General features: G+C 39.9%; 1 protein-coding gene across 1 annotated transcript; it reads right to left on the bottom strand.

The window, feature by feature from the left end:
• Positions 1-492: 492 nt before the first annotated feature.
• On the bottom strand, positions 493-104,704 carry lmtk2 (lemur tyrosine kinase 2). The gene is given in 18 exon segments (XM_052021233.1): positions 493-6,459; positions 12,624-12,675; positions 12,677-12,885; positions 15,475-15,613; positions 19,779-21,632; positions 22,035-22,615; positions 22,618-22,722; positions 22,725-23,077; positions 25,124-25,273; positions 28,844-28,962; positions 30,541-30,628; positions 41,795-41,931; positions 63,117-63,204; positions 64,625-64,743; positions 66,571-66,644; positions 74,064-74,217; positions 75,960-76,081; positions 104,231-104,704. Coding segments are annotated over 18 exon segments (4,527 nt in total). The 5' UTR covers positions 104,385-104,704; the 3' UTR covers positions 493-6,430.
• Between the last annotated feature and the right edge of the window lie 17,192 nt (positions 104,705-121,896).

Raw genomic sequence — 121,896 nt, 5'->3', positions numbered from 1 at the left:
ATATTACGGAAAATTAAAACTCAGGCTACTTGTTATTCATGTTCCTTTCCAAAAGAAGTGGCTAAATGAGCCAATATAATGTAACCACTACCCTCAACATTTGGCCACTTAACTTGCCAGTAAATTATAAACGAGACTATTTTGCAAGTCAACTTATGCAAGTTACATTAACAGTCACTTTGTATATCTTACCAATGCAAGCTTTGATAGTCTCAAAACCAGTTTCAGAAAACGAGTATGTTCTGAATTTCAACATTGCCATTATCAATGACAGATAAGATTGTGTATAGATCAATTTACCCTAGCTCGACTAAAACCTGGCTGCTGTATCCTTTGCATTACAAATTAAACCACTGGGTTTTGTCATGTTGCACTGTTCATTTACATCTGTAACGATGATCTGATCTCCAAGGTGGAAGATCAAGTTCAAAACTCAACTACAATACGGGAAAAGTCAGAAAGAGTTAACTATGTAAATTAATTCATCTGACTTTATTCTGAATATTAAATATCCATAGTGCATTTAAATTACAAACAATTTATCGAATTACACTATGCATGGAAATCAAAGTAAAAATATTACATATCAAAATGTACATTTCATGAAGTGACCTGATTTTCTTCTTTATTACTGTGATATGTAATCAGTAATTTCATATATTTTTTATTAAATTACAAAAGAAAACCTTGTGCCTATGACTTTGTTACATCATCTCCCATTTACAGACAAAATTAAACACTTATATACATCCAGTACCATCAAACATTAAGTTACACTTCAAATGTGCCAGATAAAGCAATGCATTGCACAAAATTATCCGATATCTCCATCAACGATTTAAGTCGATTCAAAATAATGTAGAACAGGCTACTGTGAACAAAAATACTATACACAACTTTAGGTTTCAAGTGGGATTACAGGTGGGGAAGAGGAACTCTTCAAATATTTACAAGTCATCTTCAAGAATGAACCCTAAGAAAAAATATTTTTAAAGGAACATGCAGTTTTTGATCATTGAGGCACATTCCCATGGTTCACATTTACAGGATCAGTTGGACCATTTAATCGAAAAATGAAAGTCTCAGACATCTGCAGTGATATGGCAACACCTTCTGCATACTCAGGCCTATATTTGCACTTTGCTTTAATATGATAGCGACAACTTACACGGGTTATCTTCAGCACTGCACTCTGAAAACACTCGGTACTGCTGGAGCTGGGAACCAAATGTACGTTTGTTTTATAAACAAAATTACCCAACAGCTGTATTCTGAACAGCCCAGAACCAGGTAACTGGAACCTGGCAGCAAAGTTAAATTTCATGGTGTGCTGGGTAGAATATAGCTACTGCATACATAGGAAAAAATTGCTTATTGTCAGCACTTTCACCTGCCAGTGTTTGGCTATCTGGTTTGCTCAATATCACAGTACCATAGAGTGGAAATGCAATGTTAATGAGTATTGCATTGTTCTTTCTTGCAAATTGCTTTTTGCCATTTACATAAACATTTGCCAAGTAACCGACCACTTGGCCAATTACCTAGCACTAGAAACATATGGTAATAGCTACAGATTGCCAACCAAGAGAAAAGAGGCTACATTATTTTACTTAACATACATAAATAAAGTATATCACCCACCTTTAACCCCATCTCCCTAAAGCAACAGTCTAGATTGCCATGAAGTTGTTGGGATGCCCCCCACCTGACAGAGTGAATTGAATTTAATTGAAAACATTTGATTTTGCATTACCTGTTCAAGTGGTCATCACCTTTCCCAAAATCCACCCTTGACTGTAAAGAGCTTGGGTTTACAAATAAAAATATCATCAAGTTATTGCAAAATATATATGTTGTGTACTTGCCACAAGAAATGCAAAAGTCTTTGCCTATTAATAATAGCAGTTAAGGAAAGTTGAGCTGTTATTGTCAGTAACAGCTCACAACTGTCCTGAACCATTAATTAGCAAAAAATAAGGAATCGCGTTCAAGGTTAAAATATTGCACAACTACCAATACTCGTAAAGTTAATAGGTTCAAAGTTAGAATTTGGCTAGCATCTCAGAAGTGTAGTGGAATATTCCTTCATAACAGAAGAGGTACAAGTAGTGTAATCTGAACTGGGGAGAGGCTGCTCGCACTCTTAGTATCGAGATGCTATTTTCTATCTTTCCACTAGTTCTGATCGACTTCTCAGGATGCACCCACAGTCTTAGCACAAAACATTTGAGCTCGTCCAAGCAGCCATTCAACAAACTTCTGGCATTTTAACAAGGTCACCACAAGGCTAGATCCTGTTGTTCTGGAACCACATGCGAGTACAGAATCAACAGCCTATATTTTGTTGTTTGTCTCTAATGTTTTAAATATGTAAGCAGCAACATTTGAGTGATCAGTAATAATTCATTGATTGCAAATGTAATTTCCTTTGATAAATGCATGGGAACGGGATGATCTGCAGTGGGCAAGTACATTTTGGACTGTGAACTGCTGTTCTTCAGAATGTGTTAATATGACAGTTTAATTATTACATATGGTTTGTGCATTATGGAGACACTCCAGTCACTATCAGGATCTCACCACAGGCACTTTTTAATTCTGGTGTGAATATTTAGACAGAGGAGCCATCCAAGTGCATGCAAGGGAGCTGGAGCCTTAGACCGAGGAACAGTGCATGCATTCCCCTGACTGGAAGCCTCACTATAGCAACTGTTCCAAGACTGGCAGCTGTCGGGCCACTTTCCTTTGCCCGACTTTCAAGATTTCTTTTAAAGGTTTGTTTGACCGTTAATAAAATATTCCATATGCAATATTGTCCAGATTCTTTAAAACACAGAACTAAAACAGCTGAGGGCTCATTTCTGGTTATTATTCTATATGGCTCTGAAATTTCAACTAACCATTAACCCTCTCTACCTGGCATCACCCTAACTAGAGAGAAAATTCAACCCATTACATTAATCAAAAATACAACAGTGGGTTCAGCAGAATTGGTACAAATTTTACCAGTAACTGAAAGACTAATCTTCAATTCCTGCATGCTTTTATGTTATATTTTCCTTTTTTTTAGTTTTACAAAGCCAATTACTGCTTTTGTCTGGCTTTCTTCACTACTGGCTTTTGTTCAAAGACACAAATCAATTAATTCTTGAATACATGGGTGGTCAAATGTGATGCAATAACTTGTGGGTGATAAACTTGCATTTAATTTGATTTCAGATTTGTTGAGCTACAGAGAATTGAGGGTTGAGGCAAAATGGTTCCCTGGTTTTGTCAATTTTTCTCAGTTTAGAGGGAGCAGATTTCCAGCCAATACCTATAACAATCTGGCAAAACAAGTGCACTTATGTTCCATTATCACTGATGTATATAATACAGGGATCTAACCTTTTCAGAGAGGGGATCTTGCAGAGGTCTGAATCTATGCAGAAATCTGGGCAAATCCGATCTGTGCAACCTGCCTCCCAGAAGACCACTTCCCACATGGTGATTATCAGCACCATCAGTTACGATGCCTTTGCAAGTGAGGAGGAATTATTTTGACATTATTTTGTGGAAAATTCCTTGAAGGTATGTCCTCAATTAGCAGAACCCCTATAAAAGTCTGATTTTTGCTGCCTTCTAATGAATTGCTGTACAGTTCTATAGCTGTTATAATTATCAACAAATAAAATCTTTTTCCAATTCCCTCGCCATAAATCGCAATGAGAGACCAATACTTCCAGCAGACAGGCCAAGCTTTTGTCAGGATTCACATTGTTAGTGGAAGGTAATCACAGACACAGATTCAAATCTTCCAAGTACTTTATCTTCCTGATTCTAAGTAACCAGTTTAATAAAGTTGAGTTTATAACTTGATGAGATAGCTCTTTGATCCAAGGCAACCAGAGATACAAATAAACTGGAGACACAAGAGACTGCAGATACTGGGATCTGGAGCAAAAAATAAACATGTTGCTGGAGAAATTCGGCAGGTCAGGCAGCATCCACTGAGGCAAAGAGACAGTCGATGTTTCGGGTTGAGACCCTTCATCCGACCTGAGGCAGGGTCTCAACCCGAAACATCCGACTATCCCTGTGCCTCCACAGAAGCTGCCTGATCTGCTGAGGTCCACCAGCAGCAGACCCGGTCATACCAGCCGCAGAGCCAGAATCCCTCAGTACAGAGGTTAAAACACCTCCCAAGAGGCAATGACCGAGTACATCATCAGAAAAACAGTTTTAACATCACAAACAGTTTTATCACCAACTTCATTCCCTGTCGGCAAACGCTGCCTTGGTGCAGTTCTGTCATGTTCAGGGCATACACAGCATTCAGTGTCAAAGGAATCAGTTGAGGAAATACAGTTACTAATAAGTCAAAAAGCCACAAGGCCAGGAAGGAGATTTCAGGGCCAGCTCCTCAGGGCAGCTTCCTAGGACTAGGCTCAATTGGAAAACCCAAAATCCCTGCAGAAGACTTTAGCCATTTTGGACACCTTCAGAGGGCAAGATGAGAAGCAGCTTTCAGTACCTGGATAAAGGGCACCAAAGTTCCAGAAGGTGGGAGACCTCCAGTTCAAAAGATGATCACTTTCCTTTGTGTGGTACTCCCCCATGCTAAGATTCCAAGATCAGGAGTGACGGACAATGGGGGAAAAAAAAACTCTCTACGAATCAGTACTGCTAAGGTGTCATGCTGAGACTAACAGGGTTGTGGATCTGGTTGTGGCAGCTCCAGGGTTCATTGGTTTCACTAGCAGTTGATCCACAGCCACCACAAGCAATCTTGGGCCTCGACTATCAAGTTAAGGCTCACAATTGCTAATTAGTATCTCCCAGCACAACATGGATACTGGGTCATAGGATCAGGGTCAGCTGAGGTGGCTCCAACCACAAGAGTCACTTTCAGTGATTATTAGGCCAATGTGAATAAGGTACCAGCAGACCTTGCTAGCACCAGGGCATTAATGAGTACATCTCCATGTTCAGTATATAAAACAAATGTTGGAATGAAATGTACATTATAACTTAAGATCTCAGATTGTTTGAATTGTAACTGGGATTATTTTATCTTATTCATTCCTTTGAATAGGCACCCAATGCTGCACTTGAGGAGTCAAATCTTTTCTGCAATGTTTGCTGTTAGAAAGTCACTGAGATACCCAACCAACTTTATGCTGGATTTGTGAAACAATTTTGATATCTGTACGTGTTTAGAACAACACTAAGTTACTAGAAGTTACTTATATATCACTGTTCAGTCTCAATAGCTTTTAATTTTTAAACCCCAAGACCAAGATATTAGTGCACGTGGATAAGGTCCTGGAGACATAGTGCTGTACCATCTGAGAGCCACAGGCAAGGCGAGAAGTGACCACTTCTAGGCTGCAATATGGGTACAAATAGCTTTTCAAAAAAGTGTCTGAAAACATAACTCACACTGGCCTCAACATCTTAAAACAAGCTTGTGGAATATATGCCACACAACTGTCAGTGAAGTTATATCTTTAGAACTGTACGTTGCTTTAAATTTTCTTTGACAGGTCTACAAAACAATTGGTAAATGCTTGTCACAGCTGGGGGCTGCTTGTAGTGTTCAATGTATGAAAACAATTCAGCTGCAACACTGGGTTTATGCAGTGGTTGACTTAAACGCTTTGCAAACTATTATTGCTTTGCATATATCCTGTGGCCCAGTCTTAAAAGAGGTATTGTTATCGAGAGGTTTTTTTTTGGAATAGATTCACACAGTTGAATCATTAAAACAAAGTTTTGGGCATCCCAATTATATCCCTACTGGACACTAAGACTGCCAGACTGGACAGGAATTTATTTTTGCAGGTTACAGATAGCTCAACTATAAAACCAGAGGACCATAAAATCACCATACACATTTCACATGATGCAGATTCTGAAATAAGACATTCTTTCAAACCTCATTGCACCTTGGAGGTATAACATGAAACCTATCACCAACTCTCCCCCTTCTCTGGAAAAAAAAAGCAAGCATTTACTGGTTAAATATAACACTTTATACAGAAAACTGCAGATAAAACTTCTTTTCAATTCTTCAATACAGTACTTTAAAGGGAGCAGAAAATTTAGGGAACAATTAACAATCCTATGTCTGCCAAAGTGAAATTATCCATAGAGCAGCAAGGAATTCAATAGGAGATTGCCAAGAGTTGTGTCCATAGGCTTGCTCAAGGTATTTACCCAGACTTCCATTAATCTGACAATGCGTACTGTCCAGCCAGGACAAACTTTCAGTACAACATGGACATAATTTAAACATTTTATGCTCTTTTATGCACCGACTCATTTCAATTTTGTGGAAAACTATTGGTTGATTCATCCATCTTATTTTAAACCTGAACTGGCTTGTTTTGTCAGATAGTCTGATTACAAATAAAGGAAATATCAAAGCACTTTCTTTCCCAGTTGTCTTTCAATCCTTTTCTCCATCTTCACTGCTTCCTAGAAACAAAGAGCAAAAGCAACCATTAGAATTTACAAAAGCATTAAGCTTCACTGATAGACCAGTGAAGTGTTAATTATTCTCATTACTTTGTTGGCTTGATATCAAACGTTACACGCAGAGTCAGATGGCTTTAGGAAGGTGAAGCAAACTTTTCTTTTAAAAACACTGTCCACTTCTCTATATCACAATGATGAGCATCCTTCAGAAGTACTTCAATGATGACAGAGAGCTTTAGTATGTGCCGCAATAAAACATTTTTCATTTCCCTTTTTATGTTAATTGTCATCACAGGAGAATGTGTATTTTGAATAATTGCTTGATGGACTAAACCACTACTTCAGATTATTTTATCTTTTTTTCTTTACATATCTTGCATTACAGAACTAGATGTTCCAAAGAGGCTTCTCAACAAAGTTTCCTGAGCTTGTTTATCTCTGACGTTAGTCATAAACCACAACCCGTCTGTGAAAATATGCAAAAGCTGCATCATTCTGGAACTCACTGCCCGAAGGAGGTGGTGAAGACATACAACAAGCACTTGAATGGCCAAGGCATAGAAGGCTCCAGACCGAATGTGGGTAAATAGGAATAGTATAGATGGGTGCAATGGTTGGCTTGGATGTATTGGGCTGAAAGGCCTGTTTCTGTGCTGTATGATTCCATGAGGAATATGTTAGGGAAGGGAAAGTTTGTGGTAAAGAACAGTCTTTCAACATTGGTAAGAAACAAGGGGTGAAATGGACAAAGATGCAGGTTAGTTAGTGTGGTAGGCTGGCTGTTGCCAAAGGAATCAAATGTTTTTCTCCTAAAAGAAAGGTTGCAGTGTGGAGTCTAATAAATTTGAGAATTTGCATACCACAAGATTTGGCCAGAGTAGTAGCTGGGAAGATCAACAAGAATCAGATCTACAAACAAGTGGCAGAGCGGAAAAGCAGTCCTGAACTCGGTAATATCCAGGCTGTGTAAATTCTGAATGATCAAGGATTTGAGGATGAAGAAATATCCCTGGACTTGATGTTATTGGCAGAATTGGGAATCAGGAAAATGCATAAAACTTGACACCCCTTCTGCTTTTTTGTTTAAAAACAGGTAAATAGGCATAGTTTACTTTTGATACTAAAAATTAAGGAGACTGAGCCCGTGTTCAGTGGCTGTTTTCCTACTACACAGCTGGAACACTCACACCCGTGCATGTGTTCTATTCACACTGGTTCCAATGTCACATGTTGATAAGCAGGACTAGGTATTAACTGCACAGCTACAAATTTAGCCCACTGAATATCCAATGTACACATCTGTGTTAGCCTCAATAGAAAGTCACCTCTAAGTGAGAATCAGAGAACATACGAGGCTCTTCAGCCCTTTGTGCCTTTGAGAGAGCTGCCTGGCTCTTTCCCTAATGTTTCTTCAAATATTTAATCAATACACTTGTGAAAGTTATCATTAAATCTGCTGCTAATGCCCTTTCAATCAAAAAGCTTGTTACAGAAAGGATCCCGTACCCTCAATTCTTTTTGGCAGTTAACCTTAGTTACCAACCTATGCCCAGTGCAATTTATTTCTCAGAATTAACCTCTTCCTCAAAACCAATTAAGAGGAAGCAGAGCTTCTCCAATCTCTGCAATCCTGCTATGATAAGTTCTTAATGTGAATTTTCAAAATCCCTGTGATTTATTACTATAGAAAATAATATATTTGCATTTATTAGCACCTTGCACATCCATGTCCATAGGTTTTCAGTCGCTAGGCAGGCACAGTAGGAGGGCAGGTAGTGTAGCGGTTAGCGTAACGCTATTACAGTGCCAGCGACCCGGGTTCAATTCCTGCTGCTGTCTGTAAGGAGTTTGTACGTTCTCCCCGTGTCTGCGTGGGTTTCCTCCAAGTGCTCCGGTTTCCTCCCACATTCCAAAGACGTACAAGTTAGGAAGTTGTGGGCATACTATGTTGGCGCTGGAGGGTGGCGACACTCGCGGGCTGCCCCCGGAACACGCTATGCAAAAGATGCATTTCACTGTGTTTCGATGTACATGTGACTAATAAAGATATCTTATCTACTTATCTGAAGTATCTGGTTTGATATGCAGTCATTTCTGTGTTGTAGGAAACATTTTAGCCAACTGCAGACTGCAATCTCCAATAAGCATCCATGCAATAAACACCAAATCATCCATTTGAGTGATAAATATTGGATAGGACACCATGGAAAACTCTTATTAGAAATGCCATGGGATCTCTTTCTAGCAGCTGAGCAGCAGATGAGTCCCTAATTTAATGACTCCTCAGACAGCTCAGAACTCCCTCAATAAAGCACTGAAGTGTCAGTCTGCACTCTATCATTCAAGTCACTGGAACACAAGATGACCCAGTAAGCTTTTGTCTCAGGAAGTGAAAGTGTCACTAAATCAGCTAAAGGTAAAATCAAAGTAACAGGTAAAATGTTTCCAGGGGACACAAGAGACTGCAGATGCTGGAAATCTGGAGCAACACACAAAGGAACTGTTGGAACTCAGCAGGTCAGGCAACATGTATGGAGGGAAATGTACAGTTGACATGTCTGCCCATTCAGACTGATCAAGGATCTTGACCTGAAATGTCGACTGTTCATTTCCCTCCATGGGCGCTGCCTGACCCGCTGAGTTCCTGCAGCTCCCTTGTGGATAAAATGTTTAGTTGCAAGCTCTTTGAAGCAAAACCAGAAGATATAGAAAATTTGTACAATTAACCTCAAACAAATAACAGAAAGGGGAACAGATGTTTATACCTCTGAGATCAAACACAAATAAAATGCACCCTGATCACCAGCCAACCCAACATCTACAAGATCCTGCTGAGGGACCATCTAAAGGATGCAGACCCACTGCACAAATCACTCACTGTCAGAACAAATCAGCAATGTGAGGGGATTGGCTTGAGAAGAAATGGAGAAAGTCAGGATGGGTGGGATCAGCAGATTGGTGCAATAAACAGGAAAAGTTAGCAGTACACTTAAACCGACAGGGACTGATCTAGGATCAGGAGCTTAACAATGGACCTACGCTATTCATGAGCAAAAGAATTACTTCAAAATGCCAGTTAATAAACAAAAAGTAGATCAAACAAACATATAATAGGATCTCCACATGATGGGAATCAAAGCTACAAACATCCCTTCTGTCAGTCATAAGCTTCTAGGATAAGATTAAATAAGATATTTATTTATTAGTCACACGTACATTGAAACACACAGTGAAATGCATCTTCTGTGTACAGTGTTCTGGGGGCAGCCCGCAAGTGTCGCCACACTTCCGGCGCCAGCATAGCATACCCACAGCTCCCAACCTGTACGTCTTTGGAATATGGGAGGAAACCCATGCAGACATGGGGAGAACATACAAATTCCTTAGACAGTAGCAGGAATTGAACCTGGGTTGCTGGTGCTGTAATAGCGTTATGCTAACCACTACACCACTGAACACCTGGAGTAGCTGGTGTATGGATTTGATAGGTTATGCAGCAAAATGGTGGTGGGGTGAGGGGCAGCGGGTAGATGGACTGGAGGAAGCCAAATACACAATAATGGCAACACCTCTAGACTAAATATAACAACTCATTAAGTGCCACTATTCACCGTAGCCAGAGCATTTAACCTGCTTATGTAGACACACAGTCTTTAAAATAGTCACAACCAGTAGAGATCAAGGCCAACAGAATGCATTTATCTTGAGTTTTGCACCTGCTTCATTTCCTACAGGTCACTATTTACTCAAAGAGCTTCCTGCTCTGAAGACCTAGAAACTTCAGAATGTTGAATGTAAGATTAACTTCATAAATGAACATCTTACAACTGCAGACAAGCTGCCCCCACCCCCTCACCAAAAGCAAATAGCTCCTTGGGGAAAAAAAGGAATCAACTAGTTTTGCTTCCACAAAGCATGTGGTTCAATGTTAAAACAGTTTTAATCCACTTCAGTCAAGATTAAAAAGTCAATATTGAAATTTATGAAATACTAGTTGTACCCCATAAACTAGGATTAGGAGAAGCAGTTGTGATTTCTCCAACCACGATTACAATGTTGCATAGATAAGATGGAGCCACCTACTCAGGATGTAACATTTATTTGTTCTATGTAGACAAGGAGCTTAAGTGATAAATCAATAGTGAGCTGTTGAGAAAAATTTCTGTGATTGGCTTGCAAGTCCAGATCCCAGCCTTGTAATGACGTCAGGGTAACTACAGCAAAAATGCTCGCTTTCTTTCTTTTGTTTCAAAAAGTATTTTTGATACCTTGGAGGATTGGGTAATATGAAGTATTATGTTTCTTAAATCTATGAGTTTTAAACATGCCCTCTTCACGTTACTACCATCGGGGAGGAGGTACGGAAGCCTGAAGACCCATACTCAACGTTTCAGGAACAGCTTCTTCCCCTCCGCCATCAGATTTATGAACGGTCCAAGAAACCATGAACACTACACCTCATTATTCCTCTTTTACTCTATTTATTTATTTTTGTAATTTTTATGTCTTTATGTCTTGTACTGTACTGCTGCCGCAAAACAACAAATTTCACGACATCAGTCAGTGATAATAAACCTGACTCTGATTCTGGGTAAACATACATAGAATAGGGGTTTATCATAATAGATGCAAAATAAATGCATTAAAAAAAACCCACTGAAAGTTGACAAACATGTCCACTCCACAAAATGCAAATCAAGGTATGTGTATTCCCTGGAATTCAGTTAAATAATGCAGTCTCAAATCTAATATTTCACCAGGAAAATGTAGCATTATTTATATTTCCTGTATTCACTAATTGTTTTCTTGTAAAATACCTTACTTTTTTTTAAAAAAGATAAATGAGAACCATGACCATCTCTTTTGTAATTAATGACAGCATAATACAGTGCACATGGAATACATCCTAAAGAGCAAATCACTTAAAGGTTAGGTAGTAATGAGGGGTGCAAGCTGACTACCACTTTCTCTTATGTTAGTGAAGACAAACGCAGGTGCAATGCACAGACACCTGCTAATTGAACGTCAATTTAACAACTTAACTACAAATTCACAATGACGCATTAAGCTGGGGAGTTGAAACCAGCTGTTATGCTCAGTCTAGCAACAGATGTGCTTCCTGTGCACCTCCTGATCCATAATAACTGTTTGCCAATGCCACTTAAAACTGACTCATTCACTTCATACGATCTTTCTGGAAATAAATTTTTTGGTCAATCAGCCCTTGATTGATAGATGTTTCAATACATTAGGACTGAGTTTTTAAACAATAACGAAAACAGGTCAGGTTATGTACCCATAAAAGGCTGCATAGAAAACTATTTTAAAATACTGTTAAATTGACAACACAATTTCAATGTGCCTACACTTGTCAGATATAAAGATAGTGAAAAATGAAAAAATAGATTCATAAGAAAAGCTCTGAACAGATGCAATTTGAGTTAAATGGGGTTAGTTTAGCAGACCAGGTGAAACTGCTTTTGGGTGGCATCATTTCTGCAGGAGAGCTTATTTTGTGACAATGTTTTTAGGACGTGGATGGTTGTGATTAAAACGGGTGGCTTCCCTTTTACTACAATACCTCTTCTATTATTCAAATACCCTCTTTTGTCAGTACTGTGCGGAGTTGTGGATGCCTAGCCTCGGAGTCTGTTAATACAATGTGACCAGCCCACATAAATGATGCGGAGACCAATGTTGAAGCTTCTTAGAGAAAACTAACAGTAAAAATGACTTCTGGGTGAGGGTGGATGGGAGGATGGTGAAAGTGTGTGAATAACATTTAAAAATACTACCCTCAACTCCAAAGAAAGTTTAGGCAAAATTCCATTCTGGAAATATCTACATTTCATTATTCAGAGCTGGGTAACTGCTCCCTGCTAACTTCCACAATGCTTGTTCTATAGCAACTAGTATGTGCTACTAGGTTCCTTTCCAATCACACCCAAGTACATGACTTCAAGCCTTCCTAACTAATCATTTCCCAAGGACTGTAATCCACAAAAGGGCAGGTAATACTTAATCGGGAAAGAGCAGATTTAAGTACTCAATAACCTTTTCTTATCTACAGTCAGGCTAACTGAAACAGAAACTTGTTTTTACCTTAACTTTGACTTCCAAAACAAAAAAAGTAGCATGAAAGAGTAAATGTGAGAAAGACATACCTCCTTGTTCGATGTCAGAATCTGTGAGGTGAGTCAGAGAGAAACTGGCAATGGCTGGATGGAGAGATAGAAAATCGAGAATACGTTGATGATGTATCTGTCCAATTTTGCTCCAAGGTCCGGGAGGACGGTGGAGGTGAAAAATATCTGGAAGCAGGGGAAGGAGACTGTTTTAAGGAGGCAAGTCGATTTGCTGTTTGAGAGATAAATGAGGACTCTGAAGAGGATACGGAGAAATCATCTTCCCATTCAAAACCACCACCTGAGAAAAAGGAAAGCATTATGTTGCATTTATTACAACCCTGATATTTTGAAAAATATGCCAATATTTTGTTGTCAGTTTTAAAACAAAATTATGGGAAACATGAAACAGATATAATTCTCTGCAAATGAAATTCTGAGTACAACAGATTATCACACTTTCCCTTAATCTCAGTGATCATATTGAAGCCTTCTGGGGACTGTGCTTTCTGCATTAAGAAATCATTTAATTAATTGTAAATAACTTAACACCAAGTAGGTGTGAAAGGCATTACTAACACTCAAGCCTTTAAGTATCATTTGTAGGGTCCAATGCTAAAAGAATTTCAGTTGTCCCAATTTGTAACATGCACTCTCTCATGCAACAAATGTCCTTCACTTTGCAGAGCATCACATTCTAAATGGTCAAAATATCAAAGACTCAGTCTCATAATCCACTGAGAAACTGTACTTGGAGATACTCTGCAAATAGTGGGCAGCAAACTACAGCTCCCAAAAGCCACAGTATTGCAGAGAACAATACTGTCAGAAACATGAAGATGGGCTATTTTCATGTTATTACGGTTTTATGCCAACAGAGCCATGCCACTAGCAACCCACAGCATGGCATTTCTATGCACTGGAACTGAAAGTAATTTAATTAAAGTAATTAAAAAAAAACACAAACTTATGCCATGGAGAATGGGAACTGTATAGGTGGTGATGATGGAGCACAAGCCAGAGGTTGTACAAAGTTATTCAGAGCGTAATTCTAACATTTCAAAACCCACTAGTTTAATTGTGAGCAGGTAAAGTTTCATAATTAAAACTATTCCAAATAGTATCATGTCAAACTCAGCTAGTCTACAAATCAAATCAGCTGCAGGAAAGTCAATATGCGTTTTGGCTATAGTTCTTAAAGTTGCAGTGAACATTAACATTCAAAGGGACAATGAAATTACTGCATAATCCAAAAAATAAAAATTGATGGATTAACGTAGTAAATGATGTAAGCAATAGGTTTTAGAAGCAATACATGTACTTTGTCAGAAATTAATGTCAGAATGCAAGCATTCCGTCAGTATCATGTATGGGAATAAAACGGTTTACGACCACTTGATTTCATTGTTTCCAAGGGGACAGCAAAATGAGATTACTGATGTTGGAAGGGAACAAGATGAGATCAGTGATAGCTGGAAGAGATGGATAGCATATTAGTTCAAGTCCAGTGAGGGCAAGGGAAGAGAGCAAAGATTTTAGATCAGCCAATTTTGAGTTGGCAAAGTAGTTCCAACAGAAAGCTAAGGCATCTTGTTATGATACCATTTACAAGATCCAGGATCTTCTGTAATATTTAGCCTTTATAGTCTGTGCTTATGTAGACCTTCAATGTAGACAGTGGTTCTGACCAATTAATATCACACCCATTGACAAAGCATATCCAGGAATATTGTAGGGCAAAATGATTACTAGTAATGTACTAGTACACAAGAGAAATGTGACCCAACTTTAAAAAGTCACATCAGAATACTGCTGACTAGCAAGAAATAGCAATTTAAGCATTAGAAATCGTGTTCCATTCTTTGAAGGTGGCATTGAACCTGTGTTTGACGTAACACTGTCACATTGTGTTTCACACAAGGAGCAGGGAGTTCTTCCAGTGTCCTGGACTAATTTCACCAAATCCAGAATTGGTCAGGCTTCTCATTAGCATTCGTAGCAACGTTCCTCTGCAAATTGCCCATCATTTCTACCCAAATTGTAGTGATCGATTTCAGAAACACATTTTAAAACAAAGCTCTGACACATTTTGAATACATACTAAGTCGGCATGAAAGCAAAAAAAAACTCTTGTTGAACAGTTTTTACTGATCCAGATTGCTGGATTAAACAAACCAAAGTTCACTTTCTACATGAAATGATCAAGCAAATGGTTGATTATGGGTGACTTAAAAATGAATAGAACAACATTGGTTTGGAAAGGTCCACATCAATAACAAAGGTAACTTTATTATACGAGTTGGAAAACTAAGCTATGGAAATCTAATCAGGCAAACCAACCTTATCAGTTGGCAAAATACCCTTGAAACTTGCTAAAAAGATTAGTATTCACAATCTATAAATTAGATAATTACAGTCCTCAGAAAATATACCAGATGAGGCTTAAATATTGAATAAAATAAAGCCATTATGCTTGGTCTGAGACATTATCATATCTTAACACAGTTGTGCAGAACCACTGCAATTTATGGCAAAGGTGGTTATCTTCTGGCCTATCATGTTCCTACTGGTCAAAAAAATTAAGATTGGTCCCACTTTCTAGCTCATGACCTGCAACCTTCTAGTTATGGCACATTATGGGACATCCAAGTATTTTTATTAAATATGCCGAGCACTCCTGCCTCCAGCACATTTTTAGGCAATGAATTCTCAGCCGCACCTCACTTTCAGCAACTCAGCTCTGATTTCTAAACTTTACTTCAAATCTAAGCTCAGTAGTGATTGAATTCTTAGCAAATGGAAATAAGCCCTTTCCTATCCTTTACCTAGACCTTTCATAATTTTATATTTAGTGAGTTTTTAGCTTATTCCATGGGAGTGGAATGCCTACCTTCTTCATCAGTGGAACTCTCAGAGTTTGAGATCCTGTTTGAGTAATGGGATCCAGTTAGTGTGACAGGGCTGCCACTGCCAGACACCAAACTGTTTTCTGCCGCTGAATGTTCTCCCAGTTCTTTGGTAGGGGTCTCCTAAAAGCCAAGGGATAAACAATTGCAGTTATTGAAAGGCAGGTAAAGCTATCTGGGCAATACACCAAATCAGTCTTATTATATAATGGCACATATTACTGTTACTCACTTGTTTAAAATAAAATCAACATAATTTGCCATTCGTTACAGATATCATTTAATGCTTCTGGGGTTCATCCAAGCTCCTGCATATTACAATCTTCATTATTTTAAAGAGTCAACAACCTACATAGTACAGCACATCACAGGTCCTGTCCTCATGAAGGCGATCCAGAATTCTTTCTTAAAAACAGTAACTGTTCTTTTCCTTTACCTAAGTGTACTCCAAAAATTCTAAAAGTAAATTATTTTAAAAGTATTGTTGTTCCAATGTGAAAATTTAAGGCACCCCCCCCCCCCGCCCCCCAAGGCAATACAAAACTATCACATGCATCCTTGTCTCCAATACTGAATAGTACTATATTATTTACACAATGAGAGAATACATTATAATTAATTCTATATGCTAGGGATCTGTAGTTCGCCAGAAGTTGGGGACTTAACTGGGAAGAACTGTAGTCACCAATTTAAAAAGCTAGCATTTATTAAGTATTTTAAAATGAGGGATTGAGAGGCAAAACGGGTTATACAGAATTAAAAATTGTTATGCCATAGAGCAGTTGTTCAACCAATTGAACCTACCTAATCGTCTTTTGAAAGCTCTGATTGATATTTCCACCAATTCTACAGGCAGTAATTTCTAGACCATAATTAGTATCAGTGTAAAAGAGATTCCCTCATCTCTCTCTTGTACCTTTTATATCTGCGTCCCAATCTTTGGGCCTTCTACTAATGAGAACAGATTCCCTGTTTTTACTCTCTAAACCAGCCATTTCTATGTGATCTCTATTAAACCTCCTCTCAATCTTCTTTATTCCAAGGAGAATCATCCCACTTCTCCTGAAATTCCTCATACCCTGGAATCAATTTGATAAATCTTTTCTGCAGTCTCTAGGAACTTCAGATCATTCCTCATGCTGGGTGACCAGAACTGAACACTTAGTTCTAGTTGTGGTTTAACATAACTACCCATGTCTGTACTCTGTACCTGTATTTGCGAACCACAGGATCTCAGTTTATTAACTATTCTCTGAACATGACCTGCCATATTCAAGGATTTTGTGCACATACACCCTCATGCATACCCTGGCAGTGGAGGAGGCCAAGGGTAGACATGTCAATATGGGAATTGGGAGGTGGGGAAAAGAATTAAAATGGCTGTCAACTGGGAGCTCCAGAAGACCACAGCAGATGGAGCGCAGGTACTTGGCAAAGCAGTTGCCTGCTCTCACCGACAGAGGAGGCCACATTGCGAGCACCGGATGCAATAAACAAGCCAAGAGAAGATGCATGTGAATGTCTGTCTCACCTGGATGGTGGCAGGACAGGTGTTACAGGGGAAGGTGCTGGGGTCTCCTTGGCCTTCCCTACTTATAGAGAAACAGCACCTCATATTCCACCTGGATACAACCTGGCAGCATGAACACTAAATTCTCCAATTTCAGGTAAACTGCACACTCTCTGTTCCTTTTCTCTCTCCTCCTGATCTACCCAGTTCCTCCTAGACCCACCCCAGTTCCCCATCACCATTTCTTTCCCCACCTCCACCCACTCCCATCTGCCCATCACCCACACACTCCTCCCACTAGGTCCCCCCCCCCACTGTTCCCATCTGCCCTCCCCACCTCCCTTATTTGATTCCATGCTCCACCTTCCTCAGCTATCAGATTCCATCATCTGCAGCCCTATGTCAGCCCCCCCACCAATCACCCTCCAGTGTCTGTTGCTATTTCCACTGTCCCCTCCTCCACCTATCACCTGCCAGCTCTTGCTCCACCCCTTCCCTTCAACTGGCCATCTCCCCTCCATCTTTCGGTCCAGATGAAGAGCCTGATGACCTGAAACACTGACTGTCCATTTCCCACCGAGTTCCTCCACCATCTTGTTTATTGAATGAGCAAGAAGCCAGAATTTGAGTATAATATTTTCAGAAGGTTATAAGGCTGGTTACACAGAGAGTGAGAGAAACCCAAGCCAGGTCGTCAGAAAGAATTTATTTGTTGATTGACTGGAAAATTGAAGTGATTAAAATACATATATAAACTATATTTAAATATTGCAATCAACAAGAGGGAACAGAAGCCTTCAATAGTGGACAATCTAATTCTGAAAGCATCTTACTTTGGGAAGGAGTAAAATCACATCAGTTACATAAAGTGCACAAAAACTAATTTTCAAACACAAGTGGCTCTTTACAGTGTGGCTCAGTTTCAGGTAATTTTTAAAAACTTAATATGTAATTGAAGAATTTATCATAGAATTGTACAGCATGGAAACAGGACATTCAGCCCAACTCATCCATAGTGACCAATGAGGACCCTTCCATATTAACCCCATTGCCCAGCACTTGGTCCATAACCCTCTATGCCTAAGCAATTCAAGTGCTCATCTAGAGATTTCTTGCATGCTGCCAGCAACCCAGCTTCAACCACTCTCTAGGTGAAGAAGGTCCCCCTCATTTCCCCTCTAAATCTCTTCCTCCTTACCCTAAATCTATGTCCTTTAGTTTTGTCTACCTCTGATATGGGGTTAAGTTTCTTGCAGTCTACCCTAGCTATACCCCTCAATTTTAAATACTTCATGTGCCCTTTTAACCTCTTCCACTCCAGGGAGAACAGACCCAGCTTCTCTAGTCTCTCCTCATAACTGAACTGCTCCATCCCAGGCAACAGAGGTCCCTCTGTTCCTCAGTACTTCCTAATTCACTACTATTCATGCTATAATGTCCTAGCCTCATTAGTGCCCCCAACATGCATCACCTTAGATTTATCTGCATTAATTTTCATCTGCAATTTCTCAATCCATTTCATCAAAACATCAAGATCTCTCTGCAACCCAAGAGTACCTTCCACACTATCAACAACTCTGCCAAGCTTCATGTCACCTGCAAACTTACTGATCATGCTTCCCACATCCACACCCAAGTCATTGATGTAAATTACAAACAAGAAGGGTTCTAGCACCGATCCTTGTGGGACACTAGACATAGGCATCCAATTGCTAAAACAATCCTCTGCCATCACCCTCTGTCTCCTATTGCCAAAGCAATTTTGGATCCAGTTTGCCAACTTGCCCTGGATTCCATGGGCCCTAACCTTTTGAACCAGTCTCCCATGTGGGACCTTGTAGAAGGATTTAACAAAGTCCATGTAAATCACATCTACTGCCCTATCCTCATCGATACACTGTTACCTCTAAGAATTCAAATTGGTCAAACAGGACTTACCCTTGATATAGCTGTGTTGGCATTCTCTGATTCGTCCCTGTCTTTCCAAGTGATCATTAATCCTCTCCCTCAGAATTTTGTCAGTACCTTCCCTACCACTGATGTTAGGGTCACAGATCTACAGTTACCAGGCTTTGTCTTGCTGCCTTTCTTGCAAAGGGGGACCACATTTGCTGCCCTCTAGTCACCTGGTACCTCATTTTGGTTCAGTGAAGATTTAAGAATCTCAGCCAGAGCTCCACCAATCTCTTTCCTTGCCTTCTGCAGCAGCCTGGCATAAATCCCATCCAGTCCTGGGGATTTATCCACTTTTAAGTCTGCTAAAGCATGAAGTACTTCCTCTTTATTTAGGGAGGTACTTGATTTTAAATTTTGCTGTTTCTGTCAGTTTTAGTTTGGGAAGCCTTAAGCCAGTTATTCATCTGGATCAATATTTAAGGAAATTAAATCCTGAATACAGAGTGCAAGAATAACTATTAAGTCACTTGCTTGCCTCTGAGTATTATTTGCAAGGAAACTGCAAAATGAGTAAGTCATTCTGCAATACTGATGAATGAGGAATAGAAACAAAGATTAAGTTAATAAATGAAAATAAAAAAAAGTGCCACTGCTACAAGTCTGAAATAAAAAAAACTGTAAACACTCAGCAAGTCAGACAGCATTTTGTGAAAAGAGAAAAAAGTTAATGTTTCAGGTCAAAGACCCTGCACAGAACTACTTGTAGATCAAAGACCCTTCATCAGTCTTAAAATTTTAACTGTGATTTCTATTCCACGGATGCTGCCTGACCTGCTGAATGTTTCCAACATTTTCTCTATTATTAATTTACTACTTGCTTACCTGATCAAACAAGAAGACTGTGACATCGTCAAAAAACGATACTATCTTCTTCACTCGTTTCCTTCTCGGGTCTGGTTTTAGGGAATCAGTGGACTTGGAGTTAAAGTCCTTCAATAAACTTTTCAGAGCTTTTCCGTCATCATTCTCAGTCACAACTATTGGCACCGGATGTGCTGCATCATCCTCACTCTCTGAACTGGGACTATTAAGAGAATAACCTTTGTACTCATCCTCCGAATCATCACTGTTTTCATCTTCTTCATCAGCCTCCATTCCATCTTGTTCCTCAGAGAGGTTAAAGAGCTCGGATGCATCTAGTCTGCCAAGGTACCGTCCTTCAACATCAGGCTCCTTCAACCTAATTCCTTCATTACCCTTCGACAATGGCTTCTTAATGTCCTTCTCAACAATTATTTCAAAGTCTTCTTTCATACTTTCAGAAAACTGAGCGCTGCTATCTGGGGTGCTGTACAAAACCTCAGACACAGCTACTGATCCATCAACGCCAACTGCACTTAAAGCATCCAAACTCTCATCAGATTTTTCATCATTGTTTACCTTATTAAAGTTGCCTTGACTTCCGGTTTGAATGCTATTTGGAAATTCTTCCTGGCCTGAACAATACAATGGTGACAACTTACTCTTGTTATCTGCGATTTCCTCTGGTAGGTTATTTGGTTGTGCATCTGGGAAATCAAAAGTTGCTATAACTTCGTCACTGTGTACAGTAACAATTTCAAAATCAGCCACATTCTTAAGATCATTCTCTTCATTTGTACTCGCAGTGATATCACAATCTGCTCTTTTATCCGGTTCAGAATCATTATCTGAGAAATAAGCGGAGTCTCTGTGGGAATTTTGGCTTCCATTAGTTAACATATTTGAGGCTTCCTTGGTAGCATCTACATCAATGATCTCCACTGCTGGAAGAGCCTCCTCCTTAGACACAATAATAAGTGGATTTGAGGGGCAAGTATGAGGTAACTCATCACCGGAAGGATCCAGGGCAGTTGAGATGGGAGGTGCATTTGCACCTGGCAATTGCGAAGACCATTCAGGCGATTCTAGATTTTCAGTTTCATATCCACTGTCAGGTTGTTTCTGAGGTGGCTTTAACTTCTGAGGAACTGTATTTTGTGTTTCTAAAGTCCCTAACACACCATGCATCTCTAGCGAGTCCAAAGAATCTGGTGTACCTGTAGATTGCTCTGAACTGGGATGCAAAAACAATGCTGCCTCTTCTTCTACAGAGCCAACTTGACTTGATAAGTCTGAGCAAGGCACAGAGACCATTGATTTTGTATTTCTAAAGCTATGGGAGGAGGGTTCATCTACATCAATAGTCTCCAGTGTTTTCAAAGTGTCTACCGAAGTGTGGCCAGACTGGATGGGAGCTAATAATTCAATACTTTTGGACGCACTGGGAGCTTCAGGCAAGGGAACGGTGTCCTGTGTTTTAGAAATCTCTGAACAAGCATAATATTTGTCTGAAGCCAATGATTCAACACTTCCAGAATCACTTGGGGTTTCAGAGGGGGGAGCAGTTGCTAATGCTTTTAAGGTGAGCTCAGACAAGTGCCCAGCTGATATTCTGGTGTCATGTCCACAGTGGCCTAAGATGTCTTTATCTGTATTGACTGCATTGTGTACTGGGGCTATAGATTCAGCATCTGAAGCTTCAGTTTGCTTTGCCAATTCTGTGACTTCAGCTGCATTTTCTTCTACTGTTCCACCTTCAGTAAGGTGGTGCTTTTTGGCATTATTGCACATGCTAGCAGCGGCACTTTCACTGCATTGAGCAGTCTCTTGGCAATGTGCATGAGGCAAAGTAAAATTGCATTTGAAGTGCAGCCATCAGTAGTGTCACATCCTAACCCTGAGCTATCATACATTATACATCCTTCATCGGACGCCGGTTTAACTTGCTGTTCTTTAGACTTAACTTTCTCATCTAAAAAAATGCACGATGCCCATTTGCTATCTTTTGGAATCTGAACCGACCTACTCTGTGGATAACCTTGGTCGGTAAGATTGCATGCAATTCCATGCAGTTGAGAACTGGTTAGTTGTTTACTTTGATCAGTTAACCCTGGGTCTGTTGCACTGTCAGCAGTGGTGTATGATGTAACACAAGCAACACTAACATTTGATAAAGTAGCAGAGTTATTCACCAAACCTCCTGTATCATTGCCAGCATCACCTTTGGGTGAAGAGTCGTGTAAAAGTTTATTTTCTTTAAGAAAAAAATTAGAGGGCAATCCCCTCAGATTGGAACAATCCCAAACTGCCATCATCATTGATGCTTTCTGTGAAAATGAAGTCTGTTTTTCCTTCCAAAATGGGACTAGAAGTGTTTAAATCAAGTGGCATAGGTTGATGGATTAACGACTCCATGGGAGTTTCTTTATTTGAAACTAGACCAAATGCATTTTTCCGTTTACTCTCACTGAGCTCAGGTAGATCTAGCATTATGATTTCATGAGTGTTCAAGATTCCTTTGTTAAAATCCTCTAACTTACGATCATAAAAGATATCATTGTGGCTAGGGCTTTCAGCATAACTAGAAGTGCAGGAACTAATCATTGCCTCGGTTACTTCGGACTTCTGCAAGTCTTGATTGCAGTGTGGGAAGAAATCAACATCTGTACTCAAATCATCTCCAGAGTCTCCGAGGATAACAAAGGACTGGGAATCCTTGGGCTGGGAAGTTGCCTCATTGGGATAGCTTGAATTTTCATCAATATCCAAGTTAGTTTCACTTTGTTCCTCCAACTGTATATAGTATTCGCTTCCGATAGAAGGATAATGGGTATCGAATACAGGAACGATCCTGATACAAGTGGACTTCCGCTATCCTCTTTCCTAGTGAATTTATCATCTGAATGGGTGCGGACAATTGAAAAACCACTTTTCTCAAAAGCAACTGTGGGGTAGAAAATGCTCTGTAATTCACCTTTGCTCCATCATTTCCTTGAACATGGTCTTCAAAATGGTCAAGTTTAGCAGTCTCCCACACATACTCAAAATTCAGTCCTTTACTCGTTTCAGTAACTGTGAGGATATCATCCATTTCCTGGTTCAGTCGTTCAGCAACAAAATGCTCCAGGATTGGAAACGATGAATTATTTGCCATCGCTTGCCGATTGCTGTTGCTGGACTTTAGTGCATTCCATCTTATTTCAAAGTCGTCTTCGCATTCCTTCTGACTCTGCATGCGGAGGTAAGTTAGCAGTCTGTGAATCTCCTCAGCTGTTGGCCTCTTTTCTGGAGCTAACCAACAAAACTGCAAAACTTCATACCTGTAAGATAGAACTTTATTATCGGAGAAGTGAACTTGCATTACGTGCATGCTGCAAAACCTGCTTTAAAGTGTTAGTTAGGAAATCTACTGTTTTATTCCATCTGGTACTAGTTTCTATCAAAAGTAATGGAAACACCCCAATTCATATTTATTCCATTTTGATTTTGCCCTCTCTCGTCTCTCATTTGCAAAGGTGCCTTCATCTCTCTCATAGCTCACTCGTCATGCCATCATTCATGAAGATAGACCATGAGATGGAAATGAAGGGGGGGGGGGTGGTGGGAGTAGAAAACACAAACAACTACAGCTAAATTCAAATCTAACACATCCCTTGTCCAAATCTAACACACACTTTGGAGAAGACTGGTTATCTTTTCTCCTCTACACTTTGGACAACGAAGCATAGCTGAAAGTTGACTAATTATCATTGCCAGATTGTGACACAGAGACCCAGGAACAGGTTTAGAGGAGAAACACCAGACTGACACTTAGTTTAAAGAATTTTCGTCAGCATGACAGGCCACGAGAACTGGGGATTTTTACATCAGAAAAGCAAAATCTTCAAAGAGCTTGAGCGTTTTAAAATAATTAAAGGATTAGAGTTTATACCCGTAAATAGGCTACTTGGGTTACATGGGTTAAAGAGTACCTGGAGACATGGATGTAACTTACTTGAGCTAAGAACTAAATTAGATATTAAGAGCTACTTTTGCCAATGAGGCTTTGATTAACAGTACAGGCTGTGGAGACTGTCTGTACAAAGCGTGAAATCTGCCTGCAAATATTGAAAAAGCGACAGAGCAAATTCCTGTGATTAATATTGTTAAGAATAGGAAGTTGGTATGGTGGAAAGTGGTAATAGGGAATGGAGGATACTTCTCCAAGTCATAGTAGTTTACCAGAAATTATTTGATTGCCTTTGGAAATCAGAGATGAATTTCCTTCAATGTTTTATGCTTCTGAGGAGATGACATGGGAGGATGGAGGATCACAAAATGGATGGCACACATTACAGCTGAATGCAATAGCCTTGATGAACCAGTTAACCTTTATCTGCCATACATTTCCACAAAACAATGCAGTACAGGTGTACCACAGTCTGTCCATGTGGCTCTTTGCCAGAGTTATCCAATTAATCCAGATCTCTATTTTCTAGCTGTAGGCCTGCAATCCAAAGGCTACAAGAGATCTATGGCAATGGAATCAATGAGGTGCCAGAAAGGGCACTCCCTCTACTCGCATACATTGCTGAATCAAATATCACTAATGTCTCCTAAAGGAGATTAGGGAAAGGCATCGTTCCTTCCTGATTTTGTAACATAGTACCTTGAACCCAACCACAGCTCAAGCACAAGTTGTTCCTTGAAGCTTCTAACCCACGGTACTTGGACACGATGAATAGCAACATGCAATGTCACTGCAAGCTCCCTCCCGTAGTTGTGGGAGTTGTTGCAATATACATCATGCTGTATAATTACAAATTTGTAAAGGTTTACTATACCTCAACAGCATTATCGCCAAGTTAGTGAATTTACATAGAAAAATGCCACCCCTTTAATTCTTGGAAACCAAATACTGAATTTACATTTCTCCTCTTACCTTCAAACAGAAGTCATCCATTGTTTAGGATCATTCTTATACAGGCCATATTTTAATCTGTACAGGACAACTGTCTAACTTCTAGTTTATATGTTGTACTAGCACTTCACCTTGAGGGGCTACCTTCAAACAGACAATTAACTCCCTCCTCCCCCCCCCCCCCCCACCCTACCTTATCTTACTGGCAGACACAATAATGCAATTGTGGTTTCAATCTGATAACACTGACGCAGATTCATTCTAGAGAACAGATTTACTTAATATATTTTTGACTCTGCAGGTTTATAAAATAAACAGATGCAGACATTTTAATGTCAGATAAGCATATCATGCATCTTTGTTTCTTAGCAACAGTGCCTTGTCTACATAAGCCCTATGACTAACACAGGTACAACAGTGGGAATTACATTTCAAAATATATAAAGCTATAAAACCAAGCAATTACCATCTGTCAGAGTGAGTCAACTCCAGCTGAGGTTTAGGGAGTTTAATTTGTTGTTCCTTTATAACAAAGATTAGCACCTCTTTGTCAGAAAGGTGCATGTAGGGCTGGCTGGCACTCTCAAATAACTCCCACAACACAACACCCAAAGACCTATAAAAAAGGAAGATAAAAAGGGATGGTTGATCAAGAGAGAGAAATGCATTACCTTCACCACTCAAGATATTCCTCATACACAAAATACAATTATGTCTACAGGATACAGGCTTGCAGCAGTTCACAGAATCACAGGTTAATGCATGGAAGGAAACCATTTGGAGTTTTTTTTACTGGCTTTATGCAAGAACAATTTAGTTGCTCTCATTCCCTTGCTCTTTTCCCACAGCCATGCAAGTTCTTTCCTTTCAGTTACTCATTCAGCTTTTTTTTTAAAAAAAAAGCATCTGCCTCCAATATTACTCCTGGCTGTGCATTTCAGACCCTAACCACTTGCTGCATGAAGTTCCTTCATTTCAATTTAGCTGGTGACCTTCATTCTGTGTCCACTATTGCTTGATCCTAGCCAACGGCAATACTTTCTATTTTGTCTATACACTTCATGGTTTTAAATATATCTAACAGATCCTTTGCAATCTCCTCTGTTCCAAGAATAACCCCAGCCAATGTTCCTCAAGCTGGAATCATTTTAGTACACCTCATCTGCACCTTCTCAAAACCCTTCACATTTTTCCTGAAGACTGGTACCCAGACTGGACACAACAATCCTGATCCAAAGTTTATATGCTTCCTTACTCTTTGATTCTACTTAAATCCAGGATTCTATGTTTTTTTTAATCTAGCCTCCTACTTTCAAACTATGCACATATCTTCCCCCACCACGCCGGCCCCCAACCCCACTGACCTTTCTGTTTTTGTAGCACTTTTAGTATTGTGCTTCTATTTTATATTGCCTTTTCTCATTCTTTTGGACCAGATGTAATGCCTCACATTTCTCAACATTAAGTTTCCTCAGATACTTATCTCCCATTTCTCTAGCGTGCCGTAACGTCTATTAACTATCTTCCTCACAAGTTCACTACACTCAGGCAGATTGGGGGAATTGCTCTGTCAAGCACCTTTGCTCTGTTCGCTGTAACAGCTGGGATCGCCTGGTGGCCAGCCATTTTAATTCCACTTCCCATTCCCACATCGACACGTCTGTCCATGGGCCTCCTCTGCTGCCAAGTTGAGGTTTGACGCAGATTAGAGGAACAACACCTCATATTCCACCTTGATAGTCTCCAACCTGGTGGCATGAACATTGATTTCTCTTCCATAACCACTCCCCCATCGCCCCTTTTTCCCCTTATCCCACCAGCTCCATCACCCTCTCTCTTTCCCCTTTCCACCTGCCCATCACCAACACGTTCCTCCCACCGGTTCCCCTCCTCACCTCCTTCCCTTTATTCCACGGTCCACTGTCCTCTCCTGTCAGATTCCATCTTCTTCAGCCCACCTATCACCTCCCAACCTCTTATATCATTCCCACTCTCCCCCTTCTCCCACCTGCCTACTATCACCCCCTCACCTGGATCCACCTATCACCCACCAGCTCGTGCTCCACCCCTTCCCCCCCCCCACCTTTTTATACTGGTCATCTCCCCTTTCTTCCTTTCCAGTCCTGATGAAGGTCTCGACCTGAAACGTCGACTGTCCATTTCCCTCCATAGATGCTGCCTGATCTGCCGAGTCCCTCCAGCATTTTGTGTGTTGATCACTACACTTAAGTTTTGTATCTGTGCAAATCTGAAAATTGTTCTCCTTACATTCATGTCCAAATCATTAAAATATTTTCAGAGAATCAGTGGTCCTAGTATTGATCTCCGTGGAATTCCAAAGTATATTTCCCTCCAGTTCAAAATACTGCTACTGTCATACAGCAGAAAAACGTTACTGTTATACAGCACAGAGACAGACTCTTAGGCCCACTGAGTATCTGCAAATCATTAAACACCCATTTACACGAATCTTATTCCATTCCTCCTACACTGCCATTTACACGAATCTTATTCCATTCCTCCTACATTGCCATCAGCTCTTCCCAAAGTCTACCACTCATCTATGTACCAGGGGCAATCTGCAGTAGCCAATTAACCTACAAACCTGCACGTCTTTAGGATGTGCCAGCATATTTCTCACAATACAGGAAGCTGCCATTTGCCCATCAAGTCCATACCAGCTCTCAGAGAAATCCCATCCTGCTGCTTATTTCCCTGCACCTATTCTCACTCATGCCCATCAACTATACTCACACTCACACCATTCTCCTACACCAGGAGCAATTTACAGTACCAATTAACCTACAACAGGCACATTGGAAGATAACTAGAGCACCCGGGAAATTCATGCAGTCACAGGGGAAACGTGCAACTCCACATAGATAGCACTGGAAATCAGGAACAAATGAAGGCTGCTATTGCAGCGAGCCAGTTGTTACTTAGCCAATTTTCTATTTAAACCCATGATGCCAGATTCTATTATTGCATGGCATTAATCTTGCCAATAACGTGGCACCTTATCAAATGCCTTCTGGAAGGTTATTTATACCACATCAATTAATATTTCCCTCAGAAATCAAATAAAATTTTAGCACAAGAATTAAACATTATTTTCTTGAAATAAAAAAATCCATACAGCCTTTCTCTAATCAATGCACACACCAAGTGATTGACAGTTCTACACAAGATGATTGTTTCCAGGACTTCCTCTATTGGAGGTTAAACTGCTTACGTACTTACTGGGTTTATCCTAACATGCTTTTTGGAACAACTTGTTTATGTCCCTCATAAAAATAAATGGGATCTCTTTCCAAATTAACATTGATAACAAACAAGATGTCATATTATAAAAATGAAAAATTGGAAAGGCACTATTACATAGAGAAAGGTACAAGAGTTACCACTTCGCTTTGATGCCCTTCCATTAGAACTTAATCTCTTTCTTTTTCCCCATTTAGGAGGCAACAAAAGGTCCAAGGAGCTTCTGGGAGCACTAGTCAAACAAAAATACACACTGCACCTTATACGATAACATTAAGACAGAGGAGAAAGGGTGGGTTAGGGAGGTATGATTTTAAGGTGGAAAGGAGGTTGAGAGACAGAAAGATTAAGATGGGAATTCCAGAGATAGCTACAACAGCTGAAAGCATTGTGGGAAAGTGGCGGAACAAATAAATTCGAAGTTAAGAGGGCGGATTGGGATCAGTTTGTACATCTTGGAGGATTCTAGGGTTTAAGGAGGCATAAAGATATAGGAGGGCAATTTTAAAATAAGGATGAAAATTTAAAAAACCAAGGTATTGCTTAGCCAAGGAATCAGTATAGGTGACCAAGTACAGAGGATGGGTGAATGGGATTGGAAGCAAATGAGGACATCTGCAGATGATTTTAGATAACCTCAATCAGAGGCTAGAATGAGAAACTCTCCATGGACGCTGCCTGATCTGCTGTGCATTTCTAGCAATTTGTTATTATTTCAGATTTCCAACCTCCTCAGTCTTTGCTTTTGTCGCTATGTGCCAAGACCACTAGAATGAGTGAAATGTAAAATTGTTGCTGAGTCCGTACTACCCTTCAATGTTTGTTCAGTACAATCAACTTCTAGCTGGGTGGTACCTTTGTGGGTTAAGGATAGGGAAACAATGAAAAAGTTATTTCAAAGCAAAAGGCATCATTGCAAGCTTACCAAATATTGCTGTGTCTCGTCTGTTCTGCTACTACCATACTCCCATAAACATCACCTACAAGCTCAGGTGAAATCCAGCGCAAAGGAATATATTGACCATCATTGCTTACAATATAGTCCTCCTAGGTTAGGGAAAAAAAAGACTTGAATTTAACAAATGATGATACTTGCAGTTTTCTGACCTTTTGCAAAATAGCACCAGTTTAATGTGCATAAGACACATATACGACACTTGCAAATGAATTTATTGCAAAGTTCCAAACAACGTGTTAAGATCATTTTATTGTTAAACCCAATATTTAAATTTCACTGAAATGCAAGCCTGCCTTTGTAAGTCACTTAAGGACTGCTTACTCTGTAGGATTCACTTAGGCTGGCTCACTCTCCTGAAGAATGGTAGTGAACTAGATAGCAGTTTCTTTTGCAGTGAGGGACACAAATGACCAAATTTATTCCCATTTATGTTACATCTCATCACTTCCAGATGCCTTCCCATGACCACGTGACAACATTCTTGTAAAGAGGGCTGGATTCCATAAGAGTGGAATTCGAAAAGAGACGAGTAATAATCAGACATTGAAATGAAACTAAAGATAAAACAAAGGCTTATTTCTGTCACACCTTTCACAATCTCAGGATGACCTAAAAGTATCTGCAGCAAGATAACGTATCACATTTCACAGTGTAAGCACACGTTACCTCATGCAAGGACTATAACAATGTTGAATACAAGGAGAAACCATTTTTTTTTAAATATATAAAAAAAATGAAACCTAAGGCAATTGCCCACTGCACAAATCATCCCGTAACCAGCAGATTTAATAAAATTATGAATGATAAAATTATGTAGCAAAAACGAGCCCAAATATAGATGCAAACAGTAGGCAGTTCTTTTTAAGTAAGAACATAGTTAATGTCACTGTGCACTATGGGAAAATTGAGGCAGTAGGGGCGACAGAACCAGCTTTATTACATTCATGTATTCCTTTTCACCCACAGCTTAAGACATTAGTGGATAACATTGTAGATACAATCTAAAGATGCAACTGCATACAGTTGATATAATCTAAAGATGCAACTGCATGCTGCACAAAGCACTATAAAAATGTAAAAGAATAAATATATTATTTTCCACCTTGATAAATTTTTAGTACTGTTATGTTCAATGCTGGTTATATTCCAAACCACCCGATCTTCACAATATATTATTAGCTGATCACAGCAAAGGGGTAGGTAAAAGTCGTATCAAGTGATTGAAAGAAGTCTGGTACCCCAGAGACATACTTAACTACAACGAATAATTATTGTAAAAGTACAGGGCTTGAAACAAGTTCAATATCAACAATAATTTACAACATTTTAAGTTTAGGACCAAACATAACTAATTTCCACTGAACGCATGTTTAGAAATGCAGAGTTTATAAAGCCACGTCATTTAACACCGTTGCTGTCACCAAAGTAAAATTTCCCTGTGACAGTCTCTTAAATACCTCAAGTTAATAAATCACTGGGATATACTTTATAATCTAACTCAATATTTCTTGGTGCACCAATTTTTACATTTTTAGCTATACACAATTCAGTTACTCACAATGCAAAAATTTTGCCTTAAAGCACAACGAGTCTAACCACTACCAATAAATGCACTTCAGAAGAGTATTGGCACGAGGCTAAAAAGCTCCCAAGGAGCTAAGTGCTTACCTGTACCGGCTGAATCCTATGCCATAATCACCGATTTTTACTGTCAAATCTGTTGTGAGAAAACAGTTCCGTAGTGCTAAATCACTGGTGAGATGGAGATGCATCAAAGCAGGAGCAGTGCGCGAATGGGAGAAAGGGAACAGAAAAGAAAATAACATTAGGTACTTGAGCACACTCAATCAATGACTTATCAGTGTAACAATTATCTCCAGTGGAACTGGATACAGTCTGGCTCAAAGAATTCAGGACTATCTTTACTCATCACAAATCTGGCTTCACTAGCGATTTGGCTTAAAGCAGGACAGGAACAAATGCTAAATATTCTGGACATAAAGCAGGTTTGGGGGGGTGGTGACACAGGGCATGAAAGCAGGGTGCAGTGCTAGTGAGAAAGGATGTCCTGGAACATATCAAGACACAAGCCCTGTTTAGAAGAAACAATAGAGGTATAATTGCACTAATGGGACTACATTATAGGTTGCCAATTATTGGGAAGCATACTGAGCAGAAAATTTGCTGGGAAGTGTACAAAAGCCATCGAGTAATCATAATGGGGGATCTCAAGATATCTCAATACAAACTGGGATACTAATAATATCAGAAGCTAGGAGGTAGAGGATTTCTATTCACAAGAACTTTGTCAGTATGCTTCAGGCTCAAGGAGGAAGATTACATTGCTGGACTCTGAACTAGGCCAGGCCAAGATTCAACCCTGACCTCCAGTGCTGTCTGTGTGACATCTGCTCGAGCTCTGTGGCCATGTGGGTTTCCCCAGATGCTCCACGTCCTTAAGATATGCTTGCTAGTAGGTTAATTAGCTACTGTAAACTACCCGTGTAGGCCACTGGTAGAAGAATCAGAGGAAGTTGGTGGGCAAGTGAGAATAGGTTACAGGGAGATGTGGGGGGTGGGGGGGAGGCTGGTGGGAAATGAGGCTGATGGAATCTTCAGAGAGCTGGCTTGGACTTAATAGCTCTTCCTATGTCGTGAAGAATACAAATGGAGAAAATATCAGTGAAGAAGCATCTAGGAAACATTAGTCATAATACAAGGTCTGGAATATTTACAAAAAAAAGGGAAACAGTCAACATTATGGTAAAAAAACAATATACTGGAGAATAGCCTGTTTCAATGGGATAAGAGAACAGGCCCAAGTAATCTGGAATCAGAGTTTGGCGGGCAAAACTGATTGAACAATGGAAGGCCTTAAAAGTGGAAACATTTCAGCAAGATCTACCTACATTCTCATGAAAGAGAAGGGTTTGAAAATTAAAGCCAGAGCTTCAGGGGTGACCAAAGAGAACAATATAGAACAGGAAGAAAAGAGTACATGACAGATGTCATGTTATTAACACAAGTGAACACTGAGCTGATTACAGAAAGGAAGTGAGAGGCAAACAGAAGGCACTAGAAAAGACTGAGCAAACTGAAAAAGGAATCCTAACCTATTTAAAGGCATGTGAACGGGAAAAGAGTTGTAAGAGGAGATGTCAGGCCAATCAGAGAACAAAAAGGAAAGTTACTCATGAGTGCAGAGGGCTTCAATGAGACTTTATATCAGTTTTCACCGAGCAAGAAGATATTGTTGGATTTTCAGCAAAGGCCATGTAGTAACAAAGCAAAGAACTGAGATTCTAGATGGCTAAAAATGGATAGAGAAGTTAGCAGAGAGACTTGGTGAACTTGAAATGAATAAATTACCCAGTTCAGATGGGATGCTGAAGGAAATGAGAGAGAAAATTGCTTGGAAAATTATGGCCAGGGCCTATGCTTTTATAGATTCAGGGGCAATGCCAGAGGACTAGAAAACTGCACATGTTCAAAACACCCATGTTCAAAAGAGGATGCTGGATAAATTACAAACCAGTTTAATCTTGGCACAAAAAGAAAATTCCAAATATATATACACATCTCAGGGATGGTACCAACAATCACTTAGACAAGTTTGGATCATGCAGTAAAGCCAGCATGGATTTATTAAGAGCCAATCTTATCTAACTATCTTGCTAGAATTTGTTGATGAAGTAACCGAGGGTTGATGAGGGAAATGTTGTATCTATGGCCTTTCACAATGCGCTTGATAAGGTGCCAGATATCAGTTTGGCCATGGAATAGATAGAAAATTGGCCAAGTAACAGGTAATAGACAGTAGTAGTGAAAGGTTACTTTTCAAACTGGAGGGAAGTGTATAATGCAGTTCTCCAGGAATTGATATTTGGACCATTGCTCCACTAAATGTAAGGATTTGGAGTTGCCTGCACAAGGCACAATTTCCTGCAGAGAGCACACAGCTTAGAGGGTTGGTGCGCTGTGAAAAGGATGACAATTGACTTCAACGGGAGGGACGTAGGCTGGTGGAGGGTACAGAAAAGTGGCAGATGAAATTTAATGCAGAGCAATGTGAAGTGCTATATTTTGATAGGAAGAATAAGACGACAAGTCCCAAAGTGGTACAGAACAAAGAAAACTAAACAAATAAACTAAACTTCAATTAAAAGTGACAGGGCAGGTTTACAGTGTGATTTTTTAAAAAAAAATCCTGTGTTTTACGTCCAGAGGCACAAGAATAAGGAAGTCATGATGAAGCTTTATATTATGTCCCGCTTTGAGCACCACATTTCAGAAAAAATGTGAACATCTCAAAGACGGTACAGAAGAGATTTACATAAAATATTCTGAAGTGAGGAACTTTAGCTACATGGCAGACCAGAGAAGCTGCAGTTGTACTCTTTGGGAACACAGATTGCTGCAAAAGGTATCTGATGGAAGGATTTAAAATCATGAAGTGTACAGGCAGAGTTGATATAGATAAACGAATCCCATTGGCAAAGGGATCAAGAATTTGGGTCCAGGTCTTTGGAAAGTCTTGCTGTGTTTAATTTAAAATTATAAAGTATTTTTACTCTGAGCAGCACACCATTATTTCTCTACTCTTCCTCCACTCACAACAGATCACTTCTCCTTAAAGGAATTTGCATCCAGCTTCAAAAGAAAAAAAAAAATCACTGCATCCCCAAGGATGCTCACTTCTGCAGACAGATCAAGAGAAGTTAAATCTTTCGGACATTAACTGGCAACTCAATAATCTAGCTAAGTGGGTTTTCATAAAATTACCGAACATTTCACAAACAATTCACATAGGAAAAATCCATTGGTTCTTCATTTGGTAACATCCACACATACTTTAACAATTATCTTTGCATGAAAACCATTTATTAAGGGGAGAAGTGAAATCTTTTGGAAAGGGAATTTTGCAGTAATGGTGGTATTTGGGTTAATTCTACGGAAGTTGAGACTAATACTGAAGCACTGCTAGAGGAAAGATGATCATGTGAATTGTGCACTATTCCAGATATTTATTGCCTTTGCTTAAGAACATGGCTAAAGAATCATGTATAGTAAAGGAGTTCATTACATCAGAATAAATCATCCCATAGTTTGTAGGCAAAATTACAATGCTGCTCCAAGCAATGCTACTGCCAAACAGATATTACCTTCTGTAATGCAAGAAACATAGCAGCCTATTTGTACTTCCCAAGCACATTGAGAAAAAAGTGATAACCATCACTTCACATCTCTAAAACTGATTTGATAAATATTGCTCAGATATGAGAGATAATTCCCTTGTTCTCTTCAAAATAGCACCATGTAATCATTTGCATCCACCCAAGCTTTGCTTAAACATCTCAGCTGAAGGACAACACCTCGAGCAGTGCAGCATTCCTCACTACTGTAACAGACTGGTCATACACCTTTGAACGCACAGCCTTATGATTCAGAGGTGAAAGTGCTACCCACCAAGTCACTGGGTTATCCAATCATTTAAAAGACACAAGAGAATAGTCATGAGTTTTGTGGACAGCCATGAGCAGGAGCTCCCCAGAATTTACAAGCATTTATTAATCAGCAGTGAAAAATGGACTTGCAAAATAGAATACAATTCAAAATAGAATACAATTCAAAATAAGGTCTATTTTCTCATCTACTTCAGATTTTTAAGACCTTGCAGCTAAAAAAAAAATCAGACAACACAATGAATATTTAGATTAAGTTACTTCTGAATATCTTATTACTTGTAACACAGTTTCATAAGAAGATACAAAAAATGTTAATTTAACATTCTGCACTCATGACAGCTTTCATTCACTCAGTAAATTTGAGCAATTCACAGGCATTTAACTCTGAAGTTCCTGTTTTACAAGCAAAATAATTTGCATTCAGCATTCCACAAACTGCAGTAGGGCGAATGAATAAGTACATCTGTCTTGGGGGTGGGTAATTTCATAGAATTGGGTTACAGAACGGTAGTAAGACATTCAGCCTGTTGAGTCTATACTGTATATACATTCAAAACTTTGAGACTTTGGGTTTATGTCAGTTTTAGTTATTGTTTTGATTTTGCTATGCCCAAGTGTCAGCTTTTAGTAAAACATCAACATTTATCATTTATCTTTATCCCTCAGAACACATCAAAAAGCATAAACAAACTGCAGATACTGGATACTTGGATAACACTGTATTCAATGGTCCCATTTACTTTCTTGAGCTCTGATCCAATTGGATGTTTACTAACCAGTCCTCCTCTGCCCAGCATCCTATCCCTATCGTTCCTGCACTTAGATGCTTCTGACGTGCTACTCAAGGCCTCTTCCTGCCAAGTAATGACAGCCTCCCTTCCTGCTATTGTGGAATTTGTGCTTGGACCTGCTCTGAGGAAGAACTTCAATAAAAATAGAAAATCCCAGAAACAATAATGAACATATCAAAATAAGATACATGCAGAAATAATAAACATTCTCCTGGTCCTGGCATCAGCTGTGTTTGAAGTTCTTCGCAAATGAGTTTGCCAAAGCTAGGATTCAGGACATATTAAGGTGCTGATATTACTGAAGTACAATACACCCTTTAAGTGCTATACCAAGAATTTGTTACAGAACCTGTTGCTAAACAAACTTTTAGCTTTATTTTTATGTTTGGATAGACTAAATGGAAAGAGACACAATCAAGGGAAGGGCAGAAGACCAGGAAATGGAAATAAATGGGAAAACACAAAACCAGGTTAGACCAGAGGGTAGGGATGGGGCAAGTGGTGAAGAACCCACTGCTGGATAGAGATCCAAGGAAAGAAGGACAGGCAAAGTAAGTCAGGGGCAGGACAGAGGAAAGCAGATAGAAATCCTGGAAGCCAATAAAGTGAGACCAAGAACACAACATTCTTACAGGGCTTGACAGGATCGGTGCAGAGTTAATGTTTCTCCTGGATTATCGAACAAGTGTTACAGGTCAGCTATTCAGGAGTCAGAAAAGCAATGTCTTCAGAGAGTGGGGAATCTTTGGTAACATCTACTCAAGAGGGCTGGGGAGGCTCAGTCACCGAGTATATTCAAAACAGAGAATTATAAATTTTTGGACATTAGGGAAATGAAGGGATATTGGGTTAGTTGCAGGAGAGGTACTGAGGTACGAGATCAGCCACAATCATGATGAATGGAAGATCAAACGCAAAGGGCCTACTCCAGCTTCTATTTCTTAGGTTCTGATGAGAAAGGCCCTCTGATTCACTGAGCCGCCATGACCAACTTAATAAAGAATCAGCTTTAACTCTTGACAGATGTTTGATGTAAACTGAAGTACAAATCAGCTTATATTGCCATCTTGTGGCACAGGCGTATGCTAAATAATTCAGGAGAAATGTATTTGCATGTGAATAGGTGAATGCGATTTTAAGTTTCGCACACTCTTCAAATGACTGGCAGCCAGAATTCCATCAGGAGGTTTGGAGGGAGATAGGTTGGGGTCTGTCCCGGTTCATCCCCAACAACTTGACAATGCACAGCAAGGGGAGTGGAACCAAGTTCTGAAGATGACATATGGAAACAGCAAAGGGACATAGATTACGTGAGCAGGCAAAGATCTGGCAAATGGAGAATAGTGTGAACATGTTCATTTTGAGATGAGGAGGGATTTGGGTGTCCTAATGCACAATTCACAAAAGGATAGCAAGCAGATACAGTAAATAATTTGGGAACCCAACAGATGATTTATTGCAAAGGGAATTCGATACTAAAGCTGGAAGGTGATGCTTCAGTTATATCATCTAGAGTAATGGGTATAGTATTGATCTCCTTACTTAAGAAAAGATGCAACTATATGAAAGTCAGTTCAGAGAAGCTCAATCAGATAAGGACCTGGAACGGGCATGTTGCCTTTTGAAGAAAGGGTAGTCAGAGTGGGTTGTATCTGCTGGAGTTTAAAGGATCGAGAGGAGACTTGAATAAAACACAAGATCCTGAGGAGTCTTGAGAGGATGGACGTGGAGAAGTCGTTTCCTCATACAGGAGAAGTTAGAAGAGCAGCCTTTGTCTAAAAAGCAGTTGCCCTTTAAGGGAGAAGGTGAAATTTCTCTCTCTCAGAGGGTCGTCAGTGTTTGGAATTCTCTCCCTCAAAGGGCAATGGAAGTAGAGTCCTTTAATATTTTTGAGGTAGAAGTAGATGGATTCTTAATAAGCAAAGGTTACTGGAGCAGACAGGAGTTGAGGAGGCATTTAAATCAGCCATGATCTTATTAAATGTGGCTTGGGGGTGGGTGGGGAGGGGCGAATGGCCTACTCCTGCTCCATGTTTGTATAACTAAATGGACAGCTCAGGAGGTCCAGACCCAATGGCTGAAAGGCCCACCAAGTCAATGTTCTGAATAATATTCCTCCCCTCTCAACTACCAGCAAAAACAGATGAACTGATTGCTTTTCTGATTGGCTGTTTTGTAAAAACTATGCTTGCCTAAATAAGAGTCACTGTATTTCAAAGTCATACACATGAAGGAGCATGTGAACTTTCAGGTAAGTGTCCTATAAATATAACATTTTCCCCCTAGTCTCCCATCTTTGATCCCTTTGATATTATGATCACTATCTCCTAAGGAACCCTTAGGAGGCAGTGATCATAATATGATAGAATTCACCCTGCAGTTTGAGAGGGAGAAGCTAAAATCGGATGTATCGCTATTACAGTAGAGTAAAAAGTAATGACAGAGGCACGAGAGAGGAGCTGGCCAAAGTTGATTGGAAGGGGACACTAGCAGGGACAATGGCAGAGCAACAATGGCAGGAGTTTCTGGAAGCAGTTCGGAAGACGCAGGATCATTTCATCCCAAAGGAGAAGCAGCATTCTAAAGGGAGGATGAGGCAACTGTGGCAGACAAGGGAAGTCAAAGACAGCATGAAAGCAAAAGACAGGGCATGCAATATTGCAAAAATCAGTGGGAAGCTTGAGGATTGGGAAGCTTTTAAAAATCACCAGAAAGCAACTATAGAAGCAATAAGGGGAGAAATGGTGAAATATAAAGGTAAGCTAGCCAATAATATAAGAGAGGATACCATAAGTTTTCTTCCGTTACAAAGAGTGAAAAAGAGGTAAGAGTGGACATCAGACCACTGGAAAATGATGCTGGAGAGGTAGTAATGGGGAACAAAGAAATGGCAGACGAACTGAGTAAGTATTTTACGTCAGTCTTCACTGTGGAAGACATCAGCAACATGCCAGAAATTCGAGAGAGAGTCAGGACAGAAGTGAGTGTAGCTGCTATTACTAAGAAGGTGGTGCTGGGAAAGCTGAAAGGTCTGAAGGTGGATAATCACCTGGACTGGATGGACTACACCCCAGGGTTCTGAAAGAGGTAGCTGAAGAGATTGTGGAGGCATTAATAGTGATCTTTCAAAAATCACTAGAGTCAGGAATGGTTCCAGAGGACTGAAAAACTCTTAAGAAGGGAGGGAGGCAAAAGACAGGAAATTATAGGCTAGTTAGCTTGACTTCAGTGGTTGGTAAGATTTTAAGGATGAGGTTTTAGGGTACTTAGAAGCGTATGATAAAATAGGTTTCCTTAAGGGGACATCTCACCTGACAAACCTGTTGGAATTCTTTGAGGAAGTAACATGCAGGATAGATAAAGGAGAGTCAGTGTATGTTGTTTACTTGGATTTTCAGAAGGCCTTTGACAAGGTGCTGCACATGAGGCTACTAAACAAGATAGGAGCCCATGGTATTACAGTAAAAGTACTAGCATGGATAGAAGACAGGCTGACTGGCAGAAGGCGAAGAGTGGGAATAAAGGAGGCCTTTTCTAGTTGGCTGCCAGTGACTAGTGGTGTTCCCCAGGGGTCGGTGTTGGGTCTGCTACTTTTCACGTTATATGTTAATGATCTGGATGACGGAACTGAGGGCTTTGTGGCCAAGTCTGTGGATGATACAAAGATAGGTGGAGGGGCAGGTTGTGTTGAGGAAGCAGGGAGTCTGCAGAAGGACTTGAACAGGTTGGGAGAATGGGCTAAGAAGTGGTAGAGGTAATACAGTGTAGGAAAGTGATTCACTTTGGTAGAAGGAATAAAGGTGTAGACTATTTTCTAAACGGGGAGCAAATTCAGAAATCAGAGGTGCAAAGGAACTTGGGAGTCCTAGTGCAGGATTCCCTAAAGGTTAACTTGCAGGTTGAGTCAGTAGTAAGGAAAGCAAATGCAATGTTAGCATTCATTTCGATAGGACTAGAATATAATAGCAAGGACGTAATGCTGAGGCTTTATAAAGGCGTTGGTCAGACCATACGTGGAGTATTGTGAGTAGTTTTGGACCCCATATATAAGGATGGATGTGCTGGCGTTGGAGAGGGTCCAGAGAAGGTTTAAAAGAATGATCCCAGGTATGAAAGGGTTAAAGTATGAGGAGTGTTTGATGGCTCTGGGCCTGTACTCACTGGAGTTTAGAAGGATGAGGCGGGATCTCATTGAAACCTACCGAATATTGAAAGGCCTGGATAGAGTGGACATGGAGGGGATGTTTCCAGTGGTGAGAGAGTCTATGACCAGAGGGTACAGCCTCAGAATAGAAGGATGTCCCTTTAGATGAGGAGAAATTTCTTTAGCCAGAGAGTGGTGAATTCTGCTCCTCTGTCTTATGGTCTTTGCTAATGCAATATGGCCAATCAAACATTCTAACATGAATTTGGCTACAGTTTGGTGTTGCGTGCAATTTTAGTCCTCAAGAAGCCCCAACTGGTTTAATATGCAAATTGTGCTTTTTTAAAAAAAGTAAAAAAAAATTATCAATTCTTGCTTTCATCAAGAGCAGTGCTGGATATTTAGGCCTTTATGTATCTATTTATTTACACACCAGCAAAAAAAAAATCAATTGCTCTGGTTGATTCTTTCCAGCCACCAAGAGTATCTGACGCATTTGGCACCTTATAAGTATCATCATCCTCCATTTAAGATTCCAGCCAGAACTTGTAAAATTCAGGTATATTGATTGGTCATGACTTATTTTCCCCTTGTCATGATCCACATCCGTCATCTTCAAGGCCTCTCAAGGATTAGCAGTACAGACCTAATTTGTAGCTAACTACATGAGAATAGTGTGCTGTTTTGGTGTACCCATTAGGAATGGAATTCAAGCTCAACCTATTTAACATCACAGGCAGTAAAACTGAGACTTCAATCCCAGACTTCAATCCTAACTGAAACTGTTACCTACAGATAAGAGGGGAATGAGTTCAACTCACACTAATCTCCACACACTGCAATCATTTGCTCAACCCGGTTGACATTTAGATCTAAATGCAGCCTTTAAATGCATTGCACTAGTATTCTGCAAACATGCATTGATGTGAAGTAGATATCATGCATATGTACAGCCCCGTAAGGATGTTTAAAAGCTGCTCGTATCATACAGCATTACCTATAATGTAATAACTAGCAATCTACACAAAATTGAAATAGACTTTTAGATCTTAGAGATTAAACAGCCTAACCACGTGTGCCATAGGTTAATGAATAGGTGTCATTCTTTTCAAGAAGAATTTTAATAAAACATCTAAAAATCAACCAGCGACTGGGGGGTGGGTAGAAGGGAACCTTGCAGTAAGTCACCAATCTAAGCAATCTCACAGTAATTATTCAGGTGCACAAGGAAGCGGCTGCTTTCAATTCACCACCAGCAACAAAATCATGATGCTGGAGCTTTTCCACACACTCAGACAGCAGCAGGATATTGTTACCAGAAATGAACATTCACTGTGGCAATCCAGTAATATCCAACATCCAGGAGTACGAGTGACTTTCCACCGCAGGTTTCGGGAGCAGATGGTAATGAAAACTGTTAAGTGGTGGATGTGGAGTGAGTGGGGTGGGAGTGGATGTAATCGGCTGTTCATTCAGTGGGAAGGGAATTGAAACATCACATCACAACGCAGTACAACTTAGCACACCTGCAAGTTGAGCTGTTTATAGAAACTAAAATCTAAAATCACCCAATTGATGTCTGATGCAAGTATTGTTTTTCCTTTTGATTACATCTTATTTTTCCCTCCAGGTAAATTTGTTTTCGGAAATGGATCATTCACCAAAAGCTCCCTTAAAGACTATTGATCAAATGCCTTCAAAAATGTGAAACAAATTTTGCAAAAAAATATTTACAACAGCTTAGAAAAAGTTGCAACAGAACCATCACTGACTGTACAAATACATAAAACAGAATCAGCTAGTAGCAGGAGTTCTGTTCAACTTTGAGAGATCAATGCAAATCTTAGAACTTTGCTTTAGGGACTAATAAATCGAGTGTAAACTGACCCGTTGCATCAAACTGTATGCTCATCATATTCTGGCCGTAGAGGCAAGAGAGGCAGAACATTTCCAGGACTTCAGTAATTTAATAGGCTGTGTCTTATTCCAATCATATTGAATACACAAGGTTAGCTGAAGAGCAAATATTTTAGGTCCAGGTTGTAGTTTTGACAGAGAAGGATTTACTGACGGTTTAAACAAAAAGTAGTTTCATACTTCTTGCCCTTGTTTAGTACCAATGACAGAGCAACACCTACAGTGACACAATTACTCAAGTTCAATATTTAACCATCACTATTCAATACACAAACTTCCTTAGTGCATTCAAGTGAATAGATACTTTTTCAATAAAGAAATAGGCTTCCAAATTAGAAAATATGTTTCAGAGAACTATTATTTCCAAGCTACAGAGAATGCAATGCAACAGTTTGAATGCACATGTGCACAGCAACAGTTTTAAACCATCTCGACTGAAATCACAGAAGTGCATGACATTGAAGTCTGCCATTAGGCCCATCATGTCTCTGCCAACCCAAAAGAGTTCTTTGTTCCATTTTCACAAACTGTGTCTTCCAAAATAGTAATAATTTTGAAGGGATGCTACATTTTATCAAGCTTTACACATGTAAAAAAATACCTGTGCACAAAACCGTGCTTGTGCAGATGAGCAAGTCCAGCAGCAATCTCACAGGCCATCCTTTGCAGCTGCAGCAGTTCTGAACCACGGGGACTTTGCTCGTGTTGCTGACTATGCAGGTAGCCCTTTATGTCACCCTGTAAATGCAAAGAAAGTGCATTGTCAGTCATGCCTGTGCTGCCCACTGTTAACAAGGTTCTTTAACCTACACCCAAAATACATAGCAAATTCCAAGGGACAAGCAGCACAGTCATCCTGCAAATTTCTTTTCCTTAAATAAATTTTGCATTGAAGAGTTATACTACATGTCAGGCAAGCCAAACAAGATTAAGGGGAAGGTAGTTTTGCTCAAGTGTGACTATGGAAAGGTCCCCATCAGGGAATGGAACAATTATCCCGTCCACTGTGGGGGGGGGGGGGGGGTTTCTCATTTGAAACTTTGTGAGATTTAGACAAACATTAGCAGCTCCTCATTCCAGAAATGCAGAATGTTTCAGTGTATTTCACAAAAAGAAAAATTAGCTGCATTTACTTCTCATGCTATTAAGTCTTGCACCTGGTAAATACTTCTTCCTGTCTGTTACCTTTATAATAGTATATTTCCCAGTCTACATGCATACATTGGAGATCAATGCCAGTGGTCACAAAACACCAAACGTGCATCATATATCAAAAACAGACCTAAAGTTTAATGCATTAATTTCTTTAGGATCAGCAAAATAATAATGTGGCCAATGGTGTAACATATCTCAAGCTACAGGAGACACAAGAGGACTGCAGATGCTGTAATCTGGAGCAAAAAACCTGCTGGAGGAATTCTGTGGTGGAGCAGCATCTGTGGTGGTGGTGGGTACGAATTGTCTATGTTTCCAGTCAAAACCCTGCGTCAGGACCAAGAGTGGAAAGGGAAGATAGCCAGTACTAAGCCTCTTTATAAATACAGCAAAATATCTTTATCCTTAACTGTGCTGCTATTTCTAGCCTCTTGCACATCTCACTAATAAAGATACTGTAGCGGCTGCTACCGCGATGTGAAAGCAAGACACTAGTCGGTGGGCTGCAGAACAAAAACTGATTTATTTCCCCGCCTTGCGCGGGCCTTTTAAGAGGAATGGTTCTCACCCACCGAAAACTGAAATGATGTATGCACTATGTCATCAAACTTTTCCCACACGCGGGTTCTCCCCGTTGCTCGAGGAAGACGAAGGCCCAACACCATCTTGGGCCTTGCCGCTCCGACGACACGTGACCCGACCGCCGAGCCGGTTCACTTGCTCGGACGGTGAGTCGCTACACAACCAGCCCCCCCCCCCACCCCCAACAGAACCGGCGATACGGTCCCCAAGGTTCGCAGGCTGTGCTAGCCATTGCTTAGGAGGTCAGCCTCTGCGTCGCAGTGTTGGGGACCTCGACCAGTTGTTGTAGATCTAAATGGGCTGGTTTGAGGCGGTCCGTCGTGAAGACCTCTTCCTTGCCCTCAATGTCCAAAATAAAGGTGGACCCATTATTCCTGAAACTTGCAGGTGGGCAGCATCGACGGGCCTCCACACCCCACCTCTGATAGTAGAAACACAGCTCGTCACCAGTGTCGTCGTCTGTGTTTCTGGGGTGTGGTCGCTCGATTGCTGGGACTGGTTTAGGTAGGCGTTGGGCTCGCGGCCTGGCGATTTGGCTGACGGACGACCCATTCTTACGTTTGCCTTCCACTGGACATCTGCCCGGGCAGCTACCTCACGTGGGTTGCTGAATCGGCGTCGGCCAACAGCAGGTGAATGTCATCGGGTAGTTGTTCGAGGAAGGCCTGTTCGAACATTAGGCAAGGCTTGTGTCCTTCAGCCAAGGCCAGCATCTCGTTCATTAGGGCCGATGGGGATCTGTCCCCCAGGCCGTCGAGATGAAGCAGGTGGGCGGCGCGCTCGCGACGGGAGAGGGCCGAAGGTCCGAATAAGAAGGTCTTTGAAAGCCGGATACTTATCCTCCGGAGGAGGAGACTGGATGAAGTCTCCAACCTGGGCGGCTGTCTCCTGGTCCAGAGAGCTGACCACGTGGTAGTACTTTGTGGAGTCGGAGGTGATCTGCCGAAGTTGGAATTGTGCTTCAGCCTGGTCGAACCAGATGCTGGGCCGAAGCTTCCAAAAGGTGGGCAGCTTGAGTGCCACTGCGTAGGCTGCTGTGTTGTCATCCATTGTGTGGGTCCAAAATCCATTTCGACTGTCGGCGTCACTAATGTAGCGGCTGCTACCGCGATGTGAAGCAAGACACTAGTCGGTGGGCTGCAGAACAAAAACTGATTTATTTTCCTGCCTTGCATGGGCCTTCTAAGAGGAACAGTTCCCGCCTCACCGAAAACGGAAATGACGTATGCGCTATGTCATCAAACTTTTCCCGCACGCGGGTTCTCCCCATCGCTCGGGGAAGACGAAGGCCCAACGCCATCTTGGGCCCCGCCGCTCCTATGACAACGCGACCTGACCCACCAAGCCGGTTCGCTTGCTTGGACAGTGAGTCGCTACAATATCTGAAATTGGTCTAACAGTGGTGGACATGCCTCTGACTGCCTAGACTGCAAATTCTGAAATTCTACTCATGCTCTACCACTACTTCTGTTCTGTTTTAGGATGCTGCTTAAAGCCTCTTTCCTTGGCCAATACCATGAACTTACATAGCATCTTTAATGGCCTCGAGCAGTTCACAGGACTTCTCCAACAAAATTTGGCAAGCCACAAGTAAATAAAAGGACAAATGACTAAGAGTTAGGTCAAAGGTAAGAAAGGAAACATTGATACAATTTTACTGCACTTGGAGTACAGTGTGTAGTTTCAGTGTCTATACTTAAGCAAAGATATACTTACATTGGAGCACAGAGAAGTTTCACTGGGTTGATCCATGAACAAAAGGTGAGCCTATACTCACTGAGGTTTCGAAAAATGAGAGGTGACCAAAGATTCAGAGGGGGATTGACAGGGTAGAAGCTTCTCCTGATAGGGTTATCCAGAACCAGAGGGAAGAGTTTCAGAATAAGGGGGTCATCCATTTAAGACAGATCAGGAGGAATTTCTTCTTTGGAATTCCACCCCAGAGGTGGAGGTGGAGTTATTGAAAATATTCAAGTGGGGAAACTGATAGATATTTTGAACCACAATAGGAGTCTATGGGGAGAGAGCAGGAAAATGTGTTTTGGCTAAGATTGGATCAGCTATTATCTTGCTGAACAGCAGAGCAGATTCTAGTGTCCAAGTGGCCTACTAGTGCTCCAGTTTCTTTCTTATTTTCTTTTAATGAACACCATAAAGAGCACACGAGAGAGAGAGTGCGCCTCAGGGAAGGACTTTATAGGGTCTCTTCAACAACTGGAGCCACAGTGCCCCAATGTTGGTGCAATTAAAAATGGGAGATGCAGAGGAGGCCAAAATTGGAAGAGATTTCAGAGGTTTATAGGTGCAATAAAAGTAAGTCACTGGAATTGGCAATGTCACAATGAGATTTAAAACAAGATGAGGAAATTTTAAAAATGGGCATTCCTTAACCTGAAGTAACATTCAAGTCCTCCCCAGGTTACAGCAGGGTTCAGTCCCTAAGAACTGTTCATAAGCCACAGTTCACAAGTCGAAAATGCGGCTGCGCAGCAATATATTTAATTAAAAACATAGCTAACCAAGGGCAACACGTAGTTAAACCAGAACATTTAATTCAGATTTCTCTACAAATGCAATGATATTGCTATGAACCAAGTTTCCACACAGCAGAAGATGCCTGCAGCCCCACAGCAGTCAGGAAATCTACCCTACCGGTCTCATAAATGCTTGTTTGTATGTACAGGCTATACATAAGTTAGGCCTTCGTAACTTGGGGAGGATCTACAGTTAGCAAGTAGAGGGATGATGAACGAACAGCTCTTCATGGAAAATCAGATAAATGCAACAGGTTTTAGATGGACTTAAGTTGATGGAAGGTGAAATTGTGGCTCAGTGTCTTATTACGTTTGACAATGCATCTTAAGCCATTAAAGGAACTTTAAATGAGATAAAGAAGATTCCTTTTTCCAAAAAGGATTTAAATTTCTTGTTATACAAGTATTTCATATTATACAAGTATTTCATATTATACAAGTATTTCATATTATACAAGCAGATGATGAAACTAAAACAAGCAGTGGATTTTCAGTAGCCATATGCCTTGCGAAAAATCAGATTTTAAAAAAAAATTATAAAATTTGTAAATTATTTAAATTCAATCAGGTTATATTCCTGAACTTCACTGTAAATTTTTTACTAACATGGTTCATATTAGATGGCTTCTACTCAACGGCTGAGTTAGTTTGATGATTCCATCAGTATGGACTGTGCTCAACCTGTGCTGACAAATGGTAATTAAAATCACATTTGCACAGTGAATGTGTCAGCATTGAAAAGCACACTTTCGATTAAGACTTTTCGATTTTTGGCTGCAATTTTCTTCAGTCAGCTACAGGTAGGAGTCATCAAAAGCATTTATACAAAAAACTTGCACTTAAAGAATATCCTACTTGATATTTACCTTCATACATCTGATGCACTTTTTGTTGCAAGATGCTTTGGGACTTCAAGCTCATAAAATGTGCTCCATAAATCCAAGTTTGTTTTTTTTACATGCACAGAAATTTATAAAAGCAATTTTCACATCACTATCAATTCTCAGCTGAACATGACACTTTCCAAAGCAAAATATATAATGGGCACAACCAGTAAATCATTGAAGGGTGTTAATATCATCTTTTAATTAGACAGAAGTACTAATGGCATCAAGGAGCAAAAAAGACATGGCAGAAACTGTTCAGGTTAATTATTTAAAACACTTGCCTATACTGTAATTACATTCAAAATTGTTAAATATTGAATTTATCGGCACTATAGGTTGCAGTTTAAAGTTTTAGAGTTTATAATATAGGCAAAGTTAACAACCTTAAGTCTGGCTCTGTATGGCCAACACCTAATGTGCTCCAACTCAAAAATCCATCATCCTGGTCAAATGCATATGCTCCATTCAGAAGGATTTTTATCCCCTTGAAACAATGCTCCCAATAGCATCCAAAGACTCCATCAAAAATTAAAAATGACCTCTGATTAAGTGCCTCTGTAATAAACAATCAAATTTAATAAACTGAAAAATAAAACAGGAATCAATGAGGGGCTGAACTTTTTTGGTGCTTAAGGCGATGGAAGTGCCTCGTGCAAAGAGAATCTGTGCCTGGTATCCAGATGCTATCTGTTAAACTAATGTATTATCTTATTTAATAAATGTTATAAATTACAAGATGCTGCTACCAAAACTCATCCAATTTTTGGTTAATACAGTGACATTAACATTTTTATGTTAGCGAAGACCTTCACTAAAAATAAATTGCAACATCTGCGCTTTGCCCAGAGTAGATCAGAATCACAATAGTTTCAATTCCATAATGATTTGTGTAAGATTGTAGAGCAAAAGAAAAGCTTTAAAGATTTAAAAGCTGGAATTATATTGAAATGGTTTGCATTATGATTTTATGAAAAGAGAAAGAATGACAGACAAAAGAAGAGCTGGTTACTAATGCTTTAGTTACCCATGACCAAGGATAACTGAAGAGAAAACGACAATGCACTGGATTCCTGAAGAATGGAGTGTTTTGATTGATGACGTGACCGTGGTTGAGCTCTTGTAGAGAGGAGCACAATAGAAGCTGTGCAGCTCTGCAAAAATGGAGCTTCACCATACACATTACCAAGCCAATAGTCTCATCACTCTGGATACCAAGGCACGGTGCAGCAAGGAACAAAAGGAGATAGAATAGTTGAATAATGAAGAGGCTGGTGTTGTGATAGCAAGAAAGTCATTGTATTAGAAAATGCAACATAGTTCCTTGCTGACACGACTTCAACAGCACTTGTATATATAAACCACACACCAATTCTCAGTGCACGAGGCACTCCTAAGCGACTCAAGATCCAGAAAAGTTCAGACCGCCCTCAATTCTTGTGCACCTTGTTTTATTTGTCAGTTTTATAGTTAAATATGGTTTATTACAAAGATGTTTAATCACAGATCATTTTTAATATTTGACAGACACTTACAAAACCACAAGGAGTGCTAACCTTCCCCGCCCCCCCCCCCACATTATTTTGATATTTGCGCCTTGGGTGTGCGGAACACTTTTGTGACAGTTTTTGCACAATGCTACAGATGGACGGACTTACTCAGAAATAAATGAACGCAGAGATAAAAATAAATGCATATAGCTTCACATAAGGCATTAAAGACTTGCAACTGATATTACAAAAACCTATGATCGAAATTCATCCTGAGGTGTGAGCAAGTGTCATACAAAACTGACGAAAGAACCAAGTGTCTGTAAAATACATGGTACAACATTCCAAATGCTCATTAGCTGATATGCAATACTCTTGCTGAAGTAGTAATCAAATTGCTTGCCATGATAGGTCAGCATTAGAGGAGGGGCAGCAGATGTAAATAGAATTTACAAAGCATAAGGATTTTTGTTTGAAATATCGCTGGTTCAGTACACAAAACACCAAAATGGTGGTGTAGCAGCAGAGATGTGCTCATTTTTACAGTACAATGCATGTTTGTCCTAACATGCACATAATGACAAGATAGGAGATGTTAACAAATTTCTAGAAATTGTATAATCAATAATGTATTTGATCTCTCAAAAATTAACTAAGTGCACAGTCCATCATCTGGTTAAAACAGTTATTCTTGCCCAGGATGTGCAGCTTGTCCTGACATGTGTTTTTGTTCCAAATGCTGATTAATGATCTGTTATCAAAAGATATCTGGATCTAGCAATAAATATGCCAAGGGTTTCCCCAAATTCTTGGTTTAATTGCAAGCCCAGGTTAATGGTTATAGAGCATTCAAGGAAACCAGTATTTTTTTTTTGAAAACAGAATCTAATGATTTTCTATTATTTTGGATCAGTGAAAGTTGGTATTGGTTTATTATTGTCAATTGTACCGAGGTACAGTGAAAAGCTTGTGTTACAAACCGATCGTACAGGTCATTTCATTACACAGTGCAGTTACATTGAGTTAGTACAAAGTCCATTGATGTAGTACAGGTAAAAACAGTAACAGTACAGAGCAAAGTGTCACAGCTACAGAGAAAGTGCAGTGCAATAAGGTGCAAGGTCACAACAAGGTAGATCATGAGGTCATAGTCCATCTCATTGTATAAGGGAACCGTTCAATAGTCTTATCACAGTGGGATAGAAGCTGTCCTTAAGTCTGGTGAATTAAAGGACTGTAGGAGTGTTATTAAAAAAAAACAAAATTGATTTATTCTTGCCTGGTATATTTTACTTTTCAGAGAAGTTGAATTTAGTTTTTATTTCAAGAATCAGAGTGGTACTTTCTGCAGATTGAAGACATGGTTGGTAAATTCTCTTAATTCAAGTGTAGACTCCAATAGTAGAAGCCACTTACAATGCAGCAATTTTATCTTCTGCAAGTGAAGTTACATTTCACAGAAAGCACGAGCTGATGAGAAGCAGGCCTTTACATGAATACACTAGAAGCTGGAATTGCAAGTTAGATAATTTTAAATATAGATAAAAATATCTCACTGGAAGTAGCAAAAATGAAGAATAAGATCTTGACATTACAGAATCTCTCAGCATTTCCAATTTTTCCCTTTAAATATTTCATACTATTATTGAAGGAAGCTAGAATTTGGTTATATGTGTTATAGTTCTGTATCAATATAATTTTACTGGCATGTTGGGGTGGAAATGGGATTGGTGGAAGAGCAATACAATCAAACATAATACTCATCGTGACCAATACAAATTCAAATGAACGTGAACTAGCACCATAACAACTATTCCTTTTCAAATGAAGGCACAAGAAGCTGCAGATGCTGGAATCAGAAGCAAATAAATGAGCTGCTGGAGGAACTCAGCAGGTCAGAGAGCATCTGCCCAGATGAAGGGTTTGACCCAAAACTTCGACTGTCATTTTCTACCACAGATGCTGCCTGACCCTCTAAGCTCCTCCAGTACCTCATTTTTTTTTAATATTCCTTTTCAAAGGCTCACTGACAAGGGTAAAAACAACGACAATCATTCCACTAATAAGTATTGATAATTCTACATTTTAGTTCAAAAAAACAATCACATAACCTGAAGCTCAATTCACTACTCAAATTTGAACTGTTATGAAGCTCAATTAAAATACCACATTTGTTTGGTAGTTTTTCCCATTATGATGGAGCCAGTATAATTTCATCCATGGACATTTTTACTGTTTATCTAGTCTCTATGGAACAAATAGTCATTCTTTCAATGTTAGGTTATGTGTAGCAACAGCAAGGTCAGCATTTACTGCCATCCTTAACTGCATTCAAGGTGCTGATGGGCCATTACCATGAATCTCTGCAGAGCTTCTGGTAAATATATACCAACAGTGTCATTGGCTAAGGAATTCCAGGATCTAGACTCCATGCCAATGAAGGAACAGGGTCATATTTCCAAATGAGGGTGGTTTGTAACTTGGGGAACCTGCAGATCCTGCTGCCCTTGATCTTCTTGGTGGTTGAGGCTGCATGTCTGGGAAGTGCTGTTGAAGTCATGTCAGCAAGGAACTACACTGCATTTTGTAGATGGCACACACTGCAATCATTGTAAAGATGATGATGACGGGAATAAATGTTTAGAGAAAAACAAACTGCTGGGGGATTTCAACTGGGTGAGCAGCTACTGTGGAGGCAAAGGGGTACTTTGTTTTTTGCTCCAGACTAGAGAACCTGCAGCATCTTTTCTCTCCAAATGTTTAGGGTGATATCAATCAAGTGCATTGCTTTATCCTGGAAAGAGTCAACCTTCCTGAATATTAAGAGCTATACTCCTACAGGCAAGTGAATGTGTTTGGGGGAGGGGGGCAGGTTGGTGGTCAGGAAGCAAGTCACTCTCAAGGCAGTTTACCCAGCATTAGACCTGCTTTTATAGCTAATTGAAATGAGCTTCTGGTCAGTTATGACCCCCAAGATGTTGACGGTAGTGTCAGTGAATGTTATGGGTATGTGGATAGACTCCCTCTTCAGCTGATCTTTTGGGGAATACACATTATTTGCTACACATCACCCAATACCCAACTGTTGTCCAGGTCTTGCTGCACGAAGGGATAGGCGTTCATTTACTGAGGGGACGCAAATAGAATTTAATCATCAGGAAGCATCTCCACTTCTGAAGTCACCGATGAACCAGCTGAAGATGATTGGGTCTAGAACTATGCCCCAGCAACATCTGCAGAGATGTTCTGATGCTGCAATGATTGACTTCTTATACCTGCAACCATTTTGAAGCACGACTCCAACCATAGAAGCATTTCCTCCTTGATGCCCATTTTCTTCAGTTTTATCATGGTTCCTTGATTCCATACCCAGTCAAATGTTGCCTTGAGGTCAAGGGCAAACACTCTCACCTCAGCTCCACAACTCAGCTTTGGTGCACATTTGAAGGTCTGAGCCACCTGACCCTGTCAGAATCCAAACTGGGCATCAGCAACCAGGTCATCAGAAAGCAAGGAAACTACAGTCATACAGCATTCAACCAAAAACAGTTTATATTTTTGATGACTGACAGTACAATCCATAGTTTAATCTTTCATTTCATAAAACTAATCTAGAAAAGCTTTCTTTGTTATCCATGGAAATAGCTATGGTTAGACTCAACACCAATGCCCTAAGTTTCTCTACCTCAAGCATAAATAGAGACAGTGTACATGAACTCTAAATTTCCACTAATGGCATTAAGAATTTGAGTCCACTTGAAAATCAAATTAGATAATCAGGTCATTAAGTGCCAAAAGGCAGCACAACTGTGGATGACAAATCAAGAGGACAATGTTAACAGCTAGGGAAATTCCAACATGGAGAGAGAAATGAATTATTCAAAATGCAACGCATTCTCCACCTTACCTAGTTAATACTATTAACTTCAGAAGCCAAGAAATATTTCTACTTTAGCACTGAATTCTGGGGTGCAAAATTAAACCAGATCTGCTAGAAATTCAATTTAAAATCTAGTTCCATTCCAGTGAGTGCAATGTCCGTAGTTCACACCCTTCAAAGCAATCCCTCATAAAATGACTAAATTCATGGTAAAGACTTGCATTTGAATTGTAAACACTATTGTATGGGTACAAATTGACTGTAATTAATTTTACAGGCATCAGGGTCTGACAAACAACAATTAAGAGACATAGGAGCTGACAACCTGTTTCAATTATGTTGGTTGAGGAATAAATATCAGCCAGGACTGCAGGGGAACTCTTTAAGTTAAATAAGGTGCATAGAATTTTTATCCCTCATCTGATTTGGTAATTGGGCCTTGGTTTAATACCTCAATAAAATGTCTGTTCTAACAATGTAAAAGCTTTCCTCTTTCCCTTGTGCTACTGGTTCTCCCACATTGGAGCACTTGCACATTTAAGAGAAACATACTCAGCTGAATTTATTACAAAATAAATTTGTGTGACATCTATCTGAACTATCCAGGATCAAAGAGCTTTTGCCAATTGTTACAATTGATTAAAATTGAATAAAAGGTAAATGTTTTGGAAGTATATAAGCAACCGGTAACACTCTACAGTTTGCCCTAGATGGCAGCCTTCAGCTACTTATTTTTCCACTAATAAGAGAACCTGTCACTCAGCTGAACAGCAACTGGTGCACTGCAGTACACACCAAATAGGAAGGCTTACACGTTTGAACAAAATGCACTGAGTCAGGAGGTTCCTTTTACAGAAGTGCACGTTTACAGCTCAGAATCGCTTAACCACCTTCGTGCCAAAAATACCACAAAGTCTACAGTGATCCATGCTTATATTTTGCTATTTCTCTTTAAAATTGAATTCAAATTTTTAATTTGTTTTTTAATCAAAACTATTGTCATATTTCATTTGCCTGGTTCTGAAGAGCTGTTGCTCTTGCCCTCCCAAAATTAGACACTACCAAAAACAAAAAGCCAGCTATAAATCTTGTCAACACCCTAGAGCACTTATTTCACTTTTGATTATGCAACCAAAAGCAATTCAGCATCACTGGAGTGAGCCTGCTTGCAGCACTTCAACTCCTTAAGTTGTGCTGATGTATATATTTGTGTCACCTTAAATAAGTGTAATGTTTAATACCGTTTAGAAATGATAAATATATCGTACATCTTAGATGGTGTGATAAGGTTATTCAGTTAGTTCTCTTTCCTCATATTTTCACGTTTACCTTTAGTAACTGCTTGTGGAAAATTACTACTGAATCTGCTTCTGCAACTTTTTCAGGCAGCCCATTACAGATCTTAACTTGCTACATCAAATATTTTAATTCCTTTTGGCTTTTTGTAAACTAAACTTATGCTAACAGGAATATTGTTCACATTTGGTTTATCAAGTTCAGTTTTTCCAGTTAAGCTGAATCCCACCTAACACAAAATTATATGGGTCAGTTTACCCATGAGCATCTAACTTGGTCTCAAAAGGTGTCTATCCATCATCCTACAAGATGTATATTGAATTAAGGATCTGAGCAGAATTCATCAGTAGCATCTTTAACACATAATACCAAAGGCCTCTGTGGTGGCGGAGTCTTAAATAAGAAATGCAACATTATGACAAATAACTTTAGAAGCGTTTGCCGACCTAAATGACCTCTAGTTGAGAATGCTTTGATTTTAAGGTGATTTTGTTTTCAAATATCGCGCCCCACCCTCCCACCCTTTCCCAACATGGTAATCTCCTCCAGCCCTACAAGATCTCCACATTATTCCATTTACAGGCTTTGCACGTCTGACATTTTAATTGATCCCTAATTTTCAACCATACCCCACAAGTCAAAATCTGTTCCACCCAACCTCAAATGCAAGTACTTACATCGAGGGCATAGAGTTCCATCACATGGGTAAAGCTGATAATGGGTACCAGCAGGACTCTTCAAGGACAGATACAGCAGTTGGACCGCTCATACTACTGTATCAGGGAAGCAGCAGCAGACTTGAATTTGGGGTATGTGTTATATACTAGATATTCAGCTGACCCACATTGCAACCACCCACTTTGGAAAGACTAAATTTACAATGTTGATGAAATCAGAGTGTGCTGATTTATGCAAATAAAAAATTCCAACAAGTAGCGAGATATCAAGGCTCTAATGTCAACAGTAAATGAGTTTTGACTTAGTGCAGTCATTCTAAGTTTCAGAGCTAGGTAAAGACAGTAAATGTGTATCATGTTAAAAAAAATGCTGAAATCAAGAAAAACAAAATGAACTGCTAAAATAGCCAGAGAATGGAAGGACTGATCCAGAACATTCCAACATGCCTCCAAATGCTTTAAACCTCAGGTATGGTAGCCCATAAACTGCTTTTAATCTAGGTATTAACATTCAACTTGAAAAATTTAGAACAAACTTATCACAATATAACTCATATTTAAGAAATGAAGCCAAATACATTTTCTTGTCTGACACACTTTGACTTCATTCACTTCCAAAATTAATAGCTCATTATTCCAAATATTTCAAATGGATGCTTAATAGAGATTATACTGATATCATATGAAGAATGTTTGATTGTAATATTGCCATGTATTGTGAGGAATGAATGAGTACAAGTTCCTTTACTCCAAAAAATCTGGCATCTGAATGAATATTTCAAGAATCTTCAGTCCTGCTTGTCCCCATCGATAATGAAAAACTCTTGGGAGAGTCTTGGAAACTGGGAAAATTTCCACTGTTAATGAAAGATTTAGAGATTTTTCAATATTAATAAAAGATTTCAATCATTTGAAAAAGGCCATTTCCTCTGCTTCAGTTGATGTGGAGAAGTCATCAATTTATAATTTACAGAAAGGGAGATAAGCTGAAGTGAGAAATTTATGTACACAGTGAGCTATTGGCATGGGTTGTTTTCCCAGAAGAAGTGGCCAAGGCAGAGACCACAGGATGTCTTGACAAAACTGGATGTATGTTTGGCACAGAGTAACACATAGGGAAATGGTTTGTTTGAGACCTAATCTGTGTTTAGTCTCCCCAATGCACTACTTAATTATAAAAAAAGGGAAAGTGGCCTATCTGTATGCTTCAGTTCTACAACTCAATTCTGACTTCAATCCATTAACCATTTGAGTGCATAAATTTGGTCTATTCCATGCCAGGATTTAACTCTAGAAACATCAGAAGGCCAATTTAAATGAAGACCCTTCAGTCCAATTCATGACATCTTTCAGCGTACCAACCATTCTAAATGCAACATTCAGCTACTTCTTACAAGACTTCAATGCCCTGGCTGTAATCACCATTCCTGCCAACCTGTGCCAGCTGACTACCAGCTGTATAATGACTAGATTCTTAGCAGCTATCCCAGATTTTCACTTTAAAGCCAGATACCTGAAGAAAATGCAGGAAAAGAGAGTACAGGTTATGTAACATTTAGTTTCTCTGGTTTATTATGTGCCCCATACACAGGCCTACCAACAATTCTACAATGTGTCTAATTAGGAAGAACTACTATTCCAAGAGCACACTGATGCTCTGTGAAACTATTAATATATTACATTAATGCACATTCCCCCAAAAGGTACACGAGTCTTCACTCTGACAAAAGCAAATCAGTAAGTTGTTTTCTTTTTATCATTTCTATTTGTACCATAGAATCTTCATTACAACATCAAGATCTTCTCAAAGATGGGCGCATGCAACTGAAAACTCATCGTAACCCCGTAGAGTCAAAGAGTAACAGCATGGAAACAGGACCTTCGGCTCAAGTCAACTATCCCAGCCCTAGAACATTGTTGCAGAAGTTCCTTATGTCAGTCACCTAGTGCCAACCATCTTTAATTGCTTCATTCATGACCAACGGCAGTGTCTTTAAATTATCTTAATTTTACATTCAAGAATCCAGAATTCTATTGAGGTTAGACAAATCTCAAGTGAACCTTGAATTAAAAAAAAATGTCTGCACAGCCAAATCTTGAATGAAGAGGATACACACTCAAGTTTTATTTTATAGGTAGTCTATGCTTTATTAATTGCCTCTAGACCTAGCCACCAGGTGCATTACACTTTAATAAAAGACAAATCAGCTTCATTTTAAAGTTGAATTACAGTCAGCTACATTCATCTTCTGAAAATTTATATCCGGTGTACAGAATTTTAAAGATATATCAGACATCATGGAAGATGAGCAAAAAACAAGCTGCTGGAGGAACTTGGCAGGTCAGGCAGCATCTAGACTCCAGATGAAGGGTCTCTTCCTGAATCACTGACTGTCCATTTCCCTCCACAGATGCTGCCTGACCTGTAGAGTTCCTCCAGCAGTTCATTTTTTGCTCCAGATTCCAGCATCTGCAGTCATCATAGAAGGTGACTTGGTAAAGCAATACATTAAGGATGCCATGAAACAGAATAAATTAATGGCTACATATCCTTCTGGAGTAGTTGCTCAGGATCAAGAATGACTTGCTCCCTCTCCAGTCCAGATGAGCAGAAAATGTCAGTATGTGAATTATTTTAATATGGGGTGAACTGGCAAATTAGATTTAAGGATTGATTAGTCGAGATACAGTGACTGATGTTTAATGGGGTCATTCAGAATATACAGAACAGATACATTCCAACAAGAAAGAAGAATTCCCAGGCAAGAACTCGCCTAAATTAAAGATAGTATGAAACAAAGGAAATAATTGCGCATTGAAGAGTAGCAGGTCAGCACATTGGACAAAATACAAGAACAGCAAAAAAATAACTGAAGGATAATAGTGAAACTCTGATAATTCTGCACCCCCAGAACTTTGGTTGTCCCAGACTTGCAGAATTTCCAGACTATTGGATGTTGCTCCTATTAACACTCCAACACATCCTTATTTCACTTTTTAATTTTACGTTACACAGTAGTAAATAAACGTTCTAATGAACATAGGAAATAAAGCCTGGCAAATTGAGGAAATAAAAAATATGAAAACGAATGGTGTAAAACAAACGGTGTAAAACAAACAACTCTGCAATTCACTTTGTTCTGCAGCATAGAAAATGGCAGACTGCACTAGAATAGACTTACTTGTTTAGCAACACCAATGAGCAAGCCAAATGCCAAACCAGCGAGATTCATGAACAATTGGATACCGAGCTTTGAGTTTTATTGTAATAAGTAAAAAGTAGAGTACAAGATAAATCTAGCCTAATAAGTTTTAAAACTGGTAAGTTTTAAAACAAAAAAAATTAATGGTATGTTGGTCCTATGGAAAATGAGATGGGAAATTTATAAAGAAAAACAATGGAATAGTGAATGAACTGAACCAGTATTTTGCATCAGTCTTCACTTTCAAGGATACAAGTAACATCCAAGAAACAGTTGTAAATTGGGAAGTGGAAGAAAGGAAGGTACTCATGAAATTACGATCACCAGGGAAGTGAGACTGAGCACATCATTGGAGCAGCAGACTGATAAACTTCCAGGCCTCAATGAACTTCATTGAAGTGGCTAGTGAAATAGTTTGTGTTGGACTTAATTTTCCAGAACTCCCTAGATTTTGGGAAGGTTCCATTAGATTGGAAGAGAGCATATGCAACTCCTATGTTCAAAAAGGGATAGACATAGCAGGAAACTATACAGGCCAATTGGCTTAACATCCGCCATTGGGAAAACATTAGAAGCTTTAAAGATGACATAACAAGGTTGGACAGGCTGGGCTTGTATTTGATAAAATTTAGAAGAGGGAACAATTGAAATATTCAAGATTCTGATGGATGGATATGGAGAGAAAAATCAAGAAACTGCAGGTGCCAGAAATCTGAAATGAAAGCAAAAGGTCTTCAACCTAAAAACTTGAAGTCTGTTTCTCTTTCTACTTAACTGCCTGACCTGCTGAATGTTTCCAACATTTTCTGGATGTGGAGAGGATGTTTTCTCTTACTGGAAAATCTAAAAAATGGTGCCAATGTTTGAAAATAAGGGATTGCCCATTTAAGACAAAATTTTCTGTCACAGATGATCAAGAGTCTTTGGAACTCTCTTCATTAAAGAGTAGTAGTTGTCTTTAAATGCATTTGAGGCACATGGGAGTTTGATAAGCAAAACAGTGAAAAATTATTGTGTGTAGACCGTTTAGGTTACAACCTAATCAGCCATGATCTTACTAAACGGCACAGCACCCTCAAAGAATTTCCCACTAATTCTCACCCCCAATCCACTGAATGCTCGCTCTTTCCCCACAGTGAGGCCACCCATGACCAGTGAGGCTTGCTGATTGCCAAATCACTTTCCCCACACTAGAAATAGAAGCAGAAATAGGATCCTCAGCCCCTCAAGTATGCTCTGCCATTCAATAACATTGTAGCTGATCTTTTACCTCAGTTTCACTTTCCTACACTGATACCATAACCCTTGATTCCCAGTCCCAGCAGCCTTGCTGTCCACAGCATGCAAGCTAGCACAGACCCCTGGATTTCTCCCAGAAAACCTCAAGACAATTTTCAGCCACCTGCCCAGTGCTGTCTGGTTTCAGCAAAGTGCAATCTCCTGGTGCTCTATGGAAGGTAGATTCATCCTGTGGAAGAGAACGTCTCACACTGCCATCATTATCACTCAGCATAAAAAAAAGACACTAAGCTCATCTCCCATGCTTCCTATGTCCCACAGCAGCTTCACACTTAATGTCTGGTGCCACAAGAACCAGGGTAGGGATCCCAACCTTCGACTAGTATAGGCACAACCTGATTGACCTTTCCTTTTGGAATGGTTCCTTTGCCCCACAGGTCAGCCTTTGGATTGTTTCTGTTGCAGGTTAATCCCTCCTTAGGTTTGGATATATGCAGTGTCCCAGTGTTGCCACTCCTACTGCAGCAGTGGCAGGATTTCCTGGCTTCTATACTCCATCCCCTTCGCAGCAGAGGCCAGCATTTCACTCATCTTCCTGATTACTTGCAGTAACTGTCAGCTCGCTTTGTGTTCCTGTATGAGTACACCCATACTTTCTGTACTGCAGCATGCTGCAGCTTCCCACCTTTAAACAACTGCTTCATTTCCCTCCTGTTCTTTCTGCCGGGGTGGTTGGCCTTCCCCATATTTTACTCCATCTATCAATTTTTTTTGCCCACTTTGCATAATCTGCCTAGATCTCTCTGCAGCCTCGGTGTCCTCTTTACAACTTGCTTTCTCATCTGTCTACATGTTAACCATATTACACATTAGAATGCATTTTTTTCTAATTCACATTGGGTTTTGAACCGAGAATATTTTCACCGTTCCAACCCTTGGCATGGTCCAGGTGAGATGCACATCTGTGATGTACGTATCGGTTATTTATCACACACAGAATGTATATACATGCCTCTCTTCATTTAAATATTCCACTTGCCTAAGCTTAGGCAGAGTTTAGTAATACCTCAAGTGATGAAGCTTAACTAGTTAAAATCACAAACTTTAATATAATATGCTAAGGACTTTCTGCCATTTGTTCAGTCTGCTTCACTCCACCAATTCAGATAAATGGATCAACTAGAGCAAAGGGAAAAGAATCAGTCTGGCTGCCCTTCCAGGCTCCATTAACAAGTCAAACTGACAGGGTTCCACCATCAGTATTCTTGGAAGTAACTTAGGCTTGCCTAGTTCATCACCAAATTAACCTATATGCTTGGCCCCAACCTGGTGTAATGGACCCATACAACCCTCAAAAGATTTTGCTTCTTCATTCCTTCAGTCTCCCTATTTTGCCCAAATCATCAATGCTTGTTCAATGCCAAGCAGAAAAATTAATTAACAAATTTACCCACAGCAATCAAGCATTCAACCCCAAATTCAATATCCATATTATGTGGCACATTTTCCCCATCGTTATGGCTGGTGTATACATGAAACATAACATAAACAATGAATACAAGAACTGAGTGTCTGAATCACCTCTGTATTGGAAGTTATTTATGATAAGCAAATCTCCATATGGGACAGTTTAATGGTAATATAGCTTGGAAATTATAATTAAATTTTGGTGAAGAGGAGAAAGTGAAATGAAAGACAGCTATCAAAGATGCTTTTGAGCAGGATGTTGTGACAGGTACTGTCGGGCAGCTTCAAATATTTGATATTAACTGGTCCAAGTTAGCTTTCACAAGCATCTGCTTGTGTACTCAAAAAAAACAAAAGATTAAGTGTCAATTTCCATTTTTATCTTTCCTTGATTTTTCGCTTCATTAATGCTCCAAAATGCCAATGATAAACTACGTCTTAAGTACATCTTATCATCTCCAAATGAACTCAATAGGGCAATAATTAATGCAACACTGGTGGTTTTCAAAGCAAGATCCACAGGTGACAATTCTTTTACACCCAAAACATGCACTTTCTCCCCCCTAGCTTTCAACAAATTTTAAGCATAGTCTTGGTAAACCAAGCAAAACAAGGCATGATGTCATCATCCTTACACGAGATTATCTGTGTGTACTTAATACATTTAGGATCTATTTCAATACATTTCACCAGAAAATTGGACTTTTTTTGCATCCAGGGAACCAGGCTAAAATGCTATTCAAACCTGCAGAGGAATCTATTGTTATAAGAAACATTACATCCCATGAAGTCAGTATTTTATTTTCTGATTTGTAATCTGCAGACATTATTAAAGTAAAATCCTCACAACAGAGGAAGCAATTTGGAGTCTGATTTAAGCCCACAACAATATTGATTAAAGATTAAGGAATTGTTTTAAAATTTGCAGTACCCATTACATTACTGAAGAACACATTTTGATTTAATGCTTTTGCAATGCTCTGGATTAGATTAGATTGTCATATATGCCAGAGTGCAATGAAATTCTTTGTTCACATGAACTCATAGGGTAAACAGTATACATGGTAGTAAACAGTACATGTATCCCTATACAATATTTTTCCTATAATGACTTGTACACCTGCAAATCAACCACAAAGTCCATTCATTTTTCAAACGTAGTTTAATAATCAACGATTAGTTAAATGACAGTAGTTAGCTGCACCTGAAAGTTCACATAACAGAACCTCGAATCCATTTTGGTCCAATCCCAGTTTCAGTCCCTGACCCTACCCCAACTGTAATGATCAGAGAGCAAGGTATATTTTTATTTTTCATATTTTTCTTATGACAACAGAAAGAGGCCATTCAACTCAGTGGCACTCAGAGCATTCACACAAGCTCCACCTTTCTTGGTAACTTATTCTCTCACATTCCCATCAACTCTCCTGGAATTCCCCTGCTCCTCACTTACGCAAGGGACAATTTACAGTAACCTACCAGTATGCCTTTGGGACCTGGGAGGAAATGGGAGCATCCGACGGGAGAAATCCACAAAGTCACACCATAGGACTTGTACTATGAATGGTAGGGCCCTGGGGAGTGTTATGGAACAGGGGGACCTAGGAGTGCAAGTGCAGTTCGCTGAAAGTGGCATCTCACTTAGATAGGGTGCTGAAGGAGGCGTTTGGCACTCTGGCCTTCATCATTCAGGGCAGTGAGTATAGGAGTTGGGACATTATGTTGCAGATGTACAAGATATTGGTCAGACCACACTTGGAATATTGTGTACAGTTTTGGTCGCCCATTATAGGAAAAACTGGAAAGAGTGCAGAGAAGATTTGCGAGGATGCTGCCTGGAGTCGGGGGCCTGAGTTATGGGGAGGGGTTGGGCAGGCTGGGACCTTGTTCCTTGGAGCATAGGAGATCGAGGGCTGACCTCACAGAGGTGCTTAAGATCATGAGGGGTATAGATGGGGTGGACACACATGGTCTTTTTCCCAGGGAAGGGGAACTAAAAACTGGAGGGCATAGGTTTAAGGTGAGAGATGGAAGTTTTTCAATGGACCTGATGGGCAACTTCTTCACAGAGGGTGGTGAGTGTATGGAGTGAGCTGCCGGGGGAGGTGGTTGAGGCAGGTTCAATAACAACATTTGAAAGACACATGGACAGGAACGTGGATAGGAAAGGTTTGGAGGGATATGGGCCAAACACAGACAAATGGGACTAGCTTGGTGAACACCATGGTCGGCATGGACAAGTTGGGCCGAAGGGCCTGTTTAAATGCTGTATTACTCCATGACTATGACTCTAAAACATGCAAACTCCATACAGCCAGCACCCAAGGTCAGGATCAAGCCCAAATTGCTGGAAGTGTATAGCAGGAACATTACCAAATAAGTTGCTCAAATACCATTAATAAAACAACATGAAAAGACATTTTTTTTTATCCACAGGGAATGTTAGAAATAACTCATTTGAAAGTTAATCAGAAAACAATTTTAATTTTTCACCATGATATAGATTTCCGCACAGGCAAAAAAAAAGTCACAATGTCCAAGTTCAATTAAAATAACAATCATTCAGTATCATCAATATGACAATTGGAAGATAAAAGTTCATATGTGCAAGGCAGCTGACTGCAAATGGAAAATGCAGAAGCTAACCAAAATGCATTTCTGCACCATAAACCTTTGAAATATGGCTTTAGAAATAAAATGAATCACACTAACACCCACAATTTCCTTCTCATTTTTCAGACTCTGGCATAATTTGTAACTTAACATGATTTCAATCTATTGAATAAAGAACCTTTAAAATAGTGGGTGGGCGTGTGCCTAGAACTTCGTATTAAGATCGGGGGTACATTCTGAAACTACTCAAACCCTTTCTGATGGGTTGTAATCTCATCCAACCTCTAATGGAATAACAATTTTCATGTATGTTATACTCAAAATTTCCATAACATGAACATGGAAGGCAACAATTAAAAGTAGTTGTTAAATATTCAGAAAAAGATTATTAGTGCATAATCTGACAGCTTTAAAATATTCAGTAAGTTAACGGGGAAACAAGCATAAAAAGGAAAATCCTTGGTAGGGAAGAATATTGCCAACAATGCAATTAATGCAAATAATGCACATTGCCAATAAACTCTTCAGATCATTTAGGAAAAAAATGGTTAATGCATTTCTCCTCTATGGGAATATTTACATTGTTTCAGCTCAAAAAGCAGCTGGTTTAAATGCAAGACCTTAGATGTCCTAATTACGGCATTCAGCAGCCCCTCCTCTGTCCAGCTGCATTAATAACAGATAAAATCAACATTCAGGAATGGGAAGGATGCAGGTGCAGCCCTAAAATACATGCAATGGGCTCAAAATCATGCAGCAGCCTGTTTTGACTGGTATTATCCTCTCTGCTGCACAATAGTCTATTTCTGCCATAGTAACTGAAGAAAAGCAGTATTTCACTGGGTTATCAAGCACAGAGAAACCTTGTTGTGGATTACAGCATTGAAACTGGTATTTACTTACCAGCTGACAAAATTCAAATACCAACAGATAAGGGACAGCTTCCACGCATTGTCCCAAGCAGTGGAGCACATTTGGATGTTGCAAAACTCTGAAATTAGAAATAAAGAGCAAAACTATTAGGCATAGGGATTTCATATTCTTACATTATAAGCACCATCATAGGAGATTATTTTAACTAGCCATCAAAATTATTTTACCATTTCAGCCGCCAGCAGTACCTTTCATACAACTGGTGTATCACAAAAGATTGTGACTACACTAAGTTCCACTAAACACTGGCACGCACACATACAAATCCAAATGCAAGCGTAGAATTAACAGTTTTCAATGCCCTTTGATAACAAAAAACATTTCTGCAAGTCATTCACTTCAGCTAAGAGCAACGCAAGAAAAAGGTGGCTCAGCGGCGTAGCGAGCAGAACGTGGGTTCAATCCTGACCTTGGGTGCTGTCTGTGTGGAGTTTGCATGTTCTCCCAGAAACTGCATGGTGGGTTAATTTGCCATTGCAAATTGCCCCTGGTTTGTAGGGGAGTGATAGAATCAGGGGGAGTTGATGAGAATATGGGGAGAATTAGAATGGATTATGTAGGATTTGTATAAATGAGTGGTTGAGGGTCAGCGCGGACTCCGTCGGCAGATAGGCCCGTTTCTGTGCTCTCCCTCTCCATGCCTCTATAATCTTAAAAAAATCCAGTTCTGCTTTTCCTATCCTCAGATATCTGCTTAGTCCGCACAACTTCCTGGATTTTTCTAATAGAAAAGCCTTACCGCATATTAGCAACTAGGCATGAAATGACCTGACAAAAAAAACCTGGAGAGAAGTGTTGGAAAAAAGTTTATTGTTGGTGCAACTAGTTACCATTTTGCTGGTGTGAGCGAGAGATGTGATTTGTACATACAGTATACAAATACAAGCTCTAAGCAAAAATCTGCCAAAAGCATCTGTTAAAACAATTTATTAGTTGATGACACTTAAGTGACACGTTTATAGCTCTCAATATGCCCATCACTGAAAAGAGCCAAGAGCTTAATTCCAATTTCCATTAGTGAAAACGCAATGAAATACTGTATGGTTAACTTATTATCAATAGACAATAATGAAGATGGTTTCTATATCACCCATTTTTGAAAGTTATTAAAGAACCCGAACAAAAACTTAAGAAATAGGAGTGGACCATTCAGCCCCTAATGTCTACTCAGCCACTCGGTGCTGCAGCTGCTCTTTTACCCCAGCACCACTTTCCTGCGCACACCTCATATCCCTTAATTCTCTTAATATCCAAGCAATGCAAAAATAAAATTTTAATTCTATCAATTTCAAATTTGTATCTGTAATTGCAAAAGCAGACCCAACAACTGTTCAATTTACAGTCCGTGAAATCCAAAAGGTTGACTGCAGATAAAATCCATTACTGAGGTTTGTGGAAAACAAAAATCATGTAGATCCCAGCCCAAATGTTTACAATTTTCCTTATACTGTACTGTAAGAGTGAAAAATATTACTAACCTGTAAGCCTCCCCATTTTTAAGGAATTGATGATGCTCCGTTGAGCTTGCACTGGCTTTCAGTTCTTTAATAATCACTCTGACTAAACTGGAATCCTGGTAGAATTCCCCAAGAAGAACCTTTCCAAAATATGCAGAAGAGGACTTTTAAGTACTTCAATTCTCTGAAACAGGAAGTCTCTAATTTCCCACAAACATTCTTGATTACATGCAATGTGGAAAAGGACAAGGACATTGCAGCAGGTGACAAAGGATGTTTGTACATTTGTCTGGCAAATCCACATCACTCAACTTGGGTAGCTAAGCATTCATCCTCAGGAAAGGACAACAGGAAATAGACACAAATCTGGAATGCTCGATAGGGACTGTGTCACCGTCATGCAAATTCTTAAGGAAAATGTTAGTGATCATCCAATTTGAAAGTAGAAACAAATTTATGTCTACTGCAAATCCATGGGATTTTAAAAATTAAGAGATTGAACATACCTGTATTAAATTCAATAGGGTACATTAACAGTAATAGATATGGGATTATATCGTCAAAAATGCCAAAAAGCAAGACAAAGGTTGTAGGCTTTTTCAAGCCAATGATTTATACCATAGATTCAAACCCTTTTCCCTGATGACCCATTTCAGAGAAGTTTGTTTTATCAGTCCCGTTCATTCTCCACTCCAACACACTTATGTTACCAAACACTGTTCCACAGGAGAGCCCAACTCCCAGTTTAAAAACCTGGGTTTAACACTTAAACCAATACAGTACATCTTTTGAAGATACTCCCATATTGTTGCTGGGTAGAGAATTGCAGTTTAATCCTAGCTACAATGAGAAATGGTATTTCTAAGTCAGGATAACGTGTGAGGGGACTGGCTGGTCAGGATGTACCCAGAAGTCTGCTAGCTTTACCCTTCTGGGAAGCAAAGGTCGGGAACGTGTTATTGAAGTGGCGAGGTTGAGTAATTGTAGTACATTTTACAGATGGCATATAATGTCAGTGTTGAAATGAGTGAATGCTTTGGTGGTGGATGGATGGTAGTTACTTTATCCTGGATGGTGTGAGCTACTTCAGTGTTGTTCGGTTCCATTCTTCTCGGCCAGTTGAAGAATATTCTAGCTTTGGGCAGATACACTGTGGGGAGTTAGGAAGCAAATCACCCTTTACAAGTTACCCAGCATGTGACCTGTTGTTGTAGCCACTGCATATGCAGCTGGTTGAGTTTTTGGTTAAGTAACTCCCAAGAATGCTAACAGGCAAGGGGCTCAGACATTCAATGATATTAGGATTACCATGGTGGGTGATTGCACCCTCAAGATAAAAATTTTGCTCATTCATAGCTGAATTACTTCTATAAATCCTAATTTTTTTTTTGAAAAAGATACAAAATGGTATTTAGGATGCATTTACATGTGCACTGCCAACTTAACTATGGTGGAACTCAAAACAGATTTCAGTAAAAAAAACAATGAACAGCAACTAATGTGTTATTCAATAAGCAGTGCAACACAATGTCAACTTCGTCTGCAATCAGAACTGGTCAGTGAGGCATGAAGACTACATTATGTTCAATCATTCAACTTAAGGTAGAAAACAATAAACAATTTAGTCCTTTATTTTTTGTCAAATGCCAAGAGAGAATAAATTGCTATCTGCATTCTACAATACAGTGCATTTCAGATCTAGGAGCTCCAACTGCCAATTTGGCTCAGTTTCATCTCTGCTGCAAAATTATAAACAACAGACATTAACTTTTCTTGATGCTTACAGGGGAGAGAGTAAAGGCCACATTTAAGATTCCCAGCAATTGGAGATCTTGTAAATAAAGCCACATTTAAGCTAAGTTTAAATATCTAGTATCTTTGCTACTACTGTTCAATTTTTTTTTAAACAGACAAATGTTTCAACACTGTAATGTTGTACCCTTTAGTTTGGAAAAACTAGTTCTTACCTTACCAAACCAGCCATTTCCAATTTCCTGAATGTAGCTAAGATGATGGCGTACAAAAGGTGCTGAGGATACTCCTTCAAAACACAACAACAAATCAAATGACAGAAGCATATTCTGTATAAATATTTCCATGAGATAGCTTCCTGTTTTAATTTTCACCAAATTTCCAAACCAGTATTTAAATTGAGATTGGCCACTTCAGCCCTGAAACTAGGAGGTGCATCAATATATTCATTACCTCTAGACTTGACAAAGTGCAATCCTGACCAGCCTCAAATGATTTGCCCTCCTTATACAAGCTTGTCCAATCCTCCACTACTCATATTCTCTTTTTCAATCTTTTTATTAGTTTTCAAATTAATACAGATTAATATATAACATCAATGTTTGTACATGTAATACAAAGAGATCAGGAGAACAATCATGGCAGTAATCATAAAGAACAATAAAATATAAAAAAATCTGTAGATCCAACGATCTCTCAGTAAATGAATACACTATAAAAGAAAGGAAAGATATCAATGTCTAGAATTCCCTTCATAAAGGAGTAAAGGAATTGCAAAGTCTAACGAGTTTGTCAGAATAATATCCAATTTCCTATAATGTACCTCTGTGTCATGTTTTGATTCATAATGCTGCAAAGCAGCATGTGGTCTTTTGCCATGTTCAGAAACACAATATAGATGTTCACCCTTGATAAACCTAATATGTTTTATAAACATCAGAATACTGGAAATCATTAATTGGATTGAAGGGTGGAGGACAGGGATTAGTGGGAAGAGAATGGAGAACCAACATTGATTTCCAGAGCTTTGACAATCAAATCAATTTACATCAAGTACCAATGTACATAGACATCAGCTATCTGTACAACAAAATGCTTTGCCAACACAAAAACCCATAAACTCAAGCAAATAGTTGGACCATATGAAGCCATAAGAAAACTTGAACATTATTACATAAGTCTATGTTATCTACAAAGATGCATCTTGGTGGAGGAGCAAATCAATCCTATGCACCCAAAAGCCTAAAAGCGCATATTTTGAAATGCTTTGAACGAATAACTTTATTACAATACAAAAAGGTTTCATACATTTTCCATCTCTCAACTCCAGTGTACACGTCCTATTTATTCCAAAGGAAGCCACAAAGTCACAATAGCAAACTATGGGATGTTTACATTGAAATAGTGCCAAATGTTAATATGTCAACCCTTGCTACAAAAAAGGTTTAAGATCACAGAAAGGAAGTCTACTGTCAGGAACACAGATCTTTAAAAAAAGGAAGAACTTCTCCTTGATTCAAATGTAACTACAGATTTACAACAAAAGCACCTTGCATTTTATTGAGCACTTTTGTAGTAGTTAAAAAAAAACCTCAGCACTTCATAGAAGCAGCTTCAATTAAAAATTGACACAAAATCACATAAGGGGATATTAGAAATACGAAAGCAAAAATACTGGAAATCTTAACTATAAACAAAAAATATGCAAATACAAAGAGTCCCAGACTGAGCCAAAGACCCAGAGTCGCAGTCAGCTACAGTCCTCTTGCCATTCAGCTGTCTAGCTGCAATGAAAAATCATGGTGGAGCCACACAGCTGAAAGGGAAGTGTGGAGGGCAGGGAGGTGACCCTGGCCATAGTCACAGAGTGAAAGTGTCCCACAGCACAGAAAACAGGCCCTTTGGACCACCACATCATCCACTTTGTACAAAAGCAGTGCATTTTTTAAAATGGCAAGTGAATGGGGTGTTGGTGTTCACAGGAACCTGGGTGGCATTGTACATAAATTACTGAACATTTAACAGGGAGATACAGCAATAATTAGGAAAGCAAATAGTATATTGGCCTTTACTGCAAGAGGTTCTAAGCTCCATCCATCAGGTCTCAGTTGCAGAACCTTTTTGGACATCCTCCCTCCATTCAACAGTAATGGATTCCTTGATTAATACTGCTATGCCACCTCCTCTTTTACATCCCCCCTTCCCTCATCTTTCAACCACATCAGCTAGTCACAATCTATAACAATATGCCTGAGGCAGCCAAATGTAATATTTCTAATTGCTAATGACGTGAAACTAAGTGGGAAATGTCAGCAGAGATGAGGATGCAAAGAAGCTTCAGATAAGCTGAATGGAACGGGCAACATGGCAGATAAAAGTAAAATGTGGAGAATCGTGACATTATCCACCTCGATGCACAAACAGAAATTGCTCAATTTTTCTTTAACAGAGATCTGGGGATGTTAATATTCGAAGGGACCCAGGTGTCCTTATACACAAGTCACTGAAAGCTAACATGTAGGTGGACTAGGAAACGAGGAAAACAAATAGCACTTTGGTCTTTATTGCTAAAGGATTTGAGTACAAGGGCAAGGATGTCTTACTACAGTTATATAGGTGACCCCATACCTGGAGTGGTTTGTATACCCTAGATCTCTTTACCCTAAAAACTATACTTGCTATAGAAGAAGTGCAGTGAAGATTCAGGAGACTGGTTCCTAGGATGCCAGGCATATAATATGAAGGGAGATCAAGCGCGCTTAGAAAAATGAGAGGCATCCTCGTCGACACATATTAAATTCTTAGAGGACCGAACAGGATAGAACCAGGATGTTTCCCCTAGCTCAGGAGTTTGATAGATTTAGGATTATTAGGCAGGAAAATGGTGATTGAGGTAGATCAGCTTGTTGAATAGTGAAGCATGTTTAAGGGGCTGCCTCCACCAACCCCTCAGGTAGTGCCTTCCAGATTTCATCCAGGTGGGGAAAAAAAAATCCTTCCTCAAATCTCTTGCCCTTTATCTTAAACCTGTGCCTTTAGGTCATAGACAGAGGGGAAAAGTTTCTCACCACCTACCTCATAATTTTGAATACTCAATCAGCTCACTCTCCCTCTCTGCACTCAGTCTTCTCCACTAAGGAGAATAAACCCAGACTATCCAATCTTACCTCATAACTCCAGCCAGACAACATCTTGGCAAATTGCCTTTACAACCTTTCTAGCAGAATCAATCCTTCCAGTAATGTGGCAACTAGAATTGCATGCTATATTCCAGCTGTGGTCCAACTAATGTTTTATATAATTATACCAAAACCATGCTCTTGTGTTCTATGTCTGTTCTCTAGTAATATTATCCACTTAGTGGCTCAAAAAACTCTTGGAAACACATTGAAAATTCCACTCCCCCAAGCCACTCTAAGCTGATCCCAGTTAATATTGGGGAAGTTGAAATCCCCTACTGCTATTCCCCTATTAACTTTACACTTGTGATATGCCTACATATCTGCTTCTCTATTGCCTACTTACTTGTTTAGAGGCCTGTAGTACACTCACAGCAAAGCAATCACCCCCTTTTTGTTTTTAAGGTCTATCCATACGGCCTCATTTGAAGAACTTTCTAGGATTGGCAGCGAGGGCCGTGACCTGGAGTGAGAAGCAGGACTCTTGGTGTGAGAAGTGGGAGCACGGTAAGAAGTAAGTGTTGGGACCCAGTTCTTTTCTAGGTATTTCCGGACAACACAAGAGGCATAGCTGCGTGATAATTGAATAGGACTAGAGGAGAGGCCATTCTGGATCTGGTAATAGGCAATGAACCTGGTCAGGTGTCAGATCTCTCGGTGGGTGAGCATTTCAGAGACAGTGACCACTACTCCCTGACCTTTACCCTTGCCTTGGAGAGGGATAGGAGCAGACAGTATGGGAAAGTATTTAATTGGGGAGGGGGAATTATGAAGCTATTAGGCAGGAACTTGGGAGTGTAAATTGGGATCAGATGTACTCAGGGAAATGCATAATGGAAATGTGGAGGTTGTTTAGAGATCACTTGCATGGGATTCTGGATAGGTTTGTCCCATTGAAAGGATGGTAGGGTGAAAAACAAGAGATGTGGAATATCTAGTGAAGAGGAAGAAAGAAGCTTACTTAAGGTTTGCGAAGCAAGGATCAGACAGGGCTCTAGAGTTACAAGGTAGCCAGGAAGGAGCTTAAGAATGGACTTAGGAGAGATATAAGGGGGTATGAGAAGGCCGTGGCAAGTAGGACTAAGGAAAACTCCAAGGTGTTCTACTCATATGTTAAGAACAGGATAACCCTGGGAATTACAGACCAGCAAGTCTTACTTCAGTGGTGGGAAAATTATTGGAAAAGATTCTTAGGGACAGGATTTGAGCATTTGGAGAAGCATAGTCTGATTAGGGATAGTCAGCATGGCTTTGTGATGGGCAGGTCATACCTCACAAGCCTGACTGCATTCTTTAAAGATGTGACAAAACACATTGATGAGCATATAGCAGTGGATGTGGTGTATATGGACTTTAGTAAGGTGTTTGATAAGGTTCCCCATGATAGGCTTACTCAGAAGGTCAGGAGGCATGGGATCCAGGGAAACTTTGCTGTGTTGATTCAGAATTGGCTTGCCCATAGAAGGCAGAGGGTGGTTGTAGATGGGAGCGTATTCTGCCTGGAGGTCAGTGACCAGTGGTGTTCCACAGGGATCTTTTCTGGGACCCCTGCTCTGATTTTCATAAATGACTTGGAAGAGGAAGTGGAAGAGGAAGTTTGCAGATGACACGAAGGTTGGTAGTGGTGTGGATAGTGTAGAAGGTTGCCGAGGGTTACTATGGGACATTGATAGGATGCAAAACTGGGTTGAGAAGTGGCAGATGGAGTTCAACATGAAAAAGTGTGAAGTGATTCACTTTAGAAGGTCAAATTTGAAGGCAGAATACAGGGTTAATGGCAGGATTCTTAGCAGTGGGGAAGAACAGAGGGATCTTGGAGTCCAAGTCCATAGATCCCTCAAAGTTGCTGTGCCAAGTTGATAGGGTTGTTAAGAAGTCGAAGGATTGAGTTCAAGAGCCACAAGATAATATCCCGGTTAGATCACACTTAGAATATTGTGGTCAGTTCTGGTCGCCTCACTATAGGAAGGATGTGGAAGCTTTAGAAAGGGTACAGAGGAGATTTAACAGGATTGTACCTGGATTGCAGAGCATGTCTTGTGAGGAAAGGTTGAGCAAGCTAGGGCTTTTCTCTTTGGAGCAGAGGATGATGAGAGGTGTACAAGATGATAAGAGGCATAGATCAAGTGGACAGCCAGTGACCTTTCTCCCAGGGCGGAAAGAGCTAACACACAGGGGGATAGGATATCAGAGGTAATTTTTTTTTAAACACAATGATGGTTGCGTGGAACGCACTGCCAGCGGTGCAGGTAGAGGCAGATATATTAGGGATATTTAAGAGACTCTTAGATAGGCACATGGATGATAGAAAAATGGAGGGGTACGTGGAAGGGAATGGTTAGATTGATCTTAGAGTAGGTTAAAAGGTCGGCACAACATCGTGGGCCAAAGGGCCTGTATGGTGCTGTGATGTTCAATATTCTCCCTCCATGTTTAATGTTGCAATGGCACCTCTCATTTTGCATCTTCCCCATCACACCTGAAGATTCTGTTCCCTGGAATGCTGAGTTACTAGTCCTATCTATCTCTGCCTTAGTCCTTTAAGTCTATTACATTTCCAAATTCTGCACCATCTACAATACCATGTCATTTATATACATTAAGAAAAGCAGTGGTCCTAACTTCAACCAACGGGGAGTGCCACTGTACACTTTCCTCTGGTCTGAAAATCAACGGATTATTACAAAATTCCGTGTTTCCTGTCACTTGCCCACTTTTCAAACCATGCTGCTATTGTCCCTTTTATTCCACAGGGTTCTCCCTCATTGACAAGTCTATTGAACAGCACTTTATCAACAGCCTTTTTAAAATTCACATTCATCATATCAACTCTTGTTACCTCAAAAAAAAAGACAAGTTAGTTAAATGATGCCTTTACCACTTCTGGGTTGTGTTCCCTAATCAATGCAATGCCTAAGTGACTGTAATTCTGTCTCTGATGATTGGTTCTAAAAGTTTCCCCACTGAGTTTGTAGTTTTTCCAGTTTAACAACTCTATTTTGAAATATAACATTTGTAATTCTCCAGCTCTCAGGCACCACCCACGTGTACAGATGTTTGGATGGCCAATGCCTCCCTAAATTCCACATACACTTCCCTCAGCGACCTAGGAATGCATCCCACTTGGACTAGATGATCTATCCCCTAAATACTACTAGCCTCTCTAATATCAACTTTTAGCCCATCCAACTATATTTTCGTCTGCCAAGACTCCAGCAGCATCTTACTTGGTAAAGACCGATGTAAAGAAAAGTACTCAACCGTGCATTCTACCTTCTTGAATAGGTCTCTTGTATGGTACCTGATCAGCCCCTTCTTTTACTACCAGCTGACTGTTTATATGCCTCTGTGTTGTAAACACAAGTATGGCTCAATGAATGATTGCTCTGGCTCAACGTAATTTAAATTCAGATATCAAAACTACATAACTTACAAGTATTTGTTTTATCAAAGCTGCCAAACCTGAATTCTGTCATGAGGACTGAGGTCTAGCATGCCTTCTATTGCAGAGTGCCTTTTTTTTTCAAAAAGGTGTTCCTTAAAATCTACCTCCGATTAGGCTTTTAGTTCATCTGCTCCAATACCTCCTTCGTGGTACAGTCAAACCTCGGTTTTATTTGTCCTGTTAAATGCACTTTGTAATATTTTAAATACATTAAGATGTCAGATCAATACAAGTTATTGTTTATTTACTAACACTAAGCAGGGCACTATTCTCCCTACATCCTGAAACTTCAGTCAATGTGAAAGAGTTAAATACAGTTTTGGGAATTAAAGGAATTGAGGCTTTCAAGCAGTTTGAAGAAGGCATTCAGGCAATGAATCAAACTGCATAAAATGAAAAGTTAGGAATAAATAAGTTCCAGCCAACCTCAAATACCACCTTTGCTCTCAGACCGACCCCTTGCTGGCATAAACTTGCAATTGCCAGGGTCACATTCACTGCAACATTTATTATGGATTAGACCAGAAATTTTAACCAGCCTTTTGAAGACCATCCTGAAATTTTCCCGAGGACTTTTTTTTGGGAAAACATTCAGCAACTTCATTTACCAATTCTTTAACACAATAAATTGGTAGCCTTGCTATTAACCATCCAGCCTTGAGATGGCATTGACAGATTAGGGAGCTATACAGAGTATTACAGCCAAACTTGTTCCTGCTATCGCCTGATTTTCACATGCATGTGCCTTCAGCGTGTTTTTTTTAAATCAAATTCAGGAATATAATTCCTGGTAAAGTTTGTCCTTTCAAAAGGGGCCAATTAAAACACTTATATGAAATTAGCTAACTTAGTGCACACTTTTCCTGGTGGATGACTTGCTAGATAAATTCAACAAGTCGCAGGTAACCTACAGATTATGGTGATGTCATTTAGGATTGATTGTTTCAAACTAACATATGGAATAAGAAGCCAAGTAACTATGTTCTATTAGATCACTTATTGGCCAAGTAATCTATGTTATTATTTAATCAATCTAAATATTAAAGGTAGTAAAAGGCTGTTTGACATGCAGAATAGCAAATACCTTGAGTTTTAGATAACTGAAGTTGTGTTGGAGTAGAAAGCATAATATTTGGAACAGACAGCGTGTAAACTTCAGCAGGCGTTGGAGGTGATGGAGTGTCTTCTGCTGGTGGTATGAAATCATTTTCTTCATCAAGATTATCATCTTCAAATTCCTGAAAGAGAAACAATAGTGGAACACTCAACTTCATTTAAAAAGGGCATTATTTTCATGAGTGTGCACTATACAAAAACCTGCTTGCACCAATTCTGAAACAAAACCGCACTTTATAAACAATCCCGCACAGCAACACATCTATGCCCTGCAATGCCAGCAAAACAAAAGAGCTGGTCATTGACTACAGGAAGGGAGGGCAGTGCACACGCTCCTGTTTATATCAATTGTGCTGAGGTCAAGAGGGTTGAGAGCTTCAAGTTCCTAGGAGTGAACATCACCAATAGCCTGTCCTGGTCCAACCACATAGATGCCACAACCAAGAAAGCTCACCAGTGCCTCTACTTCCTCAGGAGGCTAAATAAATTTGGCATATCCCCTTTGACCCTCACCAATTTTTATTAATGCACCATAGAAAGCATCCTACCCAGATGCATCACAGCTTGGTATGACAACTGCTCTGCCCGAGACCACAAGAAACTGCAGAGTTGTGGATACAGCTCAGCATATCGTGGAAACCAGCCTCTCCTCCAAGGACTCTGACTACACTTCTCGCTGCCTCAGTAAAGCAGCCAACATAATCGAAGATCCCGCCCACCCAGACATTCTCTCTTCTTCCCCCCACCCCCAACCCTCCATTGGGCAGAAGATACAAAAGCCTGAAAGCACATACCACCAGGCTCAAAGACAGCTTCTATACTGCTGTTACAAGATTATTGAATGGTCCCCTAGAAAGATAAGGTGGACTCTTGACCTCACACCTTATTGTCTGCCTGCATTGCACTCTCTGTAACTGTAACACTTTATTCTGCATTCTGTAATTGCTTTCCCTTGCACTACCTCAATGCACCGTTGTAATGAAATGATCTGTCTGGATGGCATGTAAAACAGTTTTTTTTACTGTACCTTAATACATGTGACAATAACAAACATTTGAATTATATTTAATCATGGCAAAAATATATCACATGATTAATGTACAAATGTGATATTTTCAACTTCATTTGTTCCATTTTTCATCACATTCAACTCTGCACAGTGACCCTTTGAAAATACTAAATAAACAATGATTATGAGCTTCCACAACTGAAGCCCAAACAGTAAACCAAGAAGAGGTTTCACCCCAGGCAACCTGAATCCCAGTTTCAAACAAAAGGGAATATTAAATGTACTAATGACGTTCAAATAATAGATACAGATTCCACACCCTCCCTCTACTACCAACAGATTTTTTTTAAACATCAGTCAGCATGGAATGCAGTAATAAGCATTTGACAATCTCAGAAAACTGTTTTCTTCTTGTGGCTGGTATTCACAGTTGAGAAAAAAATCTGAACCAAGCAAAGTTTTTTTTAAATTTTACAGCGTGGTAACAGGCCCTTCCGACCCAACGAGTCCGCGCCGCCCAATTTAACCCACCCGTACGTCCTTGCAATGTGGGAGGAAACCGGAGCACCCGGAGAAAACCCACGCAGACACGGGAGAACGTACAAGCTCCTTACAGACAGCAGTGGGAATCGAACCCTGATCGCTGGCGCTGTAATAGCGTCGCGCTAACCACTACACTACTGTTGAATAATCTCCTGAATCATCCATCTGCGGTGTGGGACTACATAATAAACATTCTGTATTGATTGATATATCGCCAATACATCGTAAAGACAATTTAAATGTAACAGTTCATAAAATTATGTGGCAGCTGATTAAAAATCAGAGAAACCAAGGTGCATCCTACGTGCTCACCTTGAAATTTATTTCCGGGTCTTTACAGCAAGACGCACAATTCACGATCAGAACAACGAGGACAACTAAACTGCACCCAGAAAATATTAGCAGTGACGAAGAGACTTCAATGGCTGTTTCCCCTGAAAAATGGAATTATAATCATTTTTGAACATCAGTTTTAAGAACACATTCCAAGAAACTACTCATTGTGCTGTATAAATTCAATTACTTAATGCCAATATCTAGAATACTAGTTAAATTAAAGTGTTTTGATTTCCCACTGAAAAAAAATCAGACTCCAGCCCTAAAGTAAAACAAACATCTGTAGAAAAATCGTCCCATTAGGAGAACCATAAAACAGAGTTTAAGAACAAATGAAGGAAATGTATGCCCCAGAATATGCTAACAGCAATATTCCTCCCCATTAAGTAATCAACTTGCATGTATAAAACTCCATATTCTCAGATCATCCCAAGCATTTTACAGCCAATTCTTTTTGAAGGTCAATTATCAAGGGTAGACTCTCCTAAAAACACGCATCTAAAATCGTGTTTGTTATGAGATTTTCTGCTGCTTTCTTGATTCTATGTTTCCCAGGAATATCTGAAATTTGACTATTGGCCAAAATCCAACATTTGGTAGACACTTTTCCTCCCAAACCAATTTCAAGATTAGAACCAGCTTTTCACATGGAATGTATTCAGCTATTAGAGTCAGGGAACATGATATTCTTCATCTATTATTGTAGGCAATTCCATAGCGCGTCCAATAACATCCCAAATCTTGGCAAGTTCTAGGGACTGATTTGCAAGGCTTAATGAATGTGATGTTTGATCCAGAAACGTTAGGCCTATTAAGCCTTAAAGCTTCTTTGTATGATTAAAAGCTTGTAACACATTATTCAAAAATGCTGTAGGCATATAAAGTGTTAGCAGACACCAAGCCCAGACATGTCGTGCAATAAAGGAAAAACACCCAGCTTCCAGTTTTAAAATAACAATTAGTGAATAATTAGAGAAGGTTTTGTATAAACTTTTAACATCTCACAGAGAATAAATATATATTAATACCTATACATAGTAGTCAACAAATCTCTCCACACTTCCACAAGTGGGGGTGGGAGGGCAACATCGAACTCCAATTCAAACGTCGCTAAGGGAATTAGTAATTCCAATGAAAAGCATCTTTATTCCGCCTCACCCACCCCAAACTTCCCATATCTTTTATGGTTTCTCTCAATTTTACACGATACAAAGACCAACGAAAAATGAGCAAAAGTAGGCCTTTGGCCCTTCAAGCCTGCTCTGTCATTCATCATGTTCATGGCTGATCTTGTACTTTAATGCCTCTCTCTTACCCACATCCCTTTATTCCCTTAATATCCTATCAATCTCCATTCTGAATGAAATCAGTGTCTCAGCCTCCACAGCCCTCCAGTGTCTAGAATTCCAAAGATTCACAATCTCCTGAACTCAAGAGAACGTAGACCCATTTTACTCACTCTGTCCTAATACAGCAAAACCCACCATCCATAGAACCAGCCCAGCGAACCTTTACTTCACTCCTAATGGGAGGCATATTAAATTTTAGGGAAGGTGGGCTAAAACAGTAAACAATAAGACAGGTACACTTTCACCAATATTTGCATGTTCATATTAGTGATGTACATTGTGAATAGCTAGGGCTCCAAACACTAATCTATGCAGTACCTCGTTAGTCATAGCCCGCCAATCTGGGGAATATTGGTTTATTCCCACTTCCATCTTCTGTCTGGTAATGTGCAATTCTGATCCAAAAGTAAATTGTTCTTAATTTTAATTGTTCTGACCTATACAATACATGTTATGCATCAAATGTATAAAACCAAAGCACCCAAAAATGGAAAAAGAGCTGCACGAGTTCAAATTACAATCAAATTTGATTTATTCTACCACAAAACTATTCATAGCATGCATATTTCTCCCACTTTACATTACCCTCTACACCCTGACATGAATGTTGAAAGACTGAGCCTGAAACCAAACATTTTTAACATTTATAATTTTTAGAACATTCAAAGTTAATGCCTTCTTCTGGAATGTGAACAAGGGAGAAAGCAAATGAAAAGGATAAAAATGCAGATGCTGGAAATCAAAGAAAAACAAGATGCTGGAAATGCTTAGCAGGTCGGGCAGCATCTGTGGAAGAAGAAAAGGGTCTGGGCCCCTTCGTCAGAAATAGAAAAGAGAGGAAAACAGGTTAGCTTTCTATAGCAGAGAAGATGGGGGAAGGAATGGGTAAAACAAAGGAAATCTCTCTAATACTGCAAGACCAAGTGGTTTATTGGGGGCAGTTCAAGTAACAGAAGCACATTATGCTTCTTTGTCTGTGCTATGTGTAGTTAATACCGAGTCCCTGGGACATGTACTGTACTAATAGAAGAAGAAAAACTGAGGCAAAATGACAACAGGCAGAAATGGGTAGTCATGAACAGATAAAGGGTTACCTAAAGTTGGAGAACTCAGTATCAAGTCTGAGAGGCAGCAACATGGCCAGACGGAAGATGGGGTGCTGTTCCTCAAGCTTGCATTGGGCCTCATCATAACAGTGCACAAAGCCACAGACAGAAAGGTCGTAGTACAAGGGGGATGGTGAATTAAAGCAAGGGAAGGAAAGCATATATGCAGAGTACAAAGCATGTGCACTAAGGGGAGAGGGAATAAATGAGGTTAGGGATCTATTTTGTCCTGTGAAAATTATGGAGCAAAATAGGCAAGGCAGACAAAATTCTCTAGAGTTCTGCACTATATTTAATAATGGTTTTATCCAACTTAAAAGAGCAAACAATATCACACTGTGCACAGATGCAAGGTTCAGATTGAAATGTTGGTAATATGGACAAGGGGTCCTGCATTTCATACCACTGATATTCAGGGTACTGGTAAAATCTCATTCTTGGAGAAATTTCCCTTGGGCTAAAGATTAAAACACAAGACTGTGACAATTTAACCACAATTTTAATAAAAACTACTCTCAAGTATTTATCTGCACCAAAACAACTCAAACTCTCTGAAAAGAATCCTCATCCATAACATGGTTTAACTCAAATTTATACCCATGACAAAGAAATGCCAACAATCTTTCGACTGTCAATGCTAATCAAGAAATAAATTCACATTCTCAGGAATATGCACAAGATGAATGGCAAGTCCTTTGACTGGGAGCTCAGCTTGAAAATGTACTACAACTGCCTACAAAGGGAAGGAAGCATTTGATTTCATGCTTCAGCTTTGCTCACTACCAAGAAAAAAAAATCAGAATCTTCTGCAGTTCAGAGGATTCTAACATTTTCTCCCTCTTCCTACCCAACCAACCACCCATCCACCCCCCAAAGTATCTATTGCGAAGTTTCACCCTCACAATTATCTGATAATGAGCTTAGAGCATGTGTTTCAAAGGCAGCTATAAGCCAATTAACACATGATGATCCTTCTCTAGATCTTTTAGATTTAAATAGATTTAAATCAAGTCGATAAACCCACTTAAATAGCAATGGTTCTTCAACTAGAGTTTATAGAGCCCAATGTTCTACATTGAAGATAATAGTGAATATTTAAGCTATATTTTCATCTGTAATGCAATTTTAAGATATCTTTATTAGTCACACGTACATCGAAACACACAGTGAAATGCATCTTTTGCAGAGAGTGATCTGGGGGCAGCCCGCAAGTCTCACCACACTTCCGGTGCCAACATAGCATGCCCACAACTTCCTAACCCATATGTCTTTGGAATGTGGAAGGAAGCCGGAGTACCCGGAGGAAACCCACGCAGACACAGGGAGAACATACTGGTCGCTGGTGCTGTAATAGTGTTACGCTAACCGCTACACTACCGTGCCTGCCCTAATTTTGCCCACTTTTCATTAAAAAAATATAATTATAGTACGAGCACCTGCTGAAAATATCTGAAATGTGCTGTAATTTATAAAATCCAGATGGTGTAATGAATATAGTACATGGAAAAGTTTCCTTCATTTTGTTATGGAGCAGAAACCAGAATGATCAACATATTATTGATCAACTATAACCTGTATAAAGAACAAATGAATCCAAATCAAATTAAGCTCATCTGTGTTTCTCTCAATGTAGTACCATCCACGGTTCTCTTCAGACTGACCAAAGTTTACAAGTAGGTTTTAACATCAACATTTCAAACAAGAGCAGCTATAACACAAAAAAATCTAATTCATAAAAGTTAGACATATTTAAAATGAGAATAATATTCAAATACGTATTTTTTTCTGCTGGTTCCATTCACAGCTTGGTTACAAACATGCAGACAATTCAGAAATTTCAAACTAAGTAGTACCAAAATTTATATACACTCCCAATAAAACAAAACAGGTGATTTAATGCATCCCTCCACTGTAATAATCTCAGTGGTTTATTGGGAGGCAGTCAAAAAGCATCATCTCCCACCTGCAAGTCTTTGACTCACATGGAGATTGGCCATTTGAGTAAGCTCTCAAGGTTACTAATTCTTTTCATTTAATCAAATAAAAAAAGACAATTGCAAGAATGTTGTCGAGTGCACTGAAGCATTTGTTCCACGGAAATTGTTGTCAACTGCTAACATAATATATTCATGTTCTCTCAAATTTTAATAATTTCATACAACACAGCTGATTTGCCTACTGATTCTATGCTAGCTCTGAGCAATCCCACTGCTCCAGTTATTTCCCTGTAACTTATTCTTTGTATGCCCATCCACTTGCCCCAATTCTCCTACCACCCACCTACACTGTGGGTACTTTACAGTAGCCAATTAGCCTACCAACCAGCTCATCTTTGGGATGTAGCACCTGGGAAACCCACAGAGTCAGAGGGAGAATATGCAAATGCCACACAGATAGCACTGAGGTTCTAATAGCTGTCAGGCAGCAGCAGTCATGTGTTGCATTTTTCCAAATAAAAAATTAGGGAGGCCCCAGTCAGTAGCAACAGACATAACTGGGCTTGAAGCCAACTATTCTTAAAGTGAAGCCTCCTAGTTTGTGAGCAACGTATCGAAAAGAATTTCACTGGTACCCTGCAGAGCATATTTCATTAAAGCACTCTTGATCCTCCAGTTCGAACATTCACCCCCTGTACTTTTAAAAAAATACATCCAGTCAGGCTGCGGCGCCAGGAACCTGTCGTCAACTCCTGCCCTTCCCACTGCCTCATGCTGTTATGCTGGGAACCTGGCGTGAACCCTTGCCCTCCACAAAGAATCACCCACGTAGCAGCAAGGAGGGCAAGGTTTTATCACAGTTACCCAGCACAGTAGCACTGTCAGCAAGGCATCTTTCTGATACCCTTTAGTGCTGCTTTTCTTAGTGCTCTTGTTCCTAAGAACACATCTCATAACAACAATCCTCCACCCCAGCAACATCTTTACAAATCTTTATAAATCCATCTAGACCCTTCCCACTGCATCCTTCCAGCACTGTAGACAGAATTCTAGCTACCGCCTGACAAGTGTTCCAGTGTGGGCCAAGAACTGAAGCTAGCTTAACCCAGTTAGCCATTTGTGGCCAGTATGAATAAAATGACCAAGTAGCCAAGTGTGCTGTAAATTTCTGGGCAGGTCACATTTGCCCTTGTACTTGGTTGGATTCAGCTGCAGTCATGATAGCAGCATTACAAGTGGGAGTTAGATGAGCGATCATCCTGAAGTTTTGGTGACCTAATAACTCAGGTTTTTCAAAGCCATGCAAGGCGAGCTAAAGACAGAAATGATTGTTATGCCACTCCCCTTGGTCAATCTGTCCAGGCACACAATCCATCAAGGGTCCTTTGTCAAAAATAGCCAGTGAAGTCATGTAGTAGGTGGAAGCTGGAACTCAATGGTTACCAACCTGACCTAAAAGGCCAAGTGATGTTACACATAGGAGGTGTCACAGGCAAACTAGACCTTGTTCACATGACTCATCCTAAACCACGATCACCAGAAACAAGTACCTAGACTCACCTTTCTCTTCATTAACATAGGAGTGCCCAATGCATCACAGATGAGACTTCATTTGTGTTTTGACACATTAAATCCAGTTAGCACATTCTGAGAATGTTTTTAAAAATAATCAAATCTTCATAAAGTTCAGAAAAGGCTAACACATTCACAAAAAACCTGGATTGTTTAATCGTGGGTCAGATTTATAACAGGCGAGGTAATTGCATATTTATGATTTACAATCCCCATAAGATCTAGAGCAGTCTCACCTAGAATCAATTAGTCCACAGTAGTCAACACTTAAGTAGGCATTAATAAGCATAATGTAGATACTTGCTCCCTGTACTTAGACTAAATCTAGTCTATAATCCTTAACCACACATTAAAACAATCAAGTTTAGCCCAACCAAGACTTCCTTTTTCAATTTAAAATACTTCAAAAGATTTAGTTGCATAGACAATATCACATAGAAATATCTAAAGCAAATTCTTGTTGTGCAGTTAAATAATACTTTCCTTATAAAATAGGAGTAAAATTTCCAAACTGACACAAGACTAATTTTACTCGACTGAAGTAAATGAGTAAAAGTGGACTGGAAACAGCTATTTCAGGGTAACCAAGTCTCAGAGCAATGCAAAGCATTAAACGAGGTTCAAGATGTTCAGAGTCTGACATTGTTTTGTTTCGACAGCCAAAGAGGGCGTGAAAAAATATAGGTGAAAAAAAATCATGAAAGGCTGAATAGTAATAGGGTGGATAGTAACAAAAACAGAAAATGCTGGAAATACTCAGCAGGACAGACCATATTTGTGGGAAGAGAAAGAGTTAACAGAACTAGGAGGAAAGAAAAAAAGCTCATTAAACTGCAGAGGGCAGAAGAGGCTGGATATCACTAATAGGGTAAAACTGGGGATAATCTATAAACAAGGTTATCTGGTCAATCAGTGAATGGGAGCAATTTAAGAACATTGAATGTAGGAGTCACATAATGCAGAGCAGGAAGACTTGCCTAGGAGGTTGGGATGGGCATGTCCTCTATTGGTATTGGTTTATTATTGTCACTTGTACCGAGGTACAGTGAAAAACATGTCTTGCATACCGATCGTACAGGTCAATTCATTACGCAGTGCAGTTACATTGAGTTAGTACAGAGTGCGTTGAGGTAGTACAGGTAAAAACAATAACAGTACTGAGTAAAGTGTCACAGCTACAGAGAAAGTGCAGTGCAGGTAGACAATAAGGTGCAAGGTCACAACAAGGTAGATCGTGAGGTCAACAGTTCATCTCATTGTATAAGGGAACCATTCAACAGTCTTATCACAGTGGGATAGAAGCTGTCCTTGAGCCTGGTGGTATGTGCCCTCAGGCTCCTGTATCTTCTGCCTGATGGGAGAGGAAAGAAGAGAGAATGACCCAGGTGGGTGGGAGTCTTTGATTATGCTGGCTGCTTCACCAAGGCAGCAAGAGGTAAAGACAGAGTCCAAGGAGGGGAAGCTGGTTTCCGTGACGCGCTGGGCTGTGTCCACAACTCTCTGCAGTTTGTTTGGTCCTGGGCAGAGCAGTTGCCATACCAAGCTGTGATGCATCCAGATAGGATGTTTTCTATGGTGCATCGATAAAATTTGGTGAGTGTCACAGGGGACATACCAAATTTCTTTAGCCTCCTGAGGAAGTAGAGGCGCTGGTGAGCTTTCTTGGCCGTGGCATCTATGTGATTGGACCAGGAAAGGCTATTGGTGATGTTCACTCCTAGGAACTTGAAGCTCTCAACCCTCTTGACCTCAGCACCGTTGACGTTGACAGGTGCATGCACACCGCCCCCTTTCCTGAAGTCAATGACCAGCTCTTTGGTTTTGTTGACAAAATATGAATTGATGATTTTTTTTTCCCTCTCTACTTTCATAGAGAGGAAAAAACCACCAAGCTGAGCCAATATCGCAGGTGGATGAATGATACAGACAGAGAAATCAAGTTACCCAAAGTTGTAGAATTCAAGAGAGTCTGGAAGTTACTCTCCTTCCACTTGCCCCCTTCCTACTTTTTCCCCCCCTTTCTTTCCAGCAGCCAGCATCAATACTTGATTCATAAAGACCTTCGTCACACATGAACATAGTCATCAATGATAATTCAAAAACAGATCAGGTAGGATGATTAAGTCATTGTCAAGCCTGGTACAGTTCTGAGCAGACTCCAATGTCAATTCTAAAAGTGGTCACTGTATAGCTAAGAATCAAACTGTCAATTTTATATCATTTTTTGACTTTAATCCAAGGACACAGAGTTCACTAATTCAAAATCAAAAACTGCACATGTTGGAAATCTGAAATAAAAACAAAGCTCAGGAAATACTCAGCACACCAGGCTGCATTCTGAGGAGACAAAGACAGAGTTATCATTTTTGGTCAATGACCCTTTATCAGAACTGGAAAAGAGAGAAAACAAGAATATTTGAAGTTGCAAAGAAGGGTCAGCGGGGGAAGAAAACTAGAGGATGTCTGTGATAGTATGAAGGCCAAGGGTCCAGGTGACATAATAATTTCAGAATAGTCAAGTAATAGATGGACAGGGGAGAGAGAGAGCGCGAGAGAATACAAAATAAAACAACATGCCAGAACTGCAAGATGCAGAACGCAGCAGCTGCTGGAAACCTCAAACAAAAGAGAATGTTACAATTACTCAGCAGAACAGGCAGCACCTTTTGAAGAGGGTTAAGGCGGATGATCTTACATCAGAACTAGCCAAATTTGAAACAAACATCTGTTATCTGAAATTGCTAAATTGATGATAGAATCCAAACTGGAAAGTACACAATTTGAGAATGAGCTGCTGTTCTTTGGGCTTCACTGGAACCGTGTAGGAGGCCAAAGTCAGAAAGGGAGTGAGAATTAAGTGACAGGCAACTGGAAGCCCAGGTTACCCTTGTGGACTGAACAGAAGTTTTCTGCAAGGTGATCACCCAATTTATGCTTGATTCGTTGATGTAGATGAGACCACGTCTGAGCACCAAGTGCAATACACTGAAGTGGAAGCGAAGGATTGAGGGTTCTTGGATGACAGGAAGGGAAGAAATAAGAAGGGCAGATGTTGCTTTTCTTATGTGGGAAGGTGCCATGAGGACAGTGGTTGGTGGAGATGGTACAGTGAACTAGGGAACCACAAATGGAACAGTCCCTTTGGCACACTGAAACAGAAGAGGAAAATGTGGTAGAAGTGAGGAGAATATCATTGAAGATGGCAGAAACAACAGAGGATGAGCTACTGAATGCAGAGGTTGGTGGGGTGGAATTCAAGGACAAAGAGGAACCCCCATCCTTGCTCTGGCTGGGAGAAGGGTTGAGAACAGAAGTATGGGAAATAGATGAGAGCCATACCAACTATGGTAGGGAGAAAGCCACAGTTAGGGAAAAAAGAAAACAGAGACACTGATGTTGAAAGCAAAGTCATCTCCCTTAACACAATTTTTCCCCTCTCCACTGGTGCTGCTTGATCCTCTGGGCATTTCCAGCATTCTCTTTTGTATCAGACTTTCAGTAACTGATGTGTTCTGCCTTGCTCAGTTCCACATATAATATATATGTGTGTGTGTATGTATTTTCTCTCTCTAGTTAATAGATGAATAAGGGTAATTAGACAGCTTCGAGTGCCTTGCCTCACTTGGTTAACCTTGGTTTCCACACCATCACAGAAGTGCCTCTTTGTTCTTCTCACCACTCTTCATCTCTGCAATTTAAAGCACACTTGTTTTTCTCCTCCCCCACATTTCCAGTTCCAATTAAGGGTAGAGTATTCCCAAGGTTCACCAACCTCTGAGTAAATAAATTTCTCCTCAAGTTAGTCCTAGACAGCATACCTGCTTATTCTTAAACCCTGACCCTTGGTCCGAGACTCCTCAGTCAGGTAAACATCCTTCTTGTATCTAGCCTTGCATGTCCTTTAAGAATTTTGCAAGTTTCGATGTGATTTTTCATTCTACCAAATTTTATATAGTCTGGGTCTATTCAATCTTTCTTCTTTATGTTGAAAACCCTGTGGAATGCAGATCCATAAGAACATGGCAACCGGTATTTCATAGCGAACAAGAGGATGCGTGGCAACAAGGCTGATAAAAATAAATTTCCCTGATTACTTTTTTAAAAATCGTAGCAAATACCAAGTGGAGAATTAATTTAACCATGAAGATTTTCAGAGGGAACCTCCACCCTTAAAGACTGGCGGCATGGGTCATGTCAGAAGTAAGATTGTAAAAAATCTAGAACAGGAACCAAAGCAGTCTCTCAAAACAGGCCACTTTCAGTTTTAATATACAGTATGCTAGAAGAAAAGATCCACTCACAGAAAGCGATTCTACTTTTAACCACAGGGGTACCTGGGCTTCACAGGCCTCAGAAAACTTGGCAGATTCAGGAAGGGGAGAAGAGATCAATTCCAAAATCCATTATGCTGGTGTTTTTGGGCCAAGAGCAGAAGAGTATCCTCCAGACCAATTAAGTCACCCAATGAACCACAACATTCCCACTCCCTTAAACTCACCCAATGACCACCTAATAGCACATCAACCCATGCTGCCAATCACACCTTCACCCATTTGCAACAATCAAGGGACACCCCACCACCCCAACCCTGCATAATTCCTCACACCTTACTGCCTGTCCTGATTCTTGCTTCTTGCCCAAAAGACTTGTAGCCTATTAGGCTGCTTGTTATTGGGAAGTGAACTTAAAAGAAGCCCTGCGTTAAATTCTGTAGGACTTTTGGCACATATATTCCTTCCAGTTCCCCAGCATCTCAGTTCTCAACCCACCTTCTTTGAGGCACTTGGCAAAAACACTTCTACAATCAACAGTGAAGCCAGAATTTTAGGCAAAATTTACAATTCAATCACACTGGTCAACCTTTTATACACTACAAAGGCACAAAGGTAATTTTGTTGCTATCATTTATTGAACAGTGCAATTTTACATTTGCTTATGGACAACGTACTTTGACTAGGAACATATGGGGGAGGTTCCGTTCCTGGAAATCCTGTCACGATTTTCCATATGCACAGTAGCGTAGTGGTTAGCACGACACTATTACAGTGCCAGCGATCGGGGTTCGATTCCCGTCGCTGTCTGTAAGGAGTCTGTACGTTCTCCTGCGTCTGTGTGGGTTTCCTCCGGGTGCTCCGGTTTCCTCCCACATTCTAAAAGACATACAGGTATGTCAATTTGGGTTTAAAATGGGCAGCACGGACTCGTTGGGCCGGAAGGGCCAGTTACCACACTGTAAATAAAATTTTTTAAAAAATTTAATGACCCCCTTTTGCCAGTGGAAATGCACTCCTATGAATGTTTTCTCTCGTATTAAGCTCTTTGCTTTTTAAAAAAATATCAGTGATGACAGAGCGACCCACTGCTATTATTTAACAGCTGAGGCCAACACTATACTTGGGGAACAGACAGGCTTGTGGATTGGGAAAGGGTTTAGGAAGGGGGATATCAGGAAAAGGGATGGGATTTGAGGACTGTGGTTCATGGTAACAAGGTGGTGTAGAAGGAGTTCAGGGGAGTAATGGGTTAATGGAAGGTGAACTGGTGGAAGTGAAGGCCGAGAGATTACTTTAAGGAGCCGGTGTAAGAGCTGCCCATGGTTACTGTGGCTCCTCACAATGAAATATGCCAGAGGAAATGCCTCGCAGATGAAGAGTGCAGCAGTACTGCACTCTGAGACATCTGTTCACATGCCTTTGAACTGGAGAGGCCATGGAAAAAGGAGGGACTCAGCTGTGACTGCCAACGAAACCGACACAGTGACGTCATATCCAAATCTTATTGCCCCACAGTATTGAGGGTCTTAAAAATAAAAATTGACAAAATTTGTCAGAGTACTACAGCACAGAAACAGTCCCTTCGGCCCATCTATTCCATGCCAACTTGATCTTCTGCCTAGTCCCATCTACCTGCACACATACCATATCCCTCCAAACACTTCCCATCCATGTACCTACCCAAACTTCTTCTGCAAATGTAGAATGAGCTACCAGTGGAAGTGGCTGACAGCTCATTCCACAATTGCACCACCCTCTGAATAAAGAAGTTTCCCCTTAGGTTTAGGGTGAAAGGTAAAATATGTAAGGGGAATCTATGTCCTCTAGTTCTAGTCTCACCCAACCTGAGGGGAAAAAACCTACATGCATTCACCCTATCTATACCCCTCATCATTTTGTATACCTCTATAAGATCTCCCTTCATTCTCCTGCGCTCCAGGGAATAAAGTTCTAACCTATTCAACCTTTCCCTATAACTCAGGTCCTCAAGTCCCGGCAACACCCTTGAAAATTTTCTCTGCACTCTTTCAAGCTTATTGATATGCAACAATACTAACTTCAACATAACATCCCAACTCCTGTACTCAATGTCGATTTACGAAGGCCAAAGTGGCAAAAGCTCTCTTTACAACCATATCCACCTGTGACGCCACTTTCAAGGAACTTATGGACCTGTATTCCCAGGTCCCTCAAGGACTTCTCAATTTTTTAAAAAATATATACTCAGTGCCATGACCAATGAAGGCAAGTATGCCATACGCCTTCTTTACCATCCTATCTATTTGTATTGCAACTTTCAGGGAATTATGGACTTCACTCATTTGCAGTCTTTCCAGTTAGATAATAATCCACCTTTTTTAATTTCTCTTACGAAACTACATGACTTCACACTTCCCCACATGAACCTCCATTTGCCAGGTTTTCACCCACTCAATCTATATCCCATTGCAGAATGAAATCAGAATTAAACATACCAATTATTGTGTGATTGAATAGCTGACAAAAACACTTATTTGCAGAAACAGACAACTTAATTTTCATGACAGTATTAGCCCTTCACTCACACATAAATTTAAGTTATAACAATCCATATCTGCAGAAAATACCTATTTATGTCATTTTATATATAAGGAATTAGTTTTCAACATTTTGACCACTATGTAGCAAGAACAACCCTAAACCACCAACTATGTGGCACCAATTCAGGAATATCTTACTCAAAGCTTTAGACCTAACCAGTTTTATTAAAGAACTTTCCTATGATATCTGAATTAGCTCATCTCCCGTTGGTCATCACAATAGGCCAACGCTCAAATCCAATCCCATGCTTCAGACCTGTAGCAGTTGCACTCTGCACGTCAGAACTGGTAGAAAGCACAGGTACTAATTTATACAGAGACCCAGAATGATAATCTGTGTGTTTGTTCATCCTTGGATCTTTACTGCTAATCAACCATTAGTGCTTAACAAATCACTAAAAATTAGAATCAACTAAAATGATCAACCAGCATTGATCAGTGAATTGAGTATTGATGATACAAAATGGTTATTCCAATTAAATTTTCAATTCCTTTGTTGAAAGCCGTGCACCTCTGGTTATGTACAAATGGGCAGGAAAATACCAACCTTAACAAGCCTGCCCATACACATTCCATGTACACCAATAATCTACTTGACAAATCATGATATCACCTGACATGGGGGAAATAATTCCAAGGCCACTTCAGCTTGAATGATTTACCATTTTTCTGATCATGCATTAAAGTACTTTGTTAAAGAAATTAAACCCCCACATTGAATTTCTCTTCAAGTGTTCTAAATAGACAACACACCTAATTCTCCAGGGATTCCAATGCTGCCAACTAAAATTCTGACTCCAGGTCAGATCTGGAGAATTCTACTACACCAACAAATACTTTCACAAATGTATCAAAATTCCCTTGGCAATTCACTTATTCCTTTCAACATTAATGCGGCTTATAGTTCTATGTGTTCTATGGTTCTATGTCATATGGTTCTTATGTTCTATGGTTCTTATTGTTTTGAGCTTCCATGTTGCACTGTCATTTCAATAAATCGTGATATTAATATCATCTGAATTTTTGATTACTCTTCACCACACAATTTCATCTTCTTTAGCTTAATAAAATTTCAAATATTATATCAACTTTGGCCTTTACAAATGTGCACATTTCTTTAACCCTTCAGCAACTATGTTGGGATTTCACAAACACCTTGTACCTAATTTTAATCTTACTACCCATTATCAAGAGGCTGAAAAGCAGCAGAAACCATCCAGCCCAGCCAACCAAAAATAGCAAGGACTGCAATCTGAGTTTGTATTCAAAACATCCAAAAATACAAACAAGGCACACGTTGCTGTGAAGGGAGGGTGTCACAGGCCATTAGAATACATAGTTAATTCAGTCAACCCATATTTACAACTCTGCTTGAAGACAATTTTGTAGCTTCATGCAAATTATTTTATTCAAAGGACACAAGACAGACGCAAGAGATCTGAATGAGAAGATAAGGATTTAAAAATTTGTAGCCACAATAGGTCAGCCTGCACTGCAATGACCCAGAATGTTAGAACACAAGCAGAAAGTGAAAGGAGGTTAGATCACAGGAGAGATTGTTATCTCCAAATGTTTTTTCACATGGCAAAGGATACTTCAGTAGTTGAGGTCAGTCAGAGTTGGTGTTAGTCAATACTATGCTAAAATTACCTATTTCTGCTGCCAATATGTTAGAAGAAAATGGAAAGTATATCCTTCCAAAAACTGTTCAAATATAGTAACAAAAAATCATTCTCCTTGCCTTCTCTAAAAGTTTGAATCCCTTACTGCACAGTTAAATGGAGTCACCGAAATCAGAAGTTTGCTAATCTGATTTCCATTCTTTGAAAGGGCCAATGAACTTCTATTTTGCAAAAGAAAATAGCTAAACAGCAGAGCAGAGCTGATGGGCCAAATGGCCTAATTCTAGTCCTACACCTTGTGGTCTTATGAACAGAACAGAAACAAATGGCACTTCAAAAAAAATGTTATATAGTGTAAGATTTTGTTGAAGTTTGACTTGTAATAACTTAATTCCAAATATCAGTGAAAACAGTGGAATACAGAGTTTACAAAAATCAAACATACATCAAAACCAGAATTAGGACATATCTGCATATTTAAATATTTATTTTAATTTGAACTTCAGTAACTTAATTAGAAACATGTTGTTATTTTCTTATTTCAAGTATTATTTATGAATCACTTATGACATGCAATTAAAATCCACCCTACAAGCAGAGACATACCATTTTTTTTTAAATGGACAGAAGTCAAATTGGAGGTCTCGCTGTACCATGAGTTTGCAGGATGAAGCCTGCTGTACCAGTGATTTTATTCAGACCATCCAGGATCACAAGACAAAGGAGCAGAAGTGGGCCATTCGGCCCATCGAGTCTGCTCCACTACCTCATCATGAGCTAAACTAAACTATTCCCATCTAGCCCCAATTCCCGGCCTTTTCCCCATACCCCTTGATACCTTGACTAATTAGATGTTAGAAAACATCAAACAATAGTATTAACTATCTTCCTGGGCTTCAAGATTGTTTCTAGTTGAATACTTTCACATAAAAAGTATATAATTTGTACTCGTTAAGAAAAATATTACTACTTGGTATGGTCACTCAAAGTGTACAGACTAAGGTTTTTGAAATTTCAATTTTCATAGTATTTGACAACACTACTTTCAAATTAGTTGAAGAGTTAGGTCAATGGAAGCCTCAATTGCAAGATACAGCCAAAAGGCAAATATGGAAATGAAGACATTTCTGCCAAAGGAGTGATCTTCCTGATCTTAATCATTGATGAGCCAGTGAACAATTTAAAATCTAATAGAATTATTAGTAAACAAAGTCATGACTTTAGAAACTTTTTAAGAAAGTATTAAAAATGGACAGCCTGGCAGCAGAGACTGTTCATAACGTTTATGGGCACAATCAAAAATATACAAGACACAAGGTAACATGAACTACTTCCTTGAGTAGTGCACAGCCTTATGTAATCAGACAGACCAGATCCCATTAATTTTTAAATTTACTTGCCTTGGGAAATTTCTTTTTAAATAAAATCAGTGCTGGTGGGGTAGGAACAGTTTTCCCACTTTTGGCACCATATCAAGCATTCACAAGTCAGATTTAGCATTAGCTTGGTTACCTTTCTTAAATAATTCCCTCTTACTGGACTTTAATTGCATTACCTCAGTGGGAATTTGTCTATTTTATATTGTTGGTATTGATTTAACTTTTTGCATTTTACCTGGAGCAAGATATTGTAGGCATAGGATCATATGAAATTAAGAAATGATTTTTAGATTGAAGCAACACTCACATTCCTGTCCATCTATGGCTGTACTATGCATCCTTGAGAGCAGTAAATGTTTAAATTAAATTCAAATTTTATCTTTTGAAATGTATAAAACTAGCTTCAAATTGTGTACATTTCTCAACTAAAATGTGTAGGTCAGAATGAAGACAGAGTCAAATTACTTTAAAACAAAAAAAAGACAGTATTTCTCCTTTTGTATTAACTAGCACATGAAATATACATGGAGCATAATTATCCCTTCAGTCTCATGGCTCATGTAAATTTCTGTACAATTTATCTCACCGTCTAGAAACTGCCTCAATTTCTGACTGAAAATTCCTGGCCAAGAGCCCCACCTAAAATTAGTCACCCTGACATTAGCATTCCTGAGAGGGGTGTTTGTTGCCAAAGCATACCTCATATCCGATTCAGCTTCACTTGCTTCGAGTTACTTGTCCTGAATTAGGTAATAGGAGTTAATTTGTAGATTCTTTTGAGATTAATACTGCGGTTACTGGTTCTGAATTGGAACAATGGTGTCTTTGTGAACAACTGCAACGGATCACAATTGTGGTTGTCATCTAGTTAGTCCTTAATTCTACAAATATTCTGATTGTACCAGATCTGGAGTTGAGGTTTGTATTATTAAACTAATTTTTCTTTGGGGAAGTATAAAATGAGCAGACGGCAGGAAAGTATTTTTATTTCATTACCGATTTCTCTTATGGAACAAGTTTATGACTTGTCCTTCACTGCTTCATCCTATCCTGATATCCATTCACCTGGTACTATAGAACTGGTTTCATTTTATTAACTTCATCTTCAGTCCGGCACAAATAGAATCCCAAGTTGTTGTTTCTCAAGCTTTGCTAAATAGATAGTACAGGGAATTAGCGTTTCGTGAACAGGTATATTTCTACACTGGGTGATTTTCCGCACCGTTGAGTAGATGCCAGTGTTGCACCTGTAGTGAAACAGTTTGGCTAAAGACAAGGCTGGTTCTGGAACACAGGCTTTTTGGTATAACAACTAGGATACTGTCTGGTCCCAAAGCTTCTGCGATACCCAGTGTTCTCAAGCACTTCTTGATATCATGCAAAGTGAATCAAGATGGACCGAGATGAGCTTCTAGGCCCCAGGAGGAAGCAGAGATGGACCACATATTGAATCCTATCATTGTTGACGATGTGATGTCCTCTGAGGCTCTTCCTCTCATTAGCTTATTACCACCACTGATGACTAGAAGTGGTAGGAGGAGAGCTACGATCGAAGCCATTGATTGTGAGATCACGTTGCTCAGTCTATTGCATACTGTTCAGTGTGCACATAGCCTTGGATTGCAGCTTCACCAGGTTGGAACCCAACCTAGTGAGGCTTAATGCAGATTAGTGGAACAACACCCCATATTCAGTCTTGGTAGTCTCCAACCTGAAGGCATCAATATCGGTTTCTCTAACTTCCAGTAACCACTCCCCCCGCTCCCTCCCACCCATTTTTGGTTTTCCCTTACCCCTCTGGCCCCTTCACTTTCCCTTCCCCCACCCTCACGACCTGCCCATTACCCACACCTTTCTCCCTCTGGTTCCCTACCTCCTTCCCTTTATTCCGTAATCCATTGTCCTCTCCTATCAAATTCCATCTTGTTCAACCCTTTGCCTCTTCCACCTATCACCTCCCAGCTTCTCACATCATTGCCACTCCCCCCCACCTTCGCCCTTCATCTGGATTCACCTATCACCCACCTGCTCGTGCTTCTCCCACCATCCTTTTATTCTGGCTTCTGCCCCCTTTCCAGTCCTGATGAAGGGTGCTGGCCCGAAATGTCAACTGTCAATTTCCCTTCATCGATGCTGCCTGACCTGCTGAGTTCCTCCAGCATTTTGTGTGTGTTAGAACCCAATTAGTTGGCCTGGTATTTCTCCCAACATATACTTCAATGCACTCCTCCTTGAGCAAGGGTATATCCCTGGTTTTATCATAATGTGAGGGTACTGCAAGGCCAGATTATAGATTGTACTAGTGTACATTTTTGCTGGTGCTGATGGACCACAGTGCCTGAACTGCAGATCTTTCTCTATCTATTTCACACAACTGCAGTGCCACACAATACCGAGGATTGTCTTTGGTGTGACTGCGCATTGATGACTTCTACTATTCTTGTCAAGGATAAATGCATTTGCCACAGGTAAACCAGAATGGTTACAGCACAAGAGGTGGCCATTCGCCCCATCAGGTCAAAACAGGCTCTATGAAAGAACAACCCAGCTAGCTCTAATACAACAGCCTCAAGGAAATGGTGGGGAAGGAGGGAGTGGGTATGCAGATTTCTGAACAGTCCATGAACACTACCTCATTATTCCTCTTTTGCACTACTTATTTTTGTAACTTATAGTAATTTTTATGTCTTAGACTGTACTGCTGACACAAAACAACAAATTTCACAACATATGTCAGTGATAATAAACCTGATTCAGAACTTTAAGCTGCAACCTACTCAATGTTCATTACATTGGCAAATTCTGGTCTTGGTTCCAACAGGAATACTGCATCCAATCTTTTCAGCATGGATGTCAAGGTTTAATGAGTTCACAAAAGAGACCAGAAAAGCTGGAATTGTTCTACTGCAAGATTGAAGGCCATGGCATATGGATAGAAATTAGTTCAGTAACAGGAAATAGACTTAAAATGTACAGATTGTTCTAACACTGGAGGGAAGAGTACAGGGGAGTAACTAGAAAGTGAGATTAGGACCCCTGGTTCTCTTAATGCATGTTAATAATTTGGAGTTTGGTATACAGGTCACAATTTCCAAGTGTATAGATGACAAAACTTGAAAGGTGTATGAACTGTGAAGAGGAAAGTAATAGACTTCAAGGAGAAATAGGCAGGCTGGTGGATTGGTGGTAGATTAAATTTAATGCTGAGAAAAATGTTACATTTTGGTAGCATAGAGATAAAAACTGGAGCACACGATTCTAAAAGGGGTATAAGAAGCAGATCTAGGAGTATATGTGCAAAGTTTGTAGAAAGTTTGTTAAAAAAAAAGACAAAATATGGTATTGTATTCCTTGGAATAGAAGAGGCCACCGTGAGATCTGATGGAGATATTTTAAATTATGAAGAGTAGGGACAGAGTAGAGAGAAATTATTCCTATTGGCAAAGGGGTCAAGACATGAAGGTCACTGACAAAATAATTAGAAGTGGAAAGAGGGCTTTCATTCTACAAAAAAAGCATGGTGGTTTAGGTCCGAAATGTACTGCCAGGAATATTAGAGTTAGTTTCAAAATGGATAAGTAAAGAATGTGCAGAACTATGGGATGGTGGGAAGAGAAGGGAATGGGACTAGCTAAATCATTCCTGGTTTGATGGGCTGATTGCAGCTGGAAAGAGCTCAATCATTCTGAGATACAGAGGAGCAATGAAGGAGAGAGTTAATAAAAGATGTTACAAGTAATAAAAAGGCTTTGATGGCATTAAAAAAAATGTTTCCAACAAGAGAACACAGCTTTAAAGTCACCTGCAAAAGAAATTAGGAGACGATGTTAAAAAAAAAGCAGGTTGTGATCAGTTGAAGCACTCTGCCAGATGAGCAGCGATAGAAAATGCATTAATAATTTAAAAGAAATTGTATGCACATTTGAAGCTTAAACATTTACAGTGCTGTGAGGAAAGGGTAAGGAGAATGGGACTAGCTCTTTGAAAACATCAATGAAGACAAAATGCTATATCATTCTTTGAATGTGACAGTTAATTGAAAGAGAGATAGCGATGCAAACAAGGAGGAAAACTGCTTTACTTGCTTTCCCTTCTGCTTTCAACAACTCCTACTTTTGACCTATTACCCGCCTACAGAAAGAATTCATGCTATTGCTTTGTCAGCTGAGCTCTGGTCAATTTACACCTCCTCGTTCAAAGAACACAATCCTATGCTGATTTGGAAGCTTTCATATCTTGCAGCATAATCACCAAGAACTAACATGCCAAATCTCAGCATAATAAACCACAAGGGCATTGTTCCTCCTGATACCACATATCAGGAGGAACAATGCCTTATACTGTGGGTTAAGTACCTGATATTTGTGGGTTAATAAGAACAAGTGAAAATATAGTATGAGTAGCTCAGTAAAAGAGCAAGGAAGTAAACCATTGCTGTCAGCTAAGTGAGCACTCTCACCTTCAAGTCAGAAATTTCCAATTTCAAGTCCCATTCCAGAAACTTGAACATAAAAATCTGGTGAAGTACAAGGGAGTCACTGGTATTACCTTTCTGCAATGCATTAAACTGATGCTCCATCAGCTTCATCAGATGTATGAAAAATGATAGCATGGCATTACAGGTCCTCCCCAGCTTACAAATGCCTGGCTTATATGCAGCCCCTACACATGAACAGGCATTTGGGAGACTGAAGGTATGGATTTGCTGGCTGCTGCAGGAATCTTCTGCCATGTGGGAACTCTGTTCGCGGCCACATTACCAATTTGCAAACCATTTGGGTTACGAACGGTTCACAGGAACAGACCCCTACTCTAACTGGTGATGACCTGTATTTTGAACAGGCCAATATTTAATCCTTGATCCACACAATGAAAACAGATTAGCTGGTGATTATCACATTGCTGTTTGACAAAGTAAATAAAATTTGTCTTATGGGTGTTGTAACTGCGAAGCCATCTATTAAAGCTTTTAAACCATGTGGTCTCAAGACAAAAGTGACATTGTAGAAGAACGGAGACAAGAGATTCTGCAGATGCTGGAATCTGGAGCAACACACACAAGATGCTGGAGGAACTCAGCAGGCCAGGTAGCATCTATGGAGGGAAATAAACAGTCAACATTTCAGGACTGAAGAAGGGTTTCACTACAACAGGTCTACAGCGGACGCAATCTCATTGGCTCTCCATTCGGCTTTGGATCACCCAGACGACATACGTCAGGCTGCTGTTTATCAATTACAACTCAGCATTCAACACAATCATCCCCTCAGTACTAATCAACAAGCTTCAAAACCTGGGCCTCTGTATCTCCCTCTGCAACTGGATCCTCAACTTCCTTATCGGGAGACTACAATCAGTGCGGATCAGTAGTAACATCTCCTCCTCGCTAACAATGAACACAGGCGCACCTCAAGGATGCGTGCTTAGCCCACTGCTCTACTCTCTCTACGCTCATGACTGTGTGTCTAGGCACAGCTCAAAAGCCATCTATAAATTCACTGACGACACCACTGTTGTTGGCAGAATCTCAGATGGCGATGAAGAGGCTTGCAGGAGTGAGATAGATCGACTGGTTGAGTGGTGTCCCAACAACAACCATGCACTCATCAGCAGCAAGACCAAGGAACTGATTGTGGACTTCAGGAAGGGGAGGTCAGGAGAACACACACCAGTATTCATTGTGGGGTAAGCAGTGGAAAGGGTGAGCAGCTTCAAGTCCCTGGGCATCAACATCTCAGAGGATCCATCTTGGGCCCAACATTGATGCAATCATGAAGGCAGCACGCCAGCGGCTCTACTTCATGAGAAGTTTGAGGAGAGTTGGTATGTCAAAGACTCTTACAAAATTCTACAGATGTACAGAGGAGAGCATTCTGACTGGTTGCATCACAGCCTGGTATGGAGGCTCCAATGTGCAGGATCCTAAGAGGCTACAGAGGGTTGTAGATTCAGCCAGCTCCATCACGGACACAACCCCCATCGCCATCGAGAACATCTTCAGGAGGCGGTGCCTCAAGAAGGCAGCACCTCAAGGCGGCAGCATCCATCATGAAGGATCCTCACCACCCGAGACACGCCCTCTTCACGTTACTACCATTGGGGAGGAGGTTCAGGCGCCTGAAGACTCACACTCAACATTTCAGGAACAGCTTCTTCCCCTCCGCCATCAGATTTCTGAAAGGTCCATGAATCCATGAACACTACCTCATTATTCCTCTTTTGCACTATTTTTGTAATACATAGTAATTTTTAATGTCTTGCACCGTAATGCTACCGCAAAACAACAAATTTCACGACATACATCAGTGATAATAAACCTGATTCTGAAATGTTGACTGTTTATTTCCCTCCATAGATGCTGCCTGACCTGCTGAGTTCCTCCAGCATTTTGTGTATGTTGTTATTGTGGAAGGACAATATTTGGAAGTTCAAAATAATACATAGGCAATAAATATCATGTAACACAAAGATTGGACATACAACCCGTCTCCAGGTAACAAACAGATTCAGTTTTTACAGACATCCATGTCAATTTTATCCACAAATTGGAAAATACACAAAAATCATTTGATATGGTAATCATACCTCCACAGTATTGTATTGGAAAGCACATAAGACAGATAAGAAAGAACAATTACTAAAAGTGGAGAGAGGGGAAACTAGTTCTGCTGTTTGTAGCAACAAACAAAAATATGTATGCAAGACTTTAATAACATAATGGGAGCTCATTCATATGTAGGATTGTCTATATGTCAGGTGTTCACAACCCAGGGACAACTTGTAAAAACAACACTTGTGCTGGATGACTGGTATGAAAACTGTTAGCAACATTTAAATCAAGAAAACGCTTTCAATCACCACATATGAAAGACTTACAGCAGTCACAAATTAATAGATGACATTGGCAATTTTTTTCTAACAACTCCATCCTTTTTCCTGCATCACAAAGCAACCTTTATTGGCATAGCAATTAACCTACTATAAAATAAATAGGTACAACTAGGTGCCACTCCCCATTTGGTCACATTAAAATACCTTGTGACCCAAAATTCCACAACATGTTGGCTTTAGACATTAAAAAAATATATAAACAAACAAAATATTTTAGACTGTAATGACACTTCAGTTAATTATATCTAATGCAATAACAGATATTTATCTACATTCCTAATATTCATGGACTAAAACAGAATTTGTGCTGGAAAAACAGAATTTATGGAACTTTTGAACTCCACTCATTTGCTACATCTGTGAAATGCTGCCCAGAAAATCTAGTGTAAGATCCTAGCTTTTTCAGCTATATCGGTACATCATGGAGCATATTCTGCCTGGAGGTTGGTGACCAGTGGTGTTCCACGGAGATCTGTTCTGGGACCCCTGCTCTTTGTGATTTTTATAAATGACTTGGATGAGGATATGGAAGGGTGGGTTAGTAAGTTTGCTGACGACATGAAGGTTGGTGGTGTTGTGGACAGTGTAGAAGGTTGCTGTAGATTACAACAGGACATTGATAGGATGCAGACCTGGGCTGAGGAGCAGCAGATGGAGTTTAAACCAGAAAACTGAAGTGATACACTTTGGAAGATCAAATTTGAAGGTTAATGGCAGGGCTCTTAGCAGTGTGGGGGAACAGAGGGATCTTGGGGTCAACGTCCATAGATCCCTTAAGGTTGCTGCGCAGGTCGATAAGGTTGTTAAGAAGGCTTATGGTGCATTGGCCTTCATTAGTTGGGGTATTGAGTTCAAGAGCCGCAAGGTAATGTTGCATTTCTATAGAACTCTGGTTAGACCATACTTGGGAGTATGGTGTTCAGTTCTGTTCGCCTCCTTATAGGAAGGATGTGGAAGCTTTAGAGGGTGCAGAGGAGATTTACCAGAATGCTACCTAGATGGAGAGGATAGGTTGAATGAGCTAGGGCTTTTCTCTCTGGAGAAGAGGAGGATAAGAGGTGACTTGATAGAGGTGTACAAGATGATAAGAGGCATTGATCAAGTGGACAGTCAGAGACTTTTTCCCAGGGCAAAAATAGGCATAATTTTAAGGTCATTAGAGGAAGGTATAAGGGGGATGTCAGAGGTAAGGTTTTGCTTCTTTTTAAAAAAAACAGAGTAGTGGGTGCATGGAATGCACTGCCGGCAGAGGTTGTGGGGGCAGATACATCAGGTACATTTCAGATATTCTTAGATAGCCACGAATGATAGATAAATGGAGATCTACATGGGAGGGAAGGATTAGATAGATATTAGAGCAGGATAAAATGTCGGCACAACATCATGGGCCAAAGGGCCTGTACTGTGCTGTAATATTCTAGGTTCTTTCAACAGTAAACCAGGAAGTTGGGCAGGAGAAGAGTATTACACTAATATCCTGCAATACACTGAAAATGACATCAGGAGTAATCGTTTCAGATCAGCCATGATCTTAATGAACAGCGGAACAGGCTCGACGGGCCAGTTGGCCTACTCCTGCTCCTATTTCTTATGTTCTTATGTTCACAGAACATGAATCTGGCCCGCATTACATGGCAAACACTGAACAATGCATTCAGGACTGATAAAACAAGTTAATGATAATTAATTGGTAACAAAATATTGCAATTAATTTTCCTCCTCCACAGCAGTATCATTAAAACAAAGCACTGCAAGAGGGCAGATGAGATGGATTTACTTGTGACATTTAGTTAGGCAAAAATTATTCTTCACTCATCAAATGGACAAAGGAAATTAAGAGAATCTTGCCTCTCTCAGGGTATCCCAAAGGACTTTCAGGGCAATGAAGTAATAGCTGTTCAGACTACATTTAAAGCCAAACAAAGGATTTCATCGTGAGCAACTATCATGGCGTGGAGCTCAATTATGTAGGCCATTGCTGATCCATGGTTAATACAGAAACAGCACATTTTAGAAAACTGAACTTCAGGAGCACAGGATCTCTACACTCGAGCAACAATTGAAGCAGAGAAAATGAGGTTTATCTGTTATCTGATCTCCAGAAGATGGGAACAAAAGGTAGTGGCAAAGAGTTCAAGAGAAAAGTGAGGCACTTACAGCACAAGAGGACATGAAGTCAACAGCAACTTGACACCCAATGACTGACTCATACCATCCATACACTGTTTGACAAATAGGAGGCTAATCATTAGCCAGCAAAGTAGCCCTGAGCAAAATCATGTCAATGGCAAGTCAGGATACCAAAGAGGGATAGATGCTAGGCAGATGATTCACAAAAATAGAAGAAAAATAGTATTTTGAATGTTTTAGATTGAGATACAGATTTAAGGACATGGATGAACCGATTAGGGTGGAGAGACAGAAGAAGAGCAGTAACAGGAGCACAGTATGAATAGAAGCAATGCCATTTTGAGAGAATAAATAATGCTAAGAGGATGCAATATGGCAGAATTTCTTGAGAGATGTTGAGCATGAATGCTTAGCAGTACTATGAAGAAAAGTTGGATTAAATATTTGAAACAATAAGGAAGATACAGTGTTATCCAAAACTGGGAGAGGCAGTGGGATACTTTTGAATTGTTGGGAAAAAGGTAGCTTTACCAATTGGGCAAGAAGCTCCTTGTATATTGCAAACTTCATAATATTAAAGTTAAGAACAATGGAAATTTTGTATCAAAAAAGTATGCATCATCACTTATGTAATAAAAAAATTAGATTTGTTTTGAATAAAGTACATCTTCACCTTCCACTGATAAACAACAATGATGGGCAAGTTCAACAATATCAAAATATTGTTAGCAGAGGTTAGATAATAGAGAAGGAACTGGAATAAACAAGATGCCCTCAGTTATTCATACAGGCAACTGCAACCTTTCATTAAAACAAAAATGAATAAAACTGCAGATACTGGAAATCTGAAATAAAAAGTCAACATTTTGTGTCAAGTCCTTCATCTGGACCAGATGAAGACCACCCATTTCCATCCATAGATGCAGCCTGACCCGCTGAGTTCCTCCAGCATCTTGTGTTGCTCCAGAGCTGCAGGGAATACCAGGCAAATCAGGTAGTGTCAATGCAGAGGAAAAAGTTAAAAATTACAGATGAATAACTTACAGCAGAACTGGCCCGTCGATACAAAAGTGAGTTACCTCAAATTATTGAATTCAAGTCTGGAAGGCTTGAACTTACACTAGGCCTCATTATAACAGAGCGGAGTCCACAGTCAAATAGATCAGAGTGAGAGGCAACTAGATGCTCAGGGATGCCCCTGTGGATTGAACGCAGGTGCTGCACAAAGCAGTCACTCAACATATTCTCCAAAACAGAGAAGATTGCATTGCAAGTACCAGATGCAATACATAGATTGGAAGTGATGCAAGTTAGTTGCAGCTTCACCTGAAAGAACTGTTTGAGTCCTTGGATGGCGGGAAGGGGTGAGGTGAAAGGAAAATTGCACAGGAAATTGCTAAGAAAGGGAGTAGTTGGTAGAGCTGGAAGAGCAGACCAGAAAGTTGTGAGGGGAAAAGAGGAATCTTACTGAAGGCAATAGAAATTACAAAGGATGATCCAAAGGCTGGTGGGGTGGAATCCACGGCAAAAGCCGACTGTGCAATTCCCTCCATAGATGCTGCCTGACCTACCGGGTTCCTCCAGCATCTTGTTTGAATGCTATCCTTGCTCTTTCTGGGAGGGGAGGGGATGAGAGCAGAGGTGCGGGAAATAAATGACATCAAAGGCTCTGCCCACTTTGGCAGCGGGGCAGCCACAGTTAAGGAAGACGAGACGAGTGGAGAGTATCATCATTAGAACACAAGACAAACAGAAGAAAGTAGGAGCAAGATTAGACTACCTGGCTCCTTAAGTGTGCCCCACCATTCAATACAATCATGGCTGATATGTCTCAGACCTCAACTCCTCTTCTGAGCCAGTTCCCCATAGCTATCAATTCTCAGATTTTTTTTTCTAAATTTCCCTACTTTTTTTTTTAAATACTTCCAATTATCTGGCCTCCACAATCCTCCAGGCTAGAGAACTGCCGTTCTTTGCAAGATACCATAAAGACACGTTCTTTGCAAGATACCATAAAGACAGGGGTAGTTGGAGAATGGTATGGAATCCTTAGGCGGTATATGTGGAAGTATAGCCCTGGCAATCTGTAGGCTTGTTATGCTAATTTATCTCCCAAGATATTCCCTATGTTCCATCCATCCCTCCTTCTTTGCATCTTAAAGTTAACTTGTTTGCTTTCTTTCCCAGTTCTGATAAAAAGGTCAACCTGAAATGTTAACTCAGTTTCTCCATCCACAGATGCTGTCTGAAATGTTGAACGTTTCCAGCATTTTCTATCTTTATGACAACAGCAATTAAGCTCAACACAGAAATCTCAACCACCTACAAGAAGGATACGACAAATCACATTCAAGCTGCTAACTCATTCACAATTAAAAAATATTCCAGAATCAAACTGAGATTTGGATTTAGCTAATGGCTTAAATCACAATATAAATCTTCGATGTAACTCAGCCACTGTGCAATATAGAACAGGTAGCATTTTTTGAGCTGCATATTTTTTTCTACACCTTAACAAAACTTTGACACAACTACAGTATACTCAGCTTGAAGTCTTCAAAAAAGGTTATAGAATTTAATGCTGCTGTTAATCTTAAATCAAATGCTACAATTCTGAGATCTCATTGTTTCATATTCAAGATAATTTTACTAGATGGCAGGCAGTCACTTTTAATGACAGGTACTTGGATATTAAAAATAAGTATCAGTCCTACAGCGATGTGAATCAGCGATTATTTTTAACAATGCAACAAGCGCATTATATGCCTATGTAACAATAGTACCTATTTTTCTAAAGTACTTCATTACCTGTAAAGCACTGTGCATCCCAAGAGGGCCATGAAAGGCACTATACAAATGCAAGTCATTCCTTTTTAACACTATGATTCACACGTTTATGCTGTAGCCTAAAATAAAATGAGAAAATGCTCAACAGGCTAATGTTGACTATTTCATTCTCCACAGATGTTACCTGATAAGCTGAGTGTTTCCAGCAATTTTTTTTTGACAGATTTCAAGCACTGACAGTATTCTGTATTTGCAAGATTTCTCTTCACCCCCACTCCCACCTAAATTTATTCAGAGAACGTGGGTGTCACTGAAAGTGAGGCAGCATTGCCCATCCCTGAATGGTTTGTCAGGCCACTGGGTCTATGGTCACATCTAGCCCAGACCAGGTTCAGAAATTCTGATTTCTTTTCCTGAAGCAATGAACCAGTTGCAGTTTCACCACAATCCAGTGGTTTCAATAACAATTACTGATCAAGGCTTACACCACGTGTGTTAAATATTTGAAACGCATTCGATTTTTTTTATTTGTTGCAGGGTTAAAATTTTGCCTAGGGTACAGTAATATTGTTTTGCACAGCGGAAAAGCGGCAGCATTTTCAGATGCCGATGCACACTGACCTGCACCTGTTTGCGGAAGTGGAGCACCTTGGACACTGCGCAGTGCCAGCAGCAGGAGGAGGATGCCGGCGTACACCGCCATGCTCGGCCACGGCTCCACCGCCGTCAAGGACTGCCGACTGGCGGCATTTATACGGACTGGCCGGCCTCCCATTCGATCCGAGAGGCCGCTAACAACACACCGCTGCCCGCCTCTACACACGGCGCTGTCCGCCGTCGCCGCTTTTCTTCCTGATTTTCCGGCAACAAATGGTGACTGGCGCCGGCCCGCCGAAGCTCATCCTTCCTCACAGGCCCCGATCCCAGCTCCGCGCCGATATCCCTCTCAAATCGTGGCTCGCAAGCACAACTCTGCCATCGGCTGACTGCGTGGACATTTTCCTGGCGGCGATGGCAATTTTCTGGGCGCTTTCGCTAGCGACGCGGCTGCCCTCTCACTGCTTTTCCCACAGCCGCCATGATGCGTCAGAAGCAAACGCGTCCCGCCCCCACCGCCGTGATGGACGACATCGCTTAACCAATCGCACGTCGCCCTGACCGGCGGGTACGAGCCAATCAGCGCCCGGGGTGGAGCCATAAGTAGGCGGGTTTTCCGGCCTGAAGGTGGTGATGGACGGGCTCGCTCTTACGTCATTCGCTTAGCAACCAGGAGAGGTCGTGAAAGAGCTCAGGCCCTCGAAATGCGTTGCTAGGGGCCACCTCTGATTTTAATGCTGATCTTCTTTTCTTTAATGGTTAGTGAAAACTTTAACATGAATCAGCCAATTGCACCAGAATACAGCTACAGGTGATCATGAGCCTCGAGTTCGTGGTCATCTGAGTCCAGACCCGAAGCGCTGACTGTTTATTTCCCTCCATAGATACTGCCTGACCTGCTGAGTTTCTCCAGCATGAGCCAACAGTTGCCTGTCTATTTAATTTTCAACCTCAGTCCTACATGGACTTAAGTCTTTGGTTCTTATATCGTTCCAACCAAGCCCAACATAAGCTCCAGGAACAGCGTCTGATCTACCGAATAGCCAGGTTATAGCTCTCAGGACTCAGCATTGAATTCAACAATTTCAGATAACCCAGCCTTTCAGGTTTGTATGAGGACTGTTATGACAAAAGTTCATTGAGCTGTAATGTTAGTTCAGTTTTTCTCTCTTCAGTGATGCTGCCCAACCTGCTGGGTATTTCCAGCATTTTCCTAAATTTCAGTTTACCAGCAACTGCAGTCTTTCTCTGAGCTCTCACATTATTTATTTTTCTCTTTTCTGGCCGCTTTCATCTCCTGTTTGCATCTAACCAGGCAGATCATCTGCAATAACTTTCACCATCCTCCGTCAATTAGCGACATCATTATTTTCATTCTCACTTGGTCTCCGCCCATTCACCGACATTCCATTTGTATCCACCCTTCAACCTTCTCTGCAACTTAAAACATGCTTATTTTCTCATTTTTGCTGGATGGATCTGGTCATTAATTCTGTTTCTCTCTCCACAGACCCTGCCTGTGTTGATGAATATTTCTCACATTTTCTATTTTTAATCGCAAGTATTTAATGGCAGTCATTCCTGTTCATAGAAAATCTGTTGGGACAGAAGGCAGTTTTCGTCTCATCGTAATAAAAGCAGAAAATGCTGGAAATACTTTGCAAGGGGTCTTCAGCCTAAAACATTAACTCTGTTTCTCTTCTCACAAATACAGCCCGACCTGCTATTTCCATCATTTTGTGTTTTTATTTTAGATTTCCAGCATCTGCAGTTTGATTGATTTTCACTATCAGACCCATAATGCCAGCTTTTTGAAAGAACCTTCCGATCAGTCCCAATTCCCCCACTCTCTTCCTCATGGCTGTTTTTTTTCTATTCTATACATCCAATTTCCTTTTAAATGCTCCCCTTGAATGTGCTTCCACCACCCTTCTGAACAGCACATTCCAATCTAAGAGCTTGCTGCTAAAACAATTTCTTACCTTGGATGGCTGGCATTTTTTTCAACTATTTTAAATCTGTATCCTCCAATTACTAACCCTCCAGCCAATGGGGAAAAAAAATCTCCATCTCTATCAAAAAAACATAGATTTAACACGATCAAAAATCTCAACACACATAAAATGCTGGAGGAACAGGTCACTCAGCATCTATGGAGGGATCCTTCATCAGGACTCAATCAGTAGGGGAAGGGAGGGTGGAGGTAGGGACAGAGGCTGGAAGGTAACGTGGAAACAAGAGGCTGCTGGAAACATGTAAGGAAGATGATGTGGAACCAGATAAGGGAGGGATGATGGGCAGATGGAGCCAGTTGCAGCATATTCCACCTGGGTAGTCTACAACACAATGATACGAACATTGAATTTTTCACCTTCAGGTAACCCAACCTCCCTTTGCTCCTTTCTCTCTCCTTCTGATCCCCCCTGCCCAAGGTTCTTTCCCCTCCCTCACCTGGCTCTATTTGCCTATCTCTCACACGCTCCTTCTGGTTCTCCTACCCCCTCCCCCAACTACGAGATAGATGGTACATGTGGGGAGTATATTTCATAGAGTTATACAGCATGGAAACAGGCCCTTTGCCCCAACTCGTCCACACTGACCAAGGTGCCTTCCTGAGCTAGTCCCATTTGGCCCATATCCCTCTAAACACTTCCTATCTGTGTACCTGTCCAAATGGCTTCTAAATGTCGTAATTTTATCCACTTCTATTACTTTCTCAGGAAGCTAGCTCGATATACCCACAACTCCCTGTGTGAAAAACCTGATCCTCAGGTCCCCTTTAAATCTTTCCCCTCTCACCTTAAACCTATGCCCTCTGGTTTCCAACTCCCCTACCCTGGCAAAAATACTATGACCGCCCACCTTATCTATGCCCCTCATGATTTTATAAACCTCTATAAGGTCACCTCTCAGCCTCCTTCACTCCAGGGGAAACAGTCCCAGCCTATCTGGTCTCTCCTTATAACTCGAGCCCTCCAGTCCTGGCTGGTCAAGAACTATGGAGCAAAATATGGGGTAGCACATTTAGGACTGAAATGGGGAGAAATTTCTTCACTTAAAGGAAGGTGAATCTTTGGAATTCCCAAAGGGGAGGAATATGAGGCTTAGTCATTGATTGCACAAAACAAACAGTGATAGATTTCCAGATATTGGAGAAATTAAATGATATGAGAATAAGGCAGTATAATGATGCTTGAGGTAGATCCTCAGCCATAATCTTGTTGAATGGTGGAATCGGCTTGAAGAGCTGATCCCTGCTCCTGTTTCTTATGTTTATACTCAATGGAGATTAATCATCATTCTTAACTAATTTTGAAAGCTAGCTAGTGAATGCAAGGTGATGATCTTTCCAAGAAATGTATTATTGAAATGTTATTCATTCAAACTGTTCAACTTGAGATTCCAGTTGAGAAGAATAAATTCCAAGTACATTGACATTTTAATGTAGAAAATCGGAGCATTATTTATGATCTGGTTCAGAGAAGGAAAAGTGCTATCCTTATTAGATCTAGTTTATATATGCAACTCTAATTGACTATTAATGGCATCCTCAGTTCCCATGAATTTCCTTTGGTAGTTTTTGCCCTGTTACACATGCCTTATAAATAGAAATCGTATCTTTTCTAAGTTTATTGATCACACATGGAGTAGGTGCAGAGCATCTGGTGACTTTCAACAGGAGAGAATCAATATACGTTACCCATCTTTGATTGCTGTCCATTGATCCTACTGAAAACTATACTTGTACGGTCATCAGGGTGATGATAAGGTTGGTTCGTCAGTTCAAAGTGTGGAGAGTGAATGCTGGAGAGATGGCAGCACCCGTGGAACCCAGTCAATGATTTTAGAAGAAATGGGGGTGGGGAGCTAGGAAAAACAAGCTAATGCATGGGCAGGTCTTTTCCTTCTAAAAAGTGAAAAAAAAAGGAGCTGCAGGATACAAATCATGGAGGTTTTAGGATATTATCCAAAAATGAATCTGTTTTTCTTTTATTTGCATAAACAACTCTCTCAAGTTGCTGAAACTAACAGATCTTAATAATCTGATTTGGTATTTACCCCAAAATGGGTTTGTAGCACAAAGGACAGCCCTTTCCAAACCACCAGGCTCATAAAACATGATAGAATACAAGCACAGATCGAATGCAGCAACCTAGGGGTTGACTTCCAGATTCCTCATAAGAGTTCAGACACACTCAGGATTAGGGTGGTGATTGCAAACTAAGCTCAGCTTTGATGCCAGAAAACAATGGAGCAAAAATCGAACTGCTTCTGAATTTGACTAGGTGTGTTTCGCCACAGATGCTGCCTGATCTCTGGCAGATCCTGTTTTTATTTCAGATTTACAGCATATGCAGTTTTTGCTTTTTGTCACCACCACTCATTGACTCATTGTTTTTATCAAATATTTTCTTCAATACCCTTATGTCAGTAATGTCCTTTGCACTGAGACAAGAAAAACCACAGTCTAAATGCTACACAGTTAGAAGCATTGATATGCATCCCATTTGAGGTGAATAGTGATAATTGTTCTGAAATCTTGAGGTCAAAACTTAGATGCTTTACACAACAGGCTAGGAGTCAGAACTCTATCTTTTTCCCTAGAGAACCTCCAAACAAATTTCCAACATTAAGTATGACAGAGAAAATTACATTAGACTTATGTGAAGGGCTTGAAGTCTCCAGGATTGAAATATCCTGGAGGTCCACTTAGAAAAACCTTTCTCCCCCCCACTGATAAAATCCTGTGTCAGTAATAAATGTCATCCATGCAGAATTTACATTTTCACTGCTGCATTTCATTTTGTTATAAGAATGATGCAGATGGCTTTCAAAATGTTCACACAGAGTACTGCCCAATCCCATTTGTCTGTGGGATGTGCTGGTCAGTGAGGGTGATCGGGTAGACAGTGAAAAATATAATAAGTTAATGCGGATGAGCATGTTTCTTCCCTATTTCAATGTCATGACATTTTATGGAAGTTTATGAAGTTTTATGAAGAAAAATTATTTGGTTTTATCAAATACTAATAAAATACTCAAAAAAACTTTCCAAACAGAATTAAAAATGAAAAATTCAAGTCCTACGCATGTGATGTCCAGAGCTGTAGAATATAATAAATAGCCCTGGTTTAGTTGAGGGTGCTACCTTGAGGTGGTTTTATTTCTGATTTGAATTCATAATTACTCCTTGCTCAGTTTATAGTTAATGTTAATATGTGGAAACATGGCTTTGATCTGAAAGGCAATGGTACCTGTAGTAAAATGAAGCAAGAGTAATTGCTCCATTTAACCTCATCAGTGGAATAGAATTTTCACACAGACGAGTGAAATGAGTAAAAGTTTATTTCTGAAAGCCCACAGGTGGAACAAATAGCAACACCAAAATGTTGCCTTAATATCTTTTATGGAGTATGGCATCTTCATGGGCTGCAGATATTACAGTTCCAATTGGTGAATGCTAACTCTAAAACACAGATACATGGCATTATTTATCCATCTAAAATTAAGAAATTATTGCCTTGAACATTGGGACTTCATACAAAATGCTCTGAATGCATGATAGAAAATTACAATTGCTCAGAATATAGATATGTAATTAAAGCTATGTTATGAAATAAAATTATACAGGTGCAGCCAGGAATTTGAAAAGGGTAAAGAATTGAATTCCTGAAGTACTTTCAGGACATCCCAAAGTACTTAGTGGACAATACACTTGAAGAGCAATCACTGCTGTAATATAGAAACAAGGCAGTCAACTTGTCTGCAGCAGACTTCCAGAGTAATGTGATAATGACCAGAGTATTTTAATGTATTGGTTAAGGAACATATGGAGCCTTGCTGATAGCTTCCCTTTGTTCTTTAGTATAATGCCATGGGATCTCTTACATCCAAGATAGTAGATGTTGCCTCAGTTTAATATTTTATCTGAAATAGTGCACCCCCACTGCTGCACTGGATTGTTAATCTAGACCTTTGTTTTTCTTATTTCAAAAATGAGCCTTCATTCTTAAAATTTTAAAACAGTTAATTCATATGTCACCACTCTCATTACAAACTATATCATTTCATTTACATTACATCAACATGATACCAATTTGCCTTTACATACTTTCTTTGAGAAAAATCCACTGCTTTCAGCCCCTCAATAAGTAGTGGCAGGAAGGCCTTAAACTATGGGCTTTCCCCATGGAGCTTTTATGGAGGCTGCACCAAGTTTCAGCACATTCCTCAGCATGTAGACCACAGAATATGACAGTCCACAACATTCTATCACGGACAGTCCTTTTACTGTGTGACCAACAAGTTGCAAGGTACACCTCGGGCATCTTTCACAAAGTTGGCAATCTTCAAGCCACAGTTGGTGTACATCTCTGGGAACAACCTACAAGTCCTGATTCTTTGAGACTCATCCTTTAAGTTATATAACACAGGACACAAAGTCCTTTGTTACATAACTGTTCAAGATGAACCTCAAAGATATCAAGATATTTGTTCAATCTCTCCAGCAGGATTTGAATCCATGATTTCTTAAAGACATGAGTGTTATCTACTAATCCAAAGCACTCATTAAGATCTTGAAGGTATTAAAAAGCACAAAAGCTTTTCAAAGCAGAAAATTAATTGATAAATGCATTTGTGTTTTTAGGAAGTAAAGTTTTAAACAAAATCATTAGTTCCATTTTAACCTTGTTATTTAATACCAAAGTTCACTGCCACCTTGTGGCATGAGAGATTAGTTTACAGGAAAGTGTTAACATTTCAACAGTTACTATTGGAAATACTTGTAATAGCAAGTTCCAATGGAACACTGCCAGTAGGCAAGACTCAATGTGTGGAATGATATAACATTAGCATTATTTAAAGGAAAGTAATTTAAACATGACCTGTTGAGTTTCTATCTGTAAAAGCCTGCAGGATATTTTGTCAATAGACAACATAGTGTGCCACTAGTTAATTTATAGTAATTTTGTAACTATCTCTGTGCATTGCTCCAGGCATCTTTATCCATGCACAGCATGAAGTTTCTTTGCACATAATACACAATTTTTTTCCCCAAATTGTGCTTTATAATTTTATGCTCTCAGTAATTTAATGACGAATTATGCTGATACTGAAGCTAGATTTGTCTAGAATGAAGAAAAATCATATAACTGTTTAAGTACACCTTAGTGTTTCATTGTGATTCAAATAGCATCATAAACCACGAGACTGAATCTTTGAGTTATTTATAACTGTTATTTAGATGCTAAAATGAGACTACAGCCTAGAAAGGGCTCCAGCATTATCCTAGCTATTGTGAATCTGCAAATGAATGCAAGAGATCAGTGGTGTTATGTTCTTCCACCCAAAGAGCAGCACCTGGACCTTCACCTTCAGTTTGGGTTGAGCCATGGGCTAAAACTTGCTACCTGACAGGATGGTGGAGGCAGAACCCCACATTCTGCCTCATATTTTAAAAGATATCTGGATCATCACCCTATGTGTCATAGTCTGCAGGAAAAGAGGAGTTAGGGGGAAGAGAGTACAAATTGTCCCATGTTCCAAGTCTGAGGAAGTCAAGGCAGATTGGGTACACTCTATGTAATTGGGTGGTTGTGATGTCAGTGAAGCAGTCACCTCTGTCACACCCCCTTTCCAGTGGTGTCTCCACGTTCTAGTACTCTTAACATTATCTCTCTCAGTTATCTGTTATTGTCAATTTAGCATTTCTTTTTGCAGTACTTCAGATTGCACTGCAACCTTTGTACCATTCTGCTACTTTGTACTCATCGTACTTGTATCTATTATTACCATGTATACTGTTTACTCTGTGAGCTTCATGTGGACAAGCAATTTCATTGCCCCTGGTGTATATGACAATAAACTAATCTAAGAATAATGAAGATATTAAAAATGATAATTTTATACTATATTAATCCTATTACAGAATTCATTATCGGAGGCCTACATTCAATACTGAAATTGCAAAGCAATACTCCTGACAACCTACTTATTCTGAGCCATTGTATCAACTGTGAAATAAGCATGAAAAGGTAAAATCTTGTAGCCTGTTGAGAGAAATGCTGGAAAAGTTTAAAATGCTGTGAAAGCAAATTGCAAACTATGGGAATATACCTGCCGTTTAGCAACTAAATGATTTTCTGGACAGTGGAAAGGATGAGACAAGTCAAAATGAGATTATTGGCAAACAAAATGAACACATTCTCACGTTGTCTGATCACTCCAAGGAAAAAAGTGCATTTTTCATTTCATATTTAGCTTATTTCAGAGTAAAATTATGCTGTAAATTTTCAGTGGAAACTTAGCGTTTTGGTAATTGAGAATCAAACAGCAAACTCGGGCCTTTGAGAGAGCCATTAATACTGGCTAGAGACTGATCCAGACTTCATACCAGGGAGTGGTCTACACTGGCTGGAACCCAACCTTCCCTTCTGATTTCACAGAAAAGCAGCAAATCCTAGCTAGGGTCAGCTGGAATACATTCTCAGTACTCAATACTGATTTCTGTTTCACGTACTCTCTCCCCAACGTTGAAATCGATGGTGTGGTCTAAAGTTTGTTTTACATCGATAACTTAGTACAAGTATTTTTGTGGACAAAAAAAAGACATCTTTAACACATTGGTATCAACTTGAATTACTGATTTCCACACAAGTTCAAATCTTACTCATTGAATTCAATCTATACTTTCTTGAGAAAGGGAAGGAGTAGTAATGCAGGCAAAATTGAATTGGGCAAATGCTATGTGATACTTCCCCTTCCCTATCCTTTTATGAATGCAAATTAATTTTACCGTGAAGAGAGACAACATTCAAGCCTTTTAAGTAGGTTCTTAATTCATATGTTCCATGTTCAAATCTTAAACAAAATATACTTACAAAGCACACCCTGAGGCAAATCAAGTGTACGGCCTGTTAAATCCACATCAAAAAATCCAAACATCTGGCGAAGTGAAGATGAAATGCTTGCCTATTAAATAGAAGAGGAAACTATCTATTTGATGTATTTTAAAGAGGGCTCATTGAAACCTATGCATTCTTGGATTAGCCTTTTTTCAGCCCGGTCTTCTCTTTGCTTATCCATGTAAGTCTGACATTGTTCCCTTTTTATACAATTGTATGCAGTTTCTTTTGGAGTTAATAAGCTGAAAGAGGGAAGTTGTTTTTTCCTTATACAGATATTGTTATATTTGCTACAATATGGAAAACCAGTGCCAGTAAAGAAGGGCATCTTCTCACCTTCAGACATGAAATGGAATCCTTCCAAAGCCCATTCTTGTTACAAATTGAATTACTAAAGGAGATGAAATTAGAAACGAACAGAGTTTAAAGCAAGTAGCAGATGGGAGAATTGGAAGCCTGATTACTTTCCCAGGATTTGCTATGCTCAAGCCTCCATTCCTTGTGATAACTTTACCCACAAGTGGCCGAGCCAGAGACTAGCAAAGACTATCAGGAATTCTTTAAGATGTTCAGTATGGAAGTCCAGTAAGCTTCTGGTACACCCCCAGAAAAGCTGAGGAAGGCCTCCTCCACTTCTAATATGTCTCAGGGTTTAATAATGACAAAGCATTTCGTTGTTTGTCATTGGTGGATAATTGGATTTTTGTTATATTCATGTTAATCTACCCAAAGGGTGGATCTGGAAGTCACCTGAAAGGGTAGTGGAGGTAGAAATGCTTATCACATTTTAAAAATACCTGGATGACCGCTTCATATTCCATTGCCTACAGGGTCATAGAAGAGAGCCAGGAAACAAGCAAGTCCGACCAACTCTATTTTGGCTTTCCACCAGACCATCATCCACATCTCTAAGCCTCTCAGAGTTCTGTAACCTGCCACTATTCCGGTTAAATACTTACTTTTTAATTTTCCTGTCAAAATAGACAATATTATATTTTTCCACATTATACTCCATGTGCCAGATTTTTGCCCACTTGCTTAACCTATCTATGTACCTTTGTAGTCAGTTTTGGGTTAATAAGCCCTTTCTCCCACCATTCATCCTACTCATGACACTGTCCAATTTTCACATGGCTGCAAGGATAAAGTTAGGCCAGAATTATCTGCTAGAACTCACGCTGCCAACCTACAAGAAGTTCAAAATTTACCTTTTGCCAACTTCCTCCAGATGCTGGCTTGATACTCAAAGACAAGGCATGGAGGCAAGGCCAGGCATGCGTAAATATTATCACATGGGGGCCCAGAGAAAGCCCTATATATATGACATTTAGGAATATTCAAAACCATTAAAAGAAGAAAATTCTGAAAATCTTTTAAAACATACAAATTAGAAGCACATGTGGGCTTGAGACTGCTCTACCATTTAATAGCATATCTGATCTAAACTCCACATTTTCATCTGCCAGGGTAACCTTTCACCCCTTTGTTTATCAAGAGTTTGCCTACCTTTTCCTTAAAATATTTCAACGTCCTGCTTCCTCTACCCTTTGAGGTAGACAGTTCCAATGGCTTACAACCCCCTCCCCCTCACATCATCTTAAATGTGTAACTCTTTATTTTTAAACTGTGATCCCTTGTTCTAGATTGTCCCACAAGAGGAAACATCTTCTCCACATTTACCCTGTCAGGAACTCTTAGAGTCTTATACATTTCAATCAAGTCCCTTCTCACTCTTCTGAACAAGCCTAGTCTGCCCACTCTAGGTGTTAATTTAATAGACCTTCTCTGGACTCCTTCCACTGCATTAACATTAGCAATTTAATAGAACTTACCCATTTACCAGATGCTCACCAAACAGTTTCTTTCCCAATTGCTTACAATTTGTTGAAAACTGCACTTCACTGATAGCTTATAGAAGTGAAATGTCGGAAAATAATCTCCAGCTACTCACTTGAAGGCTACCTGACTTGCACCAATGACATGCTTTCGCACCAATGACATGCTTTCAAACCAATGCTAGAGTTGAGTCTCCATCACCTGTGCCTTAATTAAGCTCCCTTACTCACCAAAGTCCAGACTCCAAAAGCCATGGACTCCAATGACCACTAAGCTCAACCACACTACACTTTAGGAGCTTCAACTTTTAAGCACTTAAACTAAGTCCCTGATTTCCATTGATGGGCATCACATATTAAAACATTGCTTTGATGTGTATCAAATAGGTATAAAATATTAAAACATTAAAATATAGACAAATAATAAAACATTAAAACAAATATTAACACCCTTGAAACAATAACATCATGCAGAATAAAGTGTCACAGCTACAGAGAAAGTGCAGTGCAGGCAGACAGTAAGGTGTAAGGTCATAACAAGGTAGATTGTGAGGTCAATAGTCTATTTTATCATACTCGGGGAGCATTCAATAGTTTTATAACAGCAGGATAGAAGCTGTCCTTAAGCTTTCATGTTTTTGTATCTTCTGCCCAATGGGATCTAATCTGGTGCAGATTCAGTAGGTTAATTCCCCAGAGGAAGTTTCTTGGAATTTGCCTTAATTTCGTGTTCCATCGCTGAACTGTTTGAGGAGTTTAACACTGCAGCACAGTCAGGGAATTGTCAGCAAAGAGTAGGCAGCAAGGACAGAACTTGTGTATTTGCGTGAGAATCCTGAACTTGGAAATGCTGATAGTTCTGCATGGAATTGCAGGCAATTCTTTGTAAATCCCTGCCTGTAGCATTGCAACTGTGGTGCAAGAACAATGCCGGAGAGGTAATTCAAAACATTTGTTTTATTCTTGCATGTTTGATATAGAATCGTATAATGTGGAAACAGGCCCTTCAGCCCATCAAGTCTGCACTGACCATCAAGCACATTTCTACTAATCCTACACCAATACTATTTAAATCTGCCCACATTTGCACATACTCCCCCAGATTCTACCACTCTAGGGGCAATTCATAGACCTATTAATCCACCAATCCACATGTCTTTAGAACATGAGAGGAAACCAGAGAGCCCAGGGAAAATCCACACAATCACAGGGAGATTGTCAAACTCCACACAGAGAACACCAGAGATCAGAACAGTACCCGAGTCACTAGAGCTATGAGGCAGCAACTCTGCTAGTTGTACTACAGTGTCACCTTGGGATTATGTTTTTTAGTGATAGTGGATTATCACCATTTGAGATAATTCACATAAATGATCAAGTAGCACAGAACCTGTAGCCCATAGGTTTAAAATACTGGAAGTTTAAAAGCACCGATGCACCTAAAATACAGAAGGTTTGGTGCTGTGGTGAATTAAATCAACAGTGACCCAGCCTAATGGATCAGAAGTTTCCTCTTTCTGACAGTTGACAGGTTGCAAAGTGAAATAACTTCAGATAGCATTCAATCTAACCCTGCAGGAAACATTAAACTGTCAGTAACAATCTAACTAAAAATGGGAAAAATGTGTTACCTTTTGAGACTAAACAAAACTGCAAGGTCATGTTCACTTCAGAGAAATATGGAAATGAATTCCCTGTTTTTTATTTGTGCTCGAGAAGTAAAACTATTTCCAGCTCCAGCAAAGGCTAAAACATGCTCCTCTGCAAACAACCTTGTTTCAGGAGTGGCATGAGCCAAGGTTATTGGACAGGATATCAGCCGATGCCATGACTGGTCAAAGACCAAAAGAAAGATGAATTAAGCAAAATTTAAGGATGTTAAGGAATTAGAGTGGCTGCAGAAAAGATTTATTAGAATGGTTTCAAGGATGAGCGATTTCGTCTACTAGATTAGACTGTGGAAACTGGGCTCGTTCTCTTTACAGAAAAGAAAGCTGAGAGAAGATTTGCTAGAAGTGGACAAGATCAGGACAGGCTTTGTGGATGATTCAAGGAGCAGTGATAAAGATTTAAGGTTTAGGGCAAAAGGTTTTTTTTAAGTGCAGAGTATACTTATGATCTGGAACTCACTACCAGAAGGGTAATGGAAATAGAATTAATTACAGCTTTCAATGGGGAATCTGCTAGACATAGGAAAGAATAATTTGCAAGATTACATTGAAAAAGCAGCAGCATGGACTAATAGAATTGCTCTAATAGGAGCTGGCATAGACTCAATGGGCTGAACAATCTCCTATGCCATAACAATTCTAAAATTCTATGATTCATAATTTGAACCGATAAGTCTTGGAGTTTGTGCAATTTTTCTGCAAGATAGAAAACCAGAGCCACTGAAGTAGAAATTCAGCTTGGAAAAATGAGTGCTGTATGTGTCACCCAGTATCACAATATTGGCCTCACATAAAATGGGTCACTATTGAACTATCACTCACTGACTGTTACTGTCCAAAACCCCCTCTACCTTTAGCCTCCAGTCAAGGTTCTGTTGGCAGAGGTTGAACTGGACTGAGCCCATCAATAAAACATGATCACTTAAGCTATATACCTGTCTATTTGTGATTTAAACTCGCCCCAAACACAAAGTTGGAAATTATGTTATAAATAATTAATTATCTGTATTATTAGGAGTTGGGTAGAAAGATGAGTACTGATTCTTGCTTGCTTAAGAAATATTTTGGACGTATATGGTAAATGCATTGGGTTCCAGAAGATCAAAATTAATTGTAGTGTCAGAATTCAGATCTGCCTGGCATTGGGAGGCCACACTTATTCCTCTGCTACACAGTTTGGCAAAGTCAAGTATCTTTTTAAAGTCAATTTAAAAAATTATTTTTTGCAAATGGAACAACTTTTGATTTCTACTATAAGTTGTAACTGAATTGGTAATGGCCATAACTGATATCTGCATATTCGGAATCATCCTATGCGATGTACATTTTCACTTTCCTGGGTTTCCCCTGGTCCAATCGCTCACCAACCCTCACTCAACCCCCACCAACACCCCCCCCCCCCCCCACCATCAAGAAAGGGATTGATAGATTTTTGAATATTAAGGGAATTAAGGACAATGGGATGAGGACAGGACGACAGCACTGAGGTAAAAGGTTAGTCAGGATCTTATTGAATGGAAAGTACAAGGGGCCAAATGACCTACTTCTGCTTCTATTTCTTATGTTCTTCTCCCCTCAACACTCACCATTCCCCCATCCCTCTCCTCCCCAAGCCCCCTCCAAAATCTGGTAACTGAATCACAAGATTGACCAGTGAATTCCATTACATGTCCATAAATAACTGTGATTGGTCAGTAGTATATGCATAATATCCACATTCTGAAGACGCATCCTTCAAACAAAATGCATAGTATGTCATAGAATAGAAAGCCAATACATGCCTAGAACTTCAATCACATAATGTTATTTTTGTTAGTACTCTACAATTGAAAATTGAATTTTCCCAGAGCAAACACGATGACAAGCACTCCAGAAATTCAACCTAGTACTTATATCCATTGTGCAAGTCCCACATCAGTCACGGGGGTGATGTCATTCCCCTTGGAACACTTCCTTTTGAGCATTGCAGGGGAATTTAGACTAAGTTCTGCTGGGAGAGACTCATTGATGGAGCCCCTGTGAAGCAAATCCCTCTCTTACCTTTGCTCCTTGGTGCCCCACCCCACACAATGTGCCACCCTATTCCTGACCCACTAGTTTCACTCCGGACTTCTCTGAAGGCTCAGGACCCAACCCTCCGAGACCCCAATGATCCTTCTAACCACTCCAACCACCTCTGGTTGAGGCCCCCTCACCTTCTACCAGCCCCATACCCAGGCTCTGGTTCTTTTAGGCTGCCCAGCACCTGGCCTCAATCCTTCCAAACAACCACCCTAATCCACCTAAGCCTCAACTCCAAGCCCAACGGTGCAGATGATTCTAGAGAAACAAAGGACTGCAGATGCTGGAATCTAGATGAAAAACACGATGATGCAGAAGGAGGAACTCAGCAGGCCAGGCAGCATCCGTGGAGAAAAGCAGGCGGTCAACGTTTAGGGTCAGGACCCTTCTTCAGGACTGAGGATAGGAAAAGGGGAAGTCCGATATATAGGAGGGAAAAGCAGATCAGTGATGGGTGGACAGAAGAGGGGAGGTGGAGTGGGCACAAGTTGGTGACAGGTAGAAATAACAGTCCTGGGCACACCTTGGAGAGCGAGGCCTGGAGCTGTGGAAGAGAAAGAGAAAGTGTTGGTATCTACCTATCACCACCTTGTGCCCACTCCGCCTCCCCTTTTTTGTCCACCTATACTGCTCTGCGTTTCCCTCCTACATTATGGGCTTCCCCTTTTCTTATCTTCAGTCCTGAAGAAGGGTCCTGACCTGAAACGTTGACCACCTGCTTTTCTCCACAGATGCTGCCTGGCCTGCTGAATTCCTCCAGCATCATTGTATTTTTTATCAGTGCAGATGATTCTCCCTACTCCCAACCACAGAACATAGTTGGTCTAAGTATAACCCCGCTCCCTGACAACAGGCCCCCAAGTGGCCCTAGAGCCACTGGCCCACCCAACCACTCCACCCCCTACACCCACCACTGGTCCTAGGTGGTCAATTTAATTTCCAAAATGTACAATTACTTTGCAGCAGGAGCGGTGGAAAGGGACCCCAGCACCCCTTCTGTATTACCAGTCTGGTGCATTTAGGTGCTCCATAATTTTTGGACAATATTACTTTATCGTGTATAAACATGCAAAACAAATTTTCTGTGTGGGTCTCAAGGGCTGTTTTCCCAGTCATCATTAGTTGAAACCAAAACATTCAAGCCCTATTGATTTTGGTTGTAAGGTTTGTATGTGTGTAAGACTGCTACAGAAAAAGCAGTTTTTACTCAGCAATGTTTTATAATGTGAAACAAAAGCTATCAAAGCTGAAGTAAAATGTCCCACCTCGATACACGAGATACATTGGTTCCTCCACAGGTGATTCAGAATTAATAATGATTAGTGCTAAGTATTAGCACCTGCACTTCATTTTCAGTTCTGCTTATTACTAAAAGGAGAAATTATAACCCTGGCCAACAATACTATTTCTGATATAACCAGATTTATATCATTGGGAGTGTTCATTAGTGCTTCTAAAATTAGCAACAGAGTTTCTACAGATCTGGAGGTGGAGCTGTTGCTTTTGTCTTGATTCAGCAAATAGTCAATTGAACAGCAAACCAGTCAATTTACTCAGAAAACAGAGTGAAGGAAACAGGAATTGCAGCAACTTCTTCCAATAAAAAACAGGGTAATTTAACCAGAGAAATTCAAAGTGGAATCAGAATCATGTTTATTATCACTGACTTACATGACATGAAATTTGTTGTTTTATGGCGCAGTATAAATGCAAAGACATAAAAATTACTATAAATTTTTCCTTTCTTTGCACTATTTATTTATTCTGTAGTGAGATGGTGTTCATGCATTCATGGACCGTTCAGAAATCTGATGGCGGAGGGGAAGAAGCTGTTCCTAAGTCGTCGAGTGTGGGTCTTCAGGCTCCTGTACCTCCTCCCTGATGGTAGTAATGAGAACCATCAGTATTTATTGACTATGGAGCATCTTATCTGGATGTATCACGGCTTGGTACGGCAACTGCTCTGCCCAGGACTGCAAGAAACAGCAGAGAGTTGTGGACACAGCCCAGCACATCACGGACGCCAGCCTCCCCTCCTTGGACTCTGTCTTTACCTCTCGCTGTCTTGGTGAAGCAGCCATCATAATCAAAGACCCCGCCCACCCGGGTCATTCTCTCTTCTCTCCTCTTCCATCAGGTAGAAGATACAGGAGCCTGAGGGCACGTACCACCAGACTTAAGGACAGTTTCTACCCCACTGTGATAAGACTATTGAGCGGTTCCCTTATACTATGAGATGGACTGTGACCTCACAACCTACCTTGTTGTGACCTTGCACCTTATTGCACTGCACTTTCTCTGTAGCTGTGACACTTTACTCTGTACTGTTATTGTTTTTATCTGTACTACCTCAATGCACTCTGTACTAACTCAATATAACTGCACTGTGTAATGAATTGACCTGTACGATCGGTTTGTAAGACAAGTTTTTCACTGTACCTTGGTACAAGTGACAATAATAAACCAATACCAATACCTTACTGCCACCACTGTATTTTGGAATACTGTTGTCGCTATGCTCAGCCTTTTAGGGATTGGCAAAGGACTGGTATCAGATAAAAGATACACAGTTTATACACTGATTTAGAGTGGAGCTTCAGTTTCATAACAATCTCAGTAAAAATGCTTAATATACTTTCCAGGAAGATAGGTATTAATAAGAGAGGTCATTTATCCCATGTAGCTCATCCACCTATACAAACATCAAAGCTTTTAATTTGTCTCCTAAATGTTTTTTTCTGTCTCAGTACCATTTTCAGAAGACCATTTCAGGTATCGATCACATTTTGCATTGATTGTGTGAAAATCTGTTCTCTTCTTGCTCTCTTTTTAAAGAAAAAATATTTGCTGAGAAGCAAACAGGTACCAGTCAAATTAAAATCTGATTGGAAACTGGAGGCCTTGATGCAAAATTTACAAGTACTCTCTGACATGTTACTGGAATGAGCAGTATTCTGCATCTTCTGTTATACTGTCGAACTACAATCCAATGTAATGGCTTTTGAAGTGAACAGCAGGAATACAGTTTGATTGGTGAGTTTGAACCTGGTCAAGCCTAAAAGGAATGCCTGAGATTTACAGAGGAACCATAGTGCAATGACTAACATCCAGAAATCTAGACCACTGACCCAGAGACCATGAATTTAAATCCCACCATTCAGATGATAATTTAAATTCAACATTAAGTACATCTGAAATAACGACAGGTATTGATAGTG

The sequence above is a fragment of the Pristis pectinata genome, chromosome 8 (genome assembly GCF_009764475.1).
Source record: "Pristis pectinata isolate sPriPec2 chromosome 8, sPriPec2.1.pri, whole genome shotgun sequence".
NCBI lineage: Eukaryota > Metazoa > Chordata > Chondrichthyes > Rhinopristiformes > Pristidae > Pristis > Pristis pectinata.
The sequence above is the reverse complement of the archived record's forward strand: the minus strand, read 5'-3'. Positions and strand labels throughout refer to the sequence as shown.